Source organism: Cervus canadensis, chromosome 10 (genome assembly GCF_019320065.1).
Source record: "Cervus canadensis isolate Bull #8, Minnesota chromosome 10, ASM1932006v1, whole genome shotgun sequence".
In the NCBI taxonomy this organism is placed as follows: Eukaryota; Metazoa; Chordata; class Mammalia; order Artiodactyla; family Cervidae; genus Cervus; species Cervus canadensis.
In genome coordinates this window covers 6,978,890-7,108,051 of record NC_057395.1, presented here as the reverse complement: position 1 = coordinate 7,108,051, position 129,162 = coordinate 6,978,890, and the positions used below count along the sequence as shown (strand labels likewise).

At 46.8% G+C, this 129,162-nt stretch overlaps 1 protein-coding gene across 3 annotated transcripts; it reads left to right on the top strand.

The window, feature by feature from the left end:
- Positions 1-25,999: 25,999 nt before the first annotated feature.
- On the top strand, positions 26,000-55,799 carry GATA3 (GATA binding protein 3). 3 transcript variants are annotated; one of them, XM_043479981.1, is made up of 6 exons: positions 26,000-26,125; positions 35,861-36,478; positions 38,792-39,328; positions 44,390-44,535; positions 48,832-48,957; positions 53,644-55,799. In XM_043479981.1, exons 2-6 carry the CDS (start codon positions 36,238-36,240, stop codon positions 53,926-53,928), a joined length of 1,335 nt encoding a protein of 444 aa, XP_043335916.1. In that variant the 5' UTR covers positions 26,000-26,125; positions 35,861-36,237; the 3' UTR covers positions 53,929-55,799. The 3 variants fall into 3 exon arrangements, with proteins under 3 accessions (XP_043335916.1, XP_043335917.1, XP_043335915.1); XM_043479982.1 differs by lacking the exon at positions 26,000-26,125 and adding an exon at positions 35,279-35,449 and having other exon boundaries at positions 44,393-44,535; XM_043479980.1 differs by lacking the exon at positions 26,000-26,125 and adding an exon at positions 35,279-35,449.
- Positions 55,800-129,162: the final 73,363 nt, after the last annotated feature.

The following is a 129,162-nucleotide window of genomic DNA, read 5'->3' as shown; positions in this document are numbered from 1 at the left end:
TTAGAAGTCCAAGTCTAGGAGTAGATAGTCATCCCAAGTGAAGAATGAAACAGATAATGCTCTGAATAACGTCTCTCCACAATAGTATAGGTCATTCTCTTTGGAAACTCTTTATTTGAGAATCCTGCATTTGTCGCGGCCTAAAATATCTAAAGAAACTATTAATCCCCAAGTGCCGGCCAGGAGGTGACACTGGGAATCAGATATTCCGGCGGACAGCTGAACCTTTTCTTCTTCCTATCAGGGAAACACAACATTTAGTTTACACATGAGGTAGTCAACCAACCACTGGTTAACTTTTTTCCTTCCAGACCACTCAGCTTTTAGGTTAGTTTCTAGAAGGACAGTTGGAAACACTTGGATTTGTTTGTTCAACGTTAGCTGGACACACTTCATGGAAACGGCAGAAAGTGGCAAATGTGCGTTACACCCAAGTTCAATTTTCCTCCACCATCAGGCCTCCACCGCTTTGTACTTGTTCTCACAATATTCTGTGTATTAACTTGAATTTCACTGACTCCTGAAGCCCCTTCTGTACAAGTTCTTTCTCCACTTCTCTCCACATCACCTTTCTATTCATCTTAGACTGCAATAGCTTTTCATATGGATACAGCATTATACTTTGAAATGTTTATATTTAGAACAAAATATTGAAAAGTTTAGCAAACAGTTACATTAACTATTCTGGGAACTAGCAGAGTTGACAATATATGAAAAAATGCATTTCTTTTTGTAAAGAGATGGATGCCACAAGACATAAAGGTGTGGGGTTTTCAGAACGAAATAATTTTAAATATTTTGCCCTTAGCAATTATCTCCTACCTATATCCTTGGAACCTAGTCAAGATTTTGTTAACCTTTTGAAGTTTTTGCGGAGTTGTTTTTTTTTTTTTCTTTTTTGGCTTGGTCTTATTTTTGATTAGTGAAACGTTTAGAATGGAACCATCTTACACAAAACTACACAAAACTGAAGACTCTCATTGGCCTTAATGAGTTAACTACTGCCAAATTCAATGGTTGGAAGAAAATGTTTGTTCTGCTTCTAGGGCCTCATTTAAATCTATAATAAAAGTAGTCATCAGTAGTAATTCAGTTACAGATCTAAACACAATTTGAAAAAAGACACATAAAGCAGAAAATATGAATTTAATGCATGCAGCTCATCAACCATCCTATACGCACTCCAATGGAGGGCCATGGACCTGGCCAATTCTATTCAATTTCTAAATTCAATTCCGGTTTCTAAATATTGGTAAAAATACAATAAGTCAAAAATATTGTTATGATACCTCCCACAAAATTTGGCTTAGATTGTTCTTCCTGGAAGTGAGCTTGATTCCTAGGAGTCAGGAAGGTAACCTGCCCATATCACGAGGAAAGTCACCGTGTGGTCCGCCTAAATGTTTCCAGAGTCAGATTTTCACAGTTCTGTGCTATGCTCTGCCCAAAGCGAAACCGAAATACTAATAACTTCACCCGTGGCCTGTTTCCACGTGAGGTGTTTATGGAGAATGGCATTGGAGAGGTTGTGAGCTGAGCTTTGGGAAAGTTGCATTCTGCACGTTCTGCGGCAACGTCCTTGGGAAGCTCTGATTGCCTCCCTGAGCGTTCAAAGTTCAGGGAAAAAAGCTTTTCCTCATACTTTAAAAAAGCTATACAGGTGTTCGTACATGTTTTTTCCTCTCTTATCATACTTCCTTGGTGAGACCACATTGCTGCTGCTGCTGCTGCTAAGTCGCTTCAGTCGTGTCTGACTCTGTGCAGCCCCGTAGACGGCAGCCCACCAGGCTCCCCCATCCCTGGGATTCTCCAGGCAAGAACACTGGAGTGGGTTGCCATTTCCTTCTCCAATTCGTGAAAGTTCCTGGGAAGGCTGTAATTTTTTCAACTTACTGCTTTTTATTTCCAATTCAGATTTTTTAAATTTATTTATTCTAGAGAGGAACAAGCACAAAATAGTTAAAACTCATGTAGAGTTTTAACAAATGACTGTAAAGCGCTGTCAGGATGACTACCTCCCAGATCAGGAATAAGGTTTTTACAGAGATTCGGGAGATGAGGGTTCGATCCCTGGGTTGGGTAGATCCCCTGGAGGAGGAAATGGCAACCTACTCCAGTGTTCTAGCCTGGAGAATCCCATGGACAGAGGAGCCTGGTGGGGTACAGTCTGTGGGGTCACAAAGAGTTGGCTGTTACTGAGCGAGTAAACAACAGCTGCAGTGTTTGGAAGCAGCCTGAGTCTACGCAGCCCCTCCCACGTCCACACCCCTCTCTCCTGACAGAGGAGCCACCGTCCTTGGGTTTATCAGGGTCTCTCCTGACTGTCCCACCTTTGTGTTCATCCCATTTAGTCGATTCCATTTTTGCTTTTTGAGGATTTTATATACAAGGACTCATGCTATACACAGTCTGACATCTGTGTTGGTTTGCAAAGTCTTATGGCATCATGTTCCTTGGACTCGTGGACCTGCAATTGAAACTCAGTCAAACAGGAGTCAGGACTGGCCATCTTTCTGTGCACTGTGGCTTGGATCCATTTCTGAGGTGTGGAGCACGTCTCTAAGGCAATTCTCCATCATCTCTCTCTGCAATGCTGGGGAGGCGTCTCAGGACATCTCTTTATTCCTGCAGCCTGGGGAGATGCCTAGCGGTGTTTGGGGGGATGTGTGTGGATGTGGCTGCGTACAGGACATTCTGGGCTCCTTCTTTGTTTTTGTGAATGTTGACATTTGTTGTTGTTCAGTTGCTAAGTGGTGTTTGACTCTTTGCAACCCCATGGACTGTATAGCCTGCCAGGCTCCTCCATCCATGGGATATCCCAGGCAAGAATACTGGAGTGGGTAGCCATTCCCTTCTCCAGGGGATCTTCCTGACCCAGGGATTGACCCATGTCTCCTGCATTGGCAGGCAGATTCTCTACCACTGAGCCACCAGGGAAGCCTGGATGTTGTAAATAACCATGTCAAAAGTAACAGAATGAAGGAGAAAAGAGGAATTGATCATTCAGGAACATCCTTTGAGATGTTCCTGAGAACATCTCAGGAACATAGAGAACATAGAGAAATCACTTTCTAAAAGCTAACAAAAAAACGAAACAAAAAAAATTAGTCAACATTCCAAACAGTGTAAGAAAAAAAGAAATAATCAAAATATAACCTGATGAAATTTTTGGATGATTTGAACTCCTTCTACATGGTGACCTTCCTTGTGATATGGGCAGGTTACTTCCCTGACTCCTAGGAATCAAGCTCACTTCCAGGAAGAACAATCCAAGTCAAATTTTGTTGGAGGTATGATAACAATATTTTTGACTTACTGTATTTTTACCAATGTTTAGAAATGAAATTGAATTTAGAAACTGAATATAATTGGCCAGACCTATGTACCCCCATTGGAGTGCTTACAGAATGGTTGATGAGCTGCATGCATTAAATTCATATTTTCTGCTTTATGTGTCTTTTTTCAAATTGTGTTTAGACCTTTAACTGAATTTTAAGGAATCTAGGCAGCATGATAGTAGCCAAGAGCACACATTTTTTTTTTTTTATTATTATTATTTTTTTTCCAGTGGGTTTTGTCATACATTGATATGAATCAGCCATGGATTTACATGTATTCCCAATCCCGATCCCCCCTCCCACCTCCCTCTCCACCCGATTCCTCTGGGTCTTCCCAGTGCACCAGGCCGGAGCACTTGTCTCATGCATCCCACCTGGGCTGGTGATCTGTTTCACCATAGATAGTATACATGCTGTTCTTTTGAAATATCCCACCCTCACATTCTCCCACAAAGAGCACACATTTTTTTTTGTCAGAACCTGGATTTGAATCCTGGCTGTCTTGCTCAACTACTGAATGAACTAGAAGAAAATATTTAATTTATCTAAATCTCAGCTTCCTTCTCTGTCAAAGGAGAATAAGAATGTCTTCTTTGGATAATTGCAAAAATTGAATGAGATCTGATGTAAAGCATTTAACACATTGAAAGAGCTCAACAAATGGGAGCCATAGTATCTATTGTAGGAATTGTTTTTTAATCTGTTAGTAGGTAACAGATTATCTTGCTCTTCCAATAATTTTTCAGTGCTCTATAAATTCTGGATTTACTATGAGACTCAGATTCTGGATTTTGATATCCCATCAAAAGAGCGGTCTTGGCCAGTAGCCCCACTCCTGGGCATATACCCTGAAAATATGAAGGCTTTAATTCAAAAAGATACATACACCCCTATGTTCCCAGGAGTGCTATTCACAATAGCCAAGACACGGAAGCAACCTAAATATCCATCAAGAGAGGAATGGATAAAGATGTGGTACATATATATATCAGTTCAGTCCAGTTGCTTAGTCATGTCCGACTCTTTGCGTGCGACCCCATGGACTGCAGCACACTAGGCTTCCCTGTCCATCACCATCTCCTGGAGCTTGCTCAAACTCATGTCCATTGAGTCGGTGATGCCATCCAACCATCTCATCCTCTGTCGTCCCCTTCTCTTCCCACCTTCAATCTTTCCCAGCATCAGGGTCTTTTCCAGTGAGTCAGTTCTTTGAATCAGGTGGCTAAAGTGTTGAAGCTTCAGTGTTAGCATCAGTCCTTCCAATGAATATTCAGGACTGACTTCCTTTAGGATGGACTGGTTGGATCTCCTTGCTGTCCAAAGGACTCTCAAGAGTCTTCTCTAACACCACAGTTCAAAAGCATCAATTCTTCGGTGCTCAGCTTTCTTTATAGTCCAACTCTCACATCCATACATGACCACTGGAAAAACTTTCTTTATAGTCCAACTCTCACATCCATATATGACTACTGGAAAAACCATAGCTTTGACTAGATGGGCCTTTGTCCAAGTGATGTCTCTGCTTTTTAATATGCTGTCTAGGTTGGTCATAGTTTTTCTTCCAAGGAGTAAGCATCTTTTAATTTTACGGCTGCAGTCACCATCTGCAGTGATTTTGGAGCCCAAGAAAATAAAGTCTGTCACTGTTTCCATTGTTTCCCCATCTATTTGCCATGAAGTGATGGGACCAGATGCCATGATCTTCATTTTTTGAAAGCTGAATTTTAAGCCAACTTTTTCACTCCTCTTTCACTTTCATCAGGAGGCTCTTTAGTTCCTCTTCACTTTCTGCCAGAAGCATGGCGTCACCTGCATATACAATGCAATATGACTCAGCCATGAAAGAAGGAATGAATAATGCCATTTCCAGCAACATGGTTGGACCCAGAGATGATCATATTAAGTGAAGTAAGTCAGAGAAAGACAAGTATTATATGATATCACTTATATGTGGAATCTAAAAATAGTACAAATGAACTTCTTTACAAAACAGAATCAGACTCACAGATAGAAAACAAACATGGTTACCAAAGGGGAGGAAAGGGAAGACTAAAACAGGAATCTGGGACTAACATGTACACACAGTACTATATAAAAATAGGTAAACAGCAAGAACCGACTGTATAGCAGAGGGAATTCTACTCAATATCTTCTGATAAACTATATTGGAAAGAATCAAATATATATATATATGTATATATAACTGAATCTCTTTACTGTATAACTGAAACTAACACTGTGTTGTAAGCCAACTATACTTCAATTAAATTTTTTTTAATTTTAAAAAGGCAATCTTGGTTTACAATCAAGGTTTGAAGGTTGGACAGGCATTATTTGATTTTATTGTCCAATGATTTGATTTCTGGATACAGAAGGTCACTTGCAGAGAGACTTCATCCCAGGACCCGTTTCTCCAGCTCACCTTTATACCCATCTGTATGGTACCCAGAGGTGGGCAGTGGAGGGAGAGGTGTGCTGCCATCAGCAGGCCTAGACAACTGATATTAATACACAGCAAGTCAAAATGCAATGGATTTGGCATTGGCACTTTCTAACGTTGAACAATCTCAGAGAACTAAAACTAAAACTCTATGACACTGCAATCCCACTCCTGGGCATATATCTGGAGGAAAACATGATCTGAAAAGATTCATGCACCCCAATGTTCATTGCAACAATATTTAAATAGCCAAGACATGGAAGCAACCTAAATGTCCATCAACAGATGAATGGATAAAGAAGATGTGGTACACCTGTACAGTGGAATACTACTCATCCATTAAAAATGAAATAATGCTATTTATAGCAACATGGATGGACCTAGAGAGAATCACACAGAGTGAAGTAAGTCAGACAGAGAAGGAGAAATATCATATGACATCCTGTATATGTGGAATCTAAAAAGAAATGATACAAATGAACTTACAAAGCAGAGACTCTGGGGGAAGGGATCGTTAGGGAGTTTAGGAAGGTCATGTACCCACTGCTGTATTCAAAATGGATAACCAACAAAGACCTACTGTATAGCACAGGGAACTCTGCTCAATGTTATGTGTCAACCCGGATGGGAGGGTGATTTGGGGGAGAATGGATCCAGGTATATGTATGGCTGAGTCCCTTCACTGTTTACCTGAAACTACCACAGCATTGTTAATGGCTATACCCCAATACAAAATAAAAAGTTTAAAGTTTGAAAAAAATGAAATAGTAAATCATACAAGACAAGCACTTGCTAGACTTCACCCATGCTCAGCACGCACATGGTTTTACCTGTCCATTCCTGCACAGCCTCAGGCCTCAGTGCAGGAAATGGATCAGAACTACCGCACAATTGCATTCATCTCTCACGCTAGCAAAGTACTATGCAAAATTCTCCAAGCCAGGCTTCAACAGTGCGTGAACCGTGAACGTCCAGATGTTCAAGCTGGATTTAGAAAAGGTAGAAGAACCAGAGATCAAATTGCCAACATTTGTTGGATCATCAAAAAAGCAAGAGAGTTCCAGAAAAACATCTACTTTTGCTTTATTGACTACACCAAAGCCTTTGACTGTGTGGATCACAATAAACTATGGAAAATCCTTCAAGAGATGGGAATACCAGACCACCTGACCTGACTCCTGAGAAATCTGTATGCAGGTCAGGAAGCAACAGTTAGAACTGGACATGGAACAGACTGGTTTCAAATTGGGAAAGGAGTACGTCAAGGCTGTATATTGTCACCCTGCTTATTTAACTTACATGCAGAGTACATCATGAGAAACGCTGGACTGGATGAAGCACAAGCGGGGAATCAAGACTGCTGGGAGAAATATCAATAACCTCAGATACTCAGATGACACCACCCTTATGTCAGAAAGTGAAGAAAACTAAAGAGCCTCTTGATGAAAGTGAAAGAGGAGAGTGAAAAAGCTGGCTTAAAAACTCAACATTCAAAAAATGAAGGTCATGGCATCCGGTCCCATCATTTCATGGCAAATAGATGGGAAAACAATGAAAACAGTGAGAGACTTTGTATTTGGGGGCTCCAAATCAGTGCAGACGGTGACAGCAGCCTCAAAATTAAAAGACGCTTGCTCCTTGGAAGAAAAGCTATGACCAACCTAGACAGCATATTGAACAGCAGAGACATTACTTTACCAACAAAGTCCATCTAGTCAAAGCTATGGTTTTCCCAGTAGTCATGTATGGATGTGAGGGTTGAACCATAAAGCTGAGGGCTGAAGACTTGATGCTTTTGAACTATGGTGCTGGAGAAGACTCTTGAGAGTCCTTTGGACTGCAAGGAGATCTAACCAGTTAATCCTAAAGGAAATCAGCCCTGAATATTCATCAGAAGGACTGATGCTAACACTGAAGCTCCAACACTTTGGCCACCTGATTGGATGAAGTGACTCATTGGAAAAGACCCTGATGCTGGGAAAGATTGAAGGCGAGAGGAGAAGGGGACGACAGAGGATGGGATGGTTGGATGGCATCACTGACTCAATGGACATGAGTTTTGAGTAGGTTCGGGGAGTTGGTGATGGACAAGGAGGCCTGGCATGCTGCAGTCCATGGGGTCGCAAAGAATCGGACAGGACTGAACTGAACTGAAAGGAAGGAAACCCAACTTTCTCTTAACCAACAGGAATTTCTCAGCACCCTCTGAATGTGATCCAGCCGAAGGGTGCACTGGTGTCTAGAGCACCCCCTAGTGGAGGATCTGCCATTGCACCCTTTCCCCATGTGGTTAGAAATCTCTCCCACACAGAAGCGTTTGTGTTCTGGGGTCACTGCATTCATCTCCCGGCTCAGACCGTGAAGATGGACACGTCTTTCTTTTCACGTCTGTTCTGTCCAATATAGGGGCCATGGCCACATGGGTTGTGGAGCATTTGAGATGCAGCTACTGCAGCTAATAAACTGAATGTTTAATTTTGCTTAATTTTAAAATAATATTTATTTAGTAAAAAATTTGTTCATTTATTTGTCTGAGCCGAGTCTTAATTGTGGTGTGTGGGATCTTGAGTTGAGGCATGGCACTTGGGATCTAGTTCCCAACCAGGGATCAAACCTAGGCCCCCTGCTCTGAGAATACCAAGTCTTAGCTACTGGACCATCAGGGAATCCCTAGTTTTGTTTAATTCTAACTAATTGAAATAAAAAAAGATATATTAATTTTAACCAAAAAACATTACAGTAATTTTTAATTTTAAAGTAATTTTAACCAGTTGAAATGTAGGTGAGCACAGGCAGCCAGTCGCTAGCATATCACTGCAGCTTTGGGACACGCATGACTGTGGACATTCTTTGCTCCTTCAACAGAGCTCTGACCTTGTATACGGCCAGGAAGCTCTGACATCATAGCCTCATTTTCTGAGCCTGTGCCCAACTCTCCCCAGGGCCTCAGCCCCGTCATATTGAAACAAAGAGGTCCCATGAGATCTACCGGCTCCTTGTAGCTCTCTCATTGGGCTTGAGACTTGAAATATTAGAAATAAATTAGTTCCGTTTCAGAGGTAGGGACACATCAAATCTATCCAGTGTCTGTTACGGTGTCAGGTCTGTGGGTGAAGTAGTCTATGTGTTGTATGCAAGGAACCCCGTCAGAAATGACTTGCCCTCAGCATTAAAAAAAAAAAAATGTATTTATTTCTTTCTTTGACTGCACCGGGTCTTAGTTGCAGCACATGGGATCCAGTACCCTCAGCATTTTTAAGGTGTGGATTTATTCTAAAATAACATTAAAAAACATAGGCTTACAGTTAAAGAATTGAAATAAAACCAGGATACAAAAAATAAGCACTTTCTTCCAATTAAAAATAAATTTTAAAAAAAGTAAAGCAATGATCCTCCAATTAAAAATAAGTTTAAAAAAATAGGCACATCATGTTCAGGCTGTTTATCTCTCACAAGAGCACATTTTTAGGAGGAACAGAAGAGCATGTCTTTAGCAGGCACAGTGGCTGTATAGCGGTGGGGTGGCAGACAGCTACTGCCCAGGTGGGTATATTCCCTAACATTTCCTGCACGGGAGGATATTCTTAAAGGCATATAGAGGCATTTATGTAGCTTTATTGTCAATAGACGGGGAAAGGCAAGAAAACATAAAGAGTTTAATGTTTTCAACTTACTAACAATTTCTCATTAAGTCCATACTTTATGTATCCAGGAGTCTTCTATGTACAAAATACCAGTTCTCGGTGCTTTGGATAAGATTGTAGTGAACTTTTTCTACCACATTGATTCAACCATTAACAGGAACGCACTTGTTCATATGCATACACTGAATCCATGGACGTGTGAACTGCTTCCAAGCTGCTTCTAGCATCTTGAAGATAATATAGACCCTTTCAACAGCTACATTATTTGTTGGATGGTTAGTTATTTGTTCGAATGTTTTTACAGACAAATCATTGTCACTGAATTTTGTTTCAAATCAGTAAAAACAACAGAGAAGTTTTGCTTATTGATTACAAAATACTCAGCCCTCTTGGAGGGCTTCAAATTACCCAGACTGCCCAAACCAAGCTAGCCCATGTTTCAGTTCGTGGTCACAGACAATACAGCAATTTAATGCAGCAGAAATCCTGACCGAATTCAAAAGACAGTATTTTGCCGTAAGAAGTTTATTCACCTCCTTTCCCAAAGAACTGGTTAATGCTGAGAGCAGCCCACTTTGTCTCTCAGAGGTCTGTGGATACAGACTCATCTGAAGGATGTTTATACAAAGATACATGGTGTGATTACAACCTGTAGCTCACAACACTTCCTACATCAACTTTCCTGTGTAATTTTTGAAACTGTGCAGTTTACAGACACAAAAGTCACATCACATGGCCATCATTTTGCATATGCATCATGCAGCTGGAAATAAGAATCTGGCTTCACTAAGCTGTTACTCATGTTTTGTTGGTGCTCAAAGGTCAGAAGGAAAAGCAATAATTTGGGGAAATAGTAAGCGAAGGCCCAGGAGAGCCGTCTGGTCCAGTCACTGCTCAGGTGCTATGTATGACAGCTCAGGAACCTAAAACAAACCTCAGCCCAACCATTTGATGGTCTTGGCTGGCACTGTCTGATTTTTTTATTCCCCACAAGAAAAGCTGGTCTTTCATATTAAGTAGAGTCCTGTCAGAAATTGGGCAAACAATCTATTCAAAGCTCAAGTGGAGACGGTGCCCCTTAGGTAAAGAAGTGGCAGAAGTTTAAAAAAATGTGCCATGGCTTCAGTGACTTGACTGTTGAAACTCAGGTGAGGGCACCGTCACTTTGAGCCAGAGAGAAAGGAAGAAAGATTAATCACGTTGTGCCTAAGCCAACCCGCTAATCACAAATACAAAATAGAGTGCTAAGATACGAAGGCACCATAGACCTGCCACTGAAAGCTGGATGTACCGGCAAACATTCAGAATTCCCTCCCCCTGTCTCACACCTAATCTGATGGAGCCACCCAATGGCTTCACACCAGGGTAAAGGGAGCCGGCTGCCTCCGAGTCTAGGCAGGCTTTGAACCGGCCTTCTATTAGAAACCCACGAGAAGTATCTCCTGGGATCGCTGGGGCACTTAGCTGCTTCGGGACGGTTGCTTGCAGCCACCCTGCAGTGAACCCCAGGGTAATGGAAAGCAGCACGTGACCGCTCAGGTCCACCCCGTCTCTGTTTTCAAGGTCTTTCCTGAAAGTTGGCCACACAGATAACTTGGTTTCCATGCTATTTATTGCCCAGGAAGGAGGAAGGGTTGAGCCCAAGCCCTTGGGGATGTGAACTCGCGGTTCCAGGGAGTCTAGGGCATCAAATCTGATGCTTTCAGGACCGAGCTGCCCCAGAGAGGGAGCCCAAAAACGGACCTGAATTACAATAGCTCTTTCTTATTTGTGACACATCAGAAAAAAAAAAAAAAAAGACAGAAAGCTTTCCCTAGCACTTTAGGACATATTTAACCTGTGACTTTTGCAATCATTTTTCTACATTAGAACAAATTCCACTTCATATTCTTTTTATTAACAGAAACATCATTTCATCTGAGATCTCCATTTACTGGTGGCAAATTTGGGTCACTTTAGAGACCCAGAGTCACTTCTTCCATCAAATTTGTTTAGTCTGCAAGTTACAGAAGATTATTCCATCAGGTCAGATGCCTCACTCCTCCTAGCATTTTAGCAAAGATAAAATTCAAATGATGCTTTTAGTAAAAAAAAAAAAAAAAGAAAAAGAAAAATAGATTTCAAGAAAGGTAACAGTGGGATGATCATTTTTTCCAATGGCACACAAGTTTGGTCTCTTTGGAAGCAGGTTTATGAAATAGCTGCCTTCCACGCACTTGTAGGATTTCATTTGGGGTGAGTTCTGGACACAGCCTGATTTGGGGACCCATCGATCTCTGGGTCAGGAAGATCCCCTGGAGGAAGAAATGGTAACCTACTCCAGTATTCCTGCCTGGAGAATCCCTTGGACAGAGGAGCCTGGTGGGCTACAGTCCATGGGGTCGCAAAGAGTCAGACGCTAGGTAAAGCATGATGTATCAAGACATCGTTTAAGACAGTGAGAAGCTTACCTCTTTAGCTTTGAAAAATAAATCTTTATGCAGCCATCAGTTTTGGAGAAGACTTTGCAACTTCCTATATGTTGACAGATGGGCCATCTCTGGCCACCATATTCCTAACAAATACTGAGGAATATTTTTCAAAATATTGAAGCATTTTTACCTGTTTGTAGCTGCTCCAAAAACATTTGTGTTGATTTCCCAAGGTTCTGCCACTTTTTTGGACTAGATTTCACTCTGTAAAACCCAGTTCCTCCCTCAGATCTGCTCCACTTCCGTGAGGTTGAAACACAGCAAACCCTGAAAAAAGTACCAAAGGTCAACTTGGTTCAGGGGTTCAGCCGATGGTTTAAATTATTTAGTGAAAATTGGGCATGGGTGTACTATCACATAGGCGTGCTCACACTCAGAAAATACTTCCTCCTAATTCAAAAGAGCTAAAAATGTAGGTCCCATTTCTGGCACTTTAAATAAAGTTCCCCGTCGCAGGATTATTTATCATGGTTAGCGGTTGCCATCAGTCATGAAAAGTTAACGAAGACCTATTGGGTTTATCTATAGGCAGCTAAACAAACATATCTTGCTCTCCTGTTATCTTCTTGTTAACAAAGCCCTATCAGGGTGTTCTCAACATCAGCATTTACTGCACAGGGGCCCTTTATCTAGGATGATATATAGGGAGCCCATCAATTAGCGTGAGGGTTTGTAGATACCTGCCATATATTCATGAGGGCAGCGGCTTCCCCGCCTCTTGCCATCACAGTCACGGTGCCGTGTGGTGTTCTAGGTGGTGTCACCGCTTGCCTTCAGGGTTTTAGTTGATTTCTGTCACGGCCGTGAAACTGTCAGAGTGCCTTTGGTCCAGGCAGGGATGTGCCTGCATCATAGCCAGCGACCAGGGCTGCTGCTCTCAGCACACTCACAAGAGCCGGGGGGACCAGGGTCCCTAGCAGCCATCGAGAGAAAATGCACAGAGACCCAGGAGCCTCGGTGTAAGTGTTGCTTTTGCCTAAGCATTTGCGGGGGGGTGGGGGGGAGGCAGAGTATTTCTCAGTTGCTGTATACAACTAGAAATTATTGAGGCAAACACTTTAGTTCTGGGCATGTGACTGGGTGGGGGGCGGGCAGGGGGAGACTTGTCATCAGAATGGCATGTGGAATCTCTAACTTCATTCATTCTGATGCTGCTGCTCCTCTGCGTGAACCATCACTGGTTCCCCAGTGCCCACCAGATAAAGCCACTTAGCTGGACTCCACAGTTCACTGCCCTGAGTCTTGACCCCTCCCACTCCTCCCCTGCTCACGTGTGTTAAGCTGATTCAGTTGTGTCTGACTCTTTGCGTCCCTATGGACTGTAGTCCACCAGGCTCCTCTGAACATGGGATTCTCCAGGCAAGAATACTGGAGTGGGTTGTCATATCCTCCTACAGGGGATCTTCCCGATCCTGGAATCAAACCCGATCTCTTATGTCTCCTGCATTGACAGGAGGGTGTTTCACCACTAGCATCACCTGAGAACACCCCCCCAACATCTTTCTCATCCTTTCTCCAACCCTCCAGGCCCTTTCCCCACCCACCCCCCACCCCATCCCAGTGCTATTGAACTTGCCTCTTTACTTCTGGAAAATCTCTTCCTTGCCTACCCTGCACTGTGAGCACCCCAAGAGCCAGATCCAGCTTCCCAATTTGGTGGACATTCGAGGACACGCCCAAGCCTTCTGTCCTCTGTTCTCACAGAGCAGGCTTGTTACAGGCTGTTTATTGCATCTCAAGTGATCCATTTGCTTGTCCTTCCACCCCCGCCCCCGACTCTACCTGGGCACGGGGGACAGTTTCCTGTCTCAGAGCTTAGCAGGGTGCCCATCAGGCAAACACAAGGTTACAGGAAGGAAGGATGAAGACACAGAAATACGCCGGTAACCCCATGGACATTCCCCAGCATACACTGAGGTCTCCTGGAAGCAGTGAAGCCCCAGGAGCAGTAATGAGGGCTGGCGTCGTGACCAGCCAGGCTGGGTCACCTGTGAAATGGGAATAAACCTATCTTACAAGGGGTTTGGACTTTAATAAGCAGTATTTCATAACCGATGTATTTTATGATGGATGCAGATGCTGTCGTAACATCTCCCGACTGCTGTGGCCTCTGGTGTAAGTGGCCGGGCTTCCTGTAACCTGGACAGCCCTTTCCTTAGAACAGAGTTTTATCAGTTTGGTTTCCCCCGAAATAACTCAGGTGGGTGATGAGTTTGTGTGACGTGTGGTGCCTTCCAACTCGCAGAGATCAGATGGCCAGGCCTAAAGCCAACCCAGCCTGATGGCACTGGGAGCTGGCCCCCGAACATGCAGTCTTTCTCCTCCCCTTCCTCAGGTGCCTCGAACCCAAGCCAACCCTCGCCCAGACTCAGGCTTCTGCCACCCTCCTGCCAACACCAGGCACAGCTCAGAGGGGGGTGTGTGGCCTGGCTGTGACCCTCGGAGCTCCCTGCAGAGCAGTCAGGACAGGAACTCTTTCTGCTTCCTCCTGGCTCCGCTCCCAGCCCCCCAGAGCTGCATTCTCAGTGGCTGGGGTCTCCTCCTTAAAAGTGAGACCAGCTGCCTACACACAGCCCACTTCCTGAAGGCTCCGCTGGGCCACTGCCGCCCACCCAGCCGGCTCCCGACTCAGTTCCCCAGCCTGGAACCCTCTGCCCGGGGCTCTAGATTCCGGGACCCCCACACCCCCTGGGAAGGCTGTGGCTGAAATTCCCCTCTCCAGATGCCTTTCCAGGGGAGGTCTGTGGATGTGGCAAGGGGAGGGCCCAGGATGAGCTGGCTGACCCCCTGGGGAAGGGTCCCTCCTCGCCCCTTCCCCAGCACCCCTGCCCTGCCAGATCACAGGCTCTTCGGGCACCTCCCACCCCAGCCGGCTGCATTCCCCATGGGACAGGTGATGTCACCTCCGAGGCTGAACAAAGCAACTCCCCTCTCTGGGGACAGAATGGAGTGGGAGGGGGCACCCGTGCAAATGGCATCCCCTCCGGCCTTCAGTATCACCTGTGGGACCTCGACAGAAGGTGGGCAACCCGGGGCTTGGGGAGGTTGACCCCCGTGGCCCTCTGGAGGACCCGCCACATGCTGACCTGGGAACCGACCCCCCAACACCTTTGCCTGCCTCCACCTCTGTGCTCTCTGCTGGTGCCTTCAGGGCAGTGAGCCAGCTCCCAGCCAGCCGGTCCTGGCGGGGGGGAGAAGGGTAGGGACAGGCTCCAGGGGACAACCCTGGCTGTGGGTGAGGCAGGTGCATCCTCTGGGGGACCTCAGCGAGCTGGGGTTCAGGTGGGGAAGGCGGTGAGGGCGCCTGGGGCTGGTGGAGGCCTGTCTCCTCCCATAAGCTAGAGACCCACACCCTAGGGCCCCTGTGGGTCTACTCCCATAAAAAACAGAGGCTGGGAGGGACCAAAGGGGGGCAAAAGAAAGGGAGGGAGGAAGTGGGAGAAGATGCAAGTAGTGGCCGGGGATGCCGGGCCCTCTCAGCTGCCCTGTGGCTCTGGGGAGCTCCCGCGCAGGGAAGACAGGTGTTTGCTGTGTTTGCCTTAACCCAGAAGGGTCTGGGGTAATAATGCTCTTGACTGACCGCCCCAGACAGTCCGGTTCTTCCACTCCCCTCCCGCCAGCCGCAACCCTCGGCCAGAAGTCTGGGGACCCAACCCATCCGTTTCCCGGCGCCCCCGACGTGCGGGGCCAGGCCGGAGCCTGGGCGCCTCGCCGGCCCTTTTCGTGGCCAGAATGGGAACAGAAACCCACGATCCGAGCGCTACGGGCAGGTAGCTTTTCCGATGCCAGGGCGGCCAGCGCAGCAGGAGGCCCCCGGAGAGCCCAGGTCTCCAGGCGGGGAGGAGAAAGGGGATGTCGGCGAGGGGGAACTCCGAGAAACGGGGGGGCCCGCATCGGAAGGCAGGCGAAGTCCCGGCCTCCCGGGCGGAGGTCGCGCGGCCGAAGAGGCCGGTTCCCGGTTGTACTGAGACGCTGCCCCTGCCTCTTCTTATCCCAAGGTCCCAGAGGTGGCGTCAGAGAAGACTCAAAGGGCAGATGGGGAAGTGGAGGGACCTTTGACCCCCGCGCGCCGGAGGCGGGTGCTGAGTGTCCGCGAGGGACCCGCGCCCTCAAGAGCAGTGGCTGCCAACCCGGGGTAGGACAATGATCCCTCACTCCCCCGTACAAGGGCAAACTAGTTTCTGTGTTGGGGGGAAAAAAGAGAATAAAAGTTTAATAAACGTGTGTGCTGTGTTGTGAATGACTTTGCGACGACCTCTGTTGCAAATGGCCTATGCATGCGGAATAATGGTCTCCTTGCAGAGAGGGAAATAGCTTAGCGCTATCGTGGTTGCCTCGGTAACCATCAGAGTCCCCATCTAGCGAGAGAGAAATGAGTTATGAAAAGGCTTGAGTGAAGAAGGGATTAACACATGATCCCAGGGACAGTGTGTCAATCAAAATCAACTGAGAAATTACACTGCTCTATTGGAGAATTTCTCTCCACAACCCGAACGCTAGTGGAGTTGGGTGCGCTTTTCTCTCTCTCTCTCTTTTTAATTTGAGAAAGAAGGGGGAAAGTAGCATCGCGATTAGTCTTCATGACTATCGCTGAAAATTACAGCGAGAAGAGGGACTCACCAAGAGAAGGGTTATTTAAGTAGACAGCGCCACCCCGCCCCTGCCAGTCCACCCCGCACGTCTCGGCACCTCGGTCGTGGGTAGCTCTTCCCCCCTCGCCTGCACAGACCCCCACTCCTCAGGCACCGTACTGGACGGCCAGGGTCCAGGCGCTCGGCCTCGGACAGACCCCGAACTGCGCCCGAGGGGTGGGAGGTAGGGGTCTGGCCGAGTTGATGGGGGCGGGGGGCGAGGCCGAAAGGATAATGGAGACCGGGGTGCCAGTCCTGGAGCCTGACTAGCCTCCGAAGCAACGGCTTGCCGCCTGCCTACTGCCTCCACCCGATATTCCACTCAGGGTTCGGGGAAATAAATCATCAAATCACCAAGTCTGGTGCTAACACTCCCCACCCCACCCCAGCCGCGGTCTCCTCCCCGCTCCCACTTCCCAGCTCCAGAGCACAGGCTCCGACGCCGGAGCACGCAGATCAGCGCACGTGCAAACGTCCTCCCTCCCCCGCTCGCGCACAGAAACCCGGGTTTCAAAACTAAAGGGGGAAAAAAAAGACACCGTGAAATCCTAAGGAGCAGGCTTGGGTTAATCGGTTACTAACCCGGCGCGCGGTGCAGCTGAAGGCTGCGTCCGCTTGGACTTCCGCTCTGGCTCTGGAGTTGGGAACTTTGAAAGAAACCTCAATACACACCAGCACCCCCCCACCCCGCCCCGCCCCGCCGCCTCCGCCTTTCCTCCCCCAAAGAGGATGCTCTCTTGCAAACTTAGGAGGCACAAAACTGCGCAGAGCGCGCCTAAGGAGTCAGTGGGCCGAGGCAGGACGAGCCGGACTTCCCTAGACGGCGAGCCCGAGAATAATCGAATAATCGAGAACAAGTGCTGTTGCTCCGGGCGGCCGAGCTTGGGGTGGGAGTGGGGTGGAGAGGGGGGGACCCTACAGTTGCACTGGGGGAGTTTGAAGCTCTCGCTGCTGGAAGTCTGTCTGGTCAGCGCCCGTGGCCCAGACTGGGTCGGAGGCAGTGCTGGGGTCTCCAGGGCGCATTGGGGTTGCGGACCTGGTCTCCTCCGCAACCCCCCCCCCCGCCCCTTCCTTCCCATTGACCTCCCAGGGCCCGCAGCCTGCTTTTTCAAAGCAGAAGGAAGGGACCTTGACCATCCTCTGGTCTTGCCCCATCAATTTGGCAGATAGGGACCCTGAGGCCTTGAGGCAATACAGTGTTAAAAGGTACACGATGAAGGGCCGGACAAGGGCCCAATGGCTTGACTTGGCTTTAGAAAACTGGCTTCATGATATAAAAAAAATTAAAGTTTTTTTTTAAGGAACTTTTCTCCAACCTAGAGCGTTGCTTTTTGCCCTGCGGGGGAGAGGAAGTGCATGGAGGCGCTCTCAGCCCCACGAGTGCCTGGGTGTCCTCTCCACTAATTCATTCATCAGTTCATCATCATTCATTCATTCACCAGCCCTCCCTCCGCCTGTTTTACTCCTTCCGGAGTCCCACACAAGTTTCAAGTCCCGAGCGCCCCGCGCGGTTAACTAAATCGCCTTGACCCCGGCGCTATTTGATATTCGCCTCCTTGACACTCATTTGGGGGCTCGGAGCAGCGACGCAGACATTGGACAAGTCCAGCCTGAAACCGAAGCCTCGCGGAAGGGGGGACGGGGAGAACCTGATAGCTGGAAACTCGTTTTCTCCAAAGGCTTTCGGGACATTTTAGCTCGGCTCCAGGTCCTCGGAGCGCCAGGGCGCCGCCAGTGCGGGTGTAAACGTTAAATGTTAGCTATTTGTTCCGATGATTGGCATGGAAATCGACTCTTTCTTGTCTTCTTTTTTCCCCCTCCTTCTGCCTCTTTCCTTTCCTTTCTCCCTCTCCCCTCCGGATTCCCACAAATACTAATTCAACCAGTGGCTCCTCTAATCCTCCTGCCCTCCCACCCTGCCGCCACCCAAGTCAGAAGACTCCTGGTTTGGGGAAAAAGAACACAACAATGACAACCCAGGCAAGGGGTCACTTTTCTGGTTTTGCTCCACTTATGGAGTCGAGGCTATTCAGTGCGACCGACTCCCCTCTCCTTGTATTTAGTCCCTTGTATCTTTTTCTTTTCATTTTCCCCCTTTTCTTAAATTTTTTTTTTTTTTGCTGGGCTTTCATTTCTTTTAAACAGCACTGGAGGGAATGAAGTGTTAGTGGTGTATTAGAAATTCAGGAGTGCCCTGGTCTCTATTAACAGAGACAAACAGATGAGCGGATAAAGGTGTCGCCTGGTTTCAAAAGCTCCAGTTTCTGCTTGAAGGGAGCAACCCACCAGAGCGTCCTACTCGGACTCTGGATGGGCAGAGACTGGTTCCCCAGAAACGGAGCAAGGGCCATACCCTTTGAGGCTGGATGCCAACCACACTTCCCTACCTATCTGTGTTCCAGATCTCAGCCCAGCCCCCAAACCGCACTCCTGCGTTCTCTAAATAAACCTATTCATTCCAGACTCCCCCATTTCCAGAGGCTCCTCCTAACCCTCCCATCCCCCCCATGGTTCTCCACTTCTCTCATTGTTCTGTCACTACCTACACCTTCTGCCATCATAACCTTTTTCAACTGTGATTAGTGAGGCTTCATTTGCCCCACTCAGCCTTCTCCCTACACTCTCCCTCTCCCCGCCCCCCCCCCATCCTTCTTAAAAGATTTTGGAGCCCAGGAGATAAGATATGCGGTCCTCTATCGGGAATCCTATAATATTAAAGATCAAACGTAGCATCAATGGAAGACCAAATGCAGAGAGAAACAAAAGGAGGAGGCTAGGAGATGCTCATCAGCTAATTACAGCTGCAAATATTATGCAAATTTATCTTGGCACAGAAACGGAGAAAGCGAGTTTAAGTGCGGAGATAATGCCGGAAAATTGAATGTTCATCTGGCCATGGGAATCGGCCCAGCAGGCTCCACTGGTCTGTTTCATCTAGGGAAGCACCGTTTTTATACTCCTATCAGATCATCTGCTCTTCACTGGTTGGGGCCAAGAAATTAATATTACTTATAATTGATACTTGAAATTCTTGGAGTGATGTGTCCTAAAGAGAGGGAAAAGAGAGCAAAAGGAAGAGGGGAAGGGATGAAGAGGGGGTCGGGAGGGAGAGAGAGGGGGAAGGAGAGGCAATCCCAAAGCACTGGATACAGAATAAGACCTAGAGGTCTAGGTCCACTGAACTGAGGCCGAGGTGGAGGGAAAGAGAAAATATCAGAAAGTCAGGTTTCTCTCTGGGACCACCTGCCTAAAACCTGAAATATCTTTATAATCAAGCTTCAAGCTTTTAATGATTTGGTGCCTACTCGGCTTGAGTGTGTGGGGTCACGGTCAGGAATGGAGACTTGACTTCAGGGTAGCTGAGAACCTAGCGTGACGTGAAGAAGTGACAGAGGTGGACACTTTGCAGATCTGAGCAGAGAGAGAGAAGTGGTTCTGGCTCCACAGACCCTCACCCCTGCTTCTGCCCCAACTGTATCCCCATTTCCTCCGTCTTTACCAGCCTGTCTTCAACTTTCTTCAATCTACTCAAGAACTGCCTGGGAAATCGTATTCCCAAGAAACAAACCCCATATCCTCACACTTTAAAAGCAAATATTCTTAAGTGTAGGCGAGGAAGGGAGGCAGTAGGAACTACAGTGCACAGAAAAGAATTCTTAAAAACAAAACAAAACAAAACACAATTCCTCCTCCCTGCCCCCCCCCCACTCCCAGTACAAAATCTAGTACAACCCAGAGCAAACGTGGAGAATGTCAGATGCACATTATTCGGGTGCAAGCCATCCAATTACCAAGAAATTATGATCTGACGTCAGGAGGAACAATTGGAGAGCGAATATGTATGAATCGCCTTTCAGTGGTTTGCATATTTGCAACGATTGTTTAATCCAAGCGACCAGAAAGTAATCAACAGGCACAAAAAGCTTAAAGAGCAAATTACTAGTGACTCCTGCCCCTTCTTACTTCCCGAAGCCAGGAGGTGGCTAGGGCGATCTGGGGTAAGGAGGGGACCCGGGTATAGCTTTGGATTCTGAAATCAGTCCTGAAGAAGCACAGAGGAAAGCCTGTTGCATTCGGATGGCTTTTGTTCCTTGGGCGTTAGGGCAAAAGACAAAAGAAACAAAAATGCCAATTATTGTAACTAATTAACCATTAAATGAGATGTGTGTCCTCCTCTCTCTAACTCTAAAATGGAAGGAAGATGATGAGGGTAGGTGGAAGAGAGAGCAGGCGATCCACCCACCCCACTGCTCTGAGGAGGGAAGGAAACCTGTAAAATTCTGCATGTGTTAACAGACAAAGCCAGCGGAGCTGACAATATATAAAAATACATACCCTTAAAAGAAAGATCAGTGAATACCAAAGAGGAAACTGGAGTTGATTTTTTTTTTTTTCTTGTTTACTAGGAATGAGGCTGGAGGGGGCAGCAGTCAGGGTGGGAGCTGAGTCGGGGCAGGAGATGGCGAGGAGTGAAGAAATCTCTGAAAAATTAACATTATTGGTATCTTTCTATATAAAGATGCAAATGGCATTTTATCTCAACTTGGCTCTGTGCTTTCCTCAATGTTTATGATTAATTATCTCCTTTTTCATAAAAATAAATCATGTTAAAAATTAGGATCTAGGTGCTGGGGAGAAACTAAGCCCGGGTTTCAGGTCGATCTTGTTAATTTCAGCCTGAAATTGACACACTAATTAAAGAGCAGCGGTAATGCGGGAGCAGGCAAGATTATACCCAGCTCTTTTTTTTTTTTTTTATCAGATCTACCTTATATTTTCCCAATTAAAAACTGCAAAAAGCAGTTTCATTGCCCCGGGATAAAAAATAAGGGCCCCCTTTCACAACGTCGGCCATCACTTTCTACCATCAGATTCATTGTGATGTATTAGATGCAATAAATTATCCCATGTAACAAAACATTGGGAGCTGAAAGGCAGATAATCTGGAAAGCAGAGATAAGGATTCATTATTCCAAATCATTATGAATCCAACGTTGCCTCTGACTTCTTTCTTAATCAGCTCCTCTGATCCTGGATATGTGAGCAGTACAGATAAGGAAAGAGTCGTTTATAATTCTCCACCTCGTCTAATATTTTAAAATAAAGTCAGAGGCAAGAAAACGCCATAAAACACTGGTGAGCAGGCAAGCGCCGAATGAAAAATCACTTCCATGTTATTATATCCACAGTAAGATTTAATTAAAATTCTCCACGTTCACGTGCTTTATTTTCAGATAGGATTTTTTCCCATCACGTAATAATTGATAGGAATTTGCAAACGGGGCTATTTATTTAGGGCGCCTGGGTGGAATAGTTCTGTGTTTTTTTTTTTTTTTTTTAAAGATTTCCAGTCATTGCTTTGTGAAACTTTCATTTGAGACATCCATGGTTCTATACCATCCAGATCCCCATCACCCACTCACCGCCCCCCCCAACCAGGCTGCAGTTTTGGTCAAAGAACATAGGCAAAGTACCAGATCAGAAAGTTGAGTTTAATAAAAATGTTCTGTTGGAAAAGGAAAATGAAAGAACTAACTGTCCTCACGCTAGACATCTGTTTACTCCCTCCCAACACCCCACCGTACACATTTATAATAAAATAAATCTCAATGAATGGGCTTGAAAGAGTGGAACTTTTAAACCAAGGCTAATATTGAGTGTGTGTTTTCATCTGGCAGAGAGTGAACTTAGGTGAACTAAGTCAATCTAAGGGTATTCACAGGAAGGTAGACTAATGGAGAAGGGGAATGATGCTGTAGGCTGATAGGCAGGAGGAGAAAAGATTACCTGTGTTTTAGGGAAAAGAAATGGGATGTGGGAAACCTGAAAGAATAAATACATGGTTCCCCCAGCCCTGCTTGGAACAACTCTAAGTGGCGGCACATTCTTAGAAAGACTGGAGATTCTGCCAGCGATTTTTTCTTCCTACGGGGTCTCCTTTTTCTTCATCCAACAGGTGAAATTCCTATCTGTGTTGCCATCGCTGAGATCCGGGGACACAGGGTTTCCATTATCTGTTAGTCATTCACTGATCCATTTTCCACCGCCACATGCCCAGCGACTTCCCTTTATGTTTAAAATCCAATCAAATGCCTTAGCTTGTGGGGTTGTGGTCCAACCCACCACAGAATTGAAAGCAGTTGATGCTGCCAATTAGGATGGCGTGGTTGCCTCCAGGAAGAGCCCCAGACCCAGCGCAGTCCCCAGGCCCTGGAGCCACACAGAACACTTCTCCTCCTGGTTCAGCCTCTAAATCCAACTCCAGGAAGGAGGATCACCTGCCCTGGGTTAAGGGGCTAAAAGGCCGGTGGTGTGTGCTGGGGGTGCATTGGGGTGCAGGCACAGGTGAGCTGCCCCTGAGTGCCCTCTGTATGTGCCAGGGTTCCTGCCTTCCGGTCCTGGTGCTCCGGGTACTCACCAAGCAAGGACACGTCAATAAAAAGGCTCGCTTGTGAGCCTTGGGAGAGAAGTCACCCTCTCCCCTTGGACTTGTTAAGATGGAGCCTCTCCCAGCACGTGGGGATCCGAGGCCCCTCAGCTTTTAACACTGGCAGTTACCCCCTGAATAAGGGAGGGTCTTTTTTTCTCTCCCTCATGAGCACAAGTACACACACACACACACACACGCACGCACGCACACACAGAGACCTGAACCACAAATCAGCAAGCCACGGTGGCAGCTTTTAAAATTCAGAAAGTGACTTGTAGCATCATTAAAGTCACATCTTTACCGTGTGCAGGGGTGGGTGTCCTCAAATCCCGAATAAATCTTTAGCTCCTCTGGATAAGTGACCAGTGTCTTTTCTTCACTTTGTTTACTTCTCAGGATAAATTCTGTCCTTTCTTCACCCCGCTGCCCACCCCACCCCAATATCAAATCTCCCCCAACCATCCTGAAATAATTCTCTCCTGGATTCCTAATTAGCAGCACTTTCCATTGCTAAGTCCATCAAGATGACAAGAAATGCCCAGCTGGCATTTCTTCTCAGAATCTTGCCCTTTACTGGACATTGAATTCAAAATCAGTTATATTTTAATTAAGTCCCTTGGATTTTTTTATTTTTTATTTTTAAACCCCCGTGTTTTTGGCAGTCGAGTTTCCTTAAATTAAACCTTCTTTCGCTAAAGGTAGAATTGGGGCGATGGGGGTGCTGTGTGCAAGCGATCAGGTTTCTCAGTCCCTGAACCAGAGAGTCACTTTAGACCGGAGACAAGCAAGTGCCCGCGTCAGCGGAAAAGGAACGCGGGCAGGGGCCGCCAGACCGGCCGGAACCGGGCGGAGGGTCGCAGGCGCGCCCCGGGGACAGGGTGACGACGAGGGTGTGGGTCGAGGGATGACGGAGAGCGCGCGAGCCTGGGGTCCCAGGGCGGGGTGCAGGGCGGGATCCAGATGCTAAAGGTAAAAGGCTTGCGGGTTGGAGGTGACTCTGTGATGGGGAAGGGAGGAGATGGAGGGAGGAGACCCTCGAACGGGCGCAGAAGTTGGGGAGCTGCAGAAACAGGCGAGTGGCCCCTGGTGGGTGGCGAGATGGGGGGCACAGCTGACATCCAAGTTAAGGAGACAGCTGTCGCCATCTGGGTGGCCGATGACCCTCCGGGGCCCGGGGGTCTTGTTCACCACAAGGCAGGAGTCAGGAGGAGCCAGTGGCCGGGGAACCCTGAAGGGCTCCACCCTCGGGCGCCCTCCGGGCACAGCCCACGGCACCCCGACTCGCTCGGGGCAACAGGTTGGGGGAAGGAGTGACCTCTCCCTGACGCCCTCGAAAGGCGCAGCTGTGCCGACTCCGCGCCTCGGCGCCAGAGAACGTGGCTCTGCCGCTGGGTGGCGGCAGGCGGGAGGGCCAGGGCCGCCGGCGGGGGAGGGGCTGAGCCGTGACGCGAGGCGGACCTCGGGGCTTCCTCGGGGGCAGGGGGGCTCCCGGCTCGTCTCCTGGCCATCTGGGCAAAGGATAAGACGCCCCGCGCCCATCCCGCCTGTGGCTTAAACCTGGACCCCGGAGGATGCTGAGCGAGGCGCAAAGCGGGGCGTGCTGTGTCCAGGTCCGGGGGCCTTGAGCGGCTGCAGGCAAGCTGGGATCCGAGGCGCAGGCAGCTGCCCTTCCCAGATCGGGCCGCCGGCCGCCGGGGCAGCGCTGGGCACCTGCCCGCCTCGGCGCCGCCCCACCTCTGCCCACTCACTCTGGCCCCGCTGACCAATGGCCTCATCCTCCCCGCCGGGGACAGCCACCCCTGAACACTTGGAACCCTCAGATCAAGCCACTCCCTCCTACCGAACTGGTTCCAGCCCAAGAAACTTCTTGACTTCCTGGTCCAGAGGTGGACACATTTTCTTTTTTATTTCTCCCCAAAGACTGATTTATTTTTAAAGTCAGTCTCCATATTCCTATTGTATAAATATTGTGAAGGGAAAACTCTGCCTGTCAAAACAAATGGACGCTGACCTTTCTACCCCAATGTTTATGGAGTTTCGTTTTACTCTTGCAGAAATTTTATTCATGGCAGGCTCCCTCTGTGGATTATTTTGATCTCCAACGACCCCCCTCTCCATGAAGAAGTAGGGATGGTACAGGAGAGGGAGCTTGTGAGGCTGAGGGCAGGAGTTTGTTCCCTCTGGTGCATAGACCAATAAGATCATTTTCCTTCTGACATTTTATCTTCAGAGTGACCTCTGATTCTTGCTCCTTTATCTCACTTTCCTAGAAGGTTAATTTCTCCCAGAAGTCTTCTTGGAAAGAGTTGGGACCCCTAGAGAGACTCTCCCCAAACTTCTACTTAGTGGGTGCACAAATGTCGCTACTTCACATGTTTTTAGGGCCTCCATGAAGAGCTAAGTTGTAGCCAGCAAGCCCAGATCGATGTCACTGACCTTCCTGCTTTCCCTAACTTTCACTGACTAGCTGTGGCTGAAGGTACTTGAAAGTGGATTGTATTCATTTTTGAAGCGTCAGCATATACAGAACCGGTGGAACAGTCAGATGGAGGGGATGGGGGGTAGGATCTGGGAGGCTGAGACCATGGCCTAAATGTGGCCATGAGGTTTACCTGTACATGCTTTCACTGGGTCTCCACTTCCAAAGTGGGAGGGAAACTCTTTGAAAGCTTTTCTATCTATGGTTGCTGGTGACCCAGGCAACATTACTAGTGACATTTACAGTGTTAATTCCAGCCCTGCCAGAGACAGTGGACTTTGTAGGCACCAGGGGGCTGGTCACATTTCAAACAGTCTTTCCTCATTCCCCCAACTCTGCTGGTGTCACTTACTTCTGATGTGCAGCGTGCCTGTTTGCAGAAGGGGGTGAAATTCATTCCTCCCTCAGCCTCCCTCCCTCCCTCCCTTTCCCTCTTCGCAACCCGGAAGAGCTCTGCTCTCTACGGTGAGCAGGAGGCGGGGGAGGGGGGTTCCTAGGAAGGATGCACATCACCCTGGTTTTAGTTCTCGCTGGAAGCCTGCGTGAGATGCCGTAAGCCGCTGGGGCGGCGAGGACCGCAGCAGCGACAAGAGTGGCCAGGTCTGCCTGTCATTTCTGCCTTCAGATCTCCAGCAAGTCAGGAAAAAAATAAAAAATAAAAAACAGCTGGCTGCCGAGAGCAAGCTACCCAGGTCAGTGAATATCACTATCTTCTGTCTCTCACTCTGCATGGGCTTTCCCTGCTCCACGTGGAGAGAATAAACAGGCGGTCTCCACTCCAGAAGGACAGCTGCCCCTGGAAGAAAATGAACTAGACCCCAGTCCTTGTTGTTCTTTCTGGTCTCTGGAAATCTTTGACTTTCTGCAATGACCTTGGGCGAGTGTGGTGTGTGCATGTGTGCCTGTCCATGTTTGGAGGAAAGAGCCAGTAGAACTAGGCATGTGGAGAAAAAATTAAAAATAGGAGAGGATGGTAAGGCTGGGGAAGGGCTGGATACATGTTTTCCTCTTCAGGGAGGGCAGAGAGTTGGGGAAAGAACCAGTCTGAATGAGCAGTTCAGCCTTCTCCCCAAGGTGGCTGCCGAGTGTCAATTTCATGTTTATTTCCCTCTGCCCACAAGTGCCTGATTAGGCTCATTGTCTCTGAATACAATTAAAGAAACAGCTGTGGCTGTGGGTTGAAAGTTGGAGCCCAGATGTGTGAGCATCTGCCATCCCCTGGGGAGCTAGTGGCTGATAGGCACCTTTGATTCCAGAAGCATCCTAAAGTGGGTGAGAAAACCGCAGCCTGGGAGAGGGTGCTGGGGAAGTGGGGAGTGGCAGGGGCAGAGGGAACTAGGATTCTACTTTCTCCAGGGAGGTTGGACCAGCAGACCTCCAAGAAGTCACTCGTTGGGAAGCAGTTCCCAATGAAAACAGATAATGTTAAAATGCAAGGAAGTTGCATTCTCAGAAAGTATCTGAACAGGAGAGTATCTGAGAGTTGCTTTTATTCACCTTTCCCTCCTCTCAGACACTGGGGGGTGCTTGGGAAGTGGACATGGGTAAGTCTGTCCAGGGCAGGGATGGAAAGGAGTCTAACCTTCAGGATCTTCGCTCCGCTGGGTTCCCAGTTCCTCTGTGCTTTTTTTCTTCTTTTGTCACTCACATTCACCAGAGTGCTGGGGTTCTGGGTGGGGGTTGAGGAACTTTAAAGGAACAAATAATAATAAAGTAACATTTGTAGCCCTTTCATCCCTTAGCGCTTGTGGCAGAAAAGGTGCCCGGAGGGCGGCTGTCGGTTGCATGTCAGGCTTGAGGCAGGGGGGTACCAGCCAGGCTGGTAGAGTCAACCCAGGAAGAGTCCTGGTTAGGAGATGCTTGCAGGACCAAATGGCTGGTCGCGGGGAGCAGGCTCACCATTAAACCTTTAAAATGTGTGATCCTGAGGAAATGAATTGTTTGCTGCCCATCTGAATCTGGGGTGGGATATGGCACCCAGGGCAGACAAATCAAGACCCAGGTGGGTGTAGGGTTTTCGGGGCCCCCATACCAATTTCCTGGGACCAGGCAGGAGGCCCAGCCCTCAGCGTTGTCCCGCCAGGCCTAAGGTTCCTAGCTGGAGAAGTCAGCTGGGGTCTGAGAATCCGGCTGAGTGGTTCTCTGGACACAAGCTCCGCACGGCACCCCGCCCCTCCATGCGCATCCTCCCATCTACACCAGAATCTCCTCCAGTCCCGGGGAATCAGAATTGGGGTTGGTCTTTTCCTGCCAAAAGCCGGAGACTGGGAAGCTGCCTTTTGCTTAATTTGATGTGGCCATCCTGCCTTTTGCCAACGATACATGAGGTGTGGGTGAGTCCGGGGGTGCAGTGAAGAAAGGGGAGTGGGCGCCTCTAGGGCGCATCAGCGGAGCCTCTCTAAGGTGACGCCCAGCAGCGCAGGGCCACCCAGAGAGGCCGGGAATGCGGCAGGTACGCAGGGAGCTGGGTGGCTGAGAGCCGCTTTCTCCGGGGTTAAGGCAGTACATGCCGGAAACCGCGCGGGAGGTCCTGAGAAGGCCGTGGGGCTGAGTCCGAAGGCCCAGGACTCTCCTGCAGCCGGCTATTCTATCCATTTCTGGGCTGCGCTCAGGTGTGGACTCCTCCCAGTCTGGAGCCTTTCGCACAGAAAAGTGCATTCCTTCCGTGGTACGTCTTTGTATGCGGATCAAATATTTCTGATCAATTCTTTCTTAACGGTGGGAGTAACTAGAGAGTGCTTTACCCACCGCAGGGAGCGGGGCCAAGGGAGCCCCAGATTTGAAGTCCGAACCTCCCTTTCTGCTTCAGGCAGCTGGGACTAGAGGTGGTGGCAGGGATGAGGCTGTTGGAAGGACCAGAAAGAAACGTGGCCCAAGGCGCTGGAGCGGAGCTCTCCCTGGGTGTCCGTCACTGCGGGTGTGCTGGTACACGTGTGTGGTTGCTGTTTTGTTTTATATAACAAATTGCTTGGGGTCTGCGAGGTGGCAGGCAGCAGAGAGCCCAGCGCGAGCCGGGCCCGGCGGGGAGAGGCGGCGGCTGGGCGAAGTGTGAACCTCTGAGAGCCGGGGAGGCCCCCAGACTTTACCTGGCTGTCTCCAGCGTGTCTAAGGAAGACTTGGTGCTTTTAGAAGCTGGCCTCTGGTCGGCACGGATTACCTTTCTCCATTTCCCCGTCCCGGTCATGACGTTCCCAGCCCTCAAAGCGCACTATCATTGTTCAGCAGCCGACACCCCAGTTTTCCGGCTACCCTAAAAAGTAAAAAACACAGTAGCCCCAAGAGAAAGCCCTCCTCTTCCTGAAATGTCAAAATGAAGCGGTCGGAGGAGAGTCGGTGGCGGCTAGCGCTGGGTTCAGGGCTGGCCCGGGGCTTCTAGAGGGTCGGGGCCGGTGAGGCGGCCACGACAAAGCCGGGACCCTGGGAGGCGAAGGGAGATGGAGCCGGCGCCCCCCAAATGCGAGGACCTGGAGTTCACGTGGGTGGATCTGTCACCGCTGACTCCTTTCTCGCCTGCGGTGGCTGCTCCCTTCCCTGGGTGTCTCGAAGGCTTCAGCCCTGACTTGAGGTCGCCAACCACATCGTGAGAGCTTGGGTCTAGGCGCTGCGGGCCGCTTCTGAAGTCACTGGTGTTGCTGGGCGGGAAAAGCGGCCTCTGACGGCGGAGACACCACGGGGACCTGCTGGAGTGCCCCCCATCCCTTCCCTTCTCTCCTGGTTCCACCTGTCTCCTAGGCCCCTAAAGCCAGGAGGGAGGGAGAGGTCGGAGGTGCCCCCTTCCTGCAGGGTGACTCGCAGTCATTTCGATCCACCCCATCAAGGGGAAATCTTTCTCACCCATCCAGCCCCGGGGCTCCCCCCGTGGCCAACCCCTCTGACATGTGCATTGGTAAACTCGAAAAGAGAAATCCCCTCTCCTCTCCCTCCCCCCTCCAACCTTTCCGCTACACCCCTACCCACCCAATTTTTATCTCGCTACCATCAGGGTTTTTCTCAACCCGGGAGAAAAGGGTGGCTGCACATGAAGGGCCAGGATCCCTCGAAGCTGGAGGGCCCGGCCTGGCGCTGGGGGCGGGTTCGGGGTGGGGGGGCGGCGGTAATCTCCTGGCTCATCTCCTCTCCACTTCTCTGGTAGCCCGTTCTGGCCCAGGCGGGTTTTCTTCGAGTTTTAAAAGCTGATAGATGAATAAGCGAGAGAGAGAGGAAAAAAAAAAAAAAAGTAAATCAAACCACATACCATCCCCAAAGCGCTGGCTCATTTTCCAGGGATTCCTGGGCCTGAGCGGGTGGGCGTGGGAGCCGGGAGTAGCGGTGCGCGAGCCGCGAGCGCTTTGCGCCTGCGTTCCCGCGGGTTTCCCCCTTGCTGTTTCTACCTCGAGCATCTTTCCTTTGCCAGTCTAATTTGGGATCCCCTTTATTCTGCGTCCCTGGTCGCTAGTTGTATTTCATTTGAACAGCACCATCAGCACTGCCCACCGCCTGCTTCTCTCCATCATCCTGTGATTCCACTGTCCAGTTTCTGCATTTCAGTTCATGCGGGAAAGAGAAAGGGGGTTTGAGAGGCGGGGGAGCTGCAGAGATGTCGTGTAATATGTGTTTAGCCTGCGCTGTCTCGGTCACGGCGCCCGAGCGGGCTCCCCCGCCGCTTCGCTCGCTCAGCCGGGCCTGGCGGTGGCGCCTTGAGCCGTGTCCCCCGCGTAACCCTCTCGCCCGGCAGCCGGCGAGCTGTTTATACAGCTTTACCTGTGCTACTCTCGTATCCAGTAGAAATCCTCTCTCGGCCACGGTAACCTAATCCGAGGGCCGAGGCAGGGAAGGGGGTGGCGAGGCGTGCTTGGTGAAGGGCGAGGTGTGTACGCGTGAGAAGGGGGTTCTCTCCTTTGCCCCTCCTCCCCTAATGGCGAAGGAAACTGGGCTGGTTCGGGTGATCGAGGTGGGGGTCCGAGGGCTAAGAAGAAAGGAGGCCGTTTTCCACGTCCCTCTCCTCTTTGCTTTTCTCCCTCTAACAGGTAATCGGGGACCCGAGCCGGACGCGTGCTGCCTGTGGGCGCGCCGGTTCCGGGGGCGCCCCGCGGGGCTAGCGAGACCCGGGACAGGATCCTCCCAGTCCAGGACTTGGGTGAAAGCTCTCACTCCGCTTTCAACTTGCCCCTGGAGAACTCCCACATCTAAGACTAGACTGGCAAGGCAGGGAGCCGGCACTTAACCAGATCTTCCCTCCAGGGCCAGCCACTTCTTCCAGAGCGCCGCAGCCGGCGCACGGAATCGAATTAAACGCCTCTTGGCGCTTATTGTCTCTCGCTAATTGCTCCAACAATGGCCACTATAAAAATGGAGACACCCAATTAAAGGCCTCGCCGGACCGCGCTGGGCTCCCGGCGACGAACTGGCCACCGGCCTGGGGCTTGCAGACCGCCTGGGCGCGAACGGGACTGGTGCGGGGCGCTGGCGCCAGCTTCGGCACCTCTGGCCTCCACTTCCTCCCCAGACGCACAACGATCGCGGTCGGTTCACACCATTTTTATTGACCGATCGCAGCCCAGGAAGATTGATCGAGCTGGAAAGGACTTCTCCTCCCCCAGCCCCAGCTCGCCAGGGCCTAGGGGCCGTACTGCAGTTTTTGGTCTTTGCTGCGGCTCTGCGCCCTCCCTGCCCCCCAGCCCCGCAGGTTCCCAGCTTCATTTCTGTCTTCTACGGCGCGGCCGGGTCCGCCCAAGCCGGCGCCGCGGCTCCGGGGGGAGGGACGCGGCGGCGCGGCCGGGCTCCGCTTCTTTCTCTCGCTTGCAAATATTTGCTGCCTCGCTGGAAATCCGACTATTTCGCGCGCGCTCCGCTTGCAAAGTCCTTAAGTAAACACGCTCAAATGACCGCCCCAGGCGGCCCGAGGCACGCTCACTCCCCCTGCACGGGATTAGTAACTTTATGACTTCGACCCCGAGGCTCAGCTTTTCTGGTTACCCTCGGCGGGCCGCGCGCGGGCGCCCGGGGCCGCTCTCCAGACACCTCGGCCCCGCGGAGCTCGCCTGAACGCGCCTGTCGCCAGGCTCGGGTGGGTGACGCTGGCCGCGTGGATCTCCACTCTCTGGGTCCTGCGACCCCAGGGGTGAGCCTGGGGCGGGGGGGGGGGGACACGCTCCTCCTCTCTACGCCACGGGCTCTGGCTCCTTTGCTGGATTGGGTTCCCCACTTGCATCCGTTGAGAGCGTCTGAGATCCCGGGAGGGCGGGTGGGAGGGACCTCAGCTGGGGGGCATGTGTTTGGGAGTGTGTGTGTGTGTGTGTGTGTGTGTGTGTTGTGTGTGTGGGTCCCCGCTTACCCCGACCGAGGAGAGAAAGGAAGGCTCCATTTCTTACCCTTTCCCCAAGAGGGCACACACACCCCGCTCAACTTGACGCCTGAAGCAGCCGCCTCGAGGCCTGGCGTTTCAGATAGGCCAACCGGCTCCCGCCGCCCCACGCTCAGCCCGGGTACCGGTTCCGGGCGACCGGGGATGGGCGGTAGCCGCGCCGTCGCCGCCTCGGATCCGGGATGCTCGCCCCAGGGGTCCCAGGCATCCAGACCTCGGCCAGACCCTTGCCCTGGAGAGGGAGGCCTAGCGCTCTGCGGGAGCCCAGGGCCCTGCTGCTGCTGCGGCGGCGGCGGCGGCAGCATCCTTTTAGGTCTCCACCTCGCTTCCCTGACCCGAGCTCCGCCGGCCGCTCCCGGGGAGGAGAGGAGGGACGGGGGCTCTCTAAACCTGCCCGGGTCGGGGTCCTGGGTGGGAGCCCGGGAGGGGGAGCTTCAGATCTGCAGGAGGGCGCTGAGGCGTTCCCGCAGGAGGCTGGGATTAGCTTTGCGGGCTAGGGCAGAGGGGGGCTCAGTGCCACCTTTGCTTCCCTTCACCCGGCCTCGAGCCCCCACGCTCCCCCCGCCCGCCCTCAGAGGAGGAAGCCCGGCCTGCATTTGCCCGCAAGGCGGGTCAGGCAGGCGCCGCGCCTGGCCTAGACTCCCGCAGCCCGGCTCTCTGCCTCAGGCCACGCGCCGCAGCCTCTCTCTGGCCTGGCTCCCTTCCCCCTTCCTTCCGCGTGGGTCCCGGGGCCGACCTCGGCCCTCCCTGCTCGGTAGCCCCCTCCTCTCCTTTTCCCTCCCCCCAGCTCTGTGCTCCTGGCTCTGGGGTTGGGCCCGTGACGTCAAACCCAGTGTGGCGTCGGCGAGACTGGCCGGCGCGGGCCATCAAAAGAGCAACGTCCTCTTTCCCAATTACCCACTGTCAGTCCGGGAACAGGGGCGGACCGGCTGGGAATTAAATGTTAAATACCCCCTACAGGCTGGCTCCATTACACCGGGCACCCAGCCGCAGCCCCCCACCCCTCTCTGCCAGCTCCAAACCACCCAGACCAAGAAGGGGCCTTCGAGATCTTTTATTTTTCCAAGGGTTGGGGGTGGTTCTTCAGGTCAGTGCAGCCAGACTTGGTGCTCATGATTTAATTAAAATGAATAATGCCTCCCCCCCAAAGTTTGAGCGTTATCAGAGGCGCCACTACACCGGAAGGCCTCCTTCTCAGGGATGTTTTCTCTTTGTCTTTTAAAATCGGCTTTAGCCTCTGAAGTTAACGTTTTCAAGTCCTGGCGTCAGCAGCGTCTCATTCCGAGGATGGGTCCCTTTTATTTCCTGGATTTTCAGGTCTCGGCGCAGAGGACCAAAGAGCTCCGTTTGGTATTTTCCGCGTGGCTTTGAACTGGGGTCCGGTTAGTGTCGGCGGGTCCTAGACCAACGCGCAAAGATGCGCTTTTCATTTTTTTTTTTCCCCCAGCCTCTGCAACCATCCTTAAGCTGAATCTCGGGACTTTTAGCAACAATGTGTATGCGTCCGTCTGTCCTTGTTTATGGAGCGGTTTCCGGTGAATGTTAGACAGAAACTAAATAATTAAAAGGTTTGGAGAGCGCAGTGAGCAGGAGAGGCTGGCAGCTTGACTGGCCCTAGAGAGACGTGGTCAAAATGAAGGAAAATCGATGCTCCTTTACTGGGCCGCCCTAATAAGCAGGGACTAAGTGGGCTCAGGAGAAACATGGGGAGGGGGTTAATTTAGGGACTTTCTTACCGTTCCGTGTCTAGAAACTCAAGCTGATGTTTCTAACAAACACCTAACAAACATCAGATTTAAGAAAACGGAGACTCAAGAAAACTTCCACCTCAGGAAGACCCGTGTTTCCACTGTTTCTTCCAAATGAAGTTTGTTAGTCTTTCTACGAGGATTGTGTATTAAAGCAGGACACCCCCCACCCCCGTCTCCCACACCAAGTTAAGGCTGAGTATGGATGGTTTTCTTTCACCCCAAGGAAGGAATCCTCTAGCACCTACTTTCAGGGACGGTGTCATCTATGTTGACTTTTTTAGGGTGTATTTGTAGGGAATTGTTACGGGGTAGAGAAGCGAAGAGGGAATAATGCCTTCCAGTTGAGCCCCAAATCAAACTGTCAGTACCGTCCGTGGGAAAGCCTGCGGGAGAACCCACGCTCTCTCCTTGCACACATTGCCCTGAGGAGAGCCGCGGGTGGAACCTTGAGACTTCGCTTCCCGCCCGACGCTAGCACACCCGGGCTGCGTTTTAGGGCCGGACGGCTGCAGCAGCCCGAGCGCCGCTAGGGGATGCAGTGGCTCAAAGCACCGAGACCCGCCCGGGAGGTTGCAGCCCGCGGGGCCGGCCAATCGCGGCCGCGCCGCAGCCTCGCGCGCTGATTGGCCACTTTCCGGCCCCGCCCCGGGCGCCCCGCCCCTTCGCCGGGCTGTCTCTGATCTCCACTGCCTCCGCCCGAGGCTGCGAGGCCGGACCCAGCGAGTCCCGCGAGCTGCGGGGCCCCGGGGAGGTCGCCGCAGTCCTGCCCGGCGGCCCGGGTGGGGGCCGCAGGAGGGGGCTGGGGAAAAACGCCGGGAGCGGGAGTAAATAGGGCTCTGGGCGGGGAGGAGGGAACAAGTTGGGTAACCGGAGCAAAGACCCGAGTGCTTGGGGAGCCAAAGATTCTCGCCTCCCCCACTTTCATCCATCAGTATTGTCACTCTGGTCAAAAGCACGCATTGATTACGAATATTAGGTCTGGAAGGGACAGCTGCAACAGCTGAGACATTCTTGCCGGAGGCTTGTGAACGCCAGAGGCTGGGAGAATGTTGACCACGACCACCAAAAAGTTGCCACCGACATTTCAGTCAGGCACATTCCGCCCCCCCAACCCTCCCTCGCCCCCCTCCCCAGTTCCTCAATTTCTTAGGCAGTTCTCAAGAGACGCATATCTCCATGTACTCTGATATTACATTTTATTTTTCCTGACCACTTTTACTTGCAGAGACCCCACATCCATAAACGACCCAATACCTTGGAATGAATGCCAAAAAAAGTTTGCTCATTTAAAAAGTCTGAAAAAGAACGGCTGTCTGTAGAAATAAACTTCATGAATGGGGCAGACCGGTGTCCCCGGCACGGAATAATCCATCGAGCCGGAATGAATTGGCAGGAGCCGGAGCCACATTTAAAGGGCCAGAGCGCGTATTCCCTCCTGCCCGCCCCCTCCGCCCCGAAGCCCCTGGCGCGCCTCGCCCACCCTCTCCGCCGCCCCTCCGCCCGGGCAGCCCTCCGCGGCGCCCCTTTCCGGTCAGTGGAGGGGCGGGAGGAGAGGTGGGGGTTGGGGGTGAAGTCCTGAGCGGGTTTGGGTTGCAGTTTCCTTGTGCTGGGATCCTGTCCCCTCCTAGCCAGCGCCAGGCTCCTCCCCCGGCGGCGCGGATGACACTAGAACCTCCTTAAGTTCCGTCGCGCCACAGCTGTCTGCGAACACTGAGCTGCCTGGCGCCGTCTTGATACTTTCAGAAAGAATGCATTCCCTGTAAAAAAAAAAAAAAAAAAAAAAAGAGAGGGAGAGAGAGAGAGGAAAAGAGAGAGAGAGGGACGGCGAGCGCGCGAGGCAGAGCGAGCCACGCAATCTGACCGGGCAGTTTCTGCTCTCCTGGTCGCACGCCTCCTCCTCCCCTCTGCTCCTCGCTACCCAGGTTGGTACTGGCGACTTTTTTTTTTTTAGAAACTTTGATTTGTTTTCTGTCTCCATTTGGGAGGACTTTAAAACACGGAAAACGTAACCCTCCTCTTTCGGAGAGTTTCTGGAGGCTGGAAAGTCGGTCCTGGGACCTGGGTCCCCGGAGGGAGGGAGCTGTCGTTCAAGTGGGAACCGCTCAGTCAGTCCCGGGATCCTGGAAGAGCCAGGCAGCTGGGGATGCGCTCGGGTCCTTCGCCGCCTCCCGGTTTTCCGAGCTCCGGAGGGGGCGTGCGCGAGTGCGCGCGTGTTAGCGTGTCCCGGGGGCGCGGGCGCGGGGCAGGACGGCTCGGGGGGAGGAGGTGCCACTTCATACTCAGGTGCTAAGTACTTAGGATCTCATCCAGGTCTCCCCTTCTCTCCTTTGCAGGTGGCCCAGGAAAGGCTCAGTCTTGGAGCCGCCGAGGAGCCCCCGGTGCACAGGAGCCTCACTTGCAAAATTCTAGCCAGTCCTCGGCCCCCTTTTACAATTTGGTCCTTTTTTGTCCTCCCGTACCTAATTTTGGGAATTTTTTTCCCTTCCTCTTCTCTTTGCTAAACTACCCCGCAAAGATTTATTTAAAAAAAAATCTCACTTGCTCACCTTTCCTTCCCAGCTTTCCCATTCCCCCACTGAAAACAAATCCTTAAACGACCCCCGCCCCTCCGACGGCAGGAGCACCTGCGGAGCCTCGGAGCCCCCGACCGCCCTCTCTCTCCGCGCGCGGGTTCCGGGCCCGGCGAGAGGGCGCGAGCGCAGCCGGGGCCATGGAGGTGACGGCGGACCAGCCGCGCTGGGTGAGCCATCACCACCCCGCGGTCCTCAACGGGCAGCACCCGGACACTCACCACCCGGGCCTCGGCCACTCCTACATGGACCCTGCGCAGTACCCTCTGCCCGAGGAGGTGGATGTACTTTTTAACATCGACGGTCAAGGCAACCACGTCCCGTCCTACTACGGAAACTCGGTGAGGGCCACGGTGCAGAGGTACCCTCCGACCCACCACGGTGAGTGCGCCCCGGGTGCGAGGGCCCCCCCTCCCCCGGCCGGCAGTCCCGGCTCCCCGGGTTGGGGAGGTAGGGAGGGCCCAGGGGGTGGGGAGAGCCGGCCAAAGCCCCCCCAAGTGCCGCTGCTGCTCCATTTAAAAAACTGGGGCCCGGAAATGGGCGAGGAAGGCGTCTCGAACGTCGCTAGAGTCTGTTTTTCAAAACAGTCGCAGCAGGCGCCTTTGCGCGGCTGCGGCCCGGGGGCCTGGCGCTCACCTGGCGGGCGCCGCTCGGCAGCCCTTTCTCCCCGCGCGGCCGCGGCTTCGGGGGCCTCGGAGGTCCAGGGCGCGGGGAGAGCCGAACCTCCGCCTCCGCCGGTCACCGCTCCCAGGCTGGGCATCCGGCGTGGGCCAAACTTGGCTGGGGCTTGGTTCTTGGGGCTTCGCTCCCCCATTTATCCCGTGGTTCTCTCTCGGGGGCTGCTGCCGGCGTGCCTCGGTGTGTTTCTCCAGCACATTCCCAGAAGGGCCCAAGGAATGTATTTATTCTCCTCGCTGTGTTTCGGCCTTTGCCTAAAACTAGTGCATTTGGTTTTTAGGCATATCTCCTAACTCTAGGCTCCGAGGAAGGGAAGTCTGGTGCTTGACCAGGTTTTGGTGGAAAGACTACCATTTTAAGTTTGAGACATTTGGGGTTTCCTAGATTCCCGCCTGCACAGAATTTTCCTGCGTCTATGCTTTTTGGTTGCCTCCTTGCCTGCTCCAGGCAGCTCTTTCCTTTCTCTCTCCTCCTGCCTGCAACTGACCCATAGGGTCCCAAAGAAGATTTAGGATCCTTCAGGGTTTCCTTCTATGAATGCGATTCCAGTATTTTCTTTTTTCTTTCTCTTTTCATTTTGGGAAGTTCGGGAGACTTCTGAAATGGTAAAGAGAACCCCAGCGCTATGTAGTTGAGGGGGAAAGCTCTCAAACCTTCCGTCTGTAAGCGGGTTCCCAGAGGAAAAGTAGGAGCAACCTTTTAGGTGGAGGAAGTGTGAGTTGCTCTGGAGATCTGCCCTGGTTCCCCTGCTTCCATCGCAGGGTTGGGGCTGATGACAGAGGCCCTGCGGGAGCCGGCGTTCTCACTCTGCTGTCACCAGGTTTTAAACAATTGTTTCTGCAGAGGGGGTGCTCTTTGCCCTCGTTCTGTGCAGATCAGCAGTTAAGTGGAAATGAGGTAAATGCAGCCTTAATATTATTTACTATACGACTTCCTGCATAATGTGAAGCATGACCCTCCGTGTTCAGAGAACTCTCCTTCCCCCTTGTCTCCCCTCCCCTTCCTCTCTCTGAAGATTTTTAGTTTCAGTATTGTTCTTAATGGTTAAATAGAATGTCAAACGCTGAGACAGGTACTGGATTAAAAGATCAATAAGTGTGTGGATTTGCACTTGCCGTTTAGACTTACCCCTCTCAGAGTGTCTTTTGGTCTGAGTTAGGGCTGCCTTATGGCTCTGTATTTTAAAGGAGGGCTCAGTTTACTGTGTGTGAGCGAAATAGACACAGAAACTGGAATTTTGTGTCTCTGGGGCTCAGGTGAAAATTCATATATTACACTGGTGGAATCACAACCCTGGGGTTGAGATGGGCCTGTTTTTTTTTTTTTTTTTAGTAGGATTTGGGAGGGTGACAAAGGCAGACAAAAGTGCCATCCCAGGGTCTAGCCTTGGTAACTTTCTCCAAAAGCCTGAGCAATTAATTTTCCTGAAAATCTCATTTCTGGCCTGGTTATTTATAAGCCAGCAGTGAAGTAGGGGTACATGGAAGTCACCCTAAAATGGCCCTTCTCCTCTCTTCCAAGACTTATCCTTCCTGCTCTGGGCCTGGGCCGCTGGGTCCGTGTGTTCTTCTGGTTTTGAGCGGTCCTGCAGCCGGGCTCACCCCTTTAGGCCTCATCCTTCACAGCCCACCCTCTTATCAGGCTGCCTGGGATTAGGTCTGGGCTGGGGGCTGCCGGGTCATTGAAAGAAACCAATAAATCAAGTCAGGTTCCAGAGAGGGACCTCGGGCCTGTAATTTAGAAAGTGTATCTGGAGAGGCCAGGAAAGCCAGGGCCTCTTCTTGCTCCATCGCAGCAGGTCTCGAGGGTCAGACGCAGGCCCTTGATTCCCTGGATCTGGTGGGACCTTGGGATGGGAAACAGGGGGTGTGCTGGCCCAGGTACCGCTGGGGCCAGTCTGTGTTGAGGTTGTCCTGATGCTGGGGAGGCAGGGGTGGAGGGCGCGAACGCCATGGCGCCTTTGGGGGCTGCTCTCACCTGCCCGTATCTCTCTTTGGCCCCTTCCTTCCCCAACAGGGAGCCAGGTGTGCCGGCCACCTCTGCTGCACGGATCCCTGCCCTGGCTGGACGGTGGCAAGGCCCTGGGCAGCCATCACACTGCTTCGCCCTGGAACCTCAGCCCCTTCTCCAAGACGTCCATCCACCACGGCTCCCCGGGGCCCCTGTCGGTCTACCCGCCGGCCTCATCCTCCTCCCTGTCGGCGGGGCACTCCAGCCCGCACCTCTTCACCTTCCCGCCCACCCCGCCGAAGGACGTCTCCCCAGACCCATCCCTGTCCACCCCGGGCTCGGCCGGCTCGGGCCGCCAGGACGAGAAGGAGTGCATCAAGTACCAGGTGCCGCTGCCCGACGGCATGAAGCTGGAGTCGGCGCACCCCCGCGGCAGCATGGCTACCCTGGGAGGGGCTGCGGCCTCGGCCCACCACCCCATCACCACCTATCCGCCCTACGTCCCTGAGTACAGCTCCGGACTCTTCCCGCCCAGCAGCCTCCTCGGGGGCTCCCCCACCGGCTTCGGATGCAAGTCGAGGCCCAAGGCGAGATCCAGCACAGGTAGGAACCGTCTCTCCCCCAGAGACCCTTCCCCCTTGCCCCCCAGCCCCCTCCCCAGTCTGAAATCGCAGGCAGGGACGAGAGAGCCCGCCTTCCCAGTGCTTCCGCGGGGAGAGGATGTGGTGTCTTGTCTCGGTCCTGTCTTCAGAGCAGAGGGCAAGTGGGATCTGGTTGAAAAGGCCCCTTAGAGCTGGACTAGGAATAAGATAAACAAAAACAAACCCCCATCTCCTGCTTGTCCTGCGGGGGTGCTGGAGGGTGCTGGCGGTAACCTTTAGTCAGTTTGCAAGCCCAAATGGAAGGCGAGGGGATAAATCTTTGGTGTTTAATGCTAAAACGAAACCTCCTGAAACCCAAACAAAACAGGTCCCTCCTCTGATCCCCGGGCCTCTGTGTCCTGGCTCTCCCCTTCCGCTCAGCTCAGAGGGGGTCAGGCAATCACCGGAGGACAGCCCTTGACACAGACATGTATAAATAAAGTATGTGTATATTTTTCGTCGGGGGCGGGACCCAGGCAAAAGCAGGACACATGTTCTCTGCGTGGCAAAAGGGGGCTTGAATCCTGACTTCTGGGTAGAGAGGGGAGCTCCGCCCTGGGGAAGCAGCTCAGTGAAGATCAGAAGGGCTTGTTACCTGCAGTATCTTCGGGTACTGGGAGGCCAGTACTAGGCAGGGGCAGGAAGGTATCTGACGACCTACTCCCGGATTGCTCTGAAGCCAGAGGGGTTAGGAAGGACGGAAAAAGATTCCCCAGGTGCCTGCCTCTGCTTCCTCTGCTCATTGCTCCTAGAAGAGCACCCTGCCGCCCTAAAATTGAGCTGCATGTGTATTTTCTTGGTGTAGAGGCTGGCATGAAAGGAAATGCAAAGCCCACACAAAATATTTTTTTTTTTGCTTTAAAAATAAAATAATCCACTACCCATGTCGAAGCGGCTGAATCAGAGTCAGGGGTTCTTTGAGATACCTGTTCAGTGTAATTTTTTTTTTTTCTTCGAGATGGTTTTGGGAAGATTGGCATGTCTCCTTGGGAAGTATCCATTTCAGGGTGGGTGTCCCCGTCCTGGTCTGTCCTAACTGCTACTCCCCCCAGCCAGTCTCTCTACAGACTCTGTAGACACTGAAGTGGTGGAAATCGCTTGTCTTTTCTGGATGAGACAACCAGTCTTGAAACAGAGCTTGCAAAACCCGGGTTTAGAAAACTTCCGAGAGAGGGCTCTGGGCGCCCCAGTGACCATGAGATCAGTTTCCAGGGTTTTTTTTCCAGGGTGACATTCACTCCGACTGCCTGGGCAGGACTGTCTCTATTTAGTTGATATGTTTCAGCTAATCCAATTATTTTCAGACTGCTGCACGCGACAGTTGCATTGTTTATCCCGAGCCAGGAACTTCACTAGAGCCCGGATGCGGTTAGGCTGACAGAAAAACTCAGACCTGCATGTTCAGTACATGAAAGTCGGCCGAGGGAGAGGGAGGCGGCGGGAGGAAGGGAGGACAGGCAGGAAAGCGGGGAGCGGAGGGTCCCCGCCAAAGCGGGGAGGGGGAGGTTGTTGATCAAGGCTGGACGGCTGCTGGCAATAAGAGCCAAACCTGTGCAGTTTTGAGGTCAGGGTGGGATTTTTTTTTTTTTAAAGTTCTCTTTTCTGGTAGGGCTGAAAAGTTGGGGGGAAGATCGTGGTCTCTGAGGCTGGGGTGGTGGTTTGTGGGGGGGAGGGGACACAGTGACTTTCCCAAATGCCTTTGGTCCTCTGCCCTCATTTCGGAGTTTGATTTCCCCCCGACCCCTGTCGTGCGCACCTTCTGCCTTTTCGGGTTTGCCAGTCTTTGTCACTTTCCTGGAGACTCAGGACACTGGGGAGGGGTGGGGGAGAGGGTTGCGGTTTCCCTAAACCAGAACCAGGGGCACCTATATACCTATTTTCTTTTTTGGGGTTGGGGAGAGAGGAGAGGAGCCGATTTAAATTTGGCTTTTGACTTCCTCCTCCTTATTCCTTTCTCACAGTTTGAAAAAAAAAAAAAAAAATCCTGGGCCGCACACCTGGGCAGCAAGGGAGTTGGGACTTCTGGGAGTGTGGAGCGTGCAGGGGAAGTTTCCAGACTCCTAAGGAGGGTGGAAGGGGTGGGAATTCCTGAGAAGGGGACTCTCTTGTTTTAGTGGTTGCCTTTTTTTTTTTTTTTTTTTAATTTAACCTCTTCTTCGCAATCGCCTGAAGGAGGAGCCCAGAGAAGAGAGGGCTGTCGCATTTTGGAGAAACGGTTGAGCTGTGGTTTAGAGCACCTATTGCTTTTCTAACGCCCGGGCTGTTGGGCTGGGATGTGTCTTTGCAAACAAGAGACTATAAGCCGTTTTTCTTCAGCAGGGGAGGGGGGCACCAACTCTTGGCTTCCCCCCCCTCCCTGGGCTCCCCTCTGTGGTGGGGCATTCAACTCCCCCCTTTTTCTTCTGCAATTTCCGTACCCCTTTCCATCTAACTCCAGGCTCAGGCTTACAGTCAGAGGCAGAGGGGTGTCTGAAAATGGCTGTTGAATGCTAAGAGGCCTGCGGTTGTCACCTTAGCGTGAGGTGTCTGTCTGAGCAGCTCACACCAGGCTGTGAGCGCGGAGAAAGAGAGCAGGAGACAGTCAGGGCCTCCCTAAGGAAAACTGGTTGTTTGCTGAAGTCACAGATTAGAGGCAACAAGGAGAGAAGGGGAAAGAAAAAAAAAAGAGAGAAAACCAACGCGAGGCAATCGCAAACTTGCCGAGTGAATCAAGACAGAAAATTGCTCTAGTGTGCAGAGCCTCGCTGGAGAGGCAACCGTTGCTGGCTTTCAAAGTCCCTCAGAAAAGGAAGCTGTCATCCTCCCTGCCGCCTGACAAAGGAAAGGAAGTCAGACTGATGGTGTCAGGCGGGGACACCCTCAGCCCAGGTGGCCCAGGTGCCCAGGAGCGGGGCGGTCCAGCCCGAGCTGCTAGTGATGGAGGAGACTTGGGGTCCAGGAGACAGCCCCAAAGGTCTGGGGAGTGAAGCAGCATGGGGCCCGAGGCCCCTGTCTCTGCAGGTGGGAGAGTGGGCGTGGGCTGGCTGCCCCCAGGAGAGGCTGGGCCCGTCCCACGGAGGGCAGAAGGGCTGGGGGCCCCCTGCTGCCTGTGGCCACTCCTCGCCCACTTGCCCTTCCCTCCTTCCTCTGCGCCTCCGCACCTTCAGCGGCCGCATCCCTCCGGCTTTTGACCCCAGAGCAGAGGCCTCTGCTTGTGACTCAGCCCAGAGCCTGCTGGGTGCCTTGCAAGCCCTCCTGGCCCGCTTAGGGCCATGCTCGTGTGGATCATCGCGGGGCTTCTTGGAAGGCTCTCTGTAGACCCCAGGTTAAGAATCTTTTTGGAACTGGGAGCAAGGAAAATGAAATCTCGTAACTCCTTCACATTTGTTTTTTTTTTTTGAGAAAAGCGAAGTGGACAAAACTCAGCGTGCCTCCAATTTGTAAAAGGAGGCCACAGCCACTTTCATTTCCAAAAGTCCGTTTCCTTCCTCAGAGCCCGCTCCTGGAGAAGAGCCCAGGCTCTGGGGGTGTCCATTCCCTGCCACCCCTCATACTGGGTCTGGGGCTTTCCTAAACCTGAGCAGGGCCCGGGCCTTGGGCTGGCCTTGCCCTCCAGGGGCAGTCGGTTCCCTCCCCCACCCCCATCCTGTCTTCCTGGTAGTTTGGGGTCAGCTGATTAATCTTTAAAAACAACTCTTAGGCGCTCATCTTTCTCCCCCACCATCCCCAAGCCTCCCCCCAGCACCTGGGAGATCCTCCGGTTCTTGGAGGACCGGCTCCCAGTTGGGTCCCTCTGGGTGGGCTGTGAAGCTGGTGTGTCTTCCTCAGGAGATTCTCCCAGAAACCTTCCTCCTCTTCCTCCCCCTGCAGAAGTGCAGAAGAGCTGGCAGGCAGTTCCTACAATAGCATCTGGAGGGCTTCCCCCTGGGGGCTTCCCCTCTGGGGGCTTCCCCTCCGAAGGTGGGCCCGGTCGGTCACTCTCCAGCCCCTAGAGTGAGCATTGTTCCAACCCAGCCTGGCCGGTTTTCTTGTTGATTTTGTTTGTTTGTTTTTTTGGAAAAAGAGCAACTGCAGGCAGGCCTTGGTTATTGAGCCAACCGAAGGGCCTCCCAGGGCCTCCCTTCCCCCTCCCCAAAGTGGCCCATCGTCCTGATCCGCTCCTCACCTCTTAACACTTCCCCTGATTCTGTCTCCCTCCCCCCATCTCCAGCTCCCTAGCCTTCAAGACGCCTCCGTGTGTCCCTCCAACCCTTCAGACTGGAGTGTCAGGGGCTGGGGACCCGCAGAAAACCTGGGCCTTTTCTAGAGAGTAAGAGAGATGGTGGGGAAGCAGTGGGCCCTACGGGATCTTCATCTTTTCCTTGCTAGCCAGGGACGTTCCAGTTTTATTGGAAGTAAAACCTAAAGGCCTCACTGCTAAAAATCAGTCAGCCAATTGATCCATCTGGTCATCTGTTTATTATCTGTTTTCTCGATCTAGCCATTGATGAATCTTTCCTTTGGCCTCATCCTGATCGTCATTATTTAATCAATCTGTATAGACAGACCTGGTGATGAGAATGGATCATCTTTGTTTTCCTCTGAGGGAAATGCAAGGAGTGTTTAGCTTTTGCCATTGTCCGGGGCTCAGGATTTTCTCAGGGAACTGTTTCAAGTTGAAATTCGCCTTCCTCCTGGGCTCTGCTTCATCTTCCCCATCGAGTGGGGCCGCCCTGGACAGGTGTCTGTTGCTTCTGATTCGTGTGTCACTTCTTGGACCAGGAAGCTGTGTGTGTGTGTGTGTGCATGCGTGTGTGTGCATGTGTGTGTGTACCTGTGTGTGCCTGTGTGTACATGCATGTATGTGTACATGGGGAATCGTCAGGCCATGAGAGGGCTGTACATTCTTTTTCAAGGGAGCTGGAGGTGAGAAAGTTCCGCAAAGGAAGAAAAAGAGAGGAAAAAAAAAAAAAGTTGTCTCTTTAGCTTTCATTCCCTAATTCTGCTGGCAGCTTTTTCATGTGTCTTCCTTCCATAAGTGACTTATGTGTGATGTTGTTTTCAGAAGGCCGGGAGTGTGTGAACTGCGGGGCGACATCCACCCCTCTCTGGCGACGAGACGGAACAGGGCATTACCTGTGTAATGCCTGCGGCCTCTACCACAAGATGAACGGACAGAACCGACCCCTCATCAAGCCCAAGCGAAGACTGGTGAGTTGTCCCTGGGGCAGCCCTGACCTGGCGCTCTCCATTTTGTGTCTTTAATTTCCCCTCTTCAGAAAGGAGAGCTTTCTGCAGGAAATTGGCAGGACAGCTCAAAATCGTGTCAGCTGGCTTGGGGAAGCTTTCCCCTCATCTTTGTTTTTTCTTTTTATCAAATTAGATATACAGGGAAGTGTACTCTCTCTCTCTCTTTATCGCCCCCTCCATGATTCTTAAGTCACCACATTTTTAAGGATGCTGACTTCTGGATTATCGAATCTTAAATATCTTCGCTGGTAGAATGATTGCTTTAATGGGACTGGGGTGACTGATTGGAAGTGTGTTGATAGCCACCGTTTCACAGAGAAGGTTAGTGGGGGGATGGAGGCTCCCGGGTGCCACCCAGAACTTGTTTCTGGAGTCGTAGCAGGGGTCTCCCAGGAAGTCATGATGGCCTCAGTGCTGCCTTTGTGCCCCGGATGAGATCTCATGTGGCCAGGGCTGTAAGATGAATGGGGCTCATTAACTGCATTGCACAAGCAGCAGCCGATGGCCTTGTGGAGTTTTTCTTCTTCCGTGGTCTGTGGAGTTGAGGAGTTGCCACAGGTCAACGCAGGGGAAAACTGATTTCTGTCCCGCTCCCTGTCTCTCCTAGCGTCTAGTCCGATTTCCCCTTTGAACTCCCGCCAGCCCATGACCGCTTCCTCTCTCCCCCTCTTTTTTCCCTTTCTTAAACCTCTTGACCCCTAGGAATACTTGAGAAAACCTGGCACAAGTAAGCACGGGTAAGGAAAACTAGCCGGAGAGGTTCGTTTGCAAACTTGTCTCTGGAACCTCAGGCCAGACTGAATAGCAAGTGTATGTAACAGACAAATAAAAGCAGGCTTGGCAGATGATAACTCTAACCACAGTCAAGAGATCAAAATGCTTTTTGTGGTGATGACATTCACCAGGTGGAGAGGGGAGGAGGGGAATTTCCCCGTTCCGATGAATGGATGAAGTAGCATCCCTCAGATTGTAAGGTGGACCCCTCCAAATCCTCTGCATCCTTTTTAAAGAATTGTTTGTTTTCCTCATCAGATTTTAGTGCATATGACAACCTTTCACATCCTCTTCAGAAAAAGGAAAATCTTTCTAGGGATGGCCATGCCCACGTGACTTTAATTTTTGGCCATCCTAGGTCTCCAGGCTTTATTCTTTCTGATCTTTGCCCCCGTCTCCAGCTTTCACAACCTTCCCCTGACTTGTCCCCATGCTCTTTGGTACTTTTTTTTTTTTTTCCTTTCTCTCATGTGCAAAGCTAACTTCCTAGGAAAAAGCTGCCGGATATCTGAGCTCTGGAGATAACTCATAAACAACAACTCAGCTTCCCCAACCTAAACATCAAGATGTTTGAACGTATCAGAACAAGACGTTGTTTGAAAAAAAAAAAAATGACTGGAGGTGTTAGTGCAGAATGAATATGATCACACCACAAAAGAATGTTCTGAATCACTCCAAACCTGGCCTTAGGAAAAAAAGAGAGAAGGGGGGAAAAAGAAAAGAAAAAAAGGAAAGAAAACAAACAACAAAAACTTTCTTTTTGAAATAAATCATGATATCATGATAATTGGGCTCTTTTTAAAAATTAAAGAAGAAATAAGAGCAGTAAAGTCTCCGACCCCGTGGTTGTTTGGTTGATGAGCAAGAATGCATTTGACATTTTCTCGGGGTTTCTTCTGTCTGGGGTGGATTGCCTAGGAGGGCTAGACTTGCATTTTATATAGTTTTGTCTTCATTCACCTTTCCTAAGAAATCTCTAGAACTCTGAGTAATAATCGCTTTTAATTGTAGAGTTCCTTTGCTGTCACATGTGAAGCTGTCTTTTCTTTCTTACTCATCTCTTCTGGGTGGTTTTATATTTTTAGTTCCATAGAATTCATATGCTCCAGAGAGACACTGGGGGCCCATTCAGGATGTATATGCATATATTTTCAGCACTTAGGTGTATTTGACTTCTGAGTATCTAGAACTTCTTTTTTCTTTCCTATATTTCCCTGTCTCTCCTTCCCGCCTCTGTCTCTCCAGTTTTCAGTTTCTGCTTTGCGCATTTTCAGAGGCGCTGAAGACCACTCCACCCCTTGGTAGATGCATATCTAACACCAAATAAACTCAGGCCATGCTGAGGCCATGCTGGAAACAGGAGAAGGGAAGACCCATAGAAATTTTTTCCTAGTGGTGGAGGATTTTCATAAATCTCTAGGTTGCTTTATTAATATACTTTGTCTTCTGCGAGTGAACCAAACAGTGTGACTTTCAGAGCTTCTGTATAAATTCACTGAAAGTCTGAGCTTGCTCAGGTTCATGATACCGTCAAGACCCTGCAAAGGGCTATACCACGAGCCTCATTACTCCAAACTCTTATTTTGTTGGCTGGTGTTTTGTGCTTGAACCATCCCTTCCCAGTTGTTGGGCTGAGAAATCCAGTGCTTGAGTCTTAGTCTGTTAGTCTGTTATATCCAAGTATTTCTTTTAAAGTGGAGAAAACCAGTCCAGGATGATAATAATCATCGCATGACATTTGATAATTGTCAAAATCCTTAAGCATCAATTTCATAACTTCATTTTCTTCCCAAAAGTATACAAGAACACCAGTTAAGTCTTAAACGATCATGTTTCATAAAGGCAGGGGGACAGAGGTTTGTGGAATGAGAGACAGTACTCTTGGACTGCAGTGAATTATTTTCCAAATGGACTACTCAAAAGTAGAACCTTCTCATTTACGAGGGAGAAGGGCTGTGTTTCTAGTTCCACAGAACACAAAAACTAAGAATTACTGGGGGAAAAAAAGTGCCATAGCTCTGGTATTTAAACCTGTAGAAAAGGGGAGCATCTCTGGGACAATTTAGTAGCTTTGAAAGGAGAGGAGTCAGCCTGATTCATTCAGAATTGCCTCCGGGTTTTCCATATCTGGCCACTTTGAGTGTTTGGCTCAACTTCTTGCCGGATGAAATATTGATGGAAAATCTCACCCTGATCCTTGTCATTTTGTTCCATGCTCTCATAACCATGCCAGAATTTTCTTGATCACAGATAAGGAACAGCTAAGTTCTTTCTCTTTCTCTTGCCTTTGATAATGCTTTTGAGTCCAGGGACAGAAATAATTTTGTAGTTGAAAATTTCTTTTCATGTTACAGGGAGTAGTGAGGAGATGAGAGGGGTTACCAAGGACCCACCTTTATTTTCTTTCAAAAGTTTTTGAGCTTAAGTTTTTTTTTTTTTTTCCAAGTATGGATGCAGGGAATAGTTCCCTAATGCTTAATTTAAGTACATCAAAAAGTGAAAGAAAAATCTCCCTTTTAAAGGAAATGAAGGCCGTGACACAATCAAATAATTAAAATTCAGCTTGGGACTGGCATCTGACCTGTGACCATTTGGCTCTGTGAAGAGTTTACAGGAAACTTTCCAGGGAGTCAGATGAATTGAAGGCAGAAATGGGGCCTGTGTTCCTGGTGGATTGCAGAAGTCCTTGTTCTTCTGTTTGTCTCATTAACCTAAAACCACTTAAAGAGGATGAAGATGGCTGTCACCACAAGTTGACCGAATCTGAAAGCCTGGGCTGTGCACATTTAGGATGGCTGCAGATGGGCTGGGTCTGGTTCACGTAGGACGTTCTAGTTTGGTGCTTTCTCTGTGGCCCGCGCTGTGTGTGTCAGCCACATATGCACAGACATTCTCTCATAGTGTCAGCAGCCTGCTCTTCTTATCACCTAGCATTTCTTTATTTGGGATCTAGAAGGCACTTCTGATGCTTGGGCTTCCTCTTCCTTGGCTGTTAGTCTGTTGTGATGACCTGTATCCTTGTTGAGAGCTGTTATTCTGGGGAGTCGCTCTTTAAAAGGACCTCCTGGAGGCCCGGTGAAGAAAGCCACAGAGAGCCTGGTAGCCAAACATGTCTGGTTAATTCCAAAAATTATTGCAACCCATAAAAATGAAACATCTGGTAGACTCTGTAGGAGGGGGGGGGGTAGCTTGTGATTTAGAGAGATGGGATCAGCTTTCTGATCCTCCCAAATTCCTCACCCCGGGGGACAGCAGGCTACCTGCTGACCACCGGACCACGGTCTGATCTACTCCTAGGCCAGTGGGTCAGCTGTAATTTTCTTCCTGATGCAGCTTTTGGGGATCTTTATTACTTTCATGTGGGCCACTTGCTAGTTTTGATTTCAGTGATAATTTTTTTTTTTAAAGTTGGTCTCCGTGGTTCTGCAAACCCATTTAACATTTGTTTTGATTTTTATCCTCCCCTGTCTACCCCCTCCCCAGTCGGCAGCAAGAAGGGCAGGTACGTCCTGTGCAAACTGTCAAACCACAACTACGACTCTGTGGAGAAGAAATGCCAATGGAGACCCTGTCTGCAATGCCTGCGGGCTTTACTACAAGCTGCACAATGTAAGCGTCCCGGGGTCCTGCCCCCCAGACGGCCTCGGGCGGGTGATGCACAGTGCATGGCATTCCCCTTCCCTGGTCCCCTTCTTGATTTCTTTTAAAAAAATGTTATTGGCATGTAGTTGATGTGCAATGTTGTCTTAGTTTCAGGTATTCAGGAAAGTGATTCAGTTTTACATACACAGGTATCCATTCTGTTTCAGATTCTTTACCTGTATAGGTTATTACAGAGTGTTGAGTAGAGTGCCCTGGGCTCTACAATAGGTCCTTACTGATGATCCATTTGAATCACCCAGTGAGGAGCCTCAGAAAAATCATTGCAGTAGGGTTCAGCGTGGGAAAGGACTGGGCACAGTGAAGCCTTGTCAAGACTCAAGGGTTTAAAATAGGTCGATCCCCCTCTCTGGGCAATAAAAGCCATCTCCCTCGAAAAAATAAATAAATAAATAAATAAAATAAAATAGGTCGCTCCAACCTCTTAGTTTGTATTGGAAACAGAATGCGCGGTGGACCTGGTCTGGGTTTTTAAGGGGGAAAAAAAAATCTTCCCCTTAGCAAACTGAAAAAAGTTGCCAGTCATATTTTGATGTTTTCTTGCATTTTAAACTTTTTGCAAAAAAAGAAAGTGTGCCAGAGAGTAGAAGAGAAAGGTAAAGAGAATTGTAATGCATGATGCACGAGTTCAGGGCAATTCAGTTACTGAGGGGTAGAGAGCTTGGCATAACCTGTGCTGTGAATTTTAAACGGATTCTCTGTATAAAAGATACGAGATGAAATGGCTGAGATATTTCATCTGTTGAGTTTGTCCTCCCTGGGAGAACTCCCGCAAGGCAGCCTGTGGAGGTTATCCTTTCCAGGGAAAAGAATGCCTTTTTCCTTATAGATCATATTAGCAGAATGGTAATTGTCAGTCAGTCTCACGGGTTTGGCTGTGTCAGTTTTGATCTTTCAATTTGGGGATCCTCCCATCTTGTATTATCTCTACCTTTAAAAAACATTCAGCTATTTTTTTTTCCTCTCGTACAACTCTGGCTGACAGGCTGTGACCGTAATGAGGCCTGATGTTTATGTTAATCCCAGAGAAAGAATTTGTTCTCTCTTTCTGTCTCTGTCTGTCTCTCCCTGTCTCTCTCATATCATGTCTCTGGTTCCGTCTGGTTTTCCTGAAGTCTCTTGGCCAGTCTGACTGGCAGAGTCTGGGAGTGAACTGGGGACACGCAGAGGGGTTTGCTCAGAGCCATCCTGGCAGTCAGCGAGTCTTACCCAGAGACGCGAATTGCGGAGGAAGATTTGCTGGTTAGAGTTTTTGAATCACAGGAGAACTTCCCAGGGTCACCTTAGCAATCTAGTCCTTTGGTACCTCTTGGGACCCTCCCTGCCAGCGTGTCATCTCTGCTTGATACTCAGGGCTTGTTGCTGATGGAACGAGGGTCTTATTACAATCCATCATTTCTCTCTCTCGCATCCCTAGACTGTGGTCTGTGTACATTTATCAGCGATGAAACCCCAGGCCCGTTTTTGCTTTGGGGAATTTCCTTGCTCACTGCCATGGAGAGAAGCAGATCTGTGATTAGAATCTGGAAAGTTTGGGGCTGTAGAGTTCTTGTGCTCACCCAATGGTAGTCAACAAAATGATTTTGGGGGAGTGATGTATGGTTTGTAAAGAACTTTTATGTTGTTTGACAACATTTGAGCCTCAGAGAGTCCCATGATGTAGACAGGGCAGAAATTTTTCTGATTTTGTTTTACTTGAAAAAATGATGACTCAGAGAAACAAGGATGAGGCTGATGAATTAGAAGGGCCCAGATGGATTTCTGAATAGCGACCGACCTTCCAGGGAGATCAGGAGCTCAGGACTATTGGGGACCAGGGAAGAGTGAGCCCCTTCTTATTGTAGAATATGCCAGAGACCTGTTCGGAGTAATGGATTGTGTGTGTGTATGTACTTCTTTCTGATTTCCACAGAAGTATAGGAATTATGAGAAATGAACCAGAAATAAATTTCTTTGACTGCTCAGCCACAGTGAGATGTGATCTCAGTTGTATCCAATTGAAAAGCCATCTATTTCTGAAAGATATGCTTTTCTCATTAAATCCAAGAGAAGTCAAGGGCCCTTCTTCATTGCTTACCCCCACTCTATTCTTTTTCTCTTTTAAATATTTATTCATTTATGTGGCTGCCGTGGGTCCTAGTTGCATTGTGGGAGATCGCTCATTGTGGCTCACAGGTTGAGTCGGTTAGTTCTCCAGCCAAGGCTCAAACCTGCCTTGCGAGGTGGATTCTTAACCACTGGACTACCGTGGCAGTGCCCTCAGCCTGTCCTGGGCCCCAGTGTCTGGGAGATAGGCGCGTGCTCATCCCCCAGAGTGGTTTTTCTGCCTTCTCTGGTCTAGTAAGACTTCACAGAAGGAGGCGGATTTGTTGTGTATTTAACAATAAGAGATACTAATCTATGAACATTCTCGTTTTGTTTTGTTTTGCCCATCGAGATACCAGGCATGCCCTAAGTTAGTTCCTGTCTCCTTATCTAGGTGTGTAGATAACTACCTATCTCAGTATCAGTGCTGGGACTAGTTATCTGGCTTTGTGTGGCTATCTGTGTAACTAGATATTATATTTAGATACCTGGCCCTGTATATCTAGATATCAGCATGAAGAGCATGTGTCTAGGTGATATCTCGGGGGAGATTTGATGTGACAGTAGATTCCTATCGCCTCTGTAGGCAGCATCTTTATCTTGATTATAACTTTGAGGAAGAAACCCTGAGATGTTCTCTGAGCAGCAACCTTTGAGGTCCTCTGCCGTCAGTCACTCGGCCTTCCTATGCGAGGGGCAGAGCTGGGGTCAGCCCGCCCCCAGCGGGTCTGCACTCCTGCCCAGGTGACCAGCTCAGCCCCTGGAAGCCGTGAGTTTGTTTCTCCCAGAAGTGTTATCAGCAGCCTGGCCCTCTTGACTTCTGGGTTCTCACTTCCTTCACTATCTCCTTCTAGCTTTTGGAGCAAACAGGCAGATCTTTGAGTCACGAAATCTTCTCTTCCTCCACCTTTGAGGACCCTGGAGGAAGAAGTGGTTTCTTCTCCAAGGAGTCAGGAGTGACTAAGGCCCTGACCTTCCCCCCTTGCCCGTTTCCCTGGAAATGGGGCTGAATGTGTGGTTGGTTTGCTGTGCGGGGCAGGTGGCTGCCGTTGAGGTCGATCTGATTCTGACTCCTCGAGGGGAATGATTAGTTTGCTTTGTCAAGTTCCCCCACCCCTACCTTAAGCAAATGTGTATTCAGAACAAAACACATGAGGCTTATCAGGAAGAGAGTGATGCTATGCTGCCCTGAAGACGAAGAGCAGTGATCAGGAGAGTAGGTGCTTGCCTTGGTCTTTTTCCTCAACTTCATGCTTGGGCATTTTTTTCCTTAATCTTTTGTTTACCCTGGAATTGTATTTGGCTTTTTTTTTATTTTTTATTTTTTGGCCACCTGGAGTATGGGATGTTAGCTCCCTGCCCATGGATCTAACTCTTGCCCCCAGAATTGGAAGCTCGGAGTCCTAACCTGGACTGCCAGGGAAGTCCCTCATGCTTTGGCTTTGCTTTTTACGAGGAGAGTGCTTTCAGGCTAGCACAGGGCTTTGCACCCCCTAAGTGAATATTAAATTCTTGTGGATTGGTTGTTTCGCTGCTCATCTAGTTAGAAGTGAGTCGTCAGGACCAGGCAGAAATTGCAACTTCATCATCACAGTTGCTGTGGCCGGGGCAAGAGGTTACATTTTTGCAAAGACTCATTATATTAAATTCTGACCCCAGAATGTACAAATTTCAGGGGGAGATTTTTTTTCCCTGTGTTTAAAATGACTTAAAATTTTTTTTTATGTCTAATGGGAGGATAATTGCTTTACATTGTTGTGTTGGTTTCTGCCATGTAGCGCTGTGAATCAGCCATAAGTATATACGTATGTCCCCTCCCTCTTGAACTGCCCTCCCCCCTTCCATCCCACTCGGGGTGGACACAGAGCACTGACCTGGGTTCTGCAGCAACTTCCCACCAGCTGTCTATGTAGGGGGAGGTTTTACAGCACCTCTTCTTTCAACAGGCCAGTAGAAGAGAGGCAAGCAAAAATTACTTTGAAGCAGTCCGGGCTTCTCAAGGCAGAGAGACAAAGCCCTTAAGATCGATTGCCTAGTAGTGCCAAAGTTCTAAGTCACATTTTGTACCAGTAGACCAGATATATTTCCCTCTTGAAAATCCCTCCCTTGCCTCTCTTCTCCTGAAATCGTGCAAGGTAATTCTAGGAAGAAGACAAGTTATTAGATTTTAGTGAAGCAGAGAAATACAGCCATCTTGGGTGGCTCAAGAATATGGTCCTTGGGGACAGAAAGTTCCCTGAGACCAACTTTCCCCCCAATGATTGGTGCAAATGAACAAAACGAATAAGCCCTGCTTGGAACACCTTACCTGGGGCCTCTTGGTTTCTGATATTGATAGAGGCTGAGACCCTCCCCCCCCCATCACAGAACCCTCACTTGCAGATGGGGTCTCTGGGAAGGAGTCAGGGGGTGTGGGGAGGAAGGGGCCCCCTGAAAGCAGATCCCTGATCTGGGGTGGTCAGAGGAACCCGTGCCTGGGTGTGGAAGTCTGCCCTCTGTCAGAGCCAGCCAAAAAAAAGTAAAAAAAAAAAAAAATTGATCTCTGTTTAGATTAACAGACCCCTGACTATGAAGAAGGAAGGGATCCAGACCAGAAACCGAAAAATGTCTAGCAAATCCAAAAAGTGCAAAAAGGTGCACGATGCGCTGGAGGACTTCCCCAAGAGCAGCTCGTTCAACCCCGCCGCCCTCTCCAGACACATGTCTTCGCTCAGTCACATCTCGCCCTTCAGCCACTCCAGCCACATGCTCACCACGCCCACGCCGATGCACCCGCCGTCCAGCCTCTCCTTCGGACCTCACCACCCTTCCAGCATGGTCACTGCCATGGGCTAGGGCCCCTGCGCGAGCCGCGCTCACCGGCCTCCCGGCGAGAGTCCCTCCGGCCCCCTTCTACGTGCATTTTTGCAGGAGCAGTATCATGAAACCGAAACCCGATGGATCTGTGTGTTTTTGCAGGCATCAAGCAACCCAATGTTGTGGCCACTCGGACAACGCAGCCTACCGTGGTGTCTGTGTTCTCACTCCCCGAATCTGGATCCCATTTGTGAATAAGCCATTCAGACTCACATTCCCTATTGAACAGGGTCTCTCTAGTGCTGTGAAAAAAAAAAAAAAAGTCACCGAACATTGCATATAACTTATAAGAAATACTGTACATTGAAAGAAGACTTGATTGCCTCTCGGTTGCTGTCAGGAAGGCACGGAGGACGCCATGCCTTTTAAGGACGATGGGGGAAAAATAAAAGAGTGGAGATTAAGAAGAAACTAGGTCAGATATCCAAATGGACAAACTGCCAGTTTTGTTTCCTTTTCCTGGTTACAGTCGTTTGATGCATTAAAAGAAAAAAAAAAGGAAAAAAAAAAAAAAAGAAAAAATGTGTAGGCAAATCATTTGTTCAAAGCTGTGGGCCTCTGCGTAGGAAATTCTATTACTCCGGGCAACATATTCCATTCTCAGGTTGCCCTGGAGGGCTCAGCTAGACTTTCCTGGGCCTTCATGCTTTGTGAACATGTCCCTGTAATTGTTGTTTGTATGTATAATTCAAAGCACCAAAATAAGAAAAGTTGTAGATTTATTTCATCATATTATACAGACTGAATTGTTGTATAAATTTATTTCCTGCTAGTGTTAAGTACTGCTTTTTTTTTTTGTTTTTTTGTTTTGTTTTGTTTCTATTTTAATATTTTCTTTCTCTCTCCATTTTTGGTTGAAAAAACTAGGTGACGTTCAGTTGACCTAAGGTGGTTGTGCTCCACGGGGCTGATTTTTTTTTTTTTTTTCCATTTTGTTTCTTGATGATATTTATTAAATAGCTTCTAAGGGTACAAGAGCATATGTCCTTTGTCACTTCTTCCGCAGCCTGTGCTATGAGGGTAGCAGTGTATGAGCTACCCGTGTGCATGTCAGCGGCTCAGGCCCGCCAGCCCTGGGTCCTGAGAGCAGCCTGGCTGAATGTTAGCGCCTGTTGTGTTCTGTGTTAGTGATCACTGCCTTTCATGCAGTCTGTTGGAATAATAATATAAAGAGATAATAAAGTTAAAATATTTAAGAAACAACCAAATAACATCGTATTGAGAGTGGTGGCCAAGCTCTTCTAGAACCTGGTAGCTCTAGCTAATGGAAGCAAAAGGAGTTTAAACAAAGTAACAGCCCAGTGGTGTTCAGTCACACCCTGGGAGAGAATGCAAACCCCAGACAGGAACATCGATGTGTTTGGGAAACTGGGCATCTTTGGAGCTCGCGATGCAGCCCAGAGGAAGGCATCCCCGGGGCTGGAGGAAGTTCTGTGGTCTGCTCTGAGTTGCTCTTCCCTTGCTCCTGGTCTGGCCTCGAGGAGATCTTCTCGCCAGAGAAATGGGAGGGTTTCCTTGTTGAGATTCTCAGGCGGGCGGGTTGCAGTTGAGAATTCCTCATGGTTCTCTACAAGATGGAAAGGAGCTGGGCTGGGTCTTGAGTTTATGTCTGTTTTGCTTTTCTACTGTTGAATCACACCACAGTGAAGGGTGGATTGGAATGTTTGCGAAACATGAAATAACCGTTTTGTAACTTACGCTGTATAGTTTCCTTTGACTTTGTTGACAGAATGTGTAACCCTGGCACACATTTGAAAAATCTCTGTTAATTGCCTCTCTGCTTTCTTAGCAAATATTTCAAAGCTGAAGCTCAATGTTGAAATAAAGAAGTAGAGAATTACTGACATGCACGTGAGGCTCTGCCTGGCTCCTAATTCGGACGTGGTTTCTGGGGACTCCTGAAGCACCCAAGGCCACGGGCCGTGGCCGTCTGTTGCCGTTGTAAACTTGGGAGCAGTTGTTGCTGGAGAGTTCCCGTGTCTCAGGGTTTGCCACTTTTCCCCTCCGTACAGATTTGAGCTGATGCCCTTTCACCTTAAGAACAGGGAGTTCAAATTCTTGACATTCTTGGGGGTGGGAGAAGGGCAGGCGGGAGTGGGGGGCACACATAGAAAATTCTCAAACTCAACAATCAAGTTACATTTTGTCTTAGGTGCTATAGCCATAAAGGCACATTGGATTCTATTCCTTCTTCAGAGAAACATCATTTTATCATTGAATACCTGGATTTAACATTCTAAGATATTTCTGGAAGATGATGCAGAAGATTTTTAAAAAACTACATATTCTCCAGTTTCTTGATCAGAATGTTATCATAGGTTTTCATAGGTTTCAATCATTTTGCTCTTTCTTTTTTTTTCTTCACTTAAAAAATACACACTAGAACCGTGACCCTGAGAGGGGGTTTCCTTTAGAAAAACAGAACAAGGTTGTGGATCTAAAATGCTGCTCCAATATTCTTGAGTAAATTGTGTCCCAATTAATTTTCCATCTGTTTTTCCCTCTCTTTTGAAATAGTTGCTCTTAGCTCATCCATGGGAATATATGGGCACGTTTGGATTATTTCTTGAAAACATTTTCAGAGCCAACACAGTACAAAAAAGAAACTGCATAGTTATTGAAAGCTTTTGCTATGTATGAACTCTTCAAACACTGGACGTTCATGATGTAAACATTTTGAATGGAAGTACTTCTTTCATTGATTCAGCAAATACCTATTGAAGATCTAGGTTGAAGTCCATTTAAGAGCAACTCAAAAAAAAAAAAAAAAAGCAGTGTAGGAAATAGAGAAACCAAGGCTCCAGTGTCTCAGTCTTATGACATTTACAGGTTATTCCCCTTTGAAAGGAACGACGTGAGCTGCGGTGAGGTTCCTGGTTGGGCCTCTGTGTTGGTCGCCAGGCAGGTAGAAGGTGTGACGCAGTGGGGACACCCAGAGTCTGCCTGCTGAGAGCAGTGTCTGTTTTCTAAACCTTTGAAATTAGAATTATTTTTAGTTTAAAAATATTTTTAAAGCTAACTCCTCATCAGGGGTTCATTTTAGGATTTCTTAACTCTAGAAACAGTTTAAAAGCAGTCAATTCTTCCCAGGTAGTAATGGACATCGAACCCAAGTTCAGGAAAACACCTGTTCCTTAAACTGAAACTCAGAAACAGTGCCATCCATTCCCGGCTGTGATATCTTCTCACAGTGGTGAACTGTCCCGTTTACCTTCCAAAGATTTAGAAGCATCACGACTCCACATTCTCCTGCATTCCATCCTCCATCCTTGATCCCGAATCCATCCCCAAATCCTCGAACCATTTTTGTGATCCTTCCCAGACAAGCAGGCATTACTAATCCCCCTTCCATTTCCAAGCTGAGCAGAGATTAAAGTCATTTTTTTAAATTAAAATTTTTAAAATCATGGAAATGTGCAAAGAAAACATCTGCGCGAGAGCATTTTGTGTTAGAGTTTTATCTGGAGAGCAGAAATGTTAACCAGGATCCAGAATAGCTGAGTAATAATACACCAACCCCTTCCTGCACTTTCAGATGAAATGAGCTTCTGAAAAGCATTTTCATTTTCGCTTATTCCAGCTTACTCAACCGGTGTGAACACACCCTCAGATTGGGACTTGTCTGCCCTTCTTTGCAAAAACCCAGTAAAAGGAAAACCTCAGAATTCAGAGAAATTCATTGATCATTTGAGACGTGTGATCACCACAGTCTTAGGAGTCTGGGAACCTGGGTTTCATTCCTGGCTGTGCCACTAATGATCAGGGTGACCTGAGGCTATTTGCTTGATTTCTTTGAAGCTGGGCTGTTTGTCTGCATCATTAGGAGAGATGCTAAGACTCATATGAGAAGAAAAATGCCATGATTCCATTGGATTTTTAAAAATATTTTGGAGAACATCCTTTACTAGGAAAGATGTAGTTACACCCCCAGTTAAAATCTTGAGCAGACTATCCTAAGAGCCTGCAGCAGTGGTGGTTTGTAAAAGTCCAGTTGGGTTGGGGGTCATTCCACTCCCATCTGTCCTTACTACTATCTTGCGAAACACAAATTAACTTGTATTTCCTGACTGTCACTCTGGGACAGGAGTTAGTGTCCCAGCCTGCAGATTCCCCGCTCTTTCTGAAATGTGTTCTGGCCCCTCTTGAGCGGAATACACAGGACTTGCTTGTCCAGCTGATGTTGGCAGCATGGTTCAGATTTCAGTCAATCCATTGTGTAAAGAAATTCTGCCTGAATAGCTTACAGCCTATTCTAGGGAGATAGCCAGCGCCTAGCCTTTTTTTCCCTTGTGCTCTCTCTCTCTCTCTGTCTCTCTCTCTCTCTTCAGGGAAGAGGATCAGCAGAGGAAATAGGTCAATATTCCCCCAAAGCGGCTCCTTTCGGGGTGCTCCATCCGGATTCTGCTTTCTCTGAGCTGTTCCTCCCTCACCCTTGACCTTCTTTGCAGGGGATCCTGGTACATTAGCCACATTGTTTGGGGTGTGTTTGCACAATCCCCTGTCATGTCTGTGTGCACAGTTCGGCGGTGGGGATTTGGAGAGCAGCCCCCTCCCTCCTGCCCTCCCCCACCCGGCCCCACCCCCTCGGTCTCAGGCTAAACAAAAGACTTGCAGTAGGAAGCCCTGGGCCTCGCTGCCTGCCGGAGGCCTGCACCCACCTCGAGGGAGCTGCAGGTTCTGAACGGATCGGCTCTGTGCCCGGCCTTGTGCAGTTTAGGAACGTGGCGTGAAGACACACGGGGCAGCCGGCTCCTGGCCCCGGCTCCTATTTCGGCGTTGTCCTGAAGGGGACCCCACTGCAGAAGGATGGTGTCAGCTCCATGCCAGACTACCAGGTTGTTGTCATGTCTGACTCTTCGTGACCCCATGGAGTGCAGACAGCCAGGCTCCTCTGTCCATGAGATTCTCCAGGCCAGGATACTGGAGTGGGTTGGCCATTTCCTTCTCCCGGCGATCTTCACGACCCAGGGATCGAACCTGCGTCTCCTGCATTGACAGGTGGCTTCTTTCCCACTGAGTCAACAGGGGAGCCCGAACTACTACCCCCTTTAAGAAATCAGCCAATTCGACTTGACTTTTTTTTGGAGGGGAGAGGACAGTGTGCATAAGGAAATTCCAGAAAATGAAAGTTGTTTTTTTTTCCCTGACTACAGAATTGACCAAACTTGTAAAATAACCCTCAAATTTTTTGAATTAATTTTTAAATTCCACCCCACCCCCATTTTTTTTTTTTTTTTTTAAAGCAGAAGACACAGGATTTGGTATGCGGCTGAATGGGCCATATGTGGTCTCGTCTTTTTAAGTTTTTTTTCTTTGGCATGGACCAATTTTAAAGTCTTTTTAAAATTTGTTACAATATTACTTGTGTTTTATGTTTTGGTTTTTTGGCCTTGAGGCATGTAGGATCTTAGCTTCCAGACCAGGAATAGAACATGCGCCTCCTGCATTGGAAGGCGAAGTCTTAACCCCTGGATTGTCAGGGAAGTCCGTGATCTGGTCTTTTGAATAGTTGGTCAGGAATCTATGTCGGAATCCAATGGTCTGGGAGATGGGGCTGGATGGGGAGGGGGCGTGGGTAGAACCTGTGCTTTTTGAGGGTCATTACAACTCCAGCCCATAAATTGGGAGGGGTTGTTGAGTAAAATCCACCTGGTTAATACAGCCAACTCCCTCCTCCCAGGAGGGCCCAGGGCAGACCTGTCTTCTATGAACTTGAAAGCTGAGTGCACGAAGCCCTCTGCCCTTCTCCTGGAACATTTCAGGGCTTCTTGGTGGCCTCAAGCTTAGCCTCCTCCAGAGAATTCCTCATATCCCCGTCGTCAACCCATGACATTCACGCTTCTAAAGACCCCAGGATCCCTGACAGTGGCCTGGAAGCATGGGGGCCTTCTAGACTGACATGGGGCAGGTCACTGGTCCCCTCTGGCCCTTGTGGCTCATGTAGACTGGATGATAAGAGGACTGAGAGTGACAGAGTGGCCTGGAGGCTGCCGTACTGTACATGTGGGCTCTCCAACAATTAGGACCCGCCAACTGCAGAGAGAAGATAGCCCAACTGTGAGTGAAGTCAACCCTCCTCTTAAGAGCTTTGCAGACTCTTTGGAGAGCTGAGATGTGCCTGAGAACCATTACATTGGTTCACTGGTGGAGCAGGTTCTAAGGCCCAATTCTCTGCCTGTAACTAGGAGAAGAGAGGACTTCCCGTGTTAGTTGGATCAGGGAGCCTGCAGCTGCCTCTCGGGCTCCTGCCCTGTGATGGGTGGTGGCCTGAAGGCCTGGAACTCAGAGCTTAATTCCCCGCACCCCCGATTCCATCCGAGGTTGATTATCCAGTCTGGGGATCAATCAGGCCCTTTCGGCAACATTTCTTTAGAGGTTGAAGAGCCAGCTTGTTCCTCAGCCCGCCCACTGGAAAATGGGGAAGAGAAGCTAAAACACCTCTCCCAGCCTGCCTGACACATCCCCAGCAGCTCTGATGAAGGTACCAGTTTTCAGAGTCTAAGGTGAGGGCTGGGGATTAGGTGTCTGCTTTCTATTACCACAGATAGAAGAGCTGGCAGGATGTTCACCCTCAGAGCCAGCTGGCTGGACCGAGGTGAAAGGAGAGGAGGAAAGAAAGAGGCATGTATCAATCCACTTTTTCCATCTCTAAGGTCTTCAGAGATACAGAGTTGGCCCTGTTTCCTCGCCGTCATGACCTGGGAAACTGAAGATGGAGGGACGTATCTGAGTTACCCAAAGACGCAGAGAAACCTGTCCCCAGGGGCCAGTCCTGGGCTGTGGGGGTGCTGGTGTGTCTGTTGTCAGCCTTGACAGTAAATGACAGAAAAGCCTGCACTCTTAAGTCTTGACACGTCAGGGAAATGCTGCTTTGATTTGCTTACTGCTGAGAAAACAATGTTTGATATCTAGACAAAGATACCCCTGTTGAAAGATGTCACTTTAATTTCACATCCTTTTTTTAAAAAAAATACAAATATCTACTTATTTATTTGGCTGCACTGGATCTTAGTTGCAGCATTGGGAATCTTTGCTATGGCATGTGGGTCTCTTAGTTGCTCCCAGTGGGATCTAGTTCCCTGACCAGGGATCAAACCCGGGCCCCCTGCACTGGGACCGTGGAGTCTTACTGGACCACCAAGGAAGTCCTCTGACTTCACATCTTAAACAAAAAGTCCCATTCCTGTCCAGGAATGTCTTAGCTTCTTGCTCTGCTCCCATCAGCCACTGAATTTAATGTCGGTGACATGTGACAAGAGAGAGTCCCGGTTTGATCCTTAGAATGTCCATGGAGTCTCACAGGAGACAGACAGCTGGAGTTCAGTGAGAAAAGATGCTCACTGTGGGCCCAAGTTTGCAAATCAATACAATGTGTTGGCTTGCTCGGAACTTCCCCATTTTGTTAAGGATTACGTTTCTACATGGTTTGCAGACTAGATGTTAATCAGTGGCTGTTGGCCAGAGAGGGCCAACCCCACCAGCAAATAAATGTATTTAAGATGTTGAGAGTGACCGTTGAGGAATATGTGTGTGGAGACCCGGAGAATATGAAACCAGTTAAGAACTCAAAGGTCATTTTGTTCAGGGCAAAATTCTTGTGCATGTTGCTGACAGTTTGCCCTCTGGGTGTTTTCAGAGCTTAAAGGATCAAACTCGTCCACATGAAATATGGAATGTCTAATACAGAAGCCTCATGCACGCCTTCAGCCCAACCTCTTGGCCCTGTAATTAACATGGCTTCAGCTTCCTGGTGGGTACCAGCCTGCCTACAGCACTGCGTAGGTATGGCCTCGTGGAACTCACAGGCTGGTGCCTCCAGAGGGGGTTTAGAGAAGGCTCAGTTCCTACAGCAACACGGCAAACTCCACCGTCTACAGCTTCCTTTGGCTACAGGCAGGGAAGGGCCTCTTTTTCCACGTCTGAGATCAGTTCCCAGAGATCAGGGGTCCCACCCAGGAGGGTCTGAGAATGGCACTGTCAGATGGACTTGCGTGCTAAGAGAGAGAGATCTCCTTAAAACTTAAACCAAGCACAAGATTCCCATGGGAATTTTAGGTTCCAGGGATCACAGAATATTTTTGGGCAGAGGGGCTTTTTTGATGTCTTTCACCACCTCAGGGCTATCTGTCGAATAATCCTATCAGCTAATGCATAAAGTTGCCACCTCATCTGGAAAGGTAGCAATCATTTTAGCGCATGAGGAAATCGCCAGCAATAAACCAATGATATATTCTTCCATGCTTCTCTATTTGGGGGCCGCCCTAAATGTTGAGCACTTACTATATGCCTGATATATGTGCGTGTGTGTGTTAAGTTACTTCAGTCCCGTGCAGCTCTGTGGACTATAGCCCGCCAGGCTCCTCTGTCCTTGAGATTCTCCAGGCAAGAATACTGGAGTGGGTTGTCGCGCCCTCCTCCAGGGGATCGTCCACACTCAGGGATCAAACCTGCGTCTCTTACATCTACCTGCACTGGCAGGTGTGATCTTTATCACCAGTGCCACGCGGGAAGACTGCTTGACAATATGCCTCTCACTTAATTATCCCAATGACCCTAGTAAGCCTACAGGCTTACTCTTTATCATCCCCAGTTTACAGAGGAGGACAGAGCTCAGAGATGCTAAATAGGTCAGGAACACTCAGCTTGCCAGACTCCAGACCTATTGCTGCTCTAGAGTCCCTGCTTCTCTGAGAGCCTCTCCTCCTCAACCGAAACCAGGAGTTGAAGAAAGGATGCTTGTGCTCCCATGTCCTCAGGCTTCGGGATTGTGGGGGAAGCATTTTCCATTGGTTCATTTCCCTGGTGGCTCAGCTGGTAAAGACTCTGCCAGCAATGCAGGAGGCCCGGGTTCAGTTCCTGGGTTGGGAAGATCCCCTGGAGAAGGGAATGGCAACCCACTCCAGTATTCTTGCCTGGAAAATCCTATGGACAGACGAGCCTGGTGGGCTATAGTCCATGGGGTCACAAAGAGTTGGACATGACTGAGTGACTTTCACTTCATTTTCCATTGGTTCTTTAGGCTGAGCGATCCATCTTGCAGTTTTTCCCTTAAAAGGCAGCCTAACCATTTACCCTGTCTGCCGAGAGGTTAAGTTACTTGCCCAACATCTCACAGTGGACAAAGGTCAAAATCCAGGTGAAAACTCACGGGCGAGCACAGGGCTGGTGTCCCTCGGGGAATGTTCTGAGCAGAGGTAGGTTCTGTTTAAGTTCAGTTGCTTGTGGTCACTGGGGGGGTCTTGGCAGGAGCCCAGCATAATCTCAGTGTGGAAGGTCTGGTTTTGAAATCAGTTTCAGAAGAGGAAAACTCAAACGGGGAAAGATAGGTGCACTCCAGGGTTTGTAGCAGCACTCTTACCAATAGTCAAGATATGGAAACAACCCAGGTGGCCATTGACAGATGAATGGATGAAGGAGATGTGGTATAAATAAATATACAGCAGAGAACTGCTCAGCCATAAAAAACGAAATAAGGCCGATTGCAGCAATGGGGATGGACCTAGAGATGATCGCACCAAGTTAAGTCAGACAAAGACAAGTATTACATGGTGTCACTTGTATGTGGAATCTAAGACAATGAGCTTATTTACAAAATAGACTTACATGGAAAACAAACCAAAGGGGAAACAGGAGATGGGGGATAAGTTAGGAGTATGGGATTAACAGATGAACACTACTATATATAAAACAGAGAAGCAAAAAGACATTCATTGTATAGTGCAGGGAACTATGGGGCTTCCCCAGTGGCTCAGAAGTAAAGAACCTGTCTGCAGTGCAGGAGACGTGGGTTCGATCCTGGGTGGGGAAGATCCCCTGGAGGAGGGCAGGGCATCCATTCCAGTTTTCTTGCCTGGAGAATCCCATAGACAGAGGAGCCTGGCAGGCTACAGTCCATGGGGTCACAAAGAGTCGGACAAGCCTGAAGCAACCGAGCATGCTTGCACACATGCACAGGGACCTATATTCAATACCTCGTCCTAACATAAAATGGAAAAGAATCTGAAAAAGAACGTACCTATATCTATATCTGAATCACATCGCTATACACCTGAAACTAACACAATATTGCCAATCAACTATACTTCTATTTAAAAAAACTCCCCTTCCATGACCGAAAAAGGATGTGATTTCCCATTGGATGACCTGCAAAGCATGGTCACTGCCTTCAAAATTGCTGGCTTGCCCACAGACTGAAGAGCGGGGTTTCAATCCTCCTTGGAGACCTGCCGCTCTTAATTATGTCTTGGTGGTAAAATGTAACCCAACTAATCACAAAACAGTCAGTCCAATAAAAGAATCCACTTTTTATAATGGAGAAATTAACCAGTGTTGAGCAGTAGGGCTTAAGGAAACTGCCATAAAATATAATTATAATAGTAATAATATGAAGAGTGGTATACGGTGCATAACCTCCTGCCTTTCATCCCGGATCTGAGGGTGACTGGCTGATGTTAATTAATACGACTTGCCCAGTCAGAACCATGTGTGGGTCTAAAAAATAAAGCAGGACTTCTTGTTTGTTTGTTTGCTTTTATAAGTGGCACACTTTGGCTTGGCCAAAATGAAGATGGAAATGCAACATAGGAACCTTCGTCTGAGGACCTGAGCACCTTTTAAAGTCTTGTGTTGAAGCTTCTAGGACTGGGATCCCACACTCCCTGAAATTGTCAGGTCTTTTGTCACTGTATTCCTGTGACATCTGGGTCCTGAGGGGGATTGACAGAGGGTGGGTTTAACATGGTTTCAGCTCCCTTTGGGGTTTGAACAGAATTATTTGAATGATATCTATCAGGGAATGGAAGAAAAATAATAGAAGCATTCATGACAGACCCAAACTAGATAAGAGCCCAAATGACTGGCATTTCAAGAGGTGTCTACTGGCTTTTTCCAAAAGCAGTGATTGAGCAATGAAAGAACCTGCTGTCCCAAGGCAATGATAGGCATATAGAGGCTGCCAGTGGCCAGGAACTGGTAAAAAAAGTTGAACTTGTAAACGCCTGTCTGACACACCCTTTAATATTTTTTGTTTATTTCTTATTTTAAACATTTTTAAAAAAGCATTTTATTGGAGTTTGGCTTGTCTGAAACTCCTTGAAAAAAATCCCTAGAATTCTAAGGACTGGTGGAGCCATAGTAAGTACAATTCAGATTTTCGTTTGTACATTTCTCTGTCAGTGTTGTAAAAAGGCAAGAACTAACATCATCAGGATGAAAAGAAATGAATATCTGCCCAGGGACTGGTTTGGATCCTTCAACTTCTCTTTTCTACCTCTTGGAACCATTTGGTTTATGACTGAAAGGGATGAAAAATGTCCAGAATTTTTGTTAGTGTTCTCAGCCTTGGTTGTAACTTTCACTTGTTACATGAGTCCAGACAAGGGGCTTATTTTCCTTGTGTTAGTTTCTTCATTTCAAGACCATGGAATATCATGGTAATTACAGCTTATGAGTCCTTAGGTGAAGGGTGTATCAGTGGGAAAGCATTGGCAGCTCTGTCTTGGCCTATTTTGTTTTCCCCAAGGTTGTTAGTTTGGCCAAGGATGAGGTCAAGCTGTTGAACAATACTGAAAAATACTAGAGTGCTGTGTGACGCTATGCTTTAACCCAACGTATAAAATACTCTTGGCATCCAGAGTATGATGCTGGCAGTGTGGATATTGGCCTGGACATCAGCCCTGAACATATTCAGGAGGAGCCTCAGAAAAACAAAAAGTGAATTAAAGTCAACATGATCAAGACATTGGCCTCCAATTATAGGATCAGGTTCAAGTTGTACAAAAGTAGGTGTCTGTGCTTGTGCCTCAGAGTGTGTGCTGACATGTTTGTCCATGGATGGGCAGGTGTTTGCATGTTTGTGTGCTTATCTTGACAGTCCCGAATACATAAATATAAATTTATGGAATTCTCCAGGCAAGAAGACTGGAGTGGGTGGCCATTTTCTTCTCCAGGGGATCTTCCTGATCCAGGGATTGAACCTGGGTCTCCTGAATTGCAGGCAGATTCTTTACCATCTGAGCCACAAGGGAAGCCCAAAATATAAATTAGTTTAGGTTTATTCATGATCTTGAACTGGCCATGTCTTTTTCCTCTTGCATCAGAGAAGCTATCAGAAGCCCAATATTTAGGTAGAAAAGAGAATGAATTTCAGGGCTGCCTTCTCCTGAAGCAGGGCTACATTTTCTGGAGGAAAAGGCTGGTGATGTCCGCTCTGATTCCTTGATGTTCGGCTGGGGGCCAACATGTCAAGAACTCTAAGAGCTGATTCTATCTTGGGGAGAGAGGCTTTGTTCTGGGTGTAGCTGTTGGCCTCGGGCTCCTGTGATGCTTCCTGTGGCCTCTGATGTGACCCCTCATGGAGTCCTTTAAGGGCTAGCCGATGATCTGACCTCTTACCTAAAGAGGTAAGAACTGGGGTCAGCCATCACATAGACCCAGGTCTCTGACTCCCAAATCTGAAAGAATCTCAGAGCCCTAGAGTGGATGAGGAGTAACATTCTTTCTCCTTTGCATGATGGGAAGATATGGTTCCATTTGAGCAAGGCAAACTTGTCTGATGACATATCACAGCTGGGCATTCAATCACATCCTAAAGGAAAAAAAAATTCAGTGAAGGTATGAAGTACTCACTGTGTCGCAGACATTAGACTATGCCTTTAGTGGTGATCTGATGGTTTGTAAGATGCATAAAACTTCAAAACTGAAAACAAAATGATTCAGACACATTAAGACAAACAGGTTTGACTGCTTCTCCTGCCCCTGGTATCAGATTGACTCGTGGCTGGAGCTGATTAATAGCAGTGGCAAGTTCCATATGAGTGGCTCTTCATAAAGAGAATGAGTGGCTGCACAAACTCAGATATTCTGAAAAATAGGCACCGAGGCTAAGTCCTGGGTCACTCCCAGAGCTTAAGTAGAACTCACAGGAGCAGAATTAATGACTCATACATTTTTTTGATTGTAGAAAATTTATTTTTTCATTTGCAAAATGGGGATTTCTATGAAGATTAGATGAAATAACACAGGTAGAACATTTAGCTTGAAAAAGTGAAAGTGAAACTGTCACTCAGTCGTGTCCGACTCTTTGCGACCCCATGGACTGTAGCCTGGGGATTTCTATGGAGATCAGATGAGATAACACAGGCAGAACATTTTGCTTAGTGCATGGCTATTCAACAGATGGTGACTTCTTAGTGTCATTAGGGAGGCTCAACCATCCATATGTTTAATATGCTTCAAAATGATGTGAGAGATAACACGTGTTGGTGAGGATATGGAGAAAATAGAAACTTCATACATCAAAAAATTAAAAATAGAATGACCATCTGAGCCACTTCTGGGTGGCTCAAAAGAAAGAAAGAAAATCAAGAAAGAAAAGAAAGAAAATCAAGATCTTGGAGAGATATTGCCTCTCCTATGTTCAGTGCATCACTATTCACAGTAGCTGAGATATGGGAACAACCTACATGTCTATCAACAGATGAATGGATAAAGAAGATGTGCTCCATGCTTACAGTAGAATACTATTCAGCCATGAAAAAGAGGAAAATTCTGTAATCTGTGAGAACAGGGATGAACCTGGAGGATGTTATGCTAAGTGAACTAAACCATCATAGAAGGACAAATACTGCATGGTTCTACTTATATATAAGGAATCTAATCAAATTCATGGAATTGAAAAGTAGAATGGTGGTTGTCATGGGCAGGGGAGGGGAGTTGGGGAGTTACTCATCTATGGGAATAAAGTTTCAGTTATTTGAGATGAATCAGCTCTAGACATTGTACCTAGATTGTACAACATTGTACTAGAGTCCATAATCATATGATGTAAGGTTAAAAATGTGTAAGAGGGTAGATGTCATGTTAAGTGTTCTTATGACAACAAGATAAAAAAATCAGTGAGGACAGAGAAGTCAATTAAAAAAAGAAAAAGAAAATGATGCTGATCCTGTTATGTAGATGTCTGTCAAAACAAAGATGTCTATGACAGAGATGTCTGGGTCAAGAACTCTGTAGATTCAAGGAATGATCAGAACAATTTTTCCAGCTGTAGAACTGACAGATGCTTCCTGAGAGATGGCACCAGGCAAGACTCAATGCTCAAGAACTAAGACGTGGTCTTGAACCTTCAGGGGGCTTAGAATCTAGGAGGGAAGATGACTCATGTCATGAATAACCACACTTTTTTTTTTTTTTAAAATTCTGATAAGGAAGGTGCAAGGGAACAAAGAAAGATGAGAAAGATGGCAAGGAGTGGACCAAGGAAGCTTGTGGAGAGTAAGTGTCATTTGGACTGAGTTTGAGGGAGGGTAGGATCTTCCTGGGCAGAGTGAGGTGAAGGGCAGAGCACCGTGTGCAGAGCAAAGCTATGGACGGAGGCAGGTAAGGAGGAGGGTTTTACCTGGAGTCGCCCTGGTTTCTAACTCTGTGGAGGACACGAGGAAGCTAAGAAGATATGTCAGGGCCAGATTGTGAGTGGCAGGTCAGAGAGCAGGGGCTTTCTTTACTCCTCAACAGGAAGAAATGAAAGGTCTTTGGACAGAGATGTGGTCTGATCACAGCTGTATGTTTGATGACAGGAAGTGGATGGATTGGTGGGAGAAAGATGGAAGAAGAGACACAAGCTGGGGAGTCATGAGAGGTACTTGAGTAGATGGTAATAAGTGGCAGCTAACTCAGGACAACAGCTTGAGGAGATGGGGATGGACAGGAGAGATCTTCTGAAGGAACAATCAGTGGAATCTGGAAACTGGTGAGATGAGATGGGCTGAGGTAGAGTGAGTGTCTACACAGGTGTTTGTTTTCTGCTCTACTCATCTGTGTGGGACACCTGGCTTCTTTATGCTTCTGTTATAGGCGATGTGCAACCCTTGCCGTCAGGCATGGAAGGGCAGCCTTCAGCCGCCATGGCCTAGTGGCCATGGATAGCCCCTGGGCCATGTGTCCCAGAGTGACATTCAGAGCTGTGGTTCTATAAGGACACAGAGCTGGGCTGGCGAGACCATGAACCCAGATGATGGAGCTGGTCGATAATCTTGCATCAGTCTGGCAGAGTTGAACACTTGATGGAGGAGGACCCTCAGGTTCAGATTTAAAGCCATGGTCAGCATTGGGGGGGTCTTTGGAGTTAATCTCAGGAAGTTCAGCTGAAGCTTTGAAGGACCCTGTAAGAGAGAGAAAAAAGAGAGTCGTGACTATGGATTGAAAGCATGGCGGCTGGACTCTGAGACCTGGGTTCAAATCCACGAGGGTCTGCCAACCAACCCCGCAGCCTCTGCACCTCAGCCTCATCATGGGAAATATGGTCATATCTAGCTTAGAGCTTCACTGGGGAGATGGAAGAGATAGTCTGCAAAAGGATGGTCATAACACACACCTTATAGACATTATCATGTGATGTCTAGTTGTTTGTTTTGAACATTTGTCTCCCCTGCTGGGTGATGACTTGCTTGAAGGCAGAAGCCTTGTTATCAATAAATAGTTGGTGAATGAATGTGACCCTGGACAGAAAGAATGAGCTCTCGTGAAGGGCTCACGTACCAGGTTTGGTGCACACGCTATCCTATGAATCTTCACAGCGGCTTGACTGGGGACATACGACTATTATTTTACAGATGCTGTGGCCGAGGGAGGGTCAGTGACCAGCAGCTGGCTGGTGGTGGAGTGACCTCTTAGCTCCTGTTCTGAACTGTCTCGGGAGAAACGCTCAGGAGCGGGATGAGGCTTCCACCAAGGAGGTGGATCTCAGGGGTGGACCAGCCACTGTGAACCACAGATGGGAAGATACTGCATGGGGAGTGTCCCTTTCACAGTCTTCAAACTGTATCTCCCGGAGAATCACGGAAAGAGGGGAGGCCCCTCGGCCTGCCATGTATTAGGTCAAAAAATGTTTGCAAATGATGGCCCCTAGGAACCCCATCCATGAGGGTGGCAGGCGACTCCCCGCCCTAGGGGGTGGGGGAACGGAGCACTGTAGTGGGGCTAGGTGAGCCCGGGGCCTTGGAAAGCTGTTCGCTGTTTCCTGCTCCCAGGCTGTGTGATGAATGGGGCAGTGGAAAATTCCTCTCTTGGCTTATTTTTTTTCCCCCTGAACTGAGAACTCGATTTAGGAGCCGTCAGCGCCCCAGGGTGATCCTTCCCCATTTGTCAGGACTCGGAGTGCGCTCCACCCTCACCGGGATGGGTGTCTGCAGATGGGCCAGGTGGGGACTGGACCTGCTGGTGGCTCCCCAGGCTCAGGCTCACTTGCCCTGGGGTGGGGGCGGGGGCGGGGTGGGGAAGGGGCCTGGCAACGTGAGGCTGCGGTGATCGTCCAGGCCCCTCGGCGTTCGGCATCTTGCTCCATGGAATGCAGTCCTACGGGGCAGGGACCAGAGCTGAGCATCACGGCTCCTTGGTGTGGGATGACAGTGTCCTGCCCTTTGAGTTGCCCTTCTGTGCCCTGTTTCAGAAAGCAAGATGATGTCTTCCTTTAAAGAACTCCAGAAATATGCCCTCAAATGAACAGCACTTAACAGTCTTGGTGAAAGTTCCTACTTCTTCGTACTTAACTTGCCACGGTCCCCGCAGGGATTCATGAGAAGCTGCAATAGCTGGAGAACAGAAGGAAAACTCTGGCAGGATGTTAGCCTTCCTCTAAGCTCTCCCTTACTCCTGACTACATTTTTATGGGGAGAAGGAAAAGCTGGCCTCCCCCTTCTTCTCAATGGACCCCATCTGGGTTTACCCGTGAAGCAATCCTTGGTCCTTTAATTTTATAGCTTCATCTAAAAAAATCTCAACAAGGGACCTCCTTGGCAGTCCATTGGTAAAGAATCCACTCTTCCAGTGCAGGGGATGCCATTCTGATCCCTGGTTGGGGAGCTCAGATCCCACATGCCTGGAGGCCAAAAAACAGAAACATCAAACAGAAGCAATATTGTACCAAACTAAAGACTTTAAAAATGGTCCACATCAAAAAAAATCTTTTAAAAAGCCCCAGTAGATCTAAAAATATTAACTAGACTCTGGGGATGGGTTTTGTCTCAATCGATTTCTGACTTTCCCTTCCTCTTCATCAATCCAAGACACTCCCTCTCGGGCCTTCCCACTAGAATGGTGCTGCTGAGGATTAGAGAATATTTGTCTTTTGATACCATTTATTTTTCACCATTGGACAGGCTTCCTTGTCCATCCTGTTAATAAATGCTCTCCTTTCATGAGATTCCTCAGAAAACTTTATTTGGGGACATGATGGTTAGGGCTTTGCTCCGGTGAAGATGGAAGAAATTAGGAAAGAAGCGAATCCATCTGATTCATTTGCCCAGTCCACTCCTTCCCCAATGCTTCCTTCCCATCTCTCCCAAAGTAACGTCCTTTATGGAATCTGAGCTGCGCTTGGAGTAATGCGGGGATTAGCTTTCAGAACAGACAACACACTTCAGTTTACCTAAAACTGATTTAGGAACATTGGGAGGCATTATTATTTGCTTTGCAAAGAGATGCTTTGCTAATAGAAAGGATTCACTGTAGGATTACTTACTACTGCCAACTTCCTTGTCCATTCAAAGGGCATCACTATAAAAATTCAATATAAATAGAATAGTGCAGAATTTGTGGGGAGTAAGGCATAGTTGCACTTTTCTGAATTATGATGAACCCCAACGTCACGTTTCTTTCTTTTGAGACTCAGTGAACATGTTTTATCCCAAGGACGATATTGCTGACAATATAACTCATACTGTAGTTAGCAGTGAGGTTAAATGCATAAGCTACATGCTTACAGCAGTATTCTGTATGCACACTAGGACAGAAGGGCTGACTAATTATAATAAAGCTAATGTCAATAAAGCTAATGTCTCCTTCTTAAGCTGTAATGCCAGTTTAGTCAATTCCTAGTATGTGTTCTTTTGTTTTTGTTTGTTTTGGACATTGTGTTTATACTTTGTTGAAATATTTTGTAAAAATACCAGTAATTAAAATGATGTTTTCTATGCACATGTATTCATTTTATTGTAATAATAAAGAGGATATTATAGAAAATTTATAGTACACAGACGTGTCTATACCCTGATTTGTTGTTGTTACAGTCATTAAGTTGTGTCTTAACAACACCATGGACTATAGCATGCCAGCTCCTCCGTCCACGGGATTTCCCAGGCTAGAATACTGGAGTGGGTTGCCATGCCCTCCTCTGGGGGATCTTCCCAACCCAAGAACTGAACCCACGTCTCTTCTGTCTCCTGCTTCGCAGGCGGATTCTTTACCACTAATGCCACCTGGGAAGCCCTAATACCGTGATTCAGTTCAGTCCAGTTCAGTCGCTCAGTCATGTCCGACTCTTTGCGACCCCATGGACTGCAGCGTGCCAGACATCCCTGTCCATCACCAACTCCTGGAGTTTATTAAAACTCATGTTCATTGAGTTGGTGATGCCATCCAACCATCTCATCCTCTGTCATTCCCTTCTCCTCCCACCTTCAATCCTTCCCAGCATCAGGGTCTTTTCAAATAAGTCAGTTTTTTTGCATCAGGTGGCCAAAGTATTGGAGTTTCAGCTTCAGACTCAGTTCTTTCAGTGAACACCCAGGACTGGTCTCCTCTAGGATGGACTGGTTGGATCTCCTTGCAGTCCAAGGGACTCTCAAGAGTCTTTTCCAACCCCACAGTTCAAAAGCACCAGTTCTTCATCACTCAGCTTTCTTTATAGTCCAACTCTCACATTTATACATGAATACTGGAAAAACCATAGCTTTGACTAGATAGAACTCTGTTGGCAAAGCAATGTCTCTGCTTTTTAATATGTCGTCTAGATTGGTCATAACTTTTCTTTCAAGGAGCAAGCGTCTTTTAATTTCATGGCTGCAGTCACCATCTGCAGTGACTTTGGAGCCCCCCCAAAAATAAAGTCTCTCACTGTGTCTGTTGTTTCCCCATCTATTTGCCATGAAGTGATGGGACCAGATGCCATGATCTTAGTTTTCTGAATGTTGAGTTTTAAACCAGCTTTTTCACTCTCTTCTTTCACTTTCACCAAGAGGCTCTTTAGTTCTTCGCTTTCTGCCATAAGGGTGGTGTTGTCTGCATATCAGAGATTATTGATATTTCTCCCTGAAATCTTGATTCCAGCTTGTGCTTCATCCAGTCCAGCATTTCTCATGATGTACCCTGCATATAAGTTAAATATCCTGATTATGTGAGTACAAATTGATATACACTCATCAAATGTAATTTGAAAACGTTTCATAATTTATAATGTATCTGCTTTTTCACCCAATGAATCTGTTACCAGTGATTCATTTCAGAGACATGCTTCTTGTACATACAGACAAACCTAGTGTGTGTTCTTGAACAAGTCACATGGTCCTCGACACATGGTCCTCGACACCTCATTGTTCATCTAATCGGAGTATGGCCTGGATAGTCCCTGAAAGTCCTTCTAGATCTGATTTCTTTAGCCTTTGATCACATTCAGCTCTGTGGATGGGCAACAAAGGCTCTCTTGGGAGTTACTCAGCGATCTTGGAGTTCTCTTTCATCTCGTTTTAGTTCTTTTTTTTTTTTAAAAGAAATTTCACAGGAGAATAGAAATAACCTTTCTAGAAGATGATAGTGTTTTATTGTTATATCCTTTAAGGAAGGATTTTAGAAGCTTAGCCTAGGTTGACCCAACATTAGACATTCCCCTTCTCTCGGCAGGAAGGACAGGGACATACATTCTCAGCTTGTTTTATGGAACCTTGATGAGAAGACTGGTTATTAAGGTGGCTGGGCTGAGAAAGGTGGGTCAGATGGAGAGGAAGACCAAGGATGTTCCACCTCCATAATGCAAGACATCTCACCACATCACAGGCAGATCGAAGAAGAAGGGATGCAGCCTGGGGTTTAGTAATGAGGGATTGTCACTGGGAGGGACCCCCAAACCCTAGTTGACTGCTTCTGGGGAGATGTTCCCTTGACCCAAACATCTAGTAATATTTTCAGCGGAAAGAATTGGGGGCTGTCTGGCATTTCAGCTCTAGTTTAGACTAGAGGAGCAGGGTCTGAGCTCGTTCATGTCCAGGATACAAGGGTCATGAGTCCTAAGAGGGGCCCGAGGCACAAAGGACAGCATTTTGCCCATGTCTCTCCCTCACCGCCTGTTTCCCCCTTTCTCTTTTCTGTCGCGTTTTCTGCCCAATCCTATCCTGCCGCTGCTTCTTGTTTCCTTTTCTGCTTCTCTGACTTTCCTTCTCTCTAAAATTAGAACCATCTTTGATCTTTCAAAAATTATAATTATTTTTAAGTCTTTGGGTGGATTTTCTAGGCTGGGACACTTTTGTCATCACTACCGACCACGTGTCACTTCCCTGTCCCCCTTGCTCCACCCAAACATCTCTGCCAGCTCCGAGGGGCCTTCCTCAGGCCGTTTTCTCCACCATGCTTGCCTTTTATCTGGGAGATTCCTTCTGGAAGGTTTAGAGCTTCTGTGTTCCCTCTGTTTTCTTAGAACAGGGCTTCCATGAATCAACTACTCCCTCCCAGGGAAACATGACCCTTCCCGGGTCACGAAGAAGCAGCCCTTCTCTGGAGTTGCTGGGGTGAACTGGAAGTGCGTCCTGTGCTGGGTTGATCTCAGTCTCCCTTGGATTCCGCTCCACAGCCCTGAACTCGTGAGGCCAGGAGGAGGGGGTCCATGGACACACACGGTAGCCGTTTCCAGGAAGGGCCCTCCGCATGTCATTCATTCTCCTGATGCTACCCTTTCCAGATTAGCCGTACATGTCGATTCTGGATCTGAGGTTCTCCTCGAAGAACTTTTAGAACAGATCTGAAGGTTCTCCCCTACCCTCTACCTTGGAGAACCCTCCTTTCCTCTTCCTCCTCAGCCAGAGGACCAAACGTAAGGGAGAAGAGGGATGCTCTCCAGAGCCCTGTGTGGTCCAGGGTCGGATAAGATTCAGGAGCAGGGACTCAGATTTGATGGAGCCAGAGCTTCAGGGTGGGTTGTAAACCAGAGGAACCAAATCGTGAGCTGTTAGGGCTCATTCATTCAGGAAGGCCCATGTGGGAGGTTTAGAGCTTCTGGGCTCCCTCTGTTTCCTTAGAACACGGCTTCCTTGAGGCCACAGCTGCCTCCTGCAGGGTACTGGCTGGCACCGGATTTGAGGAAGAGGGCTGGGGTCGTGGAGGAAGCAGAAGTTACCGGGAGCTCTGAAGCTCCTTGGAGCTGATGGGGCTGGTGGGGAAGGAGGGCGGGCGGGGAGGCTGGGGTTTAGGGCCCCAGCCTTCTCTCTGGGAGAACAGTTGGGAGGAAAGGGCCCTCCCTTGGCCACCAGCCCCGGGGGGCCCGTGGGCGCGGCTGGGACACCTCCCTCGCCGCCCACTCCCACTGGGAGGAAAGCGGGAGTGGCAGGAGGCACCTGCGCTTGCCTCTTGCCCCAGGACGAAAGGCGGGCCCAGGCACCTGCTGGGACGCGGCCCCAGCACCTCCCCGTCCCACCCCGGCAGAGGAGGGGGTGCAGCTGCTGCTGGCCCGCCCGAGGCACTGGGGAGCTGGGTGCCGGGCTGGGGCTTGCAGGGTTTAAAGAACCAGAGATCTCTGGGTGTTGGGGGTCCCCTCCTCCAGAATGGTCCAGGCCATTGGCATGGTCCCTACATCAGAAGGTTCAGAGTCTGAAAGAATGTGGTTCTGGAAGACTCCTTTGGGATTCAGACCTGCCAGAATTTGCCCCTGTGATCTAACTCTGCTCCCTCCCCACACCCACCGTCTTCTTGGCCCATCTCACCCTCCAGATCGTTCTCAAGGCAGCCTCCTACCTCCTGGGAGACACCGGGTCACCAGATAGATGATGGTCCCTGGTTCGGTTGGAGCCCAGCCCGGAACTGCAGGTTGGCCTCCAAGCTGCTGTTCAATTCACCCTGTAACCCGCAGCCCCAGGCTCAACAGACCCTGGGACCTGATCTTGTTTTCCTATGCAATTTGTCCTGAGATGTATGTGTGGGTGGGTGTGTATGTGTGTGTATGAGAGAATTTGACTAATGAGAGAATGTTTTTCTGGTCCAGACATTGAGCACTTGGAATAAACCCCTTCCTACCCCACAGCAACACAAGGACCGCTGACCCTCAGGTACCACTCAGGGGGAGCTTCCGGAAGTCTGTTTCCTTCTTACAGTTTCCAATTCAGCCTGACAGTTTGGGGATTTTCAGTGACTCAACAAGCAAGATGACAGGCCAATAGGTGCAGCTCCCTGAGCTGGGGTTCAGCCCCACTACCATCTGTCTTCTTCCCCGGAGAGTTAAGCCGACCTTTAGTTATCTGCCAGAGAGAGACATGGAGACCTCCAGGATGGTGGCTTATAAATATTTGTGGTCAAACCTGAAATATAGTGAGACTTCCCTGGTGGCTCAGTGATAAAGAATCTGCCTGCCAGATGTAAGAGGTGCAAGAAATGTGAGTTCGATCCTGGGTCAGGAAGATCCCCCGGAGAAGGAAAAGGCAACCCACTCCAGTATTCTTGCCTGGAGAATCCCATGGACAGAGAAGCCTGGTGTGTTAGAGTCTATGGGGTCCCAAAAGAGTCAGACAAGAGTTAGCAACTGAACAGGCATGCAGTGAAATAGCATATTGAGTTTAACCCCCAGGCTACATGTTACCCAACTAGTTAGTGAGACCCACACAGAAATTCTGTTCAGTGGGGACCTGCAGAATGTATGCAAGCCAAAATCTTAACATTCGACCCCTTTGGTTTCTTGAAACAGTGGGTTTCTATTGGGTGGCTGGAGACTTACATCCTTAGTGTAAAAAAAAAAAGAAAATTTTGCTTGATGTTTGTTTTTTATTTTATGTATTTATTTATGGACACTCTGTGTGGCATGTGGGGTCTTAGCTCCTCGACTGGGGATCGAACCGACACCCCCTGCAGTGGGAGTGCAGAGTCTTAACCACTGGCTCTCAGGGAAGTCCCTGATGTTCATTTTTAAAAAATAGTTCTAGCAACTTCCATGCAGATAGGTCCTGGGAAACAGGTCCAGGATGGGGAGGCCTCCTGGATGGAAGTCATTCTCAAGGGCTGCAAGAAAAAAAACTGAGTCAGGCCAGGAGACCGCAGTCACCTCCCTTATCCTCAGGAGAATCTCAGACATCAAAGAGACCTGCCATTACGAGGGATCAGATTCCTACTGGAATCAAATCCCAGAGGAGGCTCCAGCGCAGGGAGCTGAAACTTATCATCTTGGTCATTATCTGATGCTGGCAGAGGGGAGCCTTCGCTGGCTTCCCTGAAAAGGACTGGGGGGCATTCTCCACCTGTTCGGGGCAGTTACAATCCTGCTGAATGCACAGTTGGGCTTTCTGCAAACAGTAATCACAATAATGAACCATGCAGCCACCGTCGCCCCCTCACAGCACTTCTTTCTTTCGCCAACCCTGAATCTGGACCAACACGGAGGAAGAACTTTGACGATTCCCCCAGACTTAGATCTGGTGAGATAACCACATCTGTTCATCGTGTTCAGGCGTGGCTTGAAGGGAATCAAAGCTGAGAAGAAAGGTGTTAATTTGAGTGGCAGCTTTTAGATGTCCTCCTTGTCTTCGTCTGCCTTAGGCTTGTTTGCTCTAGAAGCTTAAGCTTGAATACACACAGGCACAGAAGACAAGTCCCAGCCTTCTCTCCTGGCTCTGAACTGCATGCTGGTCTCGGAGGCGATGGACTGGTTTGGGAGGGCAGACCCTTCCTCACTCACCGATAATGGTTGTGACTCCTCTCCCAGCCTCACCCCCCACCCCCCCCACCCCTACCGCTGCCCCTCTCCAGTGGGAAACAAGCAGGCACATGGGATGCTGTATCTTTCAGGGTAATTTCCCCCCAAGTTCCAGGCTCTCTAGAGGCATGTGTTGAGGTATCTCTCTGGGGGACACTTAGGTTCCTCCTTTATCCATTCCAGGAGGCACTCGGCATGGAAACTCCAGCTGGGAGGAGAGCCTTGTGGAAAAGCTACACCAGTGAGCTTGTCTTCTGGGGTGAGGTTGCTGAAATGCTTGCATGCGTGCTCAGGCACTCAGACCCATCCAACTCCTTGCAACCCCGTGGACTATAGCCCACAAGCCTCCTCAGTCCATGGGATTTTCCAGGCAAGAATACTGGAGTGGGTTGCCATTTCCTCCTCCAGGAGATCTTCCCAACCCAGGGACTGAAACCAAGTCTCCTGTGTCTCCTGCATTGGAAGGCAGATTCTTTACCACCTGGCCACCTTGGAAGCCCTGAGGTCATCAAATGACTATGAGACAAAGAGCACTACCTTAGTGTAATCATGTCCCATCCAACAGTTGGGATATACTGATCCAAAATGGTTGTTTATCTGAAATTCAAATTTAGTTAGGTGTTTTGTATTTTATCTGGCAACCCTAGGCATGAGGGATAGAATTTTAACTCTTACACAGCCAGCGTCCCTCTCATGATATGCTTCAGAGCAACTTTCTATAGCAGAGCATCTCAGGAACTCGTCCTTGGGTATATTTCTCTTCTGTGACATCCTCTCAAACTTATGAACTCAAACCCTATTGTCTCTATTCAGGGACTTTGGGACCAGAAAGGGTTAGGGTGGGGTCTGGGGCTCTCTGGGCTGAATCTTTCTCTGTTCCAAGTCACCCAGCACTGTTTAAAAAACATTTTGTATTTTATACTGGAGCCTACCTGATTGACAATGTTGTGAGAGTTTCAGGTGGACGGCAAAGGGACTCAGCCACACACATTCGTGTGTCCATTCTCCCCCAGATTCCCCCTCCCATCCAGGCTGTCACGTAACTCTGAGCAGAGTCTCCTGTGCTGTAGAGCAGGTCCTTGTTGGTTATCCATTCTAAATACAGCAGTGTGCACATGCGCAATGTGTCCATCCCAAACTCCCTGACTACCCCTAGCCCTTATCCATCTCCTCTGGCAACCGTGAGATCATTCTTTAAGTCTGTGAGTCCATTTCTGTTTTGTAAACAAGTTCATTTGTATCATTTCCTTTTAGGTTTAGCATATAAGGGATGTCATACGCTATTTCTCCTTCTCCCTCTGACTTATGCAGTTACCCAGGCTTTATTTCTTAGCTCCTTTCACCTATGCAAGAAATGAAACAGTTCAAGGCCAGATATCTGTGGGATCTGAAATCCACCTTGAGTCTACCCAGTTCAAGCCTGGACTATTATAATAATCAAGAACTGTTAGGCTAATAGCATTTAATTACTTTAATTCCAATAGTTAATTCCATAAAAACAAAACAAACCCAGAACCCCTCTTCGATTCCTTATTAGGTGTGAACCCACCTCTTACTTACACGTGTAAGGAGGGAATCTGTGACTTAAACAAGAAGGATTTCATTTTTCCCCCTGGCCTTTGCTTTGGGAACCACATTGAACTAACTGATCTCTAATAGGAAGATCTTAATTTTATCCTAAAATATGATCTCTGATCCAAGTTTTCAGCCACGCTGCTAGTGAGCATGCGATGAACTGGCTGCACACCTCAGGGAGTTAGAAGTGGAAGTGTTTATAAGCTGCGAACCTTAAGGACTGTGCCCACTTTCACAAGTTTCCTGCAGCACAGAAAGCATTTTCTCTTTTGGAAGGACAAGAAATATGTACTTCACAGGCTTTGAGTAGGGGGCGGCCTACTGCCTCTCCCTCCAAGAAATCACCTGTGGAGGTTATTGTGATTTACAACAACAGAAAATTGTCTTATTTAAAGGTTAATAAACATCCTTTTCTTCAACTCTGTGCTTTCTTTTCTTTAAATATTTATTTATTTATCTGGCTGTGACAGGCAGCACGTGGGATCTTTGATCTTCATTGCGGCAGGCAGGGTCTTTAGTTGTGGCATGTGAACACTCAGCTGCGGCTTGTGGGATCTAGTTCCCTGACCAGGGGTCGAACTCGGGCCCCCTGCATTGGGAGTGTGGAGTCTTAGCCACTGGACCACCAAAGAAGTCTCCAACTCTGCCCTTTCTTTGGGTTGGGTCCCCTGCCTGGCTCCTCTTTATCTCTGTGACATCATGTGTGCGAAGTGTGGCATGTCCTCTGAATATCCACCAATGCCTCCAAACCTCTAGTCCCTACAGATGTTGAGCAGACTGGGCCCCCCAGAAGGGGTCCCCCAGGATCCACCAAATCTGTCCTGTGCTCAGGATGCCCTTTGTTTTGGTATTTCATCCCTTTTCATAGGGCAGAGGGTCCAGAGACAGGTACTTCGCTTTTATGAGTCTCAAATATTTGTTTCTAGTTCTGGTATTAATAATAACTGCACCCTGTCCCCCCTGCCCCCGCAAACTTGCCAAGTTGGATAAGGTGCATGGTTTTATTTTGTGCTAATAGTTGGAATCTGTACTCAGACATCAAGAGTCTCGGGGTTTTCTTTTGGATGGTTTGAGTCATTTAGTTTCCTGCCAAACTACTCCATCAAAATTTTCTACGTAGCATCTTAACATCTAAGAGCAGAAGTATTATCCTGATCGTTTGCTATGTTACGTTAATGTCACTCGGCTGTGGCTAGTTATCGTTATTTCTGTCACTAGTGGAGTATTCTCAGAGCTTAAAGTTTCGTTGCATCTCCTTTCTCTTTCTCTCTCTTGCATCTTTTTCTCCTGAGAGGAAGCTGGTGAGTGGCCAGAAGTGGGGAACAATAGTTAATTTGCTCTAAACTGCCATAGACTTTTCACATATGCTCAGAAATTATGTACAGTAGAAAACACCTATGGCAAACCCATTTGTTTCTTGTTTGTTTGTTAGTCATTCCCTTTGGAAGCTGAACTCAACTTCAGCCCAGAGAGTGACAGAAGTATTGAAGGAAGAATTACACTCATCCCTCAAAAGCTGTGGACACAGTTCCTGTGCAGAGGCCTGTCCACTCACTCACTCAGAAACGATTTATTTAGAATAAGAGAGGTGAGGGGTACAGCAGCTTCAACCCAGAAGTTGGTATCTGCAAACTGACTCTAGCCTGTGGCGACTCATCTAAAATCTGCCTCAGTTTCCCCATCTATAAAGTGGGAATTATAACTGTAGTCACTAGGGCAGGGCTGTGCCTTAATTAGTTAATGATTGTAAAAGGCTTTGAAGAGGATCGTAGAAGCGGCAGTTTAAGTGCTAAGTATTATTATTAAGTGGACCACACCATCCAGTAGCCAGCCCTCGGGTGACTAACTATGGGTTTGGAGTCACTTCTTGGCATTCGTAGAGGTTGTGCTCCCGAGCACCAGGGCCCCAGGGAAGTGACAGGGGATGGCCCTTGCTTAGACAGAGATCGACAGCATGCTTTTCTCTCTCTAGAGCAACAAGAACTAGTGCTGCATTCTGGCAGGTGCAAAGGATACCAAGCAGGTGAGAAGGGGGCCAGGGGAATGGCAGGAGACATACAGGGAGCGCTCATGTTTAACAAACACTGATGACATCTGTTCTTATTTACTTGTTTTGCTCAGTCGTGTCTGACTCTTTGCAACCCCATGCTATACAGTCCATGGAATTCTCCAGGCCAGAATAGTGGAGTGGGTAGCCTTGTCCTTCTCCAGGGTATCTTCTCAACCCAGGGATCCAACCCAGGTCTCCCGCATTGCAGGCGGATTCTTTACCAGCTGAACCACAAGGGAAGCCCAAGAACACTGGAGTGGGTAGCTTAACCCCTCTCCAGCCGATCTTCCTGACCCAGGAATCGAACCAGGGCCTCCTGCATTGCAGGTGGATTCTTTACCAACTGAGCTACCTGGGAAGCCCCGATGAAATCCCTTTCTACTTGCTAAATACCAAGGGTGCTTAAGATAGGAAGAAGACACAGTTTGTATTCTCAAGGAATTTACAGTCTGGTTTGATGTCACAAGCACAGATATCTATCCAAAAAAAAACAGAAAAAGACAGAGAAGGTAAGTTTCAGGGGCAATTCCTGAGGGTGCTTTGAAAAAAAACACAAAAACCCTGGGACTGTTCTGCAAATGCCTCAAGCTCTGGAGGGCTTTCAAGTAGTCAGAGGTAGGGGACAAGCTGATTGTAATAAAGCCATAGAGACTATCTTTCATCTGATGGGCAGTCCTGGTCCAGGACTTATCCTTGCTATGGATATGGTGGTTGATTTTGGAGAGTCAAATTTGGTTTGGTAGCCAGAGGTTTAAACTCTGTAGAAAAGTGTTTGTTTCTTATTATGAGTTGTTGTTTAGTTGCCAAGTTGTGTCCGACTCTTTGCAACCCCATGGACTGTACATGCCAGGCTCCTCTGTCCATGGAATTTTCCAGGTAGGAATACAGGAATAAGTTGTCATTTCCTCCTTCAGGGGATCTTCCCCACCCAGGGATCAAACTTGTGTCTCTTGTATCTCCAGTATTGGCAGGTAGATTCTTTACCGCTGAGCCACCTGGGAAGTCCTATTATAAGAGGAATATAGGTATATCTTTACCCATTTAAAAATATGGAGAATATATGAAAATCACCCATAATTCTACTACCCGGATATCATGAGTGTTAAGACTTATTGCGTTTCAGTTTGCATTTTCCATTAGATCCTGACTGTTGAGTGTAGATAGATTTTGTCTCCCTTCACAGCTGCGGGGACTTACTGTCCCAACCTTCTTAGCTTCAGTGGATGTCTTCTTCCAGCGGAAAACTTTCTCCCATGGTACATCGAGACCACAGGGGCCCTGGAGGGGGATGAGTGGTTTCAAGATCGTCTGTCTGCCCCGCTGGGGCTGCTTTAACCTCCAGTCCTAAGGAGAGGCTGTGTTTTGTGCTAAAACACCTAATATAACCATTTTGAAGCAATACTGAATGCATTCCTAATGTACAGCCATTACCATCATCCATCTCCGGAACTCTTTTCCTTTTCTGCAAATGAAACTCTACACCCATGAAACAATAACTCTGCTCCTGCTCCCCCTCTTACTCTGAGCCCCTTTGCTCCTGGATGGCTCATCTCTGGGTGCCCTTCTCTCTCTCCCCATGTGCTCCAAGACCATCCACCAACAGCTGTACCCTGGCCTAGGAGGCGCCCGGGCCAGCCTGCGCTGCTCCTGGCTGGCGATACCAGTCCATCTGGGCTCCCTTCCTGGGGCCCAGAGAAGGACTCAGGGTGCTTTTTGGACAGGAGTCCAGGGAGCCACTGCCCATCCTCTGGAGCTGGTCCTGGAAATGAAATCTATCTATCCTCCCGTTGACTGGCGTGTGTTTTCCACGCCAGCCAGGCAGACACATTTGCCTTCTCCCATCGCCTGCTGCTGTGTTTTGCTGCTTCAGTTACCACCCCCGGCTCAGAATTCTTTCTCCTCTTTTCTATTTCTTTTCCTTCTTGTCCCTTTGGGTTGGCACCATCTGTCCCCAAGCCTTATAATCTTTGCCTTTCTTAAACACCTAGCTCTGATGCACTCATCTCTGTACAGATTCTGACCCACTTATCTGAGGGGCCCATCATGTGTCAGAAGTTTGGGGATGAGCTTTCCTAGAACTATTAATGGTGATTTTTTTTTTTTTTTTAGGTCATTGCAGCTATTATTAGTTAGGAATGATTCATGTAAAGAAATGGATCAACATAAGTCACATCGGTGCACAAGCCTATCTTATTCCTTTAATGCAGATTTTCTACTCAATGGACTCATGTTAGTTCCACTTACTGATTGAAAACCTGCCGAAGACAGGAAACCCCTCTTTTCCTCCAGCTTGGTACTCACACAAGGCTTGGTGCATTAACTTATGGAATTTTCCCAAATCCTATGAGGTAGATATTTTTGTTATCTCATTTTATAGACAATTGCCAAGGTCATACAGCTGTTAAGGGACAAAGCCAGGACTTGACTAGATTCAGGTCTAGGACTCTTTAGTCCATGACCTTGGCTATCACTAACTTTGGGATTTAAGGCAATTTTAGTATTGCCTTGACATTGTCAGATGAGCCAAACAGAGCCCTGAGAAATGAGTAGCTTTTCAAGTTTCATGGCAAATGTTCATTCTAGCTAGAGTCCAGGCCTCTTGACTCCTACTCTGGTGCATCTGGTGACAAAATAACCCATCTTGTTTGCCAGCCTTGGGTCTGTCTGACACCCTACAACATAGCTGTGTGTGCATGCTCAGTCACTTTGATCGTGTCTGACTCTTTGTAACCTTATGACTCCCCTGTCCATGGGATTCTCCAGGCAAGAATATTGGAGCAGGTTGCCATGCCCTCCTCCAGGGGATCTTCCCAACTGAGGGACTGAACCTGCATCTCTTATGTCTCCTGCATTGGCAAGTGGGTTCTTTACCACTAGAACCACCTGGAAAGCCCGCAGCATAGCACAGTGTCTCCTATAGGTATGTCTGCAACAGCTGAGTCCCCTGCTTAATTACTTTAGTCATTGCGCCTTGTTCCAAGGATTCTCTTTAAAGTGAGATGGTGTAACGAATAATGACCTGTCTTTTCAACTTAATGATATGATCCTTTAATCCATTATCTTTAATGATAGACAGTCACACAGAGACGAGGTAGCACCAAAGTATAGGGAACACTTGCTCTTCGAATTTTTCTTTCTTTTGGGTTCCCTACCAAAAGGTGAAGCCCCTGGAGACCCAGAGGGATGAGTTTTCAGTGGGACCCCATCTTGACGTCAACAGGAGGACAGTGGACATAGATCTTCCTTTTAGGATTTTTCTCCTCTCCTAAGGGTGCTGCTCGACCCAAGATGGAATCTGTTGTTTATGTTTATGGAGGTTAATGCTATTAATGAAAGGCCCTTCCAGGCATCACCTGTCTGGTTTGCGGGTTGGAAGGTGGCAGTTTCAGCATCAGTCCATGTGGTGCTGACAGTCCTGGAATCAGTTTTCAGTGTGGTTTCCCACCCCCCCATTCTGCTTCGTTTTAAGCTGGAAGGCAAGTCCATGCCTATGAAGAGAAGTCGGGGCCCTTGTGTTCTCTCAGCGGTCCCCAACCTTTTTGGCACCAGAGACTGGGACCCCAGTTTCAGCTGATCTGCCCCATCTTGTACAGACACTGACCCCTGGGATTTCTTGAACCTTATCTGCAAGCACTTCTCCCCACCTCCCTTTCGTTATTACCACATGGGAACTGCAGTGTCACTCCACGAGTTGATTCCCTTCATTCCCAAAGTTCTTCTGGGGCCATCCCTTCCCTCCAGCCAGAAGGAACAAGTCAGTTTCGACCCTTGACAAAGAGAACCTTGCTCTTTTCTCTTTCTTAATCTCCCCGGAGGAGGAGAAATTCCTCCCTACCCTCATAAAAAGGAGGCCGGTGAGATAAGCTAGATCTATCTCTGGCCGACACAAACTGGTTCCCTGCCAACCTTTTCTAAAGATTTGCATAAACCACTCCTGAGACCCCCCCAAGCCACTCTCTGAAATATTAATAGTTAGAATCTGTTGAGCACCTATGAGGCACGGTGTGTGGTGCTTTATTATATCATTCAGACTTTATCATCATTGTGAAAGGTAGCCATCAGGAACTACAAAAGGAAGCTCAGAGGTAGAGATTAAGACGTTGACCCAAAGTCACACTGTGAGTGAAACACGAGGCTTCAAAACCAAGACGGCTGGCTTGAGAGCCAAGGTGTCTCCCATCACACCATGTCGCCGTGACAACGTGTGGCAAGGCTGATGGGGGACCCTTACCTGATCTGGGTTTGTGGGGAGGCCCTTATTTTGGTGAGCAGGGGTCCTCACCTCTGAATCTCTTGGGGGTGGTCTCAAGCCCTAGCCTGTTCCATTTGTTCCGACTCCAGTCTTGGTTTCAAAGAGCCAAGTTTTGACTCTGTTCGAAATGGAGAGAATTCAGATGCACATGAGCTTGGGTGTCCCAGTTTGAATGTCAGGGGTTTCAAGCCATTCACACTAGATTGACCTAAAAACCAACTTTCTTTTCCAGGGGATTTAGCCATGGAGACTTACTTAAGATCTTCTGATGGTCTGGATGGTTAGGGCAGTGTCCATGTAGAGGCTCATGGAGGATAAGCTTGAGTAAGATGTATTTTCTCTTGAAGGCGTATAGAGAATCCCAGCTTGGAAGGGTGTTTTCTTTAATATGTTCATTTCACAGATTAGAGAATTAAGAGCCACGGAAGTGACATGACTTTCTCAAGTCCATAAGGGTCATAGCTGGTGAAGACAGGGGAGCTATATGGGCACCCAGGAAGCTGAGCTTTCTATCAGTCTCTGCTTTTTCCCTTTTTGTGCCTTTGATGGACTACCACTAGAAGATTACTTAATATTAAATAAAAAGTCAACCCCATTTTTGGTAGTAAAATCAACCCCCAAATATTAAAATTAAAAATAAAAACACCCCCAAACAACACCTTCTCCCTGGTATCCAGCTAAAACTGACTAGAACAATGAGAATCCACAGGGTAAGGTGGCTAGGAGGTGGCCCCTGTGATTTCTGCTGCTTTTGGAAAAACAAAATGAAATCTCTATCTCACTAGACTGTAAAGGGTGACTTGCACACAAACCAGATGCACTTTCTTTCATTGCTAAAAGGGAGAGTAGGAGAAGAGATAAGAGGCAAAACTCCTGGGGCAATGTGGATCCAGCCTTTGCTAACCAGAAGTTCTGGGTGACCCGCAGCCACTCCCCACACCAATCTGATAACAAAGCTTTTACTGTCATTGGCAGCTTTTAGAACAGATGACCATTGCTTTGCCTTCATTTAATTTTATTTGAAAAAATCTGATTTCATGATGGAGCTTTCACCCCACGCTGTCTCTGTGGTGTCGTGTGTGCCCGCCTAGCCTGGGCGAACAGTGCTCTGTGTTGGTGCTATCCTCCCAGCTCATCTCCCCGTTTGGGATAAAACTTTATCTTCAGCCAAATTCTGGCTCAAGATTCAGGTCATCTCTAGAGGGAGTGTAGGGCTCAGGGGAAGGCATGGTGTGCACTGACCTCCCCTCTACCAAGTCTTTTTTTGGAGAGTTGGGGGAGCTTTGCTTGTCAAGATCCCAGCATTAAAAAAAAAAAAAAAATATTGAAATATATTTGATTCATACTAATTTCTTCAGTACAGCCTTTCAAAAGAATGAATAATGCCACTGGTAGCAACATGGATGAACCTAGAGATAATTACACTAAGCAAAGTTAAGTCAGAAAGACAAATGTTATATGATATCACATGTGAAATCTAAAATACAATACAAATCAACATATCTACAAATCTTTTCTTTAAAGGTAAAATCATGTTAAAAGGACCCCGGAGGGAGTTTTGAAGGAGATAAGCTTAATGGAGGCAAGACCCAAAGGATGTTCTGCTTTCTGGGTTGCTGGAGACAGGTCTGTGGAGGTGGAGGCTGTGTGTATGAAAGGACTCCAGATGGTTTTTAGCACATCAGGTGAATCTTTGCCTGTATCTCCCACTTCTTGGATCTTTATCAGCAAGAAAGCACCACAGGCTTCATAAAAGCCCTGATTGGAAATAAGGTGACTAGTCCTCTTGCTTTAACTTAGAGATGTATCTGTCATGAACCCAAACTCAACCTCAGCTGTTTTATTTACATATATTATTTACTATTACTATGAATTGGCTGCGCTGGGTCTTGTTGTTGCGCATGGGTTTTCTCTAGTTTCAGTGAGCTGGGGCTCCTCTCTAGTTGCGGCGGTCAGGCTTCTCATCATGGTGGCTTTTCTTGTTGCGGAGCACAGGTTCTAGGGCGTGGAGGCTTCAGTAGTTGTGGTATGCAGCTTTAGTTGTCCTGCAGCATGTGAGATCTTTCTGGACCAGTGATCAAACCCATGTCCCCTGCCTTGGAAGGTGGATTCTTAACCACTGGACCTCCAGGGAATTTAAGCTGTTTTCTTTTAAGACAGAGAGAGACATGACAGACAAAGTCATGAATTTCCCAGAGTCATTTCCTGAAGTTTTATCTCTTCCGAAATGATCAGTTCTAGGAGAGGTGGCCGAAGGCTTGGTTGGTGACATTAGATTTGGAAAGATCTGTGTAATTGTGGCCAAATTCCATTCTGCACTGAGTGTCTCTGCTTGTTTTAGTCATTGACATTATAGATTAAACAACTATGTTTAATCTATAATTACTACTGGCCTTTAATTTTTATCTGCTGATGTGGGAACTTAACACCCATGCTCAACTTGAGGTTGTGGTAGGTTTGAGTTCGTCATCCTCTTGGGTCCTCAATACTAATATGAACTATTATGGAAAAAAGTACGGATGGAAAAGGAAGATTCTTAGGTTGCTCGGGACTGGGAAAAGTGAACATCAGAGGAGTCAGTTCTCCAATTAGATCTGGGTCAGGGAGCCTTAGTGGCCAGGTCTGCCGTAACACTGAATTCTCTTTCTAACCTGGGATGCAGAGACATGCGACCAAATGGGGCAATGAGTTAGCTGCTGGTGGATAATGTATTGTTATGTTAAAAGTGAAATAGTGCCTATCTTGGGACTTGAATAAATTGATCTGATTCTTCTTGAACCTTTGGATTATGAAAACAATTTACTGGAGGACGAAGCCAAACCAAATATACACTTTTACATCCAGATGCTTGATCACCTGTTTATTTCCAATGTATAAGAAAAACAAAATGATTTCAGCACTGCTTAGAAATAGACTGAAAAGTAAATCATTTAGCCCTTTGAAAGCTTGGGTTTATTTATTTGTTTATCTGTGTATTTGATTTTCTTCCAAAGAAATGGAATTAAATGGTTGTTTTGGCTGTAAATAGACTCAGTTAAAAAAAAAAAAAATTCACAGCACCTGAAGTCAATATTCTTCCTTGGCAGATATTATTACTACTGAGTGTGAAATTGTCACGTTTGAAATTACTGATGAAAAAATAAATGTTGGTAGGAGACCACACTTGAGACTCTTCAATCCTAGGTCCTTCTCAAAAGCTTTGGGATGAGAGTTCATTTATATGGAGAAAAGTTCTTTAGTGAAACATTCAAAATAACAAACAACAATTAGAGGCTGTGTTCCCAGTATGTCTTTCATCTTCAGACCTGGGGGTGCTCTACAAATACTCATTAATCCTTCCAAATGCTGCTGCCAGCCAGCCCAAGTATCTTCCTTCCCAGTGAGAAGAATGTGCTGGTTTCAGGGGAAGTATTTCTTTTCCCCAAATCTTTCAGTTTTGGGTGCGCTGCAGTCATCCTTTCAAATGTACAATTCCCAAACCAGAAGGTCCTAGGTGGATCTAGACATTTTCACAAAATGAATTCATATTGAGCCAGAATTCCTTAGTATCATAAACATTGAGGAGGGACTTCCCTGGTGGTCCAATAGTTGAGACTCTTAGCTTCCGCTGCAGGGTGTGTGGGTTTGATCCCTGGTCGGGGAACTGAGATCCAGTATGCCAGGCGGTGGGGGTCCAAAAAGTGAAATAAAATTCTATACACAGTGGACCACTTGGACTGTAGCCCTCCAGGCTCCTCTGTCCATGGGATTCTCCGGGCAAGAATACTAGAGTGGATTGCCATCCCCTTCTCCAGGGGATCTTCCCGACTCAGGAATCAAACTCAGGTCTCCTACACTCCAGGCAAATTCTTTGCCACCAGGGAAGCCCATACACAGTGGAGGTTTAACAAAACAAAACAAACCAAACTGATGAGCGGGAACCTTCCAAGAGTTTGCACTCTCAAATAGAACCAACTTTTCTCAGTGAGACATGCTGTATTTTCTAAGGCATGCACAGTTTGCCCGTTGAATGAATTCACTTCATGGCCTGCTTTTTCTTCATTATGTACACCCTGCACAGATACCCAGTGGAAAGACACACATTTGGCTTTATTTCAGCCAAGACATTATAGGGCTTGGAGTCCAACCTCTGGAAACATTTGCATCTTCACAATGAGGGCAAAGGTCTCCGTAAGTAAAGTCTTCCTCAAGCCAAGAGTGTTTCATATGGTTTCTGCTATTGTGCCTTGACAACAGTTGGGTGAGTTGGTTGATTTACGCCCCAGGTTTCTGTCTCTCCCAATTAAAATTTCTTCCTGGTTCTCACCGGGAGGAAAGAAGCTGTCAATTCAAGCTGTCTGAACAGAGGGGACTGGCATCAGCCAAGGAGGGCAGAATTTCCCGGTGACTGGCTGAAGCTTTGAGAAGTGGGATCATCTCGAGGTCAGAAAGAGCCACAGGCAGAAGGAAGGAACTGGATTTCCTTACTTTGGTGAATGGTAGCTTGAGCCACCCGGCCACCCAAACCAGCAGCCTGGCAGCTGTCCACGATTCCTCCTCATTCACCTCTAATTGGTCATAAAATCCTGCTGCTATTACCTGAAGAATGATTCTCGTGGCATTCGTTCAAACATCCTCCTTTTTTTTTAACCTGGATTTTTCCAACAGCGTCTTGACAAGTCTCCCTGCCTCTCATCTCCGTCCACTTCAATTTTCTCCAAACTGCTGCCAGAGTGAACTTTCGGCAGAGCAAATATGACTATTGTTCTCCCCTGTTAAACTTTCACCAGTTGCCCACTGTCTTCTCAAGAGCATCCCAGCTTGACAGGATGCCGGAGTAAAGGATGCTATCTGGTCTGGGCTAATATCCTTAGCCCCAGTGCTCACCACTCAGCTTGTGGGCATGTTTCAATGCTTCAAGTTGCCCATCATCATCTTTGACGGCTGTGCTGACCCTGTTGCTTTGATTCAGGTGTCCTCTTGTCCAGAAAACCTCCCCTACAATCCCTGCTCCACTCAGATCTGAATGAAGATTCCTTTCATTGGCTCCAGCAGTGCCTATATTTACCTATGTCGAAAGCATGTATCAGACACAGTGATGACTTAACTTTGCCTTCTCCGTTAGACTGAGCTCTTTGAGGGTGAAGAATGTCTTTTATCCTTAAAGCCCCACAGAGAGTGAGGGATAGAAGAGTGCTGAATAAAACCTTGCCAAATGAGTGAATGAAGTGAATTTCATAGCTTGTAGCAAGAACTTTCAGAAATTATTATTTTTCTACACTTTTTTGAATTTATTTTTTTTCTCCTTTAAATCCTTTTTGAATTAAAAATTTTAAATTATATATTGGACAATGCTGAGTTAGTTTCAGTTGTACAGCTAAGTGATTCAATTATACATACAAAAGTATCATTTTTTTTTTTTTTGAATTCTTTTCCCACTTTGCTTATCACAGAACACTGAGCAGAGTTCTCCGTGCTATCCAGTAGGTCTATGTTGGTTATCTATCTTAAATATAGCAGTCGGTATCTGTCAATCCCAAACCCCCAATCTATCCCTCCCCTGCATGCCTTCCCTCTGGTAACTATAAATTCATTCTCTAATTCTGTGAGTCTATTTCAGAAATTATTCTGGTGTCATATTGTGTTGAGTGTATATCCACAATCTATTTGGTGTACAGTGTAGCATTCCTAAATGCATTTCTATCCATTGTTTTGCTGGCTTGCACAACTTCTGACTTCAGGACTCCTAAAGAGCAAAGTTTTATTTCTGCTTTAAATCAGTATCTGCAGAATTTTTAGAAGAAACAATTTAAAAAGGATTCATTAGAATGTCCTTGGAAACTCTGAAAAGGAAAAAAAGAAAACAAAAAACAAATCCTGCCTTGCATTTGGGATCAGCATGATTTGAATGGACTCCTCCACCTTGGTTGAAGTGATCTCTCTCACATTTTTCAGAGTGTCTGGTTTATAGTGCCAGCATCTCAGAGAGAACTCATCTGAATCCATCTCCATCGGACTCTTCCTCCTCTGGTTCATTGGCAGAGACGTGGTTCATCTGCCTCCCTAGGGACTGAACCACAGATGAAAACACTCCCTTTAGCTCGTGTCCCACCATTAGTCCTTGCTCTTGGTAATATTTTTTTGGTTACTTACTGAGATTTTGAAATGGTGAAAAGGTCTCCAGAGACAAATGCTATTAGGGAGGCACTGAAAGTTATTAAATCCTTGCATGAAATACATGCTTTTTTAATGGAAACAGTGTATTTTGATGGTATTTGCATGCTGTCTTAGGAAGTAGTGGATGGCTCCCCATTCCAGATTGCCCTACCCCTCCCTGCCTTCCAACTGGGCCCAGCTACTGGGTTGCCCACTGTTGGCAAGCAGATTACTTTTCTCTGCAGTGCTTTGCAGTAAGAACGTTTACTAAGAGGGTAGTTCAACCATCACTTGCTTCTGTTTCCATAGGCATGAAATCAGCTGGGTCACATGGACAGAAAATATGCCTATGGAATATCTTTCTACTCAAGGCTTTAAAACAAAACTGCAGGGAGGCTAACAGGTTTGCTTTCAAAGTTCCTGCCAGCAAGAGACTACTCGGATGAGGGTAGAGCTAAAATTCCCAAGGAAAATCTTCAGGAAAATTCCATTTTGTGCCTAGGTTCTTCTCTACTGCAAAATCCAGATACACAATAAAGTGCTATGCTTCAAGAAATGAAGATGACATTTCATGTCAATTTTGTTTCTCTGTAGGTGCTGCCTAACATATGTGTAAGCAGACAAAGGTGAAGTTTACTCTGCCCCACCTGCACAGGCCAATTTAGGGAACACTGGAAGTTAATTCAGATTAATTACCAAGAAGTGGCTCTATTGTGTTTCAGTCTGTGTGTTGATTATTTAAGCTGTTTCAGTGACTGAATTAAATTGAGCCCTTGTGATAGGATTGTTTGATTGCTGGTCAGTCTGGAAATTGTCAATTTTGCAGTGCATTAAGGAGACACACAGATATTTACAGGAGCTATGCTAAGAGAAAAACCAAATCAATGAGATGTTTCAAATAAGGAGCTAGGGTATTGCAACACGATGTTTCATACTAATTTTAAAAACTGCTTTAAAGCGGACACAGAACCAAACGTAAATATTTATTTGCCTAAAATACAAACTCTCTTCTATATTAAACAAGAGAGGGGCTATGAGTTTTTCTAAGGAACCATGAAAACCAAGAAGACACAAGTAGAAGAGTTTGAGTTTGTAATGACATTGAAAACATTAGAGTTTATTCTACATGACTTGGGATTTTGGTCTAACAATCTTGCTAAAGCTTCCTATTTATTATGCTTTCTTATAATAAGTCTGGCACTACAGATATAAAAGGAAAGAAACAACTACCTCAAACTCAAAGAAATCTGCTCTACCTCTCAACTTCCGTTTTCTGAATATTTTACTATTTCAGACAATCATTTTATCTTTAAAATTTCAGCTAATTACATCAATTTCTTAAGTACCTTCTTTCAGGTACCTATTGGGTGCTCAATACATGCTGGTCAAGTAAATTAATGACTAGTCCCTGTTGATAAAAATGATTTTGTTTGAATATGGTTGTTGTTTAGTCCCTCAGTCATGTCCGACTCTTTGTGACCCCATGGACTATATAGCCTGCCAGGCTCCTCTGTCCTCCATTGTCTCCTAGAGTTTGCTCAAACTCATGTTCATTGAGCCGTTGATTCCATCCAACCATCTCATCCTTGAACATGGTATTTGCCTGAAAATATCAGAGAACTACAACACTGGAATGGAGCTACGTAAAAGAAAAGCAGAAAATGACAGAAGTATATATAAGATATATATCAAATAAACTGAATTTAAAAGCAATAAAAGCATTTCCATTAAAGTGCAAATCTAGAAGAATGTGCAAATTATATAATGGTGAGTTCTGGAAGATGCCCCAGAACAGACAGGGTGGATGTGGGAGCAATTTGCTAGAATTTCTCCAAATTATTCCTAAAGGTGATGGGATTTTAGGAGCTGCTGCTGCTTCTTTTTTTGGAGGTGGGCCAGTTTTGAACTTTTTATTGAATTTGGTATGTTACTGCTTCTGTTTTTATGGTTTTGTTATTTTTGGCCATGAGTCATGTGGGGTCTTAGCTCCCTGACCAGGGATCAAACCTGCATCCCCTGCATCTGAAGGTGAAGTCTTAACCCCTGGACTGCCAGGAAAGTCCCAGGAGCTTCTTGAATAAACATCCAGTTCACTTTATTTTCACTTCTGATCTAGTGACTGATTTCCAAGAACTGGGTCAGGATGTCCTGACATCGACTTTTCTCCTTGGATACACACATTTCTCTCCTCTCCCTGGGCTCTTCTGTGGGTCAGATGTAAGTTCTCTTTTTCACTTGAATCATGGAGCTTGGATTTTCATTTTCCCCATCCTGTTCTGTTTCCACTCTGATGCCCAGTGCTTTATTGGTCAGATCTCACATGGGCTAAAATGTGGTAATAGCACCATTTGAAATTTACATAGTACCCCACCTCAGAGGAGATCAAGGTATTTTCATTGACAGCATCTTGCTACTCTTTCATGCATCATTGTAGGGTAAATAGGACACAGCTCTCATGATCCCTGTTTTACACACGGGGAAAGGGAAGCTTAATGAAGCGAAATGATCGGCTTCCTTTCAAGAGCTGGCAGCGGCTAGCCATGGAGCCGCCAGAGTACTTGGTTCAATGTCTAGGCTCTTTCTATATGGATAGTCTTTTGTTTGCAGGGGGTGGGGAGCTATGGAGAGAGACAGGAACAGAGTTTGTTTTGCCTTTTTCCCTCCCATTAGACTTATATTACATTTTTTGTAGTATTTGGCCTGTTGCCTTAGGCGGTGTTTATTTTTCAGCAGAGCTGTTTATAGTCTGGGTTTGGGCTTGACTGCTGTTGAGACTTGAGTAAGTCATATGTCGGAAGAGACCCAGTGAAGCAGGCTTCTTCTAGATTTGGGTGATCTCTGAGTTTCCTCATAGCAACCCTTAACTAGAAAGTGATTCAATCCAGAGACAGAGATAAACGGGATTGTGTCTTATGGTTTCTTGAAACTTCACGCATCTTGGATTGATAGTAGTGTTTTGGGTTAGGGGTGGATTTTACCGGGTAAATACCCACATGGCTGAGATGTTAATGGAAACTATTGCTGGGATTTCGGTTGGCTGTAGGCTGTAGCTTATCAAACCACTAGCTTGTTTGCCACAGCTGCTAAATTATAGTTTTGGAGAAATTCAGAGCCTGCTTTGCCTGGGGATTTTTAAAACAGTGCTCAAAGTTGAAGGGGCGTTATCTTGAAGTGCTTTATTGGCCGAAGTGAAACTCCCTTGTGCAAGAATGATGAAGCCCAGGTATGTGTGTGCAGCAAAAGGTGTGGTCTCCACACAGTTGCCAAGCAAGATTTGCTTTTTTTTTTTCCTTAAAGTTTTGTTGAGACTTGGGCAATCGCGATTCGGGGTTTTTCCAGGCTCATCTATAATGTTCTCCCGCAATAATTTCTCAGGCTCTTGGGGCTGTGTGGCTTCATTCGGGCTGTGTGGATCCCACAAAACCTTCAGACGGAATCTTCTTCTCACATTAACAGGGCGTGATGGTGTGCCCACTAGATGCCTGTGGGGATGGCACGCATCAATTGCCATTCCTACTATAAAGCTGAATTTTCCAAACCTTTCATGAGCTGTGTGGAGGCTGCTGTCACAAATTTGAGTCTAGCAAGTGGATTTCAGATAATTGGATTGATGGTCAAATAACAGGTAACAAACTCTAGTTGGGGAGAGAGTGAGAGTATTAAGTTGGCACCATGTGTAAGGCTATGAAAACAGATATAGAATGGATAAACAACAAGGAACTGCTATACCGCACGGAGAACTGTATTAAATATCCTGTGACAAACCATCATGAGAAAGCTTATGAAAAAGAATGTATTGATATGTATAACTGAGTCACTTTGTTATATACCGGAAACTAACACAACACTGTCAGTCAGCTACACTTCAATAAAATAAGCTTAAAAAGATAAATTTAAAAAATGGAAAAATCACAGTGGCTTGACCCCTGTCCTTGGTGAGACACTTGAGTTTCAAGGTCAGAGTTTCTTCTTTCATACCTTGAGGATCCTTGTCCTATTTATTGAGCAGAAATATGAGGACGAAGACAATAAAGTGGACGTGAAAGTTCTTTGTAAACTGGTAAAACTCTCTGGAAATCCTGGAAGGTATCTATAAGATAGGGGTGGTGTTGTGTCATGTGTTACTAGCTCAGTCGTGTCTGACTCTTTGTGACCCCGTGGACTGCAGCCCACCAGGCTCCTCTGTCCATGGAATTCTCCAGGTAAGAATACTGGAGTGGGTTGTTATTCCCTTCTCCAGGGGATCTTCCTGACCCAGGAGTTGAACCTGGGTCTCCTGTATTGCAGGTGGATTCCTTACTGTCTGAGCCAGCAGGGCAGCCCCTAAGATAGGGAGAAGGATACCCAACTTGTAGGGTTGTTGCAAAGACTAAGAGACGTGACATACATGGTCCCAGCACAGCACTTTACACGTGGAAATAAACAAATGCAGTTTTCCAGCCCATACCCCCACTTTTTTCTACCCAAGACTTTGATGTCACTCTTCTCCTTCTCACACGCCCCCCTCCCCCCACTATCAGACCCACGAGAGCAGTTAGAATTTGTAGAGCCCTGTTTTGGGTTGTACCTACTCAGGTCCATCCATTTCTTTGGTTGCCCATGCTGATTAGGCCTTGGCTCTCTTTTATGGATCCTCCTGCCTTCGGTCCCCTGCTGCCAGCTCTCCTCACCTGGAGTTCCCTGATCCGATGCCGACTCTCTCTGTGGTCTTTACCTGGAACTCACTGTTGGGATCAGACTCTCTCCTGTGAGCCCATAATGGCATACAGAGGTTTTAAAACTGTCTATTTACCCTTTTAAGATCCCTGCCCAAATATATGCATATATATATATATATATATTTTTTTTTTTGTTTTTAAGGACTTTTTTTGATGTGGACCATTTTTTAAAAAGTTTATGTTGAATTTGTTACAATATTGCTTCTGTTGCTTTGTTGTTGTTATTCAGTTGATCAGTCATGGCCGACTCTTTAGGACCCCAAGGACTGCAGCACGCCAGGCTTCCCTGTCCATCATTAACTCCCAGAGTTTGCTCAAACTCATGTCCGTTGAGTCTATGATACCATCCAACCATCTGATCCTCTGTCACCCCCTTCTCCTCCTGCCCTCAATCTTTCCTAGCATCAGTTTTTTCCAATGAGTCATCAGGTGGCCAAAATATTGGAGCTTCAGCTTCAGTATCAGTCCTTCCAATGAATATTCAGGGTTGTTTACATTCTGTTTTTTTGGCCAGGAGGCATACAGGATCTTAGCTCCCTGACCAGTGATTGAACCTGCAAACCCTGCATTAGAAGGCTAAGTGTTAACCACTGAACTGCCAGGGAAGTCCCCTAATTTATATTTAAGTCTCCTCTTATACTGCAAAATTCAGGGTGGCAGGGGCCGTATTTGTTTATTTTTGAATACCATACAGCATCGGTCTCTGGCACGTAGTAGGCATGCAGTAAAAGCAAGCAGGTAAACACATGAGTGACTGAAACTAACATGGATCTACTGCTTCTCTGCAGATAGAGGCCACACTTTCCAGGATGTTCTGCTAAAACCAGTTGTGGATTCGATTTATGTTTTTCAGTAAATGGATCAACAGCTAAAGCAAGGGTCCAGTGACACGGGGCTCTTGGAATAGTAATATTCTGGTCACCTGCCATTTTGAACATCGTGCCATAACGGCTATTCCCATGACTCATTCTGATTATCGCTGTGGTGCCAAAAAAAGTGAGTCTATGTTTGTTTCATGAGTAGAAGAAAAAAAAAACTAGTTCATTTGACGATTCAGGTGAGTCAAACTAGTTGTTTGGATGCAGGAAGATGAAGCAAATTGGTTGATGGCGTTTTCCACATTGGCGCTGGTTTGTTTTCTATCTCTGCAGAGGTTCTGTGAAGTCACCATGTGACTTCAAGTGGTGTTGGAAAGCCTCACCCTGGCTGGTGGTCAAGAGGCAGGATTAGCAAGAAGCTGTGAGAACAAGTGAATTTTACATCCAACTCAGTCCCTGTGTGGCCTTGGGCAAGCTACGCAAATTTCCCTGTCAGCTATTTCCTGAAATGAAAAAGGGAAATAGTGGATGAGATGGCAGTGGTATTTCTGAGAATCTGTGCCCCATTGTGGGTATAACGTGTACCTGTCGCTCAGGAAGATGGTAAAATACTTTGAAATGCTCGAGTGCCGTGGGAAAGAAGAGTCCCTTTTCTCTTTATTACATCTTTCCTCCCGGACATACGTTCGCCTTTTCTTCTCACCTGTCATTTCCACTGGGTTTCTGGACCACTGAGATTGTTATGTACTTAGCTATATCCTGTATGAGAAAGATAATTGGATGCAATGGAGTGCTGTTATGACTTTATTGAAAAAACTGAAGAAAATCATTGTTTGAAAGCTACCCCCTGTTTTATTGATAAATAATTGACACACATTAGTGTTTAAGGTACAACAGCATGATGGTTTGATTTACAGGTATTGTGAAACAATGATCTCAGTTGGTTCAGCTAACATCCATCTTCTCATAGAGATACAAGAAAAACTAAAGAAAGAAGAAACGAAAAAAGGAAAAGGTTTTCTTCTTGTCATGAAAACTCTCAGAATTTACTCCATTAACTTTGGTGTTTATCAATACAGGCAGTCATCCTGTACATAACAGCCCTAGTACTTATTGATCTTGTAGCTGGAAGTTTGGACCTTTGGACCAATTTCCTCTTCCTCCACCATCACCTCCGGTAACCACAGTTCTGATTTCTTTTTCTATGAGTGTGTTTGTTCTTTTAAGATTCTTCGTATAAGTGAGATTGTACAGTATTTGTCTGACATTTCACTTAGCATAGTGCCTTCAAGGTCTAAAAATGGCAGGAGTTTCATATTTGTTTTTTTTTTTTAATGGCTGAATAATAATCCGTTACCTATCTATCAGTCTTGCTAGTGTATGCTCAGTTGTGTCTGAATCTTTGTGACCCCATGGACTGTAGTCCCCGGGCTGCTCTGTCTACGAGATTTCCTAGGTAAGAATACTGAAGTGGGTTGCCACTTCCTCCTCCAGGGAATCTTCCTGAACCAGGGATCAAACCCTCATTCCTGGAGTCTCCTGCATTGCAGGCAGATTCTTTACCACGGAGCCACCTGGGAAGCCCTATCCTTCTATCTTTTATCTATCTATCTCACAACTGTTTTGTCCTTTAATCTGCCAAAGGACACATAGGCTGTTTCCATGTCTTGACTACTATAAATAGCTGATTATAGAAGTGCAGATACCTTTTCGAGTTACTGTTTTAATTTCCTTTGACTCTATTTCCAGAGGTGGAATTGCTGGATCATATGGTAGTCCTATTTTTAATTTTTTGAGGATCTTCCATATTGTACTTGAAAGCTTTTAGTTTCAAACATGCCACCATTATAGCAAGGACATCGGGACAATGCGAGCATAAAACACAGTTTCACGTAATCTTGTTGCTGACAAAGAGCCCATTTTGAATGTTCAGATATTTACTTGATGAATCAATGTTCACAGATGACTGTCACTTAAAAGTTCATCCTTAGGAGATGTATTGGGCAAGAGAAATAGAAGTTAAGATAAAGCAAAGCTCCGGGTCTTTGGAAACTTAAGACTCTGAGCTTCTGTTTCTGAGAATAAGTCACTTTGGGGATCCCCCCAGCCTTCTTTCCCCACTCTCTTCCTTTTTCCTTCCATTGTGTTTCTTCCCTTCATTTATTCCACTCCTGCTCTCTTTTCTCTTCCCTTCTCTTGGGGTAATTGGAGAGGGAGGATGTGGTCAGAGTTGATGAGCTGAGAACCATTCCAGTTCCCTTTTTCTTCCACCTCAAACCCTTTACAGATGTGCAGTTTAATCAGATCATCGCGGCCCAGACCACGAATGGAAACTCCAGAAACCTCAGCCTAGGGACATGAGGCCACAACCACACTCTCAGTGGCAGAATCATTCTAGAAAGCGTTCTGACCACGCAAGTCAGTCACACTGGTTAGAAGTTCAGCTACATGGCGATGGAGAAGTCACTGCAAGTCCACCCCGCTCCTCCTCCCCCACTGATATCCCCTTGTTTGTTATTTATGACTGTGTGTCCCTATTGGGACTGGTGTATATACACGGCGCGCTTGCATGTTCAGCTGTGTCTGCCTCTTTGCGACCCCATGGACTGTAGCCCGCCAGGCTCCTCTTTACCTGCTAAGCCATTGGGGAAGCCCATGTATAAACACTATGTATAAAATACATAGCTTCCCAGGTGGTTCAGCAGGTGAAGAATCTGCCTGCCAATGCCAGGAGACACAGGAAACGTAGGTTTGATTCCTGGGTCGGGAAGACCCCTTGGAGGAGGAAAGGGCAACGACAACCCACTGCAGTGGTCTTGCCTGGGAAGTCCCATGGACAGAGGAGCCTGGTGGGCTACAGTCCGTGGGGTCGCAAAGGGTTGGACATGACGGAGCAACTAAGTGCACACACACATCTAAACCAGATAACGGATGAGGACCTACTGTATGGCACAGGAGCTCTACGTAAAGCTCTGTGGTGACCTAAACGGGAAGGAAATCCAAAAAAGAGGGCCTATATGCATGTGGGCTTCCATGATAGCTCATTTGGTAAAGAATCTGCCTGCAATGCAGGTTCGATTCCTGAGTTGGGAAGATCCACTGGAGAAGGGATAAGCTACCCACTCCAGTATTCTTGGGCTTCCCTCGTGGCTCAGCTGGTAAAATATCTGCCTGCAATGTGGGAGACCTGGGTTTAATCCCTGGGTTGGGAAGATCCCCTGGAGAAGGGAAAGGCTACCCTCTCTGGTAATCTGGCCTGGAGAATTCCTTGGACTGTATAGTCCATGGGGTCGAAAAGAATCGGACATGACTGAGCGACTTTCACTTTCACTTTCACTTTCACATGTGTATGTATGGCTGATTCACTGCGGGCCAGCAGAAACTAACACAACACTGTAAAGCAGCTATGTGTGTGTGTTCAGTGGCTCAGTCGTGTCCGACTCTTGCGACCCCATGAACCGCAGCACGCCAGGCCTCCCTGTCCATCACAAACTCCCGGAGTCCACCCAAATTCATGTCCATCGAGTCGGTGATGCCATCCAACCATCTCATCCTCTGTCGTCCCCTTCTCCTCCTGCCCCCAATCCTTCCCAGCATCAGGGTCTTTTCCAAAGAGTCAACTCTTCGCATGAGGTAGCCAAAGTGTTGGAGTTTCAGCTTCAGCATCAGTCCTTCCAGTGAACACCCAGGACTGATCTCCTTTAGGATGGACTGGTTGGATCTCCTTGCAGTCCAAGGGACTCTCAAGAGTCTTCTCCAACACCACAGTTCAAAAGCATCAATTCTTCGGCGCTCAGCTTTCTTCACTGTCCAACTCTCACATCCATACGTGACCACTGGAAAAACCATAGCCTTGACTAGATGGACCTTTGTTGGCAAAGTAATGCCTCTGCTTTTTAATATGCTGTCTAGGTTGGTCATAACTTTCCTTCTAAGGAGTAAGCGTCTTTTAATTTCATGGCTGCAATCACCATCTGAAGTGATTTTGGAGCCCCCAAAAATAAAGTCTGACACTGTTTCCACTGTCTCCCCATCTATTTTCCATGAAGTGAGGGGACCAGATGCCATGATCTTAGTTTTCTGAATGTTGGGCTTTAAGTCAACTTTTTCACTCTCTTCTTTCACTTTCATCAAGAGGCTTTTTAGTTCCTCTTCACTTTCTGCATCTCTATTGCTGCCCTGCAAATATAAAATGCATGCTTATTTTATAAATCATAGAGACTACAGATAAGCACAAAGTAAAATAAATTGAAATTTGCCCTCACCACCTAGAGATAACTACTCAATATTTTGATGTATATATATTTACAATTTTTAGGATAAGTGTGTAAAGTGTATAGGATGTGTGAGAATGTGTTAAATGGGATTTTTACCACGTATAACTTTGTAACTGGGCCTTTTCAAATAACCATAAACGGATATGGGTATATTAACTATTTTTGTAAAATACTATTAAAGTGGCAGAATTGCATTCAACTTAAGTACTTTAATTTATTTATCTGTTTATTTATACCAGGGAAGTCTGAATTTAAGCACTTTGGAAAAGCAATTTGATAAGTGGAGAAATGAAGGTTTCACTGTGAAAGACAGCACCCATCATCATGGAACCAGGGATTTGGGACCAAAAATGTTGAGAGAGGGCTAAAGAGGAAGAAAGTACAATGAAGCAGAGATGTATTGGGAAAATGAACATTTGGGATGGTCATTGGTATGAAAGAAAGAACTCTTATCATCAAAATTTGGTGTAGAAGAACCCGGAAGTGTCAAGAAGTGCCAAGAAATTGATTTTCGTTCAGGCTGGACCCAAAATGGACTCTGGGATATTCATAATTTGCTTCAAATAGGGTAAAAAGTTGTATGGTTTTCTTGAGGTTATTACATTATTAGGTTTATTATAACTTCATCAGGTTATTTACTATATTTACTACACATCCATGCCCCATGGGGGGATATGATTTTTCCAAAGCTCCTTTCCACAAATGATCTCTTCTCATGAGAACTCTGTAAGGAGAAGTAGGGCTGTCATTGTCCTCTGTATTGTGTAGACCAGGAGACTGAGATTGGTGAGATTAAGGGGCTCTAGGACCAAGGTCCCAGTTGTTGAGAAGGTGATCTGGAGCATGGAGTATCCTCCTCCACACACCCCTCCCACTCCCAACTAGGTCACGTGAGAAGGGGTCTTGGGTCTGCACACTTACTCACCGAGAGATGTAGGGTCCTCACCGCTGGTGCTGGACTTGCCACCTTGCGTGGGAACAATTTTCCTGTTTCCGATTCCACGTGGGCTCCTTTGTTATGCTACTGCAAGGACATCACAAGGCATTTGCCCAACCCCGCCACAACATCGATCCCCTGGGAGGAGGGGATGAGGTCCTTTGGCAGCAGCACAAGAAAGGGAGGACCTGTGGTCAGTGGAGTGCTGACCCCACTCCTGGCCTTGACTCTGTCTCTTCTCTCCATGAGGGAAGCCTCTTCTCTCCATGTGCTAGATGGCCGGTGTGTTTTCCTCGATGGCTCTGATACCTAGATGCAGCGAGCGGATGTGCTTGGGCTGCTCCTCCTAATGCCCTGTGCTTGATCATTGGGATGCTGTCAACTGAACCTAGAACGTTTCCTGGAGTTGCTTCCTTCATCTGGCCCCACTAGACTCGTTTTCATCCTCCTCTTGAACTGTCACATGGGTCTGGATGCTTAGGTTTGACCCCTAGTGGAGTACAATGGGGGCACAGTTGCTTGAGACCACAAGTTCTTTATTTCTAGGAGCTTCTAATCCCAGACAAACAGATGATGTGATTATGCAGAGAAGGACCCGTGAGGAATTCTTAGCTTTTCGAACTGAGCAGAGGGCAACTGAAACAGGAATGAAATTGCCCGATGGAAATGTGGAATTTGTCTGCTTTTGGCTGAAACTTCCTTATGATGGTGAATGCTGAATCACTCCCATTGGGAGATTCAGCCTGCGTGTATCTTCCGAAGACAGTCACTTTCTAAAGAGCAGAAGTTGTTTCTGCCCTGACAGTTTCACAGTCCCACGAACAGACCCGCCCGCCCCTATAACGACCTTCCTTAGCACATTTATGGAAACGAACAGAATATTGAAACCCCAGCAGAGGATTAGCCTCTGCTTTTCTCATGCTTTCAGGGTGCTGACTTGCTTTTCTTGGTTCTCAAACGATGCAATCTGACAGTTCAGCAGCTTCCTGTTTGAGGGTTAATCATTTTTTTTTTATGCCTATATCTAAGATGTTTAAATTTGTGATTCATTCTCTATAATTAGATCTAATGCTTAGAATATATTCATGTCTATTGCATTCACATTTCTCCTGTGAGGGCTATTATTTTCCCCTCTGAGCAGTTGCCAGTGAACTTCGATCATGAAAATATGATGATAAGGTCAACCTTAAATTTGCAACCCCCATGGCCATGAGTCAAGACATCCTTGCAGAAAATGGATGTCCCCCCAAGACTGGAACAGGTGAGAGAGCTCCTGTGGTATGTACACTCCAGGGTTTGAACCAGGGCTCAGTGGCCCCACCTTGCTGGTTTCTCTGCCCCTTGAGAGTGAAACCAAGAAATAACAGAGAGTGGCAGAGTAAGCGAGAGGGTGGAGGGTGGAAAATCAGACCTCACAATGGGAGAGAAGGGTGGGGAATGGTTTGGTGTTCACTTCAGGTGGCAAACAGGGTCTCCCCCACCCTCACCCCTCCTTGGCTCTGCTTGAATACATAGAAGCTTCAGCAAATTCTCAGAATCCAGCCCATTTCTCTCCCATCAGGGCTTCTCACTCAAGAAGACGTTCTTGACTGAAAAGGAGGAGGTGGCCTTTTCTCTTCCCCAGATGAGAGAAGGAATACAGGGAAGAAAAGGAAAGAGGTGAGAGCCCTGAGCAGGCATGATGAGGAAGTGAGAAACAGAGGAAAGGAAGGAGCCAGAGGAGGAAGAGAGGGCAGCCTGCCTCCGAAGGGACAACTTGCTTACTCAGCTCTGCCAACAGCTTAATGGCTGTCAATCTAGCACCTGGGACTTCCTCTTTCTGCAGACACACGGAGCTGGTGTTTCACTGGTAACAATAAGTTAATTGAGCAGCCTGTCGACAGATGGGCATGCTGTGGCTCCAAGCTTCATGCTCTTTTGTTATATTTCTATGTGAGGGAGTCTGAAATAGCACCTATCTTTCAAACACACACACACACACACACACACACACACACACACACTCTTTCATCAAGCACCTCTCCTGCCTCTCTTAAACCAAGTCTCCCCACAATTCAGCCTTTTAAATGATTTCAGAAGTAGTCAAGCACAGTCTTTCCTTGGTATCCACGGGAACCTGGTTCCAGGACCTGCCAGACCAACATCCTCCGATGCTTAAATCCCCATCTAACACAGCGTCGTATTTGCATAGAATCTAGGCGTGTCCTCTTGTATATGTTGAATCCTCTCCAGATGATCTATAATACCTAATACTGTGTAAATGCTGTGTAAATTATTGCTGGCATGGCAAATTCAAGGTCTGATATTTGGAAATTGCTGGAATTTTTTTTTTACCTCAAGTATTTGTGACGTTTTTGGTTGAATTCTCAGATGTGGAAGCTGTGGCTGTTGAGGGCTGACTGTGTTTCTAACTAGGGGTATTTCAGGCCGGTTGCCTTCTGTGTCAGCCACAAAGGTTCAGAACTTTGTGCCATAGAAGATCTATTTACAAAAGAGAGAATTATATGTCCTCTTCCAGGGTGCCATGAGCGAATTAGGTCTCTTTTCATGTACTTTCAAATATTTGTCCACTGGGCAGAGCTACACTCTGAACCTGTTTTTCCTTTTGGGCATATTTGTGTCTCTGCCACTTCCTTCCATTTTCATCACATAGCATCTTCAGGCAAAGTCTCCTTCTTTCCGGGAGGATAGATGACGCCAGCTTGGAGTTCTGAGTAGCAGAGATCACTACATTCTGTTCTCATCACTCTCTTTCATACTGATGCCTTGTTGCAAAGCAGTTTCTCCTGGGCTGGGTCTGTAAGAATGACCTCTTTGAATTCACTGAATTGACGCATCAACTGCTCTTTGGTTTAATTAAAATGAACCAAGTGAACTGTCCCACAAAAACATGACAATGAAACAGACCGCCTGCCCTGAATGAACAGGCTCATGTCCTACTGCTCCTGTCCTGACAGAGAAGCCGGCAGCCCCGGGGTCCAGCATGTGTGCTCTTCACACACCCGGGGGTCTCGTCTCACTGGAGCGAGGGACTGGGGACTCCACCCTTCTCTTGTTGAGGCCTCAGGTCAACAACAAACAGGAGGTGTGATAGATGGCTTGCCACTTGTCAATGGGTGGCCAGCTTATGAAGGCTGGGATCACCATCAAAGAGGCTTCATGGTCCAGGTGGGATCAGGCAAGGTGATCTCATGTCAGTTATTGGTAGGGAGGCCATTGATGTACACAGATTCTACAGTTGTTAAGGCACTTACAACCACTTCCATTCATGTGCGTGCATGCATGTACAGTTGCTTAGGTGTGCCCGACTCTTTGTGAGCCCATGGACTGGAGCTCTCCAGGCTCCTCTGTCCGTGGATTTTTACAGGCAAGAATACTAGAGTGGGTTGCCATTTCCTACTCCAGGGGACTCTTTCTTATTCTTCCTTTAATCAAGAGTCAATCTTCCCTCCCACCTAGAAAGGTCTTAAAGAAGTTAAAATGGAGTTGAACTGATGGCCCATTAACTTCATGAGACTCACTTGGGAAACATTGAAAGATGAATGTACCAGGATCCACCCTTGACACCCAGAGTCAGCAGGTAGAGAAAGGACTGGAGAATCTGCATTTTCAGCAAGGACTGTAAGAGACTCTGATGCAGGCTGATGCAAGACCTCACTCTGAGAAGCACCCAAAAGAGGATGCATTCTCAGAGCCTGCATCTCCCTAAAGCATCCCTTAGACCAGGAGTCCCCAACCTCTGAGATCTAATGCATGATGATCTGAGGTGGAGCTAATGCAGTAGCAATAGAAATAAAGTGCATAATAAATGTGACGTGCTTGAATCATCCTGAAACCATCCCCCTTCCCAGGCCCCAGTTCTTGGAAAAATTGCCTTTCACAAAACCGGTTTTGGGTGCCAAAATGGTTGGGGACTGCAGCCTTAGACGATCAACAGATCCACCAGGCAAGAAGCCCCAGTCATATGCTACATGTTGTGTTGGGTCTTGGGGAGAAGAAGGCCAAGAACTCCGAAGCCTACTCTTTATTCTCTGGGGTGTGGCCACTTTCAAGGGTCTGGGGAGCTGTCACAGGGAGGCAGAAGGTGGAAGGAGTAGATGGAAGGTTTTCACCTTGAGGAGGGGAAGAGTGGAAGGCAGTGAGCAGGCCCTGTGGATCCCCACTCATGGAGATCTGAGGTTGGATGCCGAGTAAGCTCCAACTTGCTTGATACCTTTCATATGGTGAATAATGAAATAATTATCTGGTGACTCATTAGCTGTCTGGAGGGCCTTATCGCGTCCTCAGGTGAAAACAGCATGGACTGCTTAGTAAGAGAGGGGGCGTCTAGCCAACAGGAAGCCCACGAGGAAACATGGGATGCTAGCGCAGGGCAGGGCACCCGGCCTCCTTGGCACTGGTGTGCGAAATTGTCCAGGCAAAACCCTCCCAGTGTGGGACCTGGTCCATCCGGAGGTTTTGCCGGGTGCTGTCCCCACGTTGACACGGAGATATCGGGTAAAGAGGTGAGTGATGGATGGGAGCGCTGGGCCAGCCCTAGGTAGGAGAGAGAGGCGGGGGTGGGGAGGGGGTATCGGTGCGTGGGAGGAGCTGGCGGAGGGTAACTGAGGCCAAGTTCCCACCTTGGAGCTGGGGCCAGGTGGGGAAGCAGGTCAGCACCGGCGAGGAGGTGTGGGAGGCCTGGGTGTGTCCTGGAGGACTGGGTGCCGGGTTCCGGCTGCCGGGAGAACACGTCCGCAGAGGGTGGGGGAGGAAGGCCGCTGGGGTAGAGAGGGAGGGTCCCCGAGAGTGAGGAGTGGGCGGGGGCCTGGGTTTGTCGTGCTTCCGGCAGCTCGGTGGGTCCGGAGGGGCACAGGAGAGGGGAGGCTGGGGGGGCAGAAGCTTGAGTTCATGTCTGCTTTTGGAGACTTAAAACCCAGCAGCGTTTCTAGCCCTGGCCCAGTCTGTCTCCATCTCGGGGTGTGCCCGCGCGGCAGGTCACAGGGCTGAGGGTGGGCAGGCTCCACGGGATGGGACCGTGCACCTGGGCAGAGCTGACAGTGCCTTCGAGGTCCAAGAGATCCCAGGACTGGGAGGAGAGGCGAGCAGAAGGGCTGAAAGGAGAGCGAGATGCTTCTACACACGTGAATCGGCGGCCCCGGGAAGAAGCCCGGCCTCTTCTCCCAACTCCTGACATCTCTGGAAGCAGCACTGGCATTGGCTTCCTCTCACTCGGAGCCTCTTACTGAAGGATGGAGAATGTCCATCCACATGACCGCTTCTCCTCGCACCTGAACAAAGCGAGGGCCACCTTTCTTAAAGCAACAGACACAAACTAGGTCAGTTTCAGGGATGGGGTGTTGCCAGGCTTTGAGAGAGAAGCCAATGTATGTTGCAACTAGGGCTAGGCAGATAAGCTCTGAGGAAATGCCCCCCACCCCCACCCCCACTCTGCTTAACTTTCTCTTGTTTAGCATCAGAGCTAAGTGAAGATTCAAAAAATTTTGGGGAAGGTTATTGTTATTTTTTTCTGAGTGAGAACTGGTTTCCCCCTTGCACTTCTTTCCATTTGTTCTCAGGAGGAGTTTGTGTTGATCAGGGATGATCACCAAGCTTTGTGGAATCCTAGGCCTGTAGGGCCCTTCAGATGATGACTTGGAGTCAAGAAGACATAAGCTTTCCTTTGCTTTAAAAGGTTGGCACTGGAAAGGAGTTCCAAGATCATTCTTAACTGATGGTGAAGCTAAGATTGGGGTGTGCCTGCCCTCTGTGAACAAAATCCTCATCTAAGAAGCCATGACAGAAAGATTATTACAGACATTTTCTGAAAAACCTCCAGGGAAGCAGATTCCATCATTTTCTTTAACATCATTTGGTGTTACCATTTCTGAGGCTCAGGAATTGAGTTTTATTTGCTAAAGAATCCACCCGCCAATGCAGGAGACGCTGATTCAATCCCTGGATCAGGAAGATCCCCTGGAGAAGGAAATGGCAACTTGCTCCAGGATTCTTGCCTGGAAATTCCCATGGAACCTGGCAGGCTACAGCCCATGGGGTCACAAAAAGTCAGACATAACTTAGTGAGTAAACAACAACAAACAATCATATTTGTAATTTACTATTGTTTTGCAAAGTAGGAGTCTAGGTAAGGGTTATGTTTTTCTAGTTTAATTTTGGGGAGATGTGATGTTGCCATTTTTTCAGCTAGGGAGGTGGGGCCTGAGAAGTGCATTTAAAGGCAATTCTATGATTTGCCAGAGGCTTCCCGTTCCATCTGAGTTTAAGTTTAGAAAAACTCGGAGCTGGTCATAAATCAAACTTACAAATGAGCTTTAAAATCACCTCTGAGCTGGTGGACGTGTTCACCAGATGTCACAGTCTCTCTTCCTGGTCTGAACGCCCATTTTATTTTACCCGTGTCTCTCTTGGCGTCTCACAGTATTCTCTCACATTCTAGACTTTAATGTAATGTCCTGGATTCTAAGGACTCTGAAGGCCTCAACAGTGGTCTGGTTCATCCATACCTTGGACTTAGTAGGTACTCCAGACACAACTGATGGGTTGCTGACACTTTCTGCATCAGCAAAGGTCTTCTTCTTCTTCTTTTTAATATTAATTAATTAATTTTTTTGGCTGTGTAGAGTTTTAGTTGAGGCATGAGGGCTTAGTTGCCCAGTGGCATGTTGAATCTTAGTTCCCCAATCAAGGATCAAACCCTCATCCCCGGCATTGGCAGGTGGATTCTTAACCACTGGACCATCAGGGAAACCCCCAAAGGTCGTCCTTTTTGAGTCATGCTCCTGCCCTCTCACCTACTCATGTGACGTCCATCAGTGGTGGACAAACTTCATTTTGAAGCTTGGGACTCTCTATCATTACTGTTTAGCTTCTTTCAGATCTTTTATGTTGCATAGAAAATATAATAAAAATTAAAAATTATATGAATGAATGAGTAACATTTTCTTTTGGGACTTTGTTTTCAGAGGGAATGTTGCAAGAAATGATGTTCATAGGTGATCCTCCACACTATGTATCAAGAAGAGTACCATAATTATCGGCTAAATCAGGTACTGACTTACAGAAATTGTGCCCCCACCCTTTGTCCACTGAAGGCTGCCCTAAACATGTGGTGTGAAGGAGATGTAATGGTAGGAAATTAGTATGGGGTTTCATGTGTCTGATGAATTTGGTCCACTTTGAGGCATATTCCAATGGGATGTTGCTCAAGCCTTGATCCAGAGAATCAGTTGATTGGCTCAATGGGTTTGAAAACTACCTGTCACCAACTCCTCACCACCTCTCTGCATCTAATACCTGAATATGAGCCATGAAATCAGTGCAGGATCTGTTCCTTTTTCCTTTCAGGAAGAGAAATTAGAATTTCCAGCAGAAATGAACCCTTTCTGAGTTTGCGGGCAGCTTCTCACCAGAGTCCAAATTCAAAGATGCACCCCAGGTCTAGGTCTTTATTTTTTAATGAATACATGGGCCACCTTGTATGACCTTTCACAACGATGCCCATCAACTTGGGGGCCTGGAATCAAGGCACCAGGATCCCAGCAAACAGGTCCTAGATAAGCATGTGCTATTGACTGGGGACAAAAGATTTAGGCTTGCTTCCGAGCCCATGTGTGCTTTTGGTTTCTGGGATCTGAGCTGGTGCTAATGGACTTTCATGGACCACATCTGGCCCTTCTGCGTCACAGGCTCAACAGCATTCTATCTATTCATTTGCTTGTTTTGGGGAGGAGAGGTTGGTCTGGGAGGTGGTTGGGGGACAATTCGACTTTTATTTCTAATGCATTAATGAATTATTTGGGGGTGAATTGATGTGGAGAAATACTAAATATTCTAAAATCCTTAAACAGTAGGGATTATTGAGTGATCATCTCATCCACTTTTATTCTGCTGCAAAGAAAGGGATTATGAAGAAATGCTTCTTTGTGTCCTCTCGCAGGTTGAGCCACATTTAGGAGTTACTCAAGTTTGCATACAGGTTATAAATAGAGCAAATCCCAGCTTCTGTAAGTGTTTTCTGCTAGGGGTATCCCACTAGAGATCCCAGCTCTATGTTTCTGAAAGTTTTTCCATTGGTTGACAGATGCTTCATTGGGCTTCCCAGGTGGAAATGGCAACCCACTCCAGTGTTCTTGCCTGGAGAATTCCATGGGCAGAGGAGTCTGGTGGGCTATAGTCATTAGTTCTATCCTGCTGAAAATCCAGGAAGGGGGAGGGGGAAACAATCCAATTCCTTTCTGGAGCAAAACACTAGTCATTACTCTTACTGTTTCTGCCCATTCTGGATCAGGGCACGGCCACGGGGCATGGCTCTATCCATGGCTCCAGGTGCCTGCAAGCATTTCTGCATGTTGTTATTTAGTTGCTCAGTTGTATCTGACTCTTTGCGACCCCATAGACCCGCCAGGTTCCTCTTTCCATGGAATTCTCCAGGCAAGAATCCTGGAGTGGGTTGCCATTTCCTTCTCCAGGGGATCTTCCTGACCCAGGGATAGAACTCGTGCCTTCTGCATTAGCAGGTGGGTTCCTTCCCGTCTGAGCCACCGGGGATCCCCACAAAACCTTGGCCGACTAGAGAGATGGGGCAAACATACCAGAAACAGAAGGTTTTTTGTTCGTTGACGGAAACGGGAACGTCTGCGAAACTTGATTCTCCAATACAAGATTATAGAGGCTCTTTTCCTTCCTCCTAGGTGCCTCTTACAAAAGACAGCATTTTCTTCAGCAGAGCTGGGGAAGGGAATAGGGTCAGCAGACTCCATTGAGCTGGGTATTCTCAGGACCGGAACTGGATTTGCTCTTCAGGGCCCCCGATTTCTGCCATCCAATCCTCCTCTCTCCTCCCCTGAGAATAAGCACATCTGATAAATATATATCTGTCAGGCTCCAGACTGTGTATAGACGCTGAGTAAAGGCAGTGGGGTGGCAAAAAGGAGGAGACAGAATAGTCCAAGCCCCCAGGTGTCTTTTGAGGGGAGAATTAAACAGGCAGAGGGTGGTACTGAGCACTGAGTGGGTGGAGGTACTGAGCACCAAGTGGATGGAGGTACTGAGCACTGAGTGGGTGGAGGTACTGAGCACCAAGTGGATGGAGGTACTGAGCACCGAGTGGATGGAGGTACTGAGCACCGAGTGGATGGAGGTACTGAGCACTGAGTGGATGGAGGTACTGAGCACCGAGTGGATGGAGGTACTGGGCACCGAGTGGATGGGGCAGACAGACACTGTTGTCCAGGTTCAGCAAGCACAGGATCTGCGCTCCTCTAGAACAGACTGTCCCAGAAGCCTTGCCGAGGAGGACAGGAGCTCACCCTTTAGCTCATCAGGCCATCTTTGAGGGGCCATCTTCTCTCCATTCCCTCCCTTTCCCCTCCTGGCGCTCCTGAGCGTAGATGGAGATGTAGTCTGTCCCTCTGCTTTTACTAGCAGCGCTTGCTAGAAAAGAGAATGATTTTCCCTGACTGCTCTAGAGTCAATGTGGTCTTAATAACAAACTAGGCATTTTTCCCCGCTAAGAATTTCTAAAGAAAGTGTCTGAAATTGCACTTGGAAATCAATGTACTCAAGTGTAGAGGTCAATTTGAGGGGCTCGAGAGGTTAGAGTGTCCAGCCCAGAGACTTCCACTGCTGTTTGTCATTTCCCGGCAGTGTAATTTTAAGCAAATTGAATCACCTAAATTTGAACAATTAATCTTTTTCCTGATTATACTTAAAAAAGAAACTGTAGGGAATTCCCTGCTGGTCCAATGGTTAAGACACAGGGCTCTCACTATTCTGGGCCTAGGTTTGATCTTTGGGGGGAGTAACTAAGATCCCACAAGCCTCATGGCAGGGCCAATAAACAAAAATTAAAAGAAGTGTGAAGTATAGTTGATTCACACTATTGTATTACTTTTAGGTGTACATAATAGTTGTGCATCTTTGTAGATTAGATCCCATTTATTGCAAAATAAAGGGTACAGTTCCCTGTGCTGGACAGCAGATCCTTGTTGCTTATCTATTTCACATACAGTAGTGCGTATCTGTTAATCCTGTTTCCCTAATTTGTCCTTCCCCATGTCCCTCTCCTGTTTGGTAACCACAGGTTTGTTTTTGAATATCTGTGAGTTTTAAACAATGACATTTGTCATGACTAATTCAATCATTTAAATGAAAATTAGGCAAACAATCATCTCTTAACAACAGCGACAACATCAAAAGACTAAATAAAATAACACTTGGTTGACTGTTGTAAGGATTGGAGGCACTGCTATGCCTACCCTCCAAGAACAGCTTCTGGATTCTTTTCCTGTGGGATGCTCAACTTTAAACCATCATTTTAAAAATCAATCATTTCCCTTTGTAAAAGGCAGAGAGTGTTTTGGAATGAGAGAGCTCAGGCTTGTATCCGGGCTCTGTCACGTAATAACTGCACCGACATGGGGAGTTTCTCATATCCTCTGGGACCCTCACTTTCCCCTTCAGGACGTGGCAGTGATAATACCTACTTCTTGGGATTGCTGGAAGATTATTAAAGGTGATATTTCTTGTGAGAGGCGAAGCAGAGCCCTGGCATGTGTTGAGGACTCGATCGATAATGTTAAGGATCTGGCTCTTGTTTGCGGAATTCACACATGAGGTCTGCTGTTACAAAGAAAGGTGGAAACACCTTTCCCCATCTCTGCAAGGTCTGGGCAAGGTTGACTTGCAATGTGGGGTGGGGCAGTGTTAGTTTCCTTCTGCTTTGGACCCTTCACTCTGTGCCACCATGAGTTACTTATCTTACTGCTCTGAAACTCAGTCTTGTGTTTAAAATGAGATACGTCCTATCTACTTCATAAGGTCACTATGAAGATGAAAAGACGTGTCGCACACAGAGCAATAAACAGTTCCTGGCACCTAGAAAGCACTCAGTGCATGTTAACTATTTTATTAAACCGTTCACTTAGCACGTTTGTGTGGAATTACATTCTCAATCCCCAGGGGAAGGCAGTCTCTGGTCCGCCCCTTTGGCCTTTGGTTTTAACGAATTCTAATAAGATACAACCCCTACTGTTGTAGACTTTTTTTTTTTAATGTCATTACAGCTTCCTGCCACTGACACATCATTGCTGACATTAGTAGGTGTAGGAAAAATGTTGTGGTCTGGTCTGTGTAGCAAAAATATTTGTGGGAGGCCCTTTGATTAGTTTTATTATTGCATTTAATGCACTGCACATGGGCAGTCAAACATGTTTGGAAAGAGGCCATATTGGTTGGAAAGACAGATGATCTAAAACTAGCTTTCATTCTGTTGTGGATTAGAGGAATTCCAGCTAACATTTCAAAGAGCCCCCACGAAATACTTGGTGGTGTTTTCCGTGTGTCTCCCAGGGCTCCTTTCACTCCTCTCACCCTCGTTCTGCCCTGGGTCTCTGATGTGGAAATAAAATAATACATCTGAGTTTTCATATTTTAGATTTCTATTTGTATCAAACTTACACATGCACATGAAGAGTCATATGACAAGATTTCTTATGACAAATAGCAGTCCCTTGCCCAATCCCTCTGTTATGGACTAAATGTTGATGATCCTTCATTTGCATGTTTAAATCCCAACGTCCAGTATGATGCTGTTAGGAGCTGGGGCCTTTGACAGGTGATTTGGCCAGAAAGGTGGAGTCTTCCCAAATAATGCTGCATCTCTCAGTCTCTGCTTTTTTTTTTTTTTTAAAAGAAAACTTTTAATTTTGTTTTGGAGTATAGCCATTAACAATGTTGTGATAGTTTCAGGTGGACAACAAAGAGACTCAGCCATACACATACATGTATCCGTTCTCCCCCAGACTCCCCTCCCATCCAGGCTGCCACATAACGCTGAGCAGAGATCCCTACGCCATACAGTAGGGCCCTGTTGGTTCTCCATTTTAAATGTAGCAGTGTGTACTTGTCCATCCCAAACTCCCTGACTATCCCTTTCCCCCATTCTTCCCCTGCACCCCTGCAACTTTGTTGCATAACTTTGTTCTCTAAGTTATGTGTAGCCTCTTCTTTTCCTGTTTGAAGCTTTTCCTTGAGTGTCTGCTGATAAGAGAAAGAAGCTAAAAAAGGCTAATTGGACTGCCCCCCCTCCCCATGTGCATGAGGAAGGGGTGTTGATTGTCGGTATCTCTGTAGGGTAATCTGATTGGGTCATTTGTTTGGGGAACTGTCACATCAGTTTTATGTGCCCCCCTTCCCCCCACCGCCCCGCAACGTTTTGTCAATTTATCTAAAGAAAGTTCTAGTCTCCTGTCTAGATGAAGAACCCTAGATGTCAGTGTTCTGACAGAAGACAGCCTGAGATCTCAGTCTGTAGAAGGCAAACTAACGTTAACCCATCTGTTTTCTTGGGGCTCCGGTCATTTTCAGCTGTGTCTTGGGTACCCCAGTCTAGAACTTCTGTCTTTTAGCCTCTGCAGAGATGAAAGCGTCACGTTTCTGTGAGGGTGGGGGAGGGACAGTCGCCTGGCTCTAGGGGAGATAGGTTTCTCTTCCCTTCGTAAATGATTGTCAGCATGCCTTCCTGCGTAGAGCTCCATCTCCCCTCCTCCCAAGGATGCCCAAGAGTAGCATCTGAGGTTTTGGGGAGTTGAGTGGTAAAAATTGGATTCTCTCTTTCTTTTTCACATTATCTTTTATCGGAGGTTACCTTCTTTACAATGTTGTGTTAGTTTCTACTGGACAGCAAAATGATTCAACTATATGTATATATATGCATGCGTGTGCTGAGTTGCTTCAGTCGGGTCTGACTCTTTATGACCTGATGGACTGCAGCTTGCCAGGCTCCTCTGTCCATGGGATTCTCCAGGCAAGCATACTGGAGAGGGTTGCCATGCCCTCCTCATGTATATATATCCCCTCCCTTTTGGACTTTCTTCCCATTTCCATCCAGTTCACCACGGACCACTGAGTAGGGTTTCCTGTGCTATGCAGTAGGTTCTCATTGCTTATCTATTTTATCCATAGCATCAATAGTGTAAATGTGTCAATCCCAGTCTCCCAATTCATCCCACCACGCCCTTTACCCTCTTGGTGTTTGCTATACATTGGTTCTCTATGTCTGCGTCTCTATTTATGCTTTGCAAGTAAGATCATCTGTACTGTTTTTCAGGATTCCACTTATATGTTTCTTGGCTCCCCTCACTGTGGGTGGAGGCTGCTGCATCTTGCAATGCAATGGTACTCCTATATGTCAGCTCCCTTGTAGCTGCTAAGCCCACACACTTGGAGAGAAAGAGAGAGAAGAGGAAGAGAGAGAGAGAGAGAGAGAGAACTTTTCTAGCTGATGGCTGGGAAGCAGAAGATGAAGTTCTTGGGGCTACAGTTGTGCTTCGGACCACGTGTAACAGTAGCCCAGATCTGGTGCACAGAAGGAGGAATTTTGATTGAAAAAATTACTGTTTTTTACTTCATTAAAAATGTACTTTGGCTGTACCATGCAGCAGGTGGGATCTTAGTTCCCCAACCAGGGTTTGAACCTGTTCCCCCTGCATTGGAAGCTCAGAATCTTAACCCCTGGACCACCAGGGACGTCCCCCCAAATTATGATTTTTAAATGAATACCATTCCTAGCGTCTTTTAGACTTAGACAATGTAGCTTGGTTTCTGATGCAGGAGAGGGAGAAAAACCTGCATCAGCTCCTTCTCCAGCTGCGAAGGGAACGGTGTGTGAGCATCTTTTTTCTGGAGTTTTGAGTTCTCTTGCCTCTTCCTGGGAGGCAGAGAACAGGCTGAAGGAACATGAACAGGCAAACCTACAACAGGTCTGAAGTCACCCATAGCCCCACAACTCTGACAAAGGCACAACTTTGGACTGACCCAGCTCTTGAGGTTGGTTGGCCAATCGATCCATCTGACTGGGAAAAAAAGCTGAACTTGATTGATTTGACCAGTTTGGAAAACGCACTGTTTCTGGTCTCTCTAGTGGCACTTACTAGCAGGAATCACTTTGCTTTGCATCATCTCAGAAAAGAGAAGCTCAATTAAATGCACTGGGTTCTGTGTCTCTACGTGAGCAGTTAACAAATTAGCAGAGGGGAAGCTTTTGCAAATGAGAGATTAAATTTCCTTGTTTATGTTGGAAATCTCCCTCGGTCTCTGTCAGCAAATGTGCAATAACATTCTTTCCGTGTTGGGCTGGCTTTCAGTTGGTTTGTTATTTTTGCTTCTTTTGTTCTTGCTATGGGCCTTCAGAGTGACTGTCTCTCTCAGGCAAGATAGACTCTCTTGCCTGGGGTTAACGGAGACTTCCTGGGGCAGGAGTGGGAGTGGCGTGGAGAGAGGGAGGGTTGCCAGACTAAATACAGGATGCCCAGTTTAGTTCGAATTTCAGATAAACAGTGAGGTTTTTTTTTTTTTTTTTAAACAGCATAAGTATGTCCCAAATATTGCATGGGACATACTTATACTAGAAAGTTTGCTTGTCTATCTGAAATTCACATTAAACTTGGCATCCTATATTTTTATTTGCTAAATTTGGACAGCCACAGGGGTCCTCTGGTGCGGGGAGAAAGTTTCTGTGCCTGAGACATCTCAGGGCTCTAGGAAAAGGGAGCTTTCTCCACCTTCTTCCTCTTTGGCTAGGTCTGAGACTTGGTTTCCCTTCCATTTGGGACCAGGCTAAGGCAGATGAAGCACTTGCTTCAGGCACAAACCCAGGAACTGATATCAAGAATAAATGCAGTATTGAAAAATTTTTTTAAAAAAAGAAATGATCCTGTATTAAAATGTATTTTATTTTACTTCCATTCTATCCTCTCCTATTCTATTTTATTTTTTGGTTGCCCCTAGCAGCATGCAGAATCTTAGTTCCCCAGCCAGGGACTGAGCCAGTGCCCCTTGCAGTGGTGGTGCCCTGTCCTAATCACTGGACAGCCAGAGAAGTCCCCAACATATTTCATATTTTAAAACTGCAAACATTATGATTTTTTATCCTAAGTATTTTAGTTGAGAATGTTTTATTAAAGTGTACTTTATTTTAATGACTAAGTTTTTTTTTTTTTGCACCCTTTTATGTTTTGCTTCTGAGGTGGCAAGAGTGTTAAATGCAAGCTTGAAGTCTTACAAAGACTAATGCCAGAATTCTTAGAATTGAAATATGAGTTTTTCTACTTTATTTGACCTCGAATTTACACATAGATTTGGAGACGCCTGTGATCTTCCCTTGTCAGTTTGAACACGATGGTGAGTCAGTTTGAACACGATGGTGACACTGAACTTGAGTGAAATTTCTTACCTCCATTGCCCCAACCTTTCTCTAGGAACATACTTTTGGCCCCGATTTCCTTCTTTCAAAGCAACAGAGACTCTGGTCTCTTACTGTTTTAGGTGTGAGAATGACATCTGAGGATAAGACCTTGGTTTTGCCCAGTGGTAGAATCTTCCAGAAGAATCTTGGAGAGCTTGCTGGGCTTGGATGCATGGCAGCAGGACTCATCACTACTGACTGAATGATGATTTAATATCATCTTCTTGAGTATTTAAAGTGTGATTTGTGGGTTACGGTTCAAAAAGTGTCCCAATATTACATTTAGTTGATTGTTGAATATGTATGAAATAAAATGTATTTAGCCATACAAATAATTGGTTTCCTTAGGGTGATTGTCTTGTTTGTACTCCATGGTATCTAGGAATTCTTGATAACCAAGGGGTATACAACCCATGATGGGTGTATATAAACCCTGTATTTCAGACTCGCCAAATGGGATAAATGTAGTTAATACTAGTATGTTACATCTAAGGAAGGCATATGATATTCACACAGAAGGCATATGTGCTTGTGTATGCACACACACACACACACACAAACACACACACACACACACACACACATGCTCTATCTTTCTTTTTCTCTTCAATGCATAGACATTTAAAAGCAGGGATTGTTAGAAGACTGAAAAATGCAGAAGAGAAAAAGGCTTGGGCACTACTGACTGATGTAGGTTTAAGGTGTGAAAGAATGAGTGAACAAAGAAACAGAAGTTTGTTTTGCATCTTTTAATATCTTCTCAGTATTCTTTAAATTTTAAAAAAATTTATTTTCATATTGAATTATAACTGCTATACAATGTAAGTTATAGGTGTACAGTATAGTGATTCACAATTTTTAAATGCTATATTCCATTTATAATTGCTGTAAAATATTGACTATATTCTACATATTGTACAATATATCCTTGTAGCTCATTTTATACATCATAGTTTGTACTTCTTACTCCCTCGCCTCTATCTTTCTCCTGCCCTCTTCCTTCTCCCCACTGGTAACCACTGTTTTGTTTCTCTATATCTCTGAGTCTGTTTCTTCTTTGTTATAGCCACTAGTTTGTTGTATTGTTTTGGTTCTATATCTAAGTGATATCATACAGTATCTGTCTTCTTTGACTAATTTCACTTATCGTAATGCCCTCCAGGTCCATCCATGTTGTTGCAAATGGGGAAATTTCATTCTTCTTTTCTTTTTTTTTTTTTATGGCTGAGCAGTATTTTATTGCATTATCTTCTCAGTATTCTGAAGAAGACTGAATCTGTTGGCCCATTTAGAAAATAAAAATGATCTCAAAATAAATCTGATGTATGGCATTTGAACGGATGGGATGTATTATTGAACTTAAGAGTGTTTGAAAGACCCACAAGGGTAGAGTAAAACTCTTTGACTGAACAGTTTTGACTTGATGTGCTTGTCCTAAGACACTTGAATTTGAACAAAGAGCAGTTGACAATAATGTTTACTACAGAGTTGTTTATAACAGTAAAAAATTACAAACATACAACATACAACAATAGAGAAATTAAGTAAACGGTGGAATGATTGTATGACGAAATTGTGTGCAGTCTTTAAAACCATATAAAAGAATATTTAACAACATGGGAGTGTCCATTTTATTATTTTGTTAGATTAAAAATATTATCACATTAAAAATATATCTCATATATGTATCTAACAATTATCTATGTATCTATATATCTATCATCTATTTATGTAGTCTAGTCTATTTATGGCAAAAGAAGGAAAAAAAACCTGGGTGCTACAACGAAATGCTGACCGTAGCAGTTTTCATTTAGTGGGAGATTACAGATGGTTCTGTTTTTCTTCTTTACAGTTTTCACTATTTTTGTTTTTATAAACATCTATTACTTTTATAATTATAAAAATTGAAGTTATGAAATTTAAAATGCAAAATTTTAAATAAAAAGTTTGAAAATATATATGTATGTATTTATTTATTTTTGGCAGTGCTCAGCACATGTAGGACTCAGGACTAAGTTCCCTAATCAGGGATCAAACCTGCACCCCCTACCCTGGAAGTGCAGAGTCTTAACCACTGGACCACAGGGAAATCCCCCAAAATGTTTATTTTTAAAGAAAAAGATACTGATTATAAAAATTATGAGGAAATTGATTTGAATATGTGTGTATGTCATACACAGAGTATCATTTGTAAAGATATAACCAAGACATACACATTTTCTATGGGTAATAAAACTTCAGGAGGTTATTTTTTTGGACATTTTGTACATTTTCCAAAATAAACATGTATTATGTTTAAAATTGGGAAGCAAGGTACAATAAAAATGAATCAGTGCATAACTGAAAAAAGAATTGTATTTCAATTATATGTAATAATATTCTTTCTCTCCATATCTTCTCATGAAAAAATTTTGAGACAACAATTTTCTAAGGAAGTTACATATAAATGACAGTGCTGCCTTTCAGTTATGTTTATACCTGGATGATTACACAGACTTCTGTTTACTGTCCTTTCATGACGGTTTTCTCCATCCCATTTATAGAAAACAATGGCTGGAAAACATTTCTAAAGCACACAGACCTGATCATGCTAAATCCCTGTTCAAAAACCTATCATTCCTAAAAAATTTTTAAAAGTTCTATATATTCCTCTTATAATCAGAATAAAATCCACTTGTTTTTGCCCTTCCTTAAGACTCTTCACTGTCTTGTAGAAATCTAGTTTTCCCCTTTCAGACTCTGACAAAATGTATTTATTTATCAACAAATATTTCAGGAGTTCTTGCTTTGTGTAGGATACCCTGCTGGGTGCTGACATACGCAGTCTCTTCTAGTCAGACGAGACAATGCAACTTTCTCATCTGTGACATGTGATTACTCATCACTGTGTGTTTCTCTGAGGCCGCTTTCTTTTTATGGATGTTCTTTCCTCCATGTCTGCACTTGAAATCCTACCCATGCTTCAATTCCAACCCTAGACACCGTCTACTAGTTCCAGTTGGGGATGGTTCTTTTTTCTGAGGAATTCCCTGTTTGTACATTTCTTTCTTTCTTTTTTTAATTTTATTATTGAATTACAGTTGCCTTACAATGTGATGTTAGTTTCTGTTGTATAACGATGTGAATCAGCTATATGTATGCATATATCCCCTCCTCCCCACCCCACCAGCCCACCCCTCTAGGTCATCACAGAGCACTGAGCTGAACTCCCTGTGTTAGCCAACAGCTTCCCACTAGCTAGCTATTTCACACATGGCAGTGTACATAGATGTCAATGCTACTCTTTCAATTCATCCCACACTCTCCTTTCCCTTGTAGTGTCCACATGTCCGTTTGTACACTTCTCATAGCTTTTCTCATACACTGCCTTTCCTGAGAGTTGGTACAGACTTTCTGTGCCACAGTGATAATCAAGCTGGGGCAGAGATAAGGATGGGGCTTGGCAGGGTGGAGATGGGGGATGCTCCCGAGAAGGATTGGTTATCAGAATCTCTACTGGACCATGGTTGTTTAAAATAGCACATTAAAAATAGCCATCACCTCATCTTATTTTTAGTTTTGGTATAAAATTGGTTTGGACTTTTAAAATCAGAGTATCAAAAGGGGCATGAATAAAACATGCTGAACAACACGGCTTTATGAGATTATAAGATTGTCTTTATAGCTGTTAAATGAACAAAAGTGAAAGAATGAATTAATAGCTACTCCCCCACCCCACCCCATTTAAAGTTCACTGTTTTTTTAAAAAAGAATTTATTTATTTATTTAAAATTTATTCATTTATTTTTGGCCAAGCTGCATGGTGTGTGGGATCTTAGTTCCCTGACCAGGGATTGAACCTGTACCCGCTGCAGTGGAAGTGTGGAGTCTTAACCACTGGACCTCCAGGGAAGTCCCAAAGTTCATTCTTGGTGTTGTCTACTCTATGGGTTTTGAAAATGGTATAATGACATGTATCACCATTATAATATCTTACAAAACTTTCACTGCCCTAAAAATCTTCTGTGTTCCACCTGTTCACCCCACTCTCCCCCAACCTCTGGCAACTGTTCATCCTTTTACTGCCTCATAACTTTGCTGTTTCTACAGCAGAATCACATGGTATGTAGCATTTTCAGATTGACTTTTTCCCACTAGCAATGTGCATAAGTTTCCTCCATGTCTTTTCATGACGTAATAACTTGTTTCTTTTTAGTGCTGAACAATATTCCATTGTTTGGGTGTATCATATTTTACTTACCTATTCAACTACTAGATGACATTAAAGATCCATGTGTAGATTCTTGGGTAGACATACATTTTCAACTCCTTTGGGTAAGTGCCAAAGAGTATGAATCCTGGATTGTATGGTAAGAGTATGTTGTTTTTGTAGTTCAGTCACTAAGTCTTGTCCAATTCTTTGTGACCCCGTGGACTGCAGCACACCAGACTTCCATGCCAATTTTTCTGTACCCTTTTGCATTGTCACCAGCAAGGAATGAGAGTTCCAGTTGCTCCACATCCTTGTCAACATTTGGTGTTGTCATTGTTCCCGATTTTGACTGTTCTGGTACATCTATAGTGGCATTTTGTGGTCGTTTTAATTTGCATTTCCTTGATGACATATGATGTTGAACATCTTCCCATATGCTCATTTCCCACCTGGACATCTTCTTTGATAAGATGTCTATTCAGATCTTTTGCTCATTAAAAAAATTGGATAATTTATTTTCTTATTTAAGAACTACTTTTGATCCTGAAGTGCCCTTGTGTGTGATGGGCAATGAGTGCCAATGCTTCCAAGTTCCATTGACCTAAAGATGAACACGGTCCATCTCTGTTGTAGGTACAGGTGACACTGTCCACCAAAGGTGAGTGGAAACCCAGAGGCTGATTATAATCCAAAACACCTGTATTGAGCTACTTGAAGTCCCACACTCTGTTTTGTCCAAACTTTTGTACACGCAGACCTCCTGGACATCCCCCTTCCTTTTGTCCATCTCAGCTGTGAGCCCACCCATTCTATGCTTTACTGGCTAATTCAGACTCATCCTTCTGGGTGTCCTTCCAGACACTCTCTTCCTAAAACCAGAGCCGGGACTTCTCCTGAACTCTCCATCGTGTCCTTCCTCTGTCAATGCACTTGTCACAGGTCCCATCACTGCTGTCTTGCCTGGCAGACCTGGATCAGTAGCTGCTGAGAGCCAGATGAATTCTGGCTCTGTATTGTTTACTTTTCTATCTATGATGTCTAATAGACATGAAGCAAATATGACTTCAATGAATTCAGTCATTCGACAGAGGCTTATAGAGCACCTGCTATGTGCTAGGATTTGTTTGCTTAGGCTGCATCCACAAACAAAATGGAAAAAGAGATCTCTTCCCATCAGCAACTTGCATTTTCCTGGGAAAGACTGACTATTTGAACGGATGAGTGTCCATCAATGTTTCAGAGGGCTAAGAAGGATCCCGACATACACTTGTTTATGATGTTACCCCGAATTTGCAGGACTGAAAACATATGCACCTCTCCACGTCTTTCTGTGGCTGGGTAGCTCATTTCTTTTTTAACCCAGAGATTACTTCCCGTGTTATGGGTTCTATTCTGTCTCTCAAAGATAGTTGTCTTCTTGGCTCCCATTTCAGCATGGGTTTCATCAGTCAGACACAGTCCTATAGAAATCTAAGATTGAAGAGTTGCAGCACAGAACATGCTCTGGGGAGCAGTGGGTGGTGGAGACTTTAGTGGGAGGTGGAGCTTCTGATGGGGACCCGCTCTCTGTGTAGATCCTGGTGTCCTGGGACTGTTTCTGCAGCATTCGGGGACTCTTCTTGGCTGAATATCTTCCAAGCCTGGTTCTCTGGCCTTCCGGGGACTTCCGTGAATTACCTAACAGCTTTTAATACATTTTCTGCTCAGACCAGTTCGAGTGGGTCTGTGACTTGACACAAAGGGTGCTGGCAGGCGCAGACCTCTCTCCCGGGTAACCTAGTCCTTCCCACCCAGGCTGTACTTAATCAGGTTTGACTACAAAGATGACTTCAACGAGCCTCGGGTCTTGCCAGAACTGCCTCTCGATTGGGAAGGAGAGATCTCCCAGCCCTGAAGGGCAACAGCTGCAATAAGAAGGGTAAACTTATACATTGGGCTGAAATCCAAATTTTTATGTATGTAATTATGCCAGAATTCAGGTCAACCTCTAGGCTGCATTGACTCATAGTCCATGATACATAGGAAGGAAAACAGAATCTGAGCTGCTGTGGTGGCGTTTTTTTTCTTACACTTTGAAATGTTGTTTAATTATTTGTTCCCTCCTACTTAACTGCAAAACACTCTGTTCTTCCAAGTATCACGCTTTACCTGCTAGAAAAATAAATATCCCAAGTGACTAGGAGCGAAGGACCATAATTACATTCTGGAATGCCGTGATGGGCACTTTAAGAATGGCCAGATGTTGGTGCTTTCCAAAACACACTCAAAGTCTCAAACTATTAAAAAGTCCTGAGGTGACTGAATTTGTCTACTCTGCCTCAAAATCATCAAACAAGATCACGGCTACATCCTAACCTGAGAAACAGGGATTTAAAATTTTTATTGGCTCTATGCTTTCAGTCTTGAAAACATTCCTACTCTGTTCCCTCGCTTTCCCCAGTGACTGTAGGTCCAGCCAAGGGACTGTGTGGCTTACTTCTTAGTCACCTTGTCAGAAACACTTACTGGGGAAAAGAAAAGAATGAAAAATTAATATGAAGTCGGGAAATGGCACTTGGAAGCCCAGATTCCCTCTGCCAGTCCAAGTCCCCTTTTCCATTGGTTATCTTGCTCACGGTGGAAGAAGACAAAGGAAGCTTGTTGGTTTAGCTTTTCTACCTGCTGGTCTCTGCAGTGAGAAATTAAATTTCTGGGTATCGCTGTCTTTAGTTGTTCTCACTTTTACTCCTTCCAAATCATGAACTTTGAAAACTTGTACTTTATAACTTAAAGAGGAAAGAGGGGGCCCTCCCGGCTACATTTTTTATGACACCACCTTTTACTCACCTGTCTTTGGTACCCTGGAGTCCTTTCTAGTCCATCAAATGTCAATATTTAGTGAATAATATTCCTTTGTCTGGATGCACCACAATTTATTTATCCATTCACCAACAGGGATATCTTGGTTTCGTCCAAGTTTTGGCAACTATGAATAAAGCTGCTATGATATTCATGTGCAGGTTTGGTGTGGATGTAAGTTTTCAGCTCCCTTGGGTAAATACCAAGGAACATGATTGCTAGATAGTATGGTAAGAGTGTGTTTAGTTTTGTAAGAAACTGCCAAACTGTCTTCCAAAGTGTTCCCATTTTGCATCCCCACCAGCAATGAATGAAACTTGTTGTTACTCTACATTCTTGCCAGCATTTCGTGTTTTTCATGTTCCAGGTTTTGACTGTTCTAAAGATGTGTCGTGGTATCTTGTTGTTTTAATTTGCATTTCCCTCATAACATGCAATGTAGAACACTTTTATGTTTATTTTTATCTTCTTTGGTGAGGTGTCTGTTAAGGAAGCTCTTTGCCCCATTTTTAAAATCAGGTTGTTGTCTTATTCTTAACTTTAAGAGTTTTTGACAAATATGTTCTCTTAGTCTCTGGCTTATCTTCTGATTTACTTAAAGATTTTCTTTAAGAGAAAGACACTGTGTTTTTGGTTTATTTTATCTGTAGATTCTGTTGAACTAGATATTGTAAGATACTCAATTAGAAAAGGTAAAGTTAGCGTGTTTGATATAAAATCTAAACCTTTGGTCACCCTTCCTATGAGCAGAGTTGCTATGGCCTATAATCTTACATTGGGCACTTATAGCTTCAGACCAATCAGACCATAAACAAATCCAATCAAGAGGAACAGGGAGTACCTTGAGTATCAGCATCATGGAAGATTGCTTATGCATCTGTCAGGACACAGTAAACAAATTGTAGAGCTGTGATGAGGCTGGATATCAATACCATGTATTAGTTCTCTTACTCTTGACTTTCAGTGACTCTTTCATTTTGAGCCCCACCGCACGCATGGCTTTTGGGATCTTAGTTTCCCAACCAGGGATTGAATCTGGGGCCATTGCAGTGAAAGCGCTAAGTCCTAACCACTGGACCACCAGGGAACTTCCTCAGTGACCCTCTCCTCATGCCAACGACAGCTCATCCTTCCCCACCCATGTTACCATCCCATAGCTTTTATTGTTGTTGTTGTTCCACTTTCTAAACTGCAGGATAGGGTGTATAAACCAAAGGGGTTATCCAAATGGTAAAAGGGAATTGATTACCAATGAGTAATAGTTAAAAAACAACACTGTTAAAATCCCTGAGATCATGCGCAATGAGGGAAAACAAGTGACTTGAAGAATGTCACTTTCTTCTTGTAGGTCTTTTGCCTGGAGCCTTGCCAGCTCTTCATCTGCTCTGGTGGTGTTTTCTTTTCTCCCTAATCTCCAAAGGGTGCTGCTTCATGCTCTGGACAAGAAAGGGGGAGGCATTAGAGGGAGTGTTGGAGAAAGCCAGAAGGGAGGAGTCCTTTCAAGTCAACACATAATGGGCTTACACACAAAGGAAATCAGGGCTCCCCCGGACCATTAAAAAGATTATTTCACACTGCGTTTAACCACCAAAAGAGCCTGCGTAAAAGCTGGTATTGAGGCAGCTCTGAGCTCGTTCTGCTTTTATTTACATGAATTCTACCCTTTTCCAAATCCTGCTTTCAACTTTTTCCTCCCAAGTCGAGAGTCAGCAGTCAGGATGCTACTACGTACATGACCTTCACATTGCTCTCAGTGAGAAGCGTTGCTGTTTTTGACATTTTCTTTGAAGCAGTGGGGTCCCTAGTGCTGAAAACACAAATTCAGAACAATAACAGTTGGTATCTGCCTGTCGGTTTTTCATTATTGTCTATCAAGAATTCTTTTGGAAAATAATGGAATTAAATGTTCTCTTGGAGGGGGATACCATACGAGTTGTTTTGTTTGTATTTTCAGTACTTGGTGGATTATTCGTGCTCTTGTGTCTCTAGCTGACTCTTAGCATTTTGTTTGTAACCCAGATCTTTCCTGGCTCTATTTTTATTCCATAGCCTTGATTTTTTGTTTCACCCTCTAAACTTCAGGATAGCCAAGGGGGGCGGGGTGGTTATCCCAACGTGTCAACTTACTATCTTTTTGTCTTTTTTTTTTTAAGGTCTATCCTTGCAATCAACTCACAAACCCATTGCCTGACTGAAGGGGAGTTAAGTGCCTGGTGGCTCAGAAAGGGAGCTGAATATTCAAAAGTTCTCTGTCAGTCCAGTGGCTGGATTGGCACAGGATGAGTGGGTGTCTCTGTTTAGCAGCCCTAAATACAGAACCATCCTCAGTTCAGCCATTGGGAGCGTACTTGTGAGGATTTTAAGTAAATACCATCATGGGGCCAGTGTGCACAAACTGTCAATTTGTATTTATATGATGTGTGACCGTGCTGAAGCAGGCATCATGAATCATTTGGGATTACCCTTATGGAGAGCCTCTAATTCTGCCTGAAGGATTAGGGAAACAGGGTTCAAAAGCTATTCATCAGTCCTGTCTTTCAGGGAGCACCAGTGAAGTCATCTAGTGTCTGACTTATCGGTGAAACACTCCATTTCCAAGTCTCAGAGAAAGGTCACCTAAAGGTAATGGAATATTTTTGTCAAGATGGCAGAGCCAGGCTCCATGACATTTTGGGGGAAAGGACGGAAAGAAGGAGAAATCCATGGAGCATGAAAAGGAGTGAGATTGTTCAATGGCCTGAGCATTTTTCAGAAATCTCTTCCTGGATGATAGATATGAATGTCACTTTGAAGAATAACCTTACTGAGATGCATGTAACATCTTCCTTAAGGAGAGTCAGTTCATTATCAAGGGGTTGCTAACCATATATGCAAGGAGGAAATCTTCCAACATGGGGTCTGAAACTCCCTTCCTTTTCCGTCTTCTCACATCAGAGTCTGAGTAATAGCTGGATCTTGTCAGTGGCTGGCAACCTTATCTTTATTCTCTGTTCATCACACTGGATATCTGGGTTGAGAGTAACATAGTTGAATGTTGAAGTAAACTTTTACAAGGAGAGGACTTCATTGAATCACCAACAGTGAGAATGGGCATAATGAAGTTCCATATCAAGAATGAAATAACCTAGACAGGATTTTAGATGTGGTGGTTGGCTTCAGTCACTTGTACCAACTAGTCTGCAGCTGTTGTGAGAGATTTTCATCACTGCTTAGCTATCAACAGCTTTTGACACAGAGGATGGTTTCTTAAAATGCTTTTTCATTTTTTGGCTGTGTGATATGTGGGATCTTAGTTTCTTGACCAGGGATCAAACCTGTGCCTCCTGCCTTGGAAGTGCAGAGTCTGAACCATCAGGGAAGTCCACTTTTTTCATGTCTTGCATGGTGTACATCTTTTGTTTTCCTCCTACCATGAGCTGCTTGTTCCCATCTAACCAACTTCCTGATGTTGAGTGCCTGAATCCTCCTTCCACGGACCTCTTATGTTCTCTATCTGTGCCTTTAGTGATGCCATTTTGTCTCACGGACTTAAACATCATCTGTGTACTGACAATTCCCACACTGATGAGTGCTCCAGCCTCGACCTCTCTCTTCTGAGTTCCAAACTCACATTTCTGCCTGCCCCCTCAAGATTTCCACTTGGTTTCTTGAATTTAGCATGGCTGACACTGAATCCCAAATTGTCACCTCTCCAAACCTACTCCACCACAGGCTTCCCCATCTCAGTTCAGGCTAGCTCTATCATTTTGGATTCTCAGACCAAAAATTGTTTATTCTCCTACACAGATATGGGTTGTGTGGAGTGAACTTTCAAGTGTGGTTTGAAGTTATCTGATTAAATCCTGGCTAGTGGCCCTCATTCCCAGGAGTATGTGGGGAGATGGCAAGCTTCTTAGAGAAGCCGAGTGGTTGGCGTGGTGTCATATTCTAATGATCTGAGAACAGTGGAACAAAATCTGAGGCTCTGTCCTTTAGGGATGAGGTGGTCAAGTAATATTTGAGAGGAATATTTTAATTTATAAGAAGGCAGTCTTGATACAAACCAAATTCTTTTATCACAGAGTGATTCACCATGAGTCAGTTTGGCTTTCCAATGTATATAATGAGAGGGTCCATGGAGCCCACCATTATACTGGAAACCTATGATACTGGGGCTCCAGACAGCTCTAAATTAGTATTAAAATAAGATTGATTGATGCTTTAGGTGGTTTCATATGCATGAAATTACATACATCATGTAAAAATACATAATATATGTTATACATAATCATTTTAACATATAAAGAGTTAAAAATATATTTCTTTCCGCCCCCCCCCCCCCACATGGAGAAATTTTTCAAAATCCTTTTACTGTTGTTGTTATGCCTTATGCCTTGATGGTCCTCTTTGCGCATTAGTCTTGGTTTGTGTTTCAGATTGTTACCTTAGGATAGATTCCCTGAAACGGAAATACTGGAT

What these genes read in the sequence shown, in the direction of transcription:
- GATA3 (XM_043479981.1), top strand. Translation starts at nt 36,238, where the DNA reads ATGGAGGTGACGGCGGACCAGCCGCGCTGGGTGAGCCATCACCACCCC. An exon ending in GTACCCTCCGACCCACCACG is followed by an intron (nt 36,479 to 38,791) that starts GTGAGTGCGCCC and finishes CTTCCCCAACAG; the next exon opens with GGAGCCAGGTGTGCCGGCCA. An exon ending in TCAAGCCCAAGCGAAGACTG is followed by an intron (nt 44,536 to 48,831) that starts GTGAGTTGTCCC and finishes CCCCCTCCCCAG; the next exon opens with TCGGCAGCAAGAAGGGCAGG.